At 37.9% G+C, this 112,000-nt stretch overlaps 1 protein-coding gene and 1 long non-coding RNA gene across 32 annotated transcripts; one reads left to right on the top strand and one right to left on the bottom strand.

The window, feature by feature from the left end:
- The first annotated feature begins 51,649 nt into the window (after positions 1 to 51,649).
- LOC145789424 (uncharacterized) lies at positions 51,650 to 60,276 on the top strand. 29 transcript variants are annotated; one of them, XR_014327281.1, is made up of 9 exons: positions 51,650 to 51,849; positions 52,119 to 52,294; positions 52,695 to 52,773; positions 52,834 to 52,958; positions 53,233 to 53,377; positions 53,481 to 53,569; positions 56,904 to 57,003; positions 57,092 to 57,153; positions 59,938 to 60,276. XR_014327281.1 is itself a non-coding variant. In XM_082865875.1 (8 exons), the coding sequence occupies exons 2-7, from the start codon at positions 52,278 to 52,280 to the stop codon at positions 57,134 to 57,136; spliced, it is 405 nt and encodes a 134-aa protein (XP_082722001.1). In that variant the 5' UTR covers positions 51,650 to 51,849; positions 52,119 to 52,277; the 3' UTR covers positions 57,137 to 57,153; positions 59,938 to 60,276. The 29 variants fall into 29 exon arrangements, 4 of the variants coding, with proteins under 4 accessions (XP_082722001.1, XP_082722002.1, XP_082722000.1 ...); XR_014327280.1 differs by having other exon boundaries at positions 52,656 to 52,773; positions 52,919 to 52,958; positions 53,319 to 53,377; XR_014327268.1 differs by having other exon boundaries at positions 52,656 to 52,773; positions 52,867 to 52,958; positions 53,319 to 53,377.
- Positions 60,277 to 61,961: 1,685 nt separating this feature from the next.
- On the bottom strand, positions 61,962 to 94,699 carry LOC145789006 (uncharacterized). 3 transcript variants are annotated; one of them, XR_014327284.1, is made up of 8 exons: positions 94,502 to 94,699; positions 66,009 to 66,109; positions 64,428 to 64,525; positions 63,917 to 63,981; positions 63,745 to 63,816; positions 62,507 to 63,586; positions 62,168 to 62,322; positions 61,962 to 62,066 (listed from the first exon to the last, which is right to left on the bottom strand). It is a non-coding gene; the product is annotated as an uncharacterized LOC145789006 (long non-coding RNA). The 3 variants fall into 3 exon arrangements; XR_014327282.1 differs by having other exon boundaries at positions 62,507 to 63,816; XR_014327283.1 differs by lacking the exons at positions 64,428 to 64,525; positions 66,009 to 66,109 and having other exon boundaries at positions 62,507 to 63,816.
- Positions 94,700 to 112,000: the final 17,301 nt, after the last annotated feature.

The raw sequence follows: 112,000 nt of genomic DNA, 5'->3' as shown, positions 1-112,000 counted from the left end.
CTCTAAATTATTTCTCCATTTCTATTAGGTAAAAATAATGAAAAATAGTATTTTAATCTTTAAATTCAACAAAAAAATGTATTTTAAACACTTCAATTACATTGATTTTAACGAACGATAAATATTATTTGAAAAATAAATGTAATAAATTAATGTGATTACAATTATTGGATCAAATTTTCTTTTAATAGATAATCTATCTGGTGTGGTTCAAAAATTGAACAGTTTAAATTTTCAAAACGTGACTTATGGTGTGCCCTGCAAACCCAAACAACACAATTTTATAAGGGAGATAAGTTGCACCCTTAGGCCCCGTTTATTTTCTTCTTTCACAGTCTGGAGTGGACCGTGAATGATGAGCAGTGAACATGCCTCCTATTTGTTTGTAGATTTGGGGAATGGATTCATAAGCTAGAGGACTTTAGATGGCCTTGCACATTGGGATTGTTAGTCTGGCCCAACACTTGGTATTGAAAATTAGTCCTTTGGTATTAGGGGAGTGATTTACTTGTTTACTCTCTTCTCTTTCTCTCTCTCTCTCTCTCTCTCTCTCTCTCTCTCTCTCTGTTCTCTTATCATATATATATATATATATATATGCATATTTCATTTGGTTTTCTCACCAACCTAATAGAAGTGTAGAAAAATCGCAAATTAGATCAGTAAATTTGAAGAGTGATGCTCCAATCTTCGACTAAATCAAACAAAAGAGATACAAATCAAAAGACATATATGATATACAAAATTGAAATTTGCAAGAAAAACAAAATCGTGTCAACGGTGAAGATCGTCGTCGTCGTTGTCGTTGCAGTGAATGATGGTGATGATCGGCGTCGTTGCGTTATCATCGTCGTCGTCGTTGACAGTGAAGATCGGTGTCATCGTCGTCGTTGCGGTGCTGATGGATGAAGGCAAAGCTCTGCTTTTGTTTTTTAACAGAGAAGGCAAAGATGATGATGAATGAACCAATATTTAAGTGAATAAAATCTTTCAATACATTGTTTAAAACCATGGACTAGGCTAATTTGTTTTCTTTTGGTTCTCTAATTATTACTTCCTCCGTCCTTTTAATATAATAATATTTTTATAAAACATAATTTTTAATATTAAAATGTATCACAAATAAACACAATTTTTCATAATCCACTCACTAACAATTTCCAAATTTGATAATAATATAACATGGGTATTTATGAAGTTTTACTAGTTAATCCCACTCCTATCGGGTGCCTTTATTTACACACCACTTTTCATCTCAAGACATACCATTTATTAGTTTATTTTTTATTACAATATTAACCTAATGTAAAATGACCACAAAAGCAAAGGGCTATGATACAAACCTTATGTAAAATTACCATAAAGGACAATAATGAATACAATACAAACCTTTCTTCTGAAACGTTACTTACGTATCTTCTTTCTTAAAAACCCAAAAATCCTGAAACAAAAACCAAAAACCTTTAAAGAAACAACCAAAAATATACGTATTATTGAAGATTTTGATTGGAATGAATGATGGATGCATCTGGTTTTTTTTTTCTGAAAAGGTTAGTTTTTCAATTTTATTTATTTATTTTTCGTTTTCGTGTACTTGCTAAGTGATAAACCGTTTGTATTCATTCGGATACCCAAATTCAAACAATGTATTCATGTTCAACTATCTACAACCGAATAAGTTCTAATTGTTCAATTTTCTAGTGTCGAACATAGTCCACATGTTCGGTTAATAAGTTTTGAACTTATAACATTTGTTCGGTTTTCAACAGTCGAACTTTTGAATTTAGCTCAACTCTGTATTTTCGAACACTTATAACAAAAAAAATTTTGGTTTTTCCATAACTATGCTGGAGGGGTAACAAATTTTTTTCTGGTTTTTCCAGAACTGTGCTGAAGGGGGTCGTCAACCAGAAGAGAATGGAGTGAAGTTGTCTTCAGCACGAATAGAGACCGGTTTAGACTGGTTCCCAAACCTCTAGGATGACAATGAAATAAAGAATGCAGGGGGACGTTGTGTGTGTTTTTGAAGTGAAGGTATAGAATATGGAAGATTGAAGATTGTGAGTGGGGTGTATAAGTAAGGGTAAAGATCAAAGATTGTAGTGTGTATTAAGCAAATTTCTTATTTATCAAATTACTAAAAGTGTGTCTTGAGTAGTGTGTATGCCTTGAGATGAAAGATGGTGTGTAAATAGAGGCACTCCACTCCTATCTCTTAAAATAAACAGGAATTATTGCTAGTTTACTAGTTATCAAACAAATACAATTTTTCTTAATCTCCTCACTAACAGTCTCCTCATTAATAATTCTCTCACTAACAATCCTACCCAATCTATCTCTAAAAACAAATGGACCATTAAAGCAAACTACTAACATTTTTGTTCTCTCTTCTCTATTGTTTCATAAATTAAATAAAGCAATGAGTTTCACTACCTATTTTGCATAATTGGAGCAAACGAAGGGTTGTAGGATGATGTTTTGTTCAGAGTTATCTGATGATAAATTGGGTCGAAAAATTGAATTTTTCCAGTGATCATCTAAATTGTTTAGTTAGCAAACAAGAACGAGTTTTGATAGGACCACAGAGGAGATGAGAATTTAATGGTAGTAATGTGGTTTGAGAAATTATGAGTTCTTTCTTAAAGACTTTGCTTTTTATTTTTATTTTTATTTTTTTCTAAGCAATTAATGTTTGTGGTGAATGAGAAAAAAAAAAAGAAAAAAAAAAAAGAGATTAGAATTGGTGCACTTAGAGAGACAGAGTTGAACATAAAGAAGAACAATATAGAGTGATCCTACAAGAAACTTAATAGTGGAGGAAGTATTAATAATTATCAAGAAACCCCCACACGATGATTATTAGGAAAGAAAACCGGTTTGTGTGTTTGGATTTATGATTCTCTCTGTTGCATATTTATAATGGAATTACACCATCCAATGGTAATTATAATAATATTTTCTTAATTGAAAATAATTATAAATTTATATTCTTATTTCATAATTATTAGATTGGCAGTGTAAATTTTTTATTACAAACATGTAATAAAGAACATCAAAATGATCATGGTTGATTTGATATAAATAATTAATTGCATGACTACTAAAGAACATCGTCAATTCAAGATGTAGAAAAGAACAAGAATGTCAAAGTGATTCTTTTTCCCATTGTTATCATCAAAAAGTAGTGAAGCATCACAACCCAGCAAACACCATCAAAACCAAAGCATTAATTTTCATATATAAAAGTCAAATAAAACCAAACATTTGACAATAGAGGTTTACATTTTTATTATGTTCGATTTGAAGCTTTTATTTTTTTTACTAGAAGCTTTATAATGAATATTTTACATGATCAAATTTTTTTTTTCTTTTTCTGGTTGTAGACCGAAAAAAAAAATGAAAGGAAAAAAAAAATAGTTCGAATATTGGTATTATTTTAGATTTTCCTTCCTCAAATAACAACAATATGGTCAAAGTTAAACTTGCTTGAAATAGAGAGTGAAAGCAAAAAATGGTTATCTGACAGCATATAACTATCGTAAACGTGCTTTGTATGTTCTTTTCTAATAATGGGATATATTTTCTCAAGCATGCTGGATCTATTCCTATAAATACATGAAAATATGCTAAAACTTTTAACATATGAAGTATTAACATTTTCTCTTAATTAATCTTGCAAAAAGAAAAACAATAGAGCTCATCAAAATGTTGATGCTAATTCAAATCTTAGTGCCATTGGTGCTTTTCAATATTGATGTTGGAGCAATGGCCGTGACTAGTTTGCCACCATGCAATTTCCCAGGAATTTACAATTTTGGTGACTCAAACTCAGCTATAGGCTCTAATAGAGATCCTGATGTCCGGCGTCTCCTTATATAATTTATGGGTATAAAAATATAAACATTTTTTTTTACTCTAGTTTCAAGTATACGGATGAATATTTATCATAATTAGACACTACTTAAAATAGAAATGCATAACTTAATCTTGTTATTTTATGTCAAGCAGCTGATTATTTGAGACTACCATAAGTGAATGCATATCAAAATCTAAACACAACAAATTTTCAATATGGTGCCAACTTTGCATCACCAAGCGCCTCTATTACTCCCCAACAGTATCCTAATGGTAACCCCTTCGATATTGGAATTCAGATCAAGCAATTTGGTGAGCTCAAATTGCAAAGTAATGATGTTTATAAACAAGGTAATTGTGGTGGCCATATTTATAAATACAACAATATTATGCTGATATAATTACTTTATTGAATGTTGTCTACCAAATAAAAAGTGAAAAATCTAAGTGATTCGTGATTAGATCAAGATTTAATTGTACCAGTTCCCAAACAATTAAAATTAATAATCTAAATCATCAAGCACGTACGAACGTGATTTAGATTGTTGTTTCAAAAAACAACAAATCGATACAAATGATTTTTACGTGAAAAAACCACAATTAGAGCACCTTCAATTGTGATAAAAAAAAATCACAGGCGAAACACCACAAATCAATCCACCACTGAAGAAAGAAATATTACAAAGATATCAAACAAATCACCCAAACACTGCCAATTTGTCTTCAAATATTTTGTATATCTTTCACTGCAACCTTCGTCTCGGAATTGATCAGATTGATGTTGAATCCATAACATCCATTGTTGAATCAACGACTACGCACAGCATCAAACTCCTTCGACTCCTCTACGCTGAATCTTCGGATTCCACCGAAGAAGAACACTTTTAAAGATGAACAATCAAACTCCTTGATGTGTGCTTATCAAAACATGAGTTCAATACTCAATCAAACATCAAGGAAAACCAGCAAAACAACCCCAAAAGAAAACCCTAAAATCCTTAAAGAAGATATAAAAAACGTAACCCTAAATCAGACTTAAACAAGTACTTATAAAAAACAGGGGCTACGAAGGTCGCTCGAGCGAGGCCTGTTTCGCTCGAGCGAGGAACCAAATATGCGCATTTTCCTTAAGTGTCGTCACTCGAGCCAAGCTTCCTTCGCTCGAACGTACAATCCTCCTGCCCAGAACTTTTGTAGACAAAGGCAACTTCTGGGAGCAGGACATCTTCGCTCGAGCCAGGACATCTTTGCTCGAGCCAGGACTCCTTCGCTCAAGCGAGCAAGGCAAAACAACTAGGAAAATTACAACTCGATGAACAAGTTTGTTCATGGGATTGACAAGACTAAGGGACCTAACAATCTCCCCCTTTGTCAATTCTCAAACAAAACATTCTAACACAGTTTCCTAGAAAAACACATGTGCTAACAAAAAACAACCAACCAACTCAACTAAGTAGACAACCTTGACCTGCAAAAATAGAAAAACAACACCATGGGAATAGAGAGAGTAGTTATTCAAAATCAAAAAACATATCAAGACATAATGAATCAAAACTATATCAAAAGCCCAAAAATAATATGTCCATCAGTATGCAAAAGTCAACAATTATATCGCCCAATAAAAAATGACTACTATATCCCCCCCAACCATCATGCAAACAAGAATACATACCCCAACCCAAAACAACCCCAATATACTCCCTCTTTTTGTCTGGAAGAGACAAAAGAAACAGAATATACATGCCAAACAAAAAAGAAATTGTCCAAGGAACTGTCCAAAAGCAAACAGAACTATGAGTCTGGTGGAGGCGGTGGCGGCATCCGTAACAAAGACAAGATTTGAGTCAACAGGGCGGTCTACTGATTGAGATGGCCATCAAGTGTATTGAGCTGGACATCGAGTTGATCAACGCGCTGAGTGACAGACTGCTCGAACTACTGGAGCTGGCCACGAAATGAACGAGGACGTATCTCAGGTGCGCCAGCAGTGGCTGCATTAATCTCAGCCTCGTCGGCTAGGGGATTATCACCTGCATCAGAAACCCTGACTCTCGATGAACCCCCCTTACATGAGCTTGACTTTGAAACATGGTCAACTTGGTGATGGGTTTAATGGGAGAGGTAAACTTGTCATCCTCAAAGGTGGGGACACAAAGAGATATAAGAAAATGAGTGAGAAAACACCTATAAGGAAGACCCAAAGATTTGCGACCCTTAAAACAGTAATCATTTTGGAGACTATCATCTCGGGCAGGTCAATGGGTAGGCAATGGTCAATACAACATAACACATAACCTTGATCTTAGGTAATATGAGAAGAATGAGTAGTAACATGGATGTTGGCACAAACGATGATGTTAAGAAGATGAAAACGAGGAAGAAGCTCATTTTGCTGAATGAGCGCCCCGGCAATCCAAGTCCGGGGGGTGCCACAAAGTTTAGTGGCCACTCGATCAAAATCAATACCGTTGCGGGTAATGAAAGGATAATGACAATTTCGGACTTCCGGAAGACCAAGAAACTGCCTAAAAACTTCATCATCTATGACCGAGGCTTTGTTCCAAACCCAGGTGTGAAAAGAGGGAGCTATTTCCTTGCTAATGGAGTGCATATTACAATAAAATTCTCGGACCAAGCTGAGATTTTAAGGCCTAGAGAAAAGTAGGACTTGGTCACCGCCTAAAGTGTCAAACAAAGAACGGATGAGAATCGACTCAAAAGCACTAGGATGGACATTACGTTCTAAGTGAACTTTCCTAGAAGCATAGAAATCCCTAAATAGGTTGGATATTTCCTTGGATTCAAATTTTTTAGTATTGAAATTGGGGCGGGACACGGTGGATTTACGGCGTTTCGAAGACTCAGCTGTGACTGACCACAAGGGAGAAAAGACAACCACAAAACCACAACCCACCAAGACAAAACCAAAGAACACCCAAAGCCCATTAGAACCCCGAAAACAAACAGAAGTGCACAGTAAACATCATTAGTCCAACAGAGTTAGCAAAACCCAAAAATCACAAAACCATATCATTATATTCAAGATGGTAAGATCAGAGAAAACATAGATACAGTGCTAGGACAATTTTCCAAAATCAATCAAATGCATCAGTATAAGAGATATAAAAAGTAGATTATGGAAACCAATCATCAATGCAATTCACTAAGACCATCATACATAGGGCAAACCCAAGGTAAAAAATAAAGCCCTAATTCATTAGAGATACAACAAAAAACCCTAGCAAAAATGCATCAAACTACTTAACCAAAAACCAATAGAGAGATAGCAAACCATAATGACAAAAGCACAACAAATAATTGAAAAGAACCCTAGAGAACCGCAAAGAAAACATAGCTAACACAGATAGAGAAAGAAAAAACGAAAAAAACAAAAAAAACAAAAGAGAGAAAGACATATTAATAGACTATGCAAGATGGATGGAGGAGAGAGGCCTTCAAAATCGAGTGAAGATCAAGGAATGAAACAACAATGAGGGCATAACCACCCTAGGAGAGAGAGAGAGAGAGAGATCTAAGCAAAAGGGGAAAAATGGAATGAAAGGACGCAATGACAGTATTTAAACCACGACAGGTCGCTCGAGCGAATACTCTCTCGCTCGAACGAAGTCACTTACGCGCACAAGGTCGCTCGAGCCAGAAAGAGATGCTCCCAGAATCTGTTCCATCTGTAAAAATACTAGGTTGAGAGAAAGCTCACTCGAGCGCAAACTCCCTCGCTCGAGCGAAGGAAAAAAACAAAACAATTAAAAACACCTTTCTGAGCAAAAACAAAAACTCACACTATTAAGTAGAACCTGAAACAAAAAGGAGTGAGCACAGTAGCATGAATGTGACACTAAGATGAGATAATCTACAAACCATGAAGCCTGCAAATGTGCAATATTGACAATATGAAACATAATATCATGAGCAAATCAGATAAATGTTGATCAATGAACATAGGCTACATGAGAATGCACAACTCAAATTCAATCATGAGATCTCACAAAATGAATGTGTTTGTATGCAATCCTTGAGAGACCACAGAGCTAGAGTTAATCCTCATAGTGATCAGATGGCTGGACCTCTGGGAAGAGTAACTAAACATCAAGAGAAAAGTCAGACCACTAGGAATCAAGGGGTATTTGTTGAGTAAATACGGAGGCTCCCCCTCAATCAATGAGTCCCTTATGTTTTTTTATTATTATTTTTTTATTATTTTTGAATTTTCTTTCTTGTGGGCACTCACTGGTGGCATGCACGTTCAAGAGTATGGAGACCAAACCAAAGAAGCATGAAATCAGTAAGGATGGCCTGGTTGGTGTCTCTGAGGTAGCCTTTTCCTAATGCCCGGACTTCAATGAACTGAGGAAGAAACCGTGAAAGTCAAAAACGATGGTAGATGGTTAAGAGACTCAACATCAGCCATGATATGCCAGTATAGGTCAATTCCTCTGAAAATGAGTAAGAAACACTTCTTAGTGGTCCATAGAGAACTTTGATCACTTGTGTGGAAACCCCTACAACAGTTTAACTTAAGGATGTGTACAAAATGAGATCATGAAGTCAATGAGCATGGGCATTCAGAATGAGCTATGAACAAAGAAGAATGAAATCTTGCAAGTAGCATGAGAAGTGTTCATATAAATCTTAAATACACAGATGATAGGAATTAATGATAATGAGATTATAGCATCCAACCACACATAAAGCCAATCGCTCTCACTAACGGAAGTAACAGGTAACATGCTAGTGACTGAGCACGACACCCAAGGTCTTTCTAAAGAACTCAAACCTAAGAAGATCAAGGGCTTTTGTAAAGCTATTAGCTTTTTAATGCTCAGTGGGTACATGTTCAAGAACAACAAGGCCTTCTTCCACTAACTCTCGAATAAAATGATGATGAATGTCAATGTGTTTGGTGCGAGAGTGTTGGACAAGATTTTTGGAAATGTTAATGGTACTCATGTTATCACAGAAAAGGGTGAGAGTGTTCTGGTCTATTCCATAATCATGAAGCATTTGCTTCATCCATAACATTTGGGCACAACAACTCCCTACAGCAATGTACTCAGCCTCAGTGGTTGAAAGAGAAATGACATTTTGCTTTTTGCTATGCCAGGCAACCAAATTATTCCTAATGTAAAAACACCCCCCAGATATGCTCTTACGATCATCAGCTCACCCTACCCAGTCGGTATAAAAAAAAAACCAGTGATTTCAGCTGTAGTGTCGGTCGAGAACCAAATCCCATAATCCAATATCCCATTAACATACTTAATGATGTGTTTGACTGTAATCAGATGAGACTCTTTAAGACAGGCTTGGTAACAGGCACAAACACCTAAACTAAATGTAATGTCAGGATGACTAGCTGTGAGGTATAAGAGATTTCCTATCATACTCCTATAAAGGGTAGGATCAACACTAGTACGAGAGGAATCTTTGGAAATGTGAAGACTGGTGCTCATGGGAGTGCGAGCATGTTTGGCTGACTCAAGACCAAACTTTAACCCAAGGTTTTTGGCGTACTTAGTCTGAGAAACAAACATACCCAAAGGAGACTGTTTAATTTGAAGACCTAAGAAATAAGACAACTCTCCCATCATGCTCATCTCAAACTCATTTGTCATGCAATTCAAAAAGTATTTAACAAGATGATCAGCAGTGGATCCAAACACAATATCATCAACATAAATCTGAGCAACAAGTATATGAGACTTAGTATGTTTCACAAATAAAGTCTTGTCCACACTACCCCTTTGAAAATCATTATCAAGAAGAAAGGTAATAAGTCTATCATACCAAGCCTGGGGGGCTTGTTTCAACCCATACAAAGCCCTGTCTAACTTGTAGACATGGTTTGGACATTTAGGGTCCTCAAACCCTTTTGGTTGCTCAACATAAGTCTCTTTTTTCAAGTACCCATTCAGAAAGGCACTTTTCACATCCATTTGAAACAATTTGAAACCAAGAAAGCATGCAACACCAAGTAAAATATGATTAGATTTGAGACATGCAATTGGGGCAAACGTCTCATCATAGTCAATGCCCTTTACTTGTGTTAAAGATCCACTTGGTACCTATCACATTCATGTCTCTAGGTCTAGGGACAAGAGTCCAAACATTGTTACGTTCAGATTGACCTAATTCTTCATGCATAGCATTGACTCAACTGTCATCTAGTAAGGTCTGTTTTATATTCTTAGGTTCAATTAATGAAACATAACACATATGAGATACCTCCTCCCAAATTTGTCTTCGAGTTTTCATTCGATCTGAGACACTTCCAATCACGTGTTGAGCTGGATGATTCAGTTTCACCCTTGCTGATGATTTGAACTCTGGACTTGTGGTGACAAAGGCATCATAAGTAGTGTCTCTTTGTGCACTCTTTGGACTCTGGCTTACCTTAGATGTTGGTGCTGTCTCACCTTCTTGTGCTTGGACCTCAACTTCTCTTTGACTTTGTGGTTCAGTATCTAGGATTGGAGACACAGCATTTTCTTCCTCATTTATGGCTGAAGTAGGAGAACCTGTGTCATCTATAACCACATAAATCGATTCCATTAAAGATAAAGTTTGTAGGTTATAGACACGAAAAGCTCTACTAGTGGTTGAATACCCTAGAAAAATACCTTCATCACTTCAGGAGTCAAATTTGCCCAAAGGCTCTCTATCTTTGAAAATGCAACATTTACTTCCAAAAGTTTTCAAGTATTTTACATTAGGTTTCAATCTCTTCGACAATTCATACGGATTTTGTAAAGTGTCGGGCCTTAAATACACACGATTCACAACATAAACAGCGGTATTTAAAGCTTCAGCCCAAAACTTTGGAGGAACTTTCTTACTCAGGAGCATGACCCTAGCCATTTCTTGTACAACCCTGTTCTTCCTCTCAACAACTCCATTTTGTTATGGAGTAATCGAAGCAGAAAATTCATGCTTAATTCCATGTATATCACAAAAATCCGAAACGAACTATTTTCAAACTCATGACCATGATTAGTTCGGATTCTTATGATACGCCAATAGAAACACCCTGTTCATTTTGGATTTTAAGGACTAAGGCCTGGAAAGCATCAAATGTATCAGATTTTTCTTTTAAAAAATTTACCCATGAAAAACGAGTAAAATCATTAATGGTTAAAAAAATATATCTTTTACCTCCAATGCTTTCAGTGCTAGTGGGTCCCATAAGATCCATATGAACCAATTCAAGAGGACATTTGGTTATGAAGCTATTCACTTTTTTATGAGGGACACGTGTTTGCTTCCCAAGTTGACATGGTCCACACACATGGTTCATATTCTTACCTAGTTTAGGTACTCCTCTCACAAGCTTTTTGTTGGCTATCTTAGTTAGGTCTTTGAAATTCATGTGATCTAATTTTTGATGCTACAGATCAATATTACTGATGATGGCTGAGTGACAAGTGAGATAATTAGTGGTAACAATTCCATAGTAATTATTAGATGTGCGAACCCCATGCATGACAGTATTTCCCTTTTTATCTAAAATTTCACATTTATTTTTTGAAAATAATACTTCATGGTAGGAATCACACATTTGACTGATGCTCAAAAGATTTGCTTTAAGGCCAACAACAAGTAATGCATTTTCGAGCTTGGGAAGACCAACCATACTTATAGAGCCCTTACCAATGACTCTAGAAGTGCCGCCATCTCCAAAGGTAACAATTCCTCCTTCATATTTTTCAAGGAAGGGTAGGATTTGTCACCTGACATGTGACAAGAGCACCCACTATCAAGGTACCGCATGTGTGAGTCATGTGCTTTTAGAGCAGTGTAAACAACAAAACTAGTCAAGTCACCATTTCTCACCTATATCTTTTTGGTCTTAACAAAATCAAGATTGGTAGTCTTGGTAAATGTCTTAGCGTTGTGAACACCCTCATGAATCTTGGTGTTCCGCCTAGACATGTAAGATTGTCTCCTAACCCAAAAAGTATTAGAATTTCTATCCTTTTGAAACACCTTACCAAACAACTCAAAGCAATAAGGACAAATGTGGCCATACCTACCACAATGATGGCAAACAAAAATAGGTTTTACCTCCCTTTTGTTGATCTTACCCTCGTTCGGCAGATGAAGAGAGAGATTACCCTGTTGCACCTTCAGCTTTCCCTTTGTTTGAGTCTTCAGGTCATGTGATGTAGAGGCCTATTCCGTGTGAACTGTCGTATTACCATAGCCTAGACCACTTCTGTCACAACCCATTTGTTGAGACCCGAGGATGTCTCTAATGTCTTGGAACCTTTGTTCCACATGGCAATTGTGGCTCTAGTATCTCTGAGTTTTTCATCTTTTTGACCAACCATCTCTTCTAATGTAGCTTATGACATCTTAAGGTTTTCAATCTTTTCTTCATATGTGGCATATATTTTTAGAAGTTCATTCCTTTCTGTCTCACAAGATAAAAGTTTTCCACACAGGTCTTGCCTGTCATTAGAGATCTTGATGGCACTCTGCTTTGCTGTTGCAATTTCTCCTTTTTGCTTGACATTCTTGTTTTCACATGTTTTGAGCTTGAGAGTGAATTTTTCATTGATCTTGGACAAATTCAAAGATTCATCATAAAGCTTTTCGTAAGCTTGTTGTAGATCATCACCATCAATCTCATCATTGTTTTCTGATGTTTCATCATCTTCTTTTTGCTCCTCTTTCTCCTGGACCTCATCCAGTCGAGCAACTAAGGTAGGAAAGGTGATAGATGGTAGTGAAGATGACTCTCCTCTTTCATGAAATCGACTCAAAATGTCCCATGCATCTTTGGCCTTTGTGCAGTGAGCAATCTATTGCTGCTCTTCGTCAGAAATTACTTTACGAATGGTAGTCAGAACTCTTTGATTACTCAGATTGTCAGTACTTTCAACATCCTCTTCAATGGCTTGCCAGCCCTCAGGGTCGTGAGCTCTCAGAAACACCCTCATTCTGATCTTCTAGAACAAGTAATTACTCTCATCAAAGGTAGGAGCACGGTGCAGATTATGACCATGAGCAAATTCCACTGGCTTTGAAAGAGGTTGAGTGACAATAGACTAGAATGCCATGTAAGTACTATCTCCATCTTCATCGGATTCGGTTTCTTCGGGTTCTTGCTCTGAGCCGTTTTCATCATCCCAAGTCATTGTATAGACTTTCTTGTGGTTCTTTTTCGATGGACATTCAAGAGCAATATGTTCAAACCCTTGACATTCGTAACACTTTACACCTTGCCCCTTCACAGTCTTCTTTTTAGTTTGTGGAGCAATTTTTGGTGGAAAAGTTTTATGTTTTTCATTACTCTTATCTTTTGAACTAGGGTCCTTAAAATTAGGCTTCTTTTTCTTAAAATTTTTTTTGAACTGTTTAGTAAACATAGCTGTCATCTCAGACTCTAGGTCAAACTCAATCTCAGGGGTTTTTGCAGTCTCATGAGCACTAGTGAAAGCCACACTATCTTTTTGTTTTTTCTTAGAAATTTGGTGGCCTTCATAAGTCTGCAAGTTTCCAACCGATTGATCAAGCTTGAGGGTATCAACATCGTGAGCTTCCTCAATAGCTGTAACTTTTGATTGGAACCTCTCGGGTCAAGACCTCAAAAGTTTTCCAACAAACTTAGCTTTAGGGATTTTTTCAACAAGTATGAAATAGGAATTCACGATGTCACTAAGTTTAGCATAAAAATCATCAAATGTCTCATCATCACGCATAAAAAGAGTTTCAAAAGCGGAGGTGAGACGTTGAAGTTTTGACCTTTTAACAGAAGTAGTACCCTTGTGAATAGTTTCAAGAATATCCCAAGCCTCTTTTGCTACCTCACAAGTACAAACACGACGAAACTCTTCCAGTGTGATGGAGCAAAAGAGGGAGTTGAGAGCCTTACTATTCAACCTTGAATTTTGATAATCGAATGCGTCCCATTTATCAAGAGGTTTAGGAATATCAACACCATCAATGGTGACAATAGGTTCACTCCACCCATAGATCACACAGTGCCAAACTTTCTCATCGATAGATTTTAAAAATGCTCTCACGCAAGCTTTCCAATAAGAATAGTTTATACCATTAAGTAACAGAGGTCTATGAGTCGAGTTACCTTCACGAATTGAATCCATATCACCAATCACACAAAATCACACTCCTATAGTTTTGATAAAAATAAAGAGTGACCTGCTCTGATACCAAATTCAAAAACCTAAGTGATTCGTGATTAGATCAAGATTTAATTGTACCAGTTCCCAAACAATTAAAACTAACAATCTAAATCATCAAGCACGTACGAACATGATTTAGATTGTTGTTTCAAAAAATAATAAATCGACACAAACGGTTTTTACGTGGAAAAATCACAATTGGAGCACCTCCAATTGTGATAAAAAAATCACGAGCGAAACGCCACAAATCAATCCACTACTGAAGAAAGAAAGATTACAAAGATACCAAACAAATTACCCAAACGTTGCCAATTTGTCTTTAAATATTCTACATATCTTTCACCATAACCTTCATCTCAGAACTGATCAGATTGATGTTGAATCCACAACATCCATTGTCGAATCAACGACTGCACACAGCATCAAACTCCTTCGACTCCTCTGCACTTGAATCTTCAAATTCCATCGAAGAAGAACACTCTTAAAGATGAATAATCAAACTCCTTAATGTGTGCTTATCAAAACATGAGTTCAATAGTCAATCAAACATCAAGGAAAACCAGCAAAACAACCCCAAAAGAAAACCCTAAAACCCTTAAAGAATATCTAAAAAACATAACCCTAAATCAGACTTAAACAAGTACTTATAACAAATAGGGGCCGCGAAGGTTGCTCAGGCGAAGACTCTCTCGCTCGAGCGAGGAGCCAAATACGCGTGTTTTTCTTAAGTGTAATTGCTTGAGCCAAGCTTTCTTCGCTTGAGCGTATAATCCTCCTTCCCAGAACTTTTGTAGACAAAGGCAACTTCTGGAAGCAGGACATCTTCGCTCAAGCCAGGACTCCTTCGCTCGAGCAAGCAAGGCAAAATAACTAGGAAAATTACAACTCGATAAACAAGTTTGTTCGTGGGATTGACAAGACTAAGGGACCTAACAAAAAGTTTGTTTCACTAATATTTGACACATGATAGTTTCAATTATCTTTCAGCTAAGAAAACAAATACAAGTGGACTCCCCAAACCCGATGACTTCTCCAAGGCTCTTTACACTCTTGATATTGGTAAAAATGATCTTACCCTTTGCTATATAATAAAACTTGATGTTCGAGCTCAAATTCCAAATATAATTAACAAATTTGCTGTAGCAGTCAAAGTAAGTTGTACTATATTTAATTACAATTGGAATTGATAATATGAAAATTTTATGTATAGACATTGTTGTTTTGGATCATTGTTTAAAAAAATAATATAGGTGTGAATGCACTTCTTATACTATATATTGCAGGTTTTGTATCAATAAGGGGCAAGGGCATTCTGGATACAAAACACAGCCCCAATTGGTTGTTTCGGATTTGCTAGCAGATTGATTGGGGAATTGCCTAGGACTCAAGATCAAAACAAATATTATACCTTTATGAATGAAATGTCCAGTGAATACAATAGACAACTCAAAGAAAAGGTGAACAAACTAAGGGTAAAGCTTCCAAAAGCTGCCTTAACATATGTGGATCTTTATACCCCAATGCATGAATTGCTTACCACTTACACTAAACTAGGTAATTATCATTATTGCCTTCATCAACTTTACCATTTTCAATCTATATTACAATTTTTTTTGATATTACTACTCATTTTTCCATAATATTTTCAACTTATTCTCTTAACTATATACAACTACTTACATATTAAAAAATAACAAAGTTCCATTAATATTGAAATACAAATAGCTCTTGTCCAAATAAATCATGGATAATCAAATGGTGTTTTAGATGTTTTCATGCTACAAAATGATTTATAACTATCATTTTTTATGTCATTATTCTAATCTAGGCTTATTTATTTATTTATTTAAGGTAATCGTAGTATTTCAATTTTCTTATATTGCTCTCTCTTTACATTATTTGTAGGTTTGAAATACCCTACTTTTGATGGTATTCACCGAATTCAATCTGTGAATCAATGGCTTGCTAATCGTATAGTCAACGGCTTAATGTCAGACCCACCGATTCCAATAACCCATGCATGTCATAAGCGTGTGGGCGCATAATGTGCCCGTTTGGTGCAGCTTATAAATTGCTTATTTTAGCTTTTAACTTAATTTAAGCTATAATATTGTGTTTGGTGCAACTTAAATTATCAGATTATAGCTTATTTGAAGGTATTTTCAGCTTCGGGGCCAAAGCAGCTCGGGGGATGCATATTTGAAACAACTTATGCGCATAGCTGGTAAGGGGGCCTGAAATGACTTAAATGCCCCTCTAAAACTTCAAAAATTACAGAATTTCCATTATATAAACCCTCTTCTATGTTGCCCTAACAAGCTCCTCTCCTCTTACACTCTCCTCTCCTCTTCTCCTTTCCTCTCGGCGACCGACGATGAACTCCTCCACGTCTCCAAGATCGTAGCCGATCGTTCAGTTTGGACCCCTATTTTCCGTTGATCATGCCCTTTGTTTGTTATATATAGATATATATACACATCGATTTAGGGTTTTTGTTTTTGGTTGCTCTGTGTGTGCGAGTTGTTACTGAGCTCTCTCTTCCCTCTCTCTCTCTCTCCCTTTTCTCTCTAATTACTGTGAAATGGTGTGATACTCTAGCAAACATGGCTTAGGAAGGGCTCTCCGTCATGTTTTGTTACCTTCTCTTCCTAGTCTTACCCACCCCCCAAATACCCTTCCATATTTTGCAAGAATTTAAATAAAACAAAACAATACAAGAAAAAAATTCTAGGGTTCTTGCTTTCCCTTCTCGGAATCCCTATTCTTCTCTAGGAATTCAGGTTTCTTTTCTTTTCTTTCTTTGGTATTTCTTCTTGTCTATCTTTCAATTTGTTTATTTTCTGTTTGGTTGGTGAGAATTTGAAGGAAATCTTGACAATTTTGCATTGCAATTGTCCTAATTTTTTCGGTAACTAAGTGGGTAGTTCAATGTTTTGTTTTTGATTGTTCTGATGAGAAGTTAATTACCAAAAATTTTGTTTCTTTAATTTCATTTCTCTTACTGAAGTTGGGGTTCTTTGTTTTTGGGTGCCAACCAAATGGTTAAAAATTTTGGGTGTGCTGATAAGTGGGTTTGTTTTTGTTTGACTGTCTTTGCAACTAAACTGGTTGTTCACAACATATGCTAGTTATGGTGTTTGTTTGATTATCTTGATGAGAATTTAAGACCAAAGTGCACAACATATGTAAGTTATTGATTATTTTTGTATTTTTATTGAATTCCTGTGTCTCATTTCAAACTATGGACTTTAGTTAGTTCATTGGTGATATGAATTAATGTTTATATTTTGTCTCATTTCAAACTATGTTGTTTGTTCTGGTATGATGACTTTAGTTTATAATGAATTAATGAATTCCTATCTCATTGCAAACTGTGGACTTTAGTTTATATTTTGAATTAATGTTTATATGTTGACTGTAGTGATATTTTGAACAAATCTATTATGAAAATGTTTAGGAATTAATGTTTAGGTATGATAATGAATTAATGTTTAGGTATGATAATGAATTAATGTTTAGTTCATTAGATGCTATGAAGGGTGAGGATGGGTGTAGGAATTAACAAATTCGAGAGATGGGTGTAGGGTGAAGATGACCTTTTATTTAACTTCATTTCTAATGATGGGTGTTATTGTTTTGGTCTTTTCTAGGTTCATATGTAAGGTGTGTGCCTACAGTTGTGTGACAAGCATTATCTCAATCATTTTTCATAAAAATTGAATGAGAAAATGACCAAATGAAATGTATTATACAATTAACTTCCCAATCAATTTTAGAGGGTTTGAATTGAATTCTTCCTAATTAATGCAGAGGCGTGTCATCCTCTAGTAACTATTCTTCCAGTGCTAAGACCTTGGACTTGAGGTATGAGGCTTTGAAATGTGATTGTGGTGTAAGAGCTGCCATAAGAGTTACCGAGTCTGACAAGCTATCTAAAGGGAGAATGTACGTCATTTGTGAGATGAGAAATTGTCATTTTTGGAGGTGGTGTACCCCAAAATCTGTGACGATGGTAGAGAGGCAGAGGAACTAGAGAATGGTTTATCAAAATCAAAACATCGAGACTGTAGGACTAAAAGTAAAGAACCAAATGCTTGAACAATCCTTAACATTCAGGAAGTTGCTTCTTGTGGATTTGCTCACAATTTGTATTGTTCAGTCAGTTGCATTACTCTTCAAATGATTGTAGGTGGCTTCTAAATCGGGTGTTTTTGTGCTAAGCTATGTACCCAATGAATGTTGATATGTCTATCCTAGTTGCCATGTATGGTTATTTTGTACTAATCTTATGTTTTAATGCAAGCAATAATGAATAAGTATGTGTTAAAGAATTTTTTTCTTTCATAGAATGAGAACCCAAGAAGAAACACAATCTGAAAATAGAAAGAACAAGGGAAAATCCTCTCAAGTACCATCCGTTAAGGCTCATTGGGATGCAAAATCAAATGAAATTTTTATTAAGCTTTGTGTTGAGCAAGTGAAGGCTAGACACAAACTTGGTACACACTTAGATAGGGTCGGGTGGGAAAATGTGATAACAAAGTTTAAAACTACGACTGGAAAAGCATACCAACGAGTACAAATGAAAAATCATTGGGATGTTTTGAAAAAAGATTGGCTTTTGTGGAATAATCTTTTAAGGGGTGAGACAGGCATAGGCCATGATATATTAACTGGAGCTATCTCTGTATCTGATAAGTGGGGGACCAATAAATTGGAGGTAAGTGAATTGATTAATGTACATATTATGTTTTTTTTTTTTAACATACCAAATTTTAAATAGGCCAAACTGTTAAATTTTCCTTTGTAATTGTTGCAGAGGTATCCTGATGCTACTAAATTTTGGCATATGTCGTTGCAATTCATTGAAGACCTAGGCATACTATTCTCAGATGCAGCTGCTACAGGAGAATGGGCATACACCCCTAGCTCAGGGTTTATTCCTAACACTGATGAGACTCGAGAGGAATTTCATACCCCATATGATGCTAAATTTCATGATGATGTTGATTTGGAGGTGGTTCATCCTTCTAATTTAAACAAAAAACGTGATGGTTCATCAAACCAGAGCAAGGCAAAAAAGAAAGTTTCTAGTGTAGTTTTACTTAACAAAACACTTGATCGTATAGTCAATGTGGTTAAGTCATCTTCAGTAACTTCAACACAAACCTCATCAAGATATCCTTCAATTGCAAAATGTTTGGTGAAGTTGGAAAACATCCCTGGTGTGTCCCCGGATAATGAGCTGTATGTATAGATTGCAAGATTGTTCTTAAGAGACAAGCGTCGTGAATGCTTCATGACACTTCCTGCGGATGATGTTCGACTGAGGTTTCTAAAGTTGGAGATTGAGATGGAGAAGACCAACATAGGCTATAGTCAATGTGGTTGAGTCATCTTCAGTAACTTCAACACAAACCTCATCAAGATATCCTTCAATTGCAGAATGTTCGGCGAAGTTAGAAAGCATCCCTGGTATGTCCCCGGATGATGAGTTGTATGTATGGGGCTACAAGATTGTTCTTAAGAGACAAGCGTCGTGAGTACTTCATGACACTTCTTGCGAATGATTGTAGGTTGACTTTTCATGCTCCTTTCAGATACGATAGCCCTACAGTTCGGACTCCCGTGGTTCTAAATTTAATTTCACAAGTGCAATGTGAAAGAGATAAACACAAAGAGTCTAAATCTAACAAATCTTTTGGAAAATCAATTTTGAATCAAAATGCCAAAAATGGATTGCTTTGCCAGATTATAGAGTTGCCACCTTATTTTTGAAAAATTTAAGAAACCCGTGACTCGTGCCAAAGGTCATTAGTTTGTCATCACCAAAGTGTCTCAACTCGGGAACTTAGGTACGAGAGGGGAAGGTCATGAATTGAGCACCCCACTCGCCCAATCAAAGATCAACCTCTACTAATCCCGATATGATTCTTATTTACGTTATACACTCTTGTTCCGATTATTATGCTAACTTTACTAGGTGATGCACACAAGTACGAACCACTTTACAAAATTTGGAACAAATTGATGTTATGTTTGTTTTGAAAATGTGTTTTTGAATATGCGTCACTTGAAAAAGTGAGTTTGTGTGTACATTAATCAATTTATTCCAATTTAAGTAAAAGGCCTTCATTCACCGGCATTCAAACAAGTATATCACTTAAGCACTTAGCCTCATGGAATCATGCTTTAATGTCATGGCAACAATCACACGCATGCAATATGCTAAAGCAATAAATGCTCACCTAGTACTCCGTGGCGAGCCAAAGAAGATAAAATAATTAGAAAAATGCATGGCCCTAAATATGTAACGTGACTAATGCAACACATACAAAATGTTACTAATAGGTTCGGTTACTAACATGGCATATGAGTCCATCCAAGACATGTGATATAGCATGTAGTCAAGGAAGTAATAAATGACTATGTTATTAGAATGATGAACCGAACCCTTATGTATGCAAGGTATGCAAAACAAGTTCATGCAAGTTCATGCAAGATGCTAAGTAAATATGATGCTGCCATTATAAGCGGGTAAATAAAAGGGAGAAAGAAATAGAGGTTGGAAGACATACAACTTATTACATATTTTGCCCTCATACAAGAGGGTCCGAATGAGTTTCCGAGGGTCTGAATGAGTTTTCAAGTGTCCGAATTAAACTAACTATTATAAATTCGAATGAATGAATTAAAGAACTAACTAGCTAACTACTTTATTACAACAAGGATAATAATGAGATACAACTAGCTATCTAAGTTAACTAGCTATGACAATTACAAATAAACAATAATAATAATTACTACAAGACTAATTACAACAATAATAATTACAATGATTAACATCAAACAATAGCATGGATGCACAATGCTCACATGCACAGTGTCCAGAAACTGTTCTGTCTTTCCAGAATTTTGAGACCTCAAACCATTTGTTTTAGCCCTTTTTTAAACTCTGAAAATCAATTTGAAGACCAAAAAAAAGAGTGTAAAACAAAGGTTTGAGCTACGAAGTAAGGTACAAGAAAAGGTGTTAAACCTTTCTACCTTTGGTTGCTTTTTAAACTCAAGTTCAAACACTTAAAATGGATCCAAAACAACACAAAGACATAAGAAATAGATAGCAAGAGATAGAAATGAAGGCAAGAGAAAAGGTGGTAAGCTTATACCTCTTGAAGAAGACAAGCACTTGGTTGTAAACCAAACTTGGTTCAAGTACACTCTCAAGGTTGAATTGTGATTCACAAGTCTCAACCAAGGCTCTAAGGTGATGATCGAAGGTTGTTTATGGTGTATAGATATGATTCAAGAGGGATAGGTTAGCTCAAAAGTAGCTTGTTTGTGAAGAAGGAGCTCTCAAGGGTGTATATATGCTCTCTAGAAATTGTTCAATCCTCAAAACAAAGATATGACCTTGTATTTATAGAATTTGAGCAAAATAGATCAAAAATATCTTCAAAAATAGACAACTAGCGGGCTCCCACCTAAAACAGTGTTTCTCGCCAAAGAGAGCCGGTCGGCCCCCAATGGCCACGGTTGGCTCCCAATGTAGCATGGCTGGTCTCCAATGTGCTCCCCTGTTCCTCTGTTTTAAACTCAATGTAGGATGGCACAATGTTCAAAAATAAAATTCTAGGGTACAAACAGTGTAAATATGAAAGGTCTGGAATTGTTTCGAGAGCTTGAACTTAGATTCCTTTGTTGAGAATTTGAATCACACACACAAGGCAACTTCATCATTGAGTGCTTCGAACCAAGCGCCTAAGTCTTGTAAACGATCAAAAGTGGGATGTCTACAGTTGCCCCTCTTTGACAGAGCTCGAAGTTATGAAATAACATGAGTGAATGTCAAAGCCCAGAGACGACCCACTTTAAAGAGGCCGTAAGACTTGGGCAGACAAACAAAATGCAGATGCAGTTGGTTGAACTTGAAAGTTGCCTAGGTATCCCTTTGCAAGGAATCAAACCAGCGTAGTTCAAGGGCAGGATGCAAATGATACACAATGTAACAAAACAATGCAAATGATATATAATGTAAGCAATCTAAGCCACGAGCAGTGCGTACCACACAAATATCATAAAGGAATGAGGATGCAAATCAAACTACGTTTTCTATGGAAAAGAAGTGGGCACGAGCCAAACAACGCCTAACACAGGCTAAGTGCCTACATCCTCAATACTGGCCTCAGCGTAGTATGGATGCTTACACATAATAGAACCATATTTTAACGTGAAAGGGGTGCGAACACATGTAAAACTATGTTTTTCGTAGAAAGAGAAAGAGTACAAGTAATTGGGTGGTATGATATAAGTGAGGAATGATTTGCTAGGGAAAGATAATAATCCTAAATGTTGAATGCAACAAGACAAAGTAAAGTACAATGCAATGGATACAGTAGATAAAGTGAATACGGGGCACGGGCCAAACTACGTTTTATCTAGAAAGGGCATGGACACAAACCAAACCACGTCTAACACAGAAAATGTGCTGACAACCTCAATATTGGCATCAGTGCAACATGGGTACTTACATATGACAGAACTATGTTTCAATGAGGGAAAGGTATGAACACATACCAAACTAAGCTTAACATGGAAGGAATGCGGGTGATAAAATGGTATGATGTAATGTATGTAATGGATAATGCTGTAGACGCATGCGATAGATGTTATATGATATGGTAGAAGTACTAGATAATAATAGATATGATGTAGCAGCTAGGAAGTAGGGCTCTTAGAAAGTACCTTACTAGGGCAATTGGTGATGACTCACCTTATGCTGATGTGGATCTTCCTCTTCTTCTTGGTTTCAAGACTTTTTCCTTCATCTTGCACTTCCAAACCACAGGTACTACTTTTCTTCCTAGCCAAGTTTGCAAATTTCCCTATTCTCCAATAGGGTGACAAACTAGGTTGGTTCAGTATCCAAAATTGAGGTACATACAAGCTCCCTCAACCTATGGGGCTGCCATATAGCTTTCAAGCCGAGGATACACCCCTAGGTATTTAAACTAGGCTTTAGTCTCATAAATTCTGAACCTTTGCGTTCTAGGCATTGTCATACAAACTCTAGTTTTCACCATCTCAGTTGGTCTCCTAGGAACTCACTACAAATACAGTTAAGTGGCTATACTAGACCGCCTAAAGTCATTCCGGCACAACAAACACCAAAGAAATTACACCTTTAGAGGATTTAAGGTTTTCTAGACCTAATGAGTGCACAAGATAGTGTGGGTGAGGTGCACAAAATAGTGTGGGGTGAACGAGTGCACAAAACAGTGCTATGTGGGTGCACAAGACAATGCTATTTGGATGCACAAGACAATGTGATGAGGGGAATGCAAAAAATAGTGCGATACAGGGTGAATGCACAAAACAGTACTCTGTAGGTGCACAAAACAGTGCAAACTCAAGGTGCACAAAACAGTGCGATAGAAAGTGCACAAAATAGTGTGAACTCAAAGTGCACAAAACAGTGCAATGCAAGGTGCACAAAACATTGCTATGAAAGTGCACAAAACAATGTGACACAAAGTGCACAAAACAGTGCGAACTCAAAGTGCACAAAACAGTGTGGTACAGGGTGAATGCACAAAACAGTGCGATGCAACATGCACAAAACAGTGCAAAACAAGGTGAATGCACAAAACAGTGCGAACTCAAGTTGTACAAAACAGTGTGATACATGGTGCACAAAACAGTGCGATACAAAGAGGATAAAATAGTGCTATACAAAGTGCACACAACAGTGCGATATAACGTCCACAAAATAGTGTGAACTCAAGGTGTATAAAATAGTGCAATACAAAGTGCACAAAATAGTGGAATGCAAGGTACACAAGATAGTGCGATATAAGGTGCACAAAATAGTGTTGTGTGGGATGAATGCACAAAATAGTGCGATGTAAAGTGCACAAGATAGTGTGATATAGTGTGCACAAGACAGTGCTACGTGGGGTGAATGCACAAAACAATGCGATGCAAGTAGAATGCATAAAACAGTGCGATGCAAGGCGTACAAAACAGTGCGATACGGGGTGCACAAAATAATGTGATACAAGGTAATACATGGTATGCAGAGGAAAATGAGCAGTACTCAGAGTAGTGCATCATGTACCTTATCAAATACGTGTAGTGCAACTTACCACAACTCATTGAAATATAACACAAAAGGAGGCAACTCAACAAAACTCTATTAAGTACAGAACAAAGTCAAGAGCAAGAGTAACCAATCACGCAGTTCAAATCAACCAAAGTGTATGAGCATGCATGCATAATCCAAAACACATGTATTAATTAGAGGGAAAATGGTAATCCCAAGAGAGTTTTGAAATGGTTGGAGACAACTTTCGAAAGCTGAATCATATTAGAATAATCATAGGGGTGAGCTAGCCCAATCTAGGGAAAAGTGCTCGACAAATGGCTTTAGCAGAATGAGAGAAAGGTTGGGTTCATGCCCGTTGTTCAAATGATGACCCGATCAGATATACTGAAAATGGCCCCTAGTGTCCAATCACTGGCCACCGGTTGGGTTCATGCCCCTTGTTCGATAGATGGCCTGATCAGATGTACTGAAAAGTGCCCCTAGTGTCCAGACACTGACCACATTTTTTAACATTATGCAGGCACGTGTAATAGGGATCATCAGATCCTGGAACGGTTGCCAACCAATCACACTCATGCTTCTTTTCTGTCCTAGCATGTTAAGAACTTACTCCAATCCCCTCCAAAGTAGTAACGGATTCTTCACAAATACTTTGCGATGATCATGAATGTGATGCCCCTTGTATGGGCACTCTTAGTTTGCTTATGAATTCCACACATGGACTTGTTTTTGAGTTCGAAGCGAACACTCGTGTATGGAATTTTGACCATGCCACTCTATTGAACTTTAAGCGATGGACACACTATGGTGACTCGATGAAGAGCGCTTTTGAGCGACAGACACATTATTGTGACTCTATAAAGATTGCAGGCTGAGACAAATACTGGGCATGACACAACAAAACCCACAATTGACCCAAAAGCAGAAAAACCTCTCAAGGTAACTGATCATTCATAGTGTCCCTAGTATTACTCATGTTCTCTTTAGAACTCAATTTTGCAAAACCCAAGTTTCGATTCTTTTTTGTTGCTCAAGTTAGAGATTCTATTGATAAGTTCGAGTTTTGAAAATTTCTACACTTGTTGATTCAAGCTAGTTCCTCCTAACCCAACGCAAGTATGATATGCGCAACAGTCGATGTAGCTCATGGATTGATGTGAAGCTGACGATGCGAATTGGGCAAGGTTATTAGGTCGAGATGGATGAGATGGATGGTTGAGACCGAACTTCAGGATGAAGTTGTCTACGTATCCCAAGAATGGAAATTAGGTCAACGTAGTTCATAGTTGAGGTTCACTCGGGTGTTGACACTCTTCTTTTGCGCTCTAACTTTTGCCAAAGTCGCCCGGGTTTTCAACCTTGCGAGCTCTATGTATTTGATTTCTCATTTTTCATGCTCTAACTTTTGCCTAGGTCACCCTTTCGGGTTTTTGGCCTAGCGAGCCTCTCAAGGATAGCGTTATAACTTTTGCGGTGAATTTGATCAATAGTCATCCTTGCCCTAACATCGGAACTAGCTTCACCTTGATTTAAGCTTGGTTCTCCATTCTCTTATGCATGTCCTCTTCTTTTCTTTTGCTCCTTTTCAAAGTTGGTTCTTCTTGCAATGTGGTACTTCCTTGCATTGGCCTCCCTGGATTCGGACAAAAGTTCATTTCCTCATAGTTGCTTGGATTTCATTCTAATAACTACCCCTGGCTTGATGGTTGATTTCTTTTCTTTTCTTCCCCCCCTTTTTTTTCTTTTTTTCCTTCTTCTTTTTTTTCTTCTTCTTTTTCTTTTTTTCTTTTGGTTTCTTTTATCCATTTCTTTTTGAAGCAATGAAAACACCAGGAGGAGAATTTCTTTGATGGTGAAGTTTGAAAGCCATCTTGTGCTTGCCAAAATGATTGCCTAAAGGTGAAGAGAATTCCCAGGACAATATAGAATACCACACACGATGCTAAACCTATCTTCGCAAGTTTGCAAAAGAAATAACTAAAGATTTGGAAACCATGAAGGACCTTGCACCGATAATTCAGAATCCACTCATACCATTTGGAGGATCCTTCTCAACACTTGAGTTTATTAACGGAATCTCATTCAAAAAAACAAAAAACAAAAAAAATTCAAAGCTTTTTTAGTTTTTAAAAGGTCACACATGCATTACTGTAGGCACAACAAAATGATCAAAACTTGACTCCACGAGAGTGACTCAAAGGAAAAGACTTAACTGACGCAACAACGCAAGAAAAGACAAAGAAAATAAAACTCACAACAACTATTTACAGGACATGATTTTTAGAGTTTAAAAAAGGGCTAAAACAAATGGTTTGAGGTCTCAAAAGTGGAGGGGTTAGCCATTCCTCCTTGTTCTTGTTTACTAGCCTTGTTTTCCTTGCTTTTTGTTTAACTTTTTGGACTTTTCTCATGCACTTTTCATCACTGATTTTTGCATATTAGGTGCTATTTTAGGGCTATCTTAATTTATTTAATTAGTGTATGCTTTGAATAAATAGCTTGTTGTGATATAAGTCCTCATATCTTACTTGTTGTGTTGTGTTACACATGCCTTGATAGCTTTTCTTTAGTTAATTTTCATGTCAAGAGTATCATTTTAAAAGCAATCTAGCATTCATTTCTGCAACCTCCCTCTTTTCTTCTTTTCTTCTTTTGTTTGAGAGTTATTTCAACATGTTGATGGTTATTCAAAGCATAAAAAGAAGACCTATGTTTAATGGCTTAATCTTTACGGAGGTTCATCGTCAACATCATGGTCTCTCTTTCATGTTTAAGATCATCTCTCGTTTGATGTTTCTTCTCATTTAGTGGACTTAATTATCACTTTGAAAAAATGAATTAAAGAATGGAAGGGACTAAGAAAATTGGCTTAAAATGAACCAACCAACATAAAGAAAATGAGTTATATTGCTTGGGTTTGGCCGGACGTTATGCCGAGTCCATTATGTCAAGGGTCGTCATACATCAATCCATGATGTTTTGATGAATCTTGAAGCGGCGTCTCTACCTCTCTCTTTGAGCTCACTCAATGATAGGAGGGATGAGTGGCTGTTTTTCATTACATTCCTTGATTTTTGTCCAAAATCATGTCCGAAATTATCAAGCAATCAACTTGCTCATTGATGATTTTGGAAACGACTTCGTTCTTCTCTTGAGAATTTCTATGACAAAGAAGAGCAAAAGGGACAAACAGAGCCTAGAAAGGCTCTGTCTGCACTATTCTCACCTTAGAGCACAAAAACAGTTTTGACACAAAATTAGGGCACGACTGACTCTTTTTGGACCTGGTCGGATCTCATTTAAGGCCCGTCAGCCTCCAATGTTTGGTAAACAGAGTGTTTTGCAGAAAGTGGAGGGCGGTGGCTGAAGGTGAAACAGAGCAAGTCTGGATAGATAGAGCAGTTTCTGGACACTGTGCATGTAACCATTGTGCATCCATGCTATTGTTTGATGTTAATTATTGTAATTATTCTTGTTGTAATTAGTCTTGTTATAATTATTATTATTGTTTATTTGTAATTGTCATAGCCAGTTAACTTAGATAGCTAGTTTATTTCTCATTATTATCCTTGTTGTAATAAGTAGTTAGTTAGTTAGTTCTTTAATTCATTCATTTGAATTTGTAATAGTTAGTTAATTCGGATACTTGGACACTCATTCAAACCTTCTTGGATAAGGCAAAATATGTAATAAGTTGTATGTCTTCCAACCCCCATTTCTTTCTTCCTTTTATTTACCCGCTTATAATGGTAACATCATATTTACTTAGCATCTTCCATGAACTTGCATTCACTTGTTTTGCATACCTTGCATACATAAGGGTTCGGTTCATCATTCTAATAACATAGTCATTTATTACTTCCTTGACTACGTGCTATATCGCATGTCTTGGATGGACTCATATGCCATATTAGTAACCGAACCTTTTAGTTACATTTTATATGTGTTGTATTTGTCATGTTGCATATTTAGGGCCATGCATTTTTCTAATTATTTTATCTTCTTTGGCTCGCCACGGAGTACTAGGTGAGCATTTATTGCTTTAGCATATTGCATGTGTGTGATTGTTGCCATGACATCAAAGCATGATTCCATGAGGCTAAGTGCTTAAGTGATATACTTGTTTGAATAACGGTGGATGAAGGCCTTTTACTTAAATTGGAATAAATTGATTAATGTACATACAAACTCACTTTTTCAAGTGACGTGTTTTCAAAACACTTTTTCAAAACAAACATAACATCAATTTTTTCTAAATTTTGTAAAGTGGTCTATACTTGTGTGCATCACCTAGGAAAGTAAGCCTAATAATCGAAATAAGAGCATATAATGTAAATAAGAATCGCATCATGATTAGTAGAGGCCAATCTTTGATTGGGCGAGTGGGGCACTCAATTCATGACCTTCCCCTCTCGTACCTAAGTTCCCGAGCCAAGACACTTTGGTGATGACAGACTAATGGCCTTTGGCACGAGTCACGGGTTGCCTAAATTTTCCCAAAATATTTAGATGTCAACTCTGTAATCTGGCAAAGCAGTCTATTTTTGGCATTTTGATTCAAAATTGATTTTCTAAAAGATTTGCTGGATTTGGACTCTTTTGTGTTTATCTCTTTCACATTACACTTGTGAAATCAGATTCAGAACCATGGGAATCCAAACTATAGGGCTATCATATCTGAAAGGAGCACAAAGAGTCAAGCTACAGTTTCTGGTGACTCTGCTAAGGATTTATAGAACTTGACTTGAACTTCATGCTGTGAAAATTTTATCTACATATATATGTTATTTGTATTGCATTTGTATTTGTTACTTTAAGTCACTGTGTTTTCCATCTGCTATTCATGGACGTCTTGCCAGAGGCTTGCTTAAAGAGCTTGCCAAAAGGCTGGCCGGTCATGGGCTTTGCTATGTTGGAAACACAACCCTTGGATCTGGATTGCCGTTGTACCAAGTACCCCTTTTTGACCAATCGGCATAACTGCATATAGTAAAATCACAGTGACTATTCCAACTTAGGACATGATGCTCACCTGTATGCAAGATTTTGTGAAACTGCTTGCTTGAAGTAGTGAGACCCTAGATCCCTCCAAAGCTAAGACAGGGAAACCCTAACCTCTTATAAGGGAGTTTTGAATGCTTTTTGTGCAAAATGTGAAATCTTTAGAAATGCGTGATGCAATCCTGGGAGAGTCTTAATCTTAAGGCAATTCTTTTCAAACTTGAGGGTCATATCAGAATCAAAATTTGGGTCAAAATCCAGGGGTTTGAGTTTGACATGGGTGAATTTTCAGCAAAACCAGAACCAGTGCCCAAATTTGTATCTTTCTTTGTTTTGACCATTATACCCGATATCCTGATCTGATGGGGCATTTGTTTTTAATGCTAGGTCTGACTAAGCCAAAAAGGAGTCATACTCAACTCAGCGAAGGCCCAGTTCATCCAATCCCAGAAAAGAACCCACTCAGCAAAGGTCCAGCCCATCTGATCCCTAAAGGACAACTTAGAAAAAATCCATCTAATGCCAAAAGACCCATTCTAAACAGCCCAATCCCGTCAAACCCATCTAGACTAATCCAATTCAAATACATCCAATTCAGATACATCAAGTGTAACCGGGTTAAAATCCTTGTTAGTCAGCTCTTAGGTTACACACATCCATTTCTCCAATTGCCAACTCAACAGACCCATGATGGCACAGAGTCTAAAAGAAGTTGTGGCCATGATAGCGACCCTAAACCAGGGAATTATCATGCAGGACGAGACCATTGCTGAGATGCAACGCCCATTTGGGCATCTACCATGCATCCAGTCCCGGAGCCCCAGCTGAACTTTGACCCACCTCTGCTAGTTGAAGATTTGCAAGGTCCAGATCCTCGAGAAGAGTTGACTTGAGCTCGAGTTTTCAGACCCTTGGTGCAGCCTACTGAGGGCCTTTATCCCCTTGATATTAATGATCTCGACCCAACCTTGTTAAAAATTACTAACCTTAGGAAGTAATTCAAAAAGGCACAGGGACTTAACTCCATTCCCGACGTTGAGGATGGGTACACCGAAGCTGCCGTAAGCCTTCCAAACAGATTCAACAAGCCACACATTGACCATTTCGACGGGTCTGGAGATATCTGAATTTTCTTGGATGCCCTAAAACGATGGGTTTGACTAAGCCTCAGAAACTCTCTCTATATGGCAGAACCCTGTCGGGTATAGTAGCCACTTGGTACGCTAAGTTGGAGGATAAAGTGAAGCAAAACTGGGAAGATTTGGCTGAGGCGTTTGTCAATCAGTACTCTTCTAATACCCAAATTGAAATGACCACCCAAGAGCTTGAAACAACCCACTAGAATCCTAAAAAACCTTTTGTGGAATTTGCTGCAAGGTGAAGAGCAAAGGCAGCACAAATAACAGATCGACCTTCTGAGAGGGACCAAGTGCGGATAGTGGTACAGAACCTTGAGCCTGATATGTTGCAAAAGTTAATAGTCGCTCACTATTCACTTTCAAAAATTTGTATGAACTAGGGATTCAGATTGAGAGTGCATTTAACAGGGGGATTATTTCTAGAGCAAGCGAACCAACGAGGGTGTTTTCTGGGAGTACAAATGCTAGCGGTAGCACTATTTCCAAACTCACAAAAACCAATACCGTCACCACTTCCAAAATGGCCAACCCTTTTGCTAATACCAACCCACAAACAGCCAACCCAACCCAAGGTCAAGGCAGAACTCTCATCCCCCTCCATATGAGCCTAACCAACGCACTAAACGTCCTGATGGAAAAAGGATATCTCAAACCCCTTTATCCTCGACCCCTTCCTAACCCACTCCCCTCTAGACCAAACCCCACCAAATACTGTACGTACCATCAACAGTGCGGTCATGGCACTGATTGTTGCTACTATAGCGATCCCGGTTATCCCTTTTCTGTTCTGTTGTTTTCCGGACGCGGTTCCGTGGAGTTGGTAGTTGTACCTATCGTGTTGTCAACCTTTAAACTCTTTTGTTTGAGTTTTTAGAATGTGTTGGGCTTGGTTGTTTCAGGTTGGTAGAGCTTTGGCTCCCATTGTTGTTGCCCAGTTTTTGAACGGTCCGCTCGAGCGGGTCTTCTTACGCTCGAGCGGGGTTTTTACAGTTTCAGTATTTCGTGCCTCTGCAAAACTTCTGCAGATGTGTTTTCTACACTCGAGTAGGTTTCTTGTGCTCGAGCGGGTCGCGCTCGAGCGGACTTGTTAGCGCTCGAGCGCGTGGTACTTTTTGGTGTAAGTTCTGGGAGAGAGAAATCTATGCTCGAACGGATTGATTTTCGCGCTCGAGCGGATGTACTTTATTCTTGTGTCTTGGCGCTCGAGCGGGCCTTCTTGTACTCGAGCATACCTAGCTTTTTTTCCTTGACGCTTGAGCGTTGTGTTCTCCGCTCGAGCGGGAGAGTCGTATATCAGTTGACAGCTAGGCTATTTTAAATCACTTTATACATCCACAATCTCTCTCTTACTTTTCTAAAACCCATTTTTGAGAGCCCCTCTCTCTAGAATCTCCCTTCTCTCTAGGGTTTGATCTAGCTAGGGTGTTCTCCTTACCTTTGGTCTTTTTAAAAGTTGGGTTGATCGTCGAGGGGTATCATTTGATTCGAAAATATTGAGCTTTGGAGCACGTTGAGTTTCTTCGTCTTCTCCGTTGAGTGCCATCTTTTGAGGTAGGGATATCCTACTCCTCTTTATGAATTTTGTCTTTAAATTTTAGCATTTTGATATGTTGGGTGTTGTTGGGTAGATTCAAGAAAGTTTGGGCCTTTTGTGTAATTTTACAAAAGTTGGGGTTTTGTTTGAAATAAACCTATATGCAAGTTTGGTGTAAAAAAATGAGTTGGATAATGGGTTGTGGATGAAAATGGAACCTTAGAGTTGTTTTGTTAATTAAAGTAATTTGCCCTAATTGTTTTAATTAATTAATGCATATAATTAATTAAAGGAAATGAGAAATTGAATTGGAAATGTTGAAATTGGGAATGTATGAGACTAAAGGGTGTAGTTAGATCATTTATTGCTCACCTAATTGAAATGTTGATATATTATCCATTTGTGCATTTATTTCCTGTTTAGAAATAATTGCTTTGGGCTACCGGTGGAGGGTAGCATTGATTGTTGTAGACAATGCATGATGATTAAGCAAACTAAAACTAATCAATTGGATGTGTCATAGAGTATGACGGTTGATAGAATACATTAACTTTATGTATTGATGGATTGTGTATATGACCAACGTGTTTATATGCCTTAAGTGTAGGCGGTTGATAGAATACATTAACTTTATGTATTGGTTGATTACGTATATGATTCTGTGTTTATATGCATTGCTTGTGTATAGGAGGAGATGTGGGATGTACTCCACGGTTTAGGGGAAGATGGGGGATGTACCTCTAAACCGGTTAATGGTTAAGGGAAGATGGGGGATGGACCCAGGGTTGTAGCTCATATGCTCTCCCGTTGTAGTGAAGATACAGCTCATATGCTTATCTGTTGAAATGTTGATACAACTCATATGCTTATCTGTGGAAATGTTGATACAGCTCATATGCTTATCTGTTGAGATGTTGATATAGCTCATATGCTTATCTATTGAAATGTTGATATAGCTCATATGCTTATCTGTTGAAGTGTTGATATAGCTCATATGCTTATTTGTGGTAATGTGACATGGCTTATGTGCTTATCTATTGAAATGTTTCGTTGATTTGATATAGCACTAAAATGTATATCATCATCGTTTGTGAAGTATGGAAGTGGTCTATGTGTTATTGGTACAACACTAAAATGTGTATCCGTCTTGAATTTCGAAGGTGTTCTAGTGACGAACTATAATCTCATCAAATGTTTTGGCCAGAGTACTGAGCCTTGTTTTCAACTCAAAGTTGAATAGAAAATGGAAATTGAATTGTAACGTAGACTGGGCTGTCATGGAATTGTAATAAGATGTAAATGGGAGTGTGAGTATTGACCACCTGTCAATTGTTGATATTTTAGGCATTGTTCATAGTCGGTTTAGTATATTTCTACTGGGCTGTGGCTCACCCTATATGGGAACATCATTTTTAGGTACAGGTAGCATGCCACCTCTGAGGACATAGCTTGGGAGACTAGAGGCAGACATACCTTTGTTATCTTATTTTCCTTGATTGTATTACATATAGATTCAAACCAAGGACTTAATGTGTAATTAAGTTAGCACTCTCTTTTGTAACCAAGTGTTAACTTGGAAAGTTGTAAAGCCCGTTGGGCATTTGCTTTTGTTGTAAACATGTAATACTTTTGTAATGAAATACTCTGATGAATAGATGAATGTGGACCTTTTATGTATCAATGCATGTCTCTATATGGATGGGTTTAATGTTATTATTTTGAGGGCGTTACAACTTGGTATCAGAGCGTACCGGGTTCGAATACTTTGGGTACGTGGGAAGTGATTAGTATCACAATGGGTTTGTCTCGTTTGATAGAGACTTAGATGTAGTGTCATGTGCTATGTGCTTAATTGATAACATGCTTATGTGACTATGTGGGTATGGAATGTAGTTTCTAGGATGTTGATTGGATCCTTGGGTTTCTGTGAGTCTTGTTGGAAAAGCACTTGATCAATGCTGTTTCTAACCGGAACTCTAGCAACGCCTCGGGACTATCATTATCCGGAAATGAAATTCGTAAATGCTTATGTGTTTATGTGCTTACGTGGAGTGAATTACAGTTGTCCATGTATTAGGACGTGAGTGTTTAGCTTCGGCACATGTATGAGTGTGCTAACGTATCTCTGTTACTTTTGCTAGAATGCCTAGGCGAGGAAGTTGTGATTTCCCTCCTTCCGCTCGGGAAGAGTTGCGGAAACAGTTTGTGGAGTTACGCCAAGGTACTACACCTTTGGTGCGGTTCGAAAGATGGTTTGCTAACCTGTCGAGGTTTGCTCCAGAATTGGTGGAGACGGAGGACTTGCGTTGTTTCGAGTTTGAGAGTAAGCTGCGTGACGACATTCGTGTAAGGATAGCGGGGTCCTGGCATAAAAGATATAGTGTGCTTGTTGAGGCAGCTGCCCATGTAGAGGTTGCGGTGCTAGCAATGGGGCAGAGTGGGGAGGGAGCCATCTCGGCAACTCCCGTGACTCAGGATGTTGGTAGGTCTTTTAAGAGACAAAGGGGTTTAAACCCGCAACAGGGAGGTCGGGCTAGAACTACCCTTCCAGTGTCGGATTTGGGTTCGGGAGAACGTAAACAGAGGGGTGTCATTTGTTTCAAATGTGGTCTACTAGGCCACAAGGTTTCGGGTTGCCCACAGAGGAAGGGGGCAGGGTTAGCAGTTCAACCGGTAGTTGTACCACCAGGATCATCTAACCAGCTGGGTTTTGGGCCGATCAAATGCTCAGTGGGGAGGCAGTTGCTAGGGTTTTCATCAGCCCAGGTTCTGAGCCAGTCTCGTGCTCAATCACCGCCTACTTGTTGGATGTGTAATCAGCCGGGTCGCATTCGACGTTTCTGTACTCAGCCGGGGGCTTCTTTAGGGTTTTATAACCTAGCAGGCTCAGTTTCATTCGACTGGGCAGGAACAGTATCGTTTTGGGGGACTAGCAGGCCAGATTGCGAGGGCCTCAGTAGAGTCGAGTTCCCAAACCCCAGTTGGGGAAGTCTGTAATTGTTCCAGGTGTGGACAGAGGGGGGCACGTCATTAGTTCTTGTCCGTGGCTTATAAGCTCGTAGGTTATCTTATGTTCGGGGATGACAAACTTCAGCGGTCCAGCAAGGGACGGTAGTGGTAGTAATACCGATGGGATGGTTTTGTTTTGACTAATCCGTTTTGTAATTAGTGGATTATTGTTTTGTGATCATTGGGTTCTGTCGTGTAACCAATGTGTTTTGGGAATGTTGAAACATCTAAACTGTTTGTTTATCTATATATATATATATATACATATATGCTTTGTTTGTTAATTTCCCTGGAGTGGGTGAATTGGAGCATGCTGTAGCTCAAAAGTTTTATTAATGTAATAAGTTGCTGTGAAACCATAAAATTTTTGGTATTAATGCATTTTTATTATGCGCGTGACTTAATTTGGGAAAGATGAGGGCTGAGGAGCCATGTTTTCAAAATTTGGAAGAACCACCGAGAGGTGTGTGTCCTAGCCAAGGCAATATTGGAGCGAGAACTGTTTTACTTACCGAGTGTGTGGAATTTCATAGGTATTACCCATTTAAAATTTTGTGCGTGGTATAGATTTTGGTCTACTGTCAGGTGAACTCGAGAGGATGTGAAGTGTGCGATTGATACTAGAGGTAACACGTATTTAATATGGTGTCCTACGGGGACATAGTGCATAATTTTGTTAAGGTTAGAATTGTACCCTTGTGGTAAGTAACGTTGCCGAGATTGCAGGTGTACTGATTGGCCGTTTTAAGTGAGGGGATGTTAGTCCCTATATAAGGTTGTGGTTGTTCTATCGGGAGTGATGTATTGTAAGCAGTTGGTACTATATCTCAAGCAGTAGTATAATGGGTGTCTCCCAAGTTTTCAAATTCCTTTATTTGGATCGAATGTGATAGGTTCGTACCTTAGCACTGGTCAGGTCAGAGGATGTTATCAGAAGGGTTAATTGGGTATATAGCCCGTGGTTAGAGTGTGACCCATGGATGGAGTCACAGTGGTATGGTGTTTGTGGATGAAGATGTGGGTTAACGACAAGGGAGGCGAGGACTTTTACTCCTCTGGAAAGTTAGAAGAGTGAATCTTTGAAAGCCTTGTCGGCGACTTGTAGTGGTGTCGGGGTTTGGTTCATGATGGTTGCCTAGCGGTAGTTTTGACTAGTAGTTCAACACGGAGGCCGGGCCTCTTGATGGTACTCTTGAGATGAGTGACAAGTAAGATGTAGAGATTTGATGTGATGGTTAGATGTGATGGTTGCGAGAGCTGCGTGGTGGTGGCAAGGTTATGTGAGAATGTTCGAGGGAATGTGAGATTTGTATCTTGAGTTAGTGGGAATGGTACCTGTATGTTGGTTCGTGTTTTGGGCCTTGCTAGTTAGTGAGTCCGTGGCGACCCCATTGGTTGCATAAGGGTAGTGTTCGTATTGTGATTGGTTATTAATTGTTGGGTTTGGGTTGTGAGTGGATACTGGCAGCATTCTTTGAAGGAAGAGCAGTTCGTGTTCTAAAGTAATAAGTATAGCGTTGGTCAAAGTGGCCCTTCGTGTTTGGGTTGTTGTGATTGAGGTTGACCACGTTGGTCTTTGGTCAAGGAAGTGAGCAGGCTTGCTAGATAGCCATGGCGGGGGATGGTGATTCCCTTAGACGCAGTGTTGATGCGGTTTAATTTTAGGAGATCCGGTGAGATTCCAAAGTTTGTGGTTTGTGTAGAGAACTCCATGGTTGGGGTTAGTGGTTTGAGTGGCACATCAGTGTGTGGATTACTGAGTGTAGAGTTTATTGAGTTGATTAGTCAGCTTGTCGGTATCGGGTTTTGGGTTGGCATTGGTCACCTTGAGTTTAGTCTCGTTTGTTGTAGACTTTGTATGTCGATTAGGGAAAACTGAAGCTAATCGAACATGTTTTGTCGTTGAATCTGACGGTTGGAATAATACATCTAATATATGTATTGATTGATCATTGTGAATGATTGGCTTTTTATACATTTCATATGTATGATGATTGGTTTGATATTGATACAACACTATAATGTGTATCACTTGTGTATTAAGGAGGTATTACTGAGGCGAGATGTAGTCTCTTAATTGTTGGCCAGGTTCTGAGCCATGTTTATGATTTTAAATTGGTTAAGTTAATGGAGGCGGAATGAAATCGCAAAACCATGAATTTCTTATGCCTTATGTGTTGATAGTGTTGTTGTTATTTCTATTAACTATCATTATAGAAATGTTGTGTTTCATGGTGGTTATGGCATCACTGTGTGAGTGATGGTTGTTGGTAGTGTTTTTCTTCGGAAATAAATGGAAAACAAAAATTTTCTAGTGGTTGGACCATCTAAAGGCGTTGTTGAGAAATTGATCTAAATCAAGGGTTTTGAGAAATTCCAAATGAATCTTTTTGGCAAATAAACTATGGATGGTTATGTGTTTTGGATAGCACCGTATTTGTGAAAAATGTTTACAAAACTTTTGAGTTTTGCGTCGAAAATGCAAGGTTTATTTTGAAATGTCTCATGAGCAAGAAAATGTTTTCCTTTTATTAATGTAGAAGATTCGCCTTGATTATCCTTTTATTGGAAATTATGGTTGTGGAGTAGTGACTTAGCTTGGGGTGCTAGTCGGTTGTTGGTGAATTGTTTCGGGGAAGGTTTGGTTTTGTTAAGGCTTTCGTACCTATAGTGTTGTCGTTTAAAACGTGTTCCCTTGGTTAGTCTCTTCCTTGGTAAAAGTGAATCGAAGGTTTGTAGGGAGAATAGTTTCTCTCCTAGTACTCGGGTGTTGGTGTTGTGCAATCTGTTGGCCTTGTGTTTTGGCATATCCTTAATTTCGGGGATGAAATTCTTTAATGGGGAGGTTATAGCGATCCCGGTTATCCCTTTTCTGTTCTGTTGTTTTCCGGACGCGGTTCCGTGGAGTTGGTAGTTGTACCTATCGTATTGTCAACCTTTAAACTCTTTTGTTTGAGTTTTTAGAATGTGTTGGGCTCGGTTGTTTCAGGTTGGTAGAGCTTTGGCTCCCATTGTTGTTGCCCAATTTTTGAACGGTCCACTCGAGCGGGTCTTCTTGCGCTCGAGCGGGGTTTTCATAGTTTCAGCATTTCGTGCCTCTGCAAAACTTCTGCAGATGTGTTTTCTATGCTCGAGTAGGTTTCTTGTGCTCGAGCGGGTCGCGCTCGAGCGGACTTGTTAGCACTCGAGCGTGTGGTACTTTTTGGTGTAAGTTCAGGGAGGGAGAAATCTACGCTCGAGCGGACTGATTTTTGTGCTCGAGCGGATGTACTTTATTCTTGTGTCTTGGTGCTCGAACGGGCCTTCTTGCGCTCAAGCGTACCTAGCTTTTTGTCCTTGACGCTCGAGCGTTGTGTTCTCCGCTCAAGCGGGAGAGTCGTATATCAGTTGACAACTAGGCTATTTTAAATCACTTTTTACATCCGCACTCTCTCTCTTACGTTTCTAAAACCCATTTTTGAGAGCCCCTCTCTCTAGAATCTCCCTTCTCTCTAGGGTTTGATCTAGCTAGGGTGTTCTCCTTACCTTTGGTCTTTTTAAAAGTTGGGTTGATCGTCGAGGGCTATCATTTGATCCGAAAATATTGAGCTTTGGAGCACGTTGAGTTTCTTCATCTTCTCCGTTGAGTGCCATCTTTTGAGGTAGGGATATCCTACTCCTCTTTATGAATTTTGTCTTTAAATTTTAGCATTTTGATATGTTGGGTATTGTTGGGTAGATTCAAGAAAGTTTGGGCCTTTTGTGTAATTTCACAAAAGTTGGGGTTTTGTTTGAAATAAACCTATATGCAAGTTTGGTGTAAAAAACTGAGTTGGATGATGGGTTGTGGATGAAAATGGAACCTTAGAGTTGTTTTGTTAATTAAGGTAATTTGCCCTAATTGTTTTAATTAATTAATGCATATAATTAATTAAAGGAAATGAGAAATTGAATTGGAAATGTTGAAATTGGGATTGTATGAGACTAAAGGGTGTAGTTAGATCATTTGTTGCTCACCTAATTGAAATGTTGATATATTATCCATTTGTGCATTTATTTCCTGTTTAGAAATAATTGCTTTGGGCTACCGGTGAAGGGTAGCATTGATTGTTGTAGACAATGCATGATGATTAAGCAAACTAAAACTAATCAATCAGATGTGTCATAGAGTATGACGGTTGATAGAATACATTAACTTTATGTATTGATGGATTGTGTATATGACCAACGTGTTTATATGCCTTAAGTGTAGGCGGTTGATAGAATACATTAACTTTATGTATTGGTTGATTACGTATATGATTCTGTGTTTATATGCATTGCTTGTGTATGAGAGGAGATGTGGGATGTACTCCACGGTTTAGGGGAAGATGGGGGATGGACCCAGGGTTGTAGCTCATATGCTCTCCCGTTGTAGTGAAGATATAGCTCATATGCTTATCTGTTGAAATGTTGATACAGCTCATATGCTTATCTGTTGAAATGTTGATATAGCTCATATGCTTATCTGTTGAAATGTTGATATAGCTCATATGCTTATCTGTTGAAGTGTTGATATAGCTCATATGCTTATCGGTGGTAGTGTGACATGGCTTATGTACTTATCTATTGAAATGTTTGGTTGATTTGATATAGCACTAAAATGTATATCATCATCGTTTGTGAAGTATGGAAGTGGTCTATGTGTTATTGGTACAACACTAAAATGTGTATCCGTCTTGAATTTCGAAGGTGTTCTAGTGATGAACTATAATCTCATCAAATGTTTTGGCCAGAGTACTGAGCCTTATTTTCAACTTAAAGTTGAATAGGAAATGGAAATTGAATTGTAACGTAGACTGGGCTGTCGTGGAATTGTAATAAGATGTAAATGGGAGTGTGAGTATTGACCACCTGTCAATTGCTGATATTTTAGGCATTGTTCATAGTCGGTTTAGTATATTTCTACTGGGCTGTGGCTCACCCTATATGGGAACATCATTTTTAGGTACAGGTAGCATGCCACCTCTGAGGACATAGCTTGGGAGACTAGAGGCAGACATACCTTTGTTATCTTATTTTCCTTGATTGTATATAGATTCAAACCAAGGACTTAATGTGTAATTAAGTTAGCACTCTCTTTTGTAACCAAGTGTTAACTTGGAAAGCTGTAAAGCCCGTAGGTCATTTGCTTTTGTTGTAAACATGTAATACTTTTGTAATGAAATACTCTGATGAATAGATGAATGTGGACCTTTTATGTATCAATGCATGTCTCTATATGGATGGGTTTAATGTTATTATTTTGAGGGCGTTACAGCTACCACCTTCATCATGAGGTTCGGAATCTCATCGACAACCAGACAATAGCTCCACCTCAAGAACCCAATGTTATCACCAACCCACTTCCCATCCACAACCAAGTACCTTATTCTCACCTTAACCTCATCCATACACTACCACCTACCTTCAATCCCAACATATACATCACCCCAGTCTATCTACCCAAGCCAAAGGGGTTCATTGTTGAAAGTACCGATTTATGTATGATGGATGCACCCAATCGATTTGGGTACACCAAGAGCACCAAAAGGCCGAGCCCACTACTGCTGAGATGTTGGGAAGGATTGAAGACCTTCAAGGAACGGTAGTAGATTTAACATTTGGGGTTTCAATCCCATCAAAAAGCTTCCCAATCTTGTGGTGAGCTATAGTTGAAAAGGGCCAACCCGAAGCTATCTCAAGTCTGGGTACTGACATATCTACAACAAATGAGCCTCGCTTCAATATAGCCACCCAATCCCTTAGCCAAGTACAAACAAGTGGCAAGAACAAAGTCAGGACAAGTATTGATCCCTATGTACATCTTCGATGGGCTATTGAGACTTTGAAGGTTAAAGGGTTGAACAAGCAGCAAGTGCTCGCCGTTGTTGTGAAGATTGTGGATGATACTTTTGTTGCTTAGGATAAGAGCATTTTGAATTAGAGGGTAAACAATGAAAATGGATGCTTTACCAGAAACACACATCCTGATTCCAGTCCCAAGCCCACGAATACCTGGCCAACACCCGCCAACCCATTTTCCAATATTTCCAAAACTAGTGCTCCCTCCTCCTAAAATGAACCTTCGCCTATCTCCATATGAGCCCACCCTATGCATTGAAGGTACTGATAGAAAAAGGGGATCTCAAACCGCTTAATCCTCGACCTCTCCCCAATCATCTCCTACCTAGACATGACCCTACCCAATATTGCACATTCCATTAGCAATACGGTCATCATACTGACCGCTGCTTTCGCCTTCGCCTTTGTTATGAAAGTCAAGACCTGATTGACAATAAGGTCATCACCCCACCTGAAAATTCCAAAGCTGTCAATAAACCTCTCCCTGACTACAATAGTTTTCCATTTCATACCATAAATCCCATCCATGGCTTGCCAACAACCAACCTTGACCCTAGCTAGCATGGTCAGAAAGATGTGTGGGGACAACTAGGATAATTGTGAAACTCAATCTGTGAGACTCAGTTCGAAAGTTCGAAAGTTCAAAAGTTTGAAATAAATCCTACTGGGTGTGGATGTTAGTATTGTTGAATTGAAGGCTAGTTTGAACCTTCCCATGGGCTACATGAAGTTGTTTTTGAATTCTATAGATGGATTTGGAGAATGAAACCAAAGAAAAGAGTGTAAAACAAAGGTTTGAGCTATGAAGTAAGGTACGAGAAAGGGTGTTAAACCTTTTTACCTTTGGTTGCTTTTCAAACCCAAGTTCAAACACTTAAAATGGATCCAAAATAACACAAAGACACAAAAAATATTTAGCAAGAGATAGAAATGAAAGCAAGAGAAAAGGTGGTAAGCTTATACCTCTTGAAAAAGACAAGCTCTTGGTTGTAAACCAAACTTGGTTCAAGTACACTCTCAAGGTTGAATTGTGATTCACAAGTCTCAACCAAGGCTCTAAGGTAATGATCTAAGGTGGTTTATGGTGTATAGATATGATTCAAGAGGGATAGGTTAGCTCAAAGGTAGCTTATATGTGAAGAAGGAGCTCTCAAGGGTGTATATATGCTCTCTAGAAATTGTTTAACCCTCAAAATAGAGATATGACCTTGTATTTATAGAATTTGAGCAAAATAGGTCAAAAATATCGTCAAAAATAGACAGCTGGCGGGCTCCTGCCCAGAACAGTGTTTCTCGCCAAAGAAAGTCAGCCGGCCCCCAATGTGCTCCCCTGTTCCTCTGTTTTAAACTCAATGTAGGGTGGTACAATGTTCAAAAATAAAATTCTGGGGTACAAACAGTGTAAATATGAAAGGTTTGGTATTGTTTCGAGAGCTTGAACTTAGATTCCTTCGTTGAGAATTCGAATCATACACACGATGCAACTTCATCATTGAGTGCTCCGAACCAAGCGCATAAGTCTTGCGAATGGTCAAAAATGGGGCGTCTACAATGATGTTCGGCTGAGGTTTATGAAGTTGGAGATTGAGATGGAGAAGACTACCACAGGCTATCGCGACTAATTACTTCTGGATGTATGGCAGTCTTATTATTCATACTGAATTTTATTATTATTTCATGTTTAAGATCTTTATTTGGACCTTTACTTCTAGACTGTTATGTTGGACCTTTATTTGGACTTTTATTAATATTATTTATGAGTATGTTGGACTTTTATTATGCTGCACTTTTATTTATGAGTAATGTGCTGGAAGTTTCAATTATTTGGTGGCTGTCATAATTAGTTGAATGGTAGGTGAATGGTTGGGTAGTACGTGGCATTTATTTTTATTAGGTGGCTGTCATTGTTACTATTCTCAGATGCTATATTTATTAGTTAGCTATTATTTGAATGGTAGGTGGCATTCATTTGAATACTGATGATGAATGGTAGGTGCCTTTAAGTACATATATATATATATATGTACATGTGTTTCATCTCTCTTTTGGTATCATTTGTTCAAGATACACTTATGAATAAGTCATCTTCAAATTGGTACCTAGCCCAAAGTTCCCAAAGCTCAGGTTCTCTTTTTCACAGCTCCGACTCTCCCACAACTCAGGTTCGTTGTGTTCAAAATTTCTCTAAAACCCTTCATTTTTTACAGATATGTGTGTACATATATTTGTGTTAATTTGCTGTCTATTGCTATCATATGTCGAGCATTGGCTTCACAAGTTAGTAGATTCATCGGTTTTGCCTCAAATTTGCAAAAGCTCTATACCCACCGTTTCGTTTAGCTGAATCAAAGAGTAATATTATTATGTTTGGTTGAAGTAATGTCATTTCATTTTTGTTTATTTGTTGGGTTTGAAACTAAAATTTTATAGTTCAAATTTTGAAGTTCAAGGTATAATTTTTTTCCTTTCAATTTTTATTAGTTTCTCTGCATTCCAATAGTGCATTAGTTATGTATTTCAATGTGGTTTGGCATTTAAGCTCTGAGTTATGTTTGTAATTTTTCATATTCTTTAGGTATTGGTTGGTTGCCCAGATGTAATTTGGTTTGCAATTATGTGTGAAGATATCTTATTTAGTTATAGAGTTTGGAATCTACGGTATTGGCAATACACCTATGACAATTTTGTATATCATTTATTTTTCCATAATTACTATTCCTTAAATAACAAAAGTTAATAAGATACTTGTTAAATCTGACTAAATAGTTCCAAATTCAGGCTTAGATTGGTGTAATCTACATGTTGTTGTTGTTGTTTGTTCTAATTTATATGTTTTAAAAATAAATAAATAAATAAATAAATAATCTATGGAACCTATGAATATAAATAAAATACATTCATAAAAAAAAAAAAAATTAGTGTACAATTACAATACATTCATAAACAAAACTGAAATATAAATAAAATTAGTGTGCATAATATGCAAGCTCAACAAATGGTTCACCAATTTTTCATCTCTCTTGCTTGAAATTTAGTTGTCCTATTGTGTGTTTATTTCATTATTATAATAGTAAATAAGAAGCCTTTAAATGAGTAGGTATTTTGGAGATGAGTAACAGTGGTAAGATGAATGGAAAGATAATCATGATGATGAAGAATCTGAAGATGAAGGCAGCACATCGCAAACCCAACAAAATAATAATATGCTCTTAGCAACGACGGCAACAATTGCAGTGACATATGTGACAAATTATTTGACAAAAGAACCATGTAGGACATCTTCTCTAACAGGGTAGAAGTGGATGGTAGAATTACAAGAAGGGAATCGGACAAGCATATTTGAAAATTTTTTAATGGAAAGAGAGGTATTTTATCAATTGTGTGATTTGTTACAGAATAACTATGGCCTTGAAACTAGATAAAAAGTCTCGATTTAGGAACAGGTTGCAATATTTTTGTATATTTTTTGCGGTGACATTTGAAACAGAAATGAAAGATTTTAACATTCCAGAGAGACAATTGCAAAATACTTCAAGCTGATGTTAAAAGCTGTTACAATGATGTCTATTGATTGGGTAAGGCCTCAACCGAGAAAAGGTGTGCATCCATATATTAGAAGCAACCGCAGATACTATCCTCATTTCAAGGTAATAATTAACTACAAGCGGAACTTGGGTGTTACATATAATTAATGTTGTTAGGGTATTTGTAATAATGAATAAATATATTTTTATTCTAAATTTTGTAATAGGATTGTATTAGAGCAATTGACGAAACAAACATCAAAGCATATATATCTCTAGATAAGCAACCTCGTTTAATAGGTAGAAAGGGGTATGCGACTCAAAACATAATGGCCGCATGTGACTTCGATATGTGTTTCACATTTTGCTTGCCAGGATAGGAAGGAAGTGCACACGATACTCGAATCTTATTAGATACAATTAGGAATCCTAGTTATAATTTTCCAAAACCACAAGGAGGTAACTGTTTTATATTTGATTGCTACGGTAGACGCACCACGCTCACATCTTCATATTTATTTTTACATTTATAATTGCTTACTTTAATTTCACTTTGAAATTTTAAAATAGATGAGTTTTACTTGGTGGATGCTGGGTATCCAAACATGAAAGAATATCTTGCATTTTACAAAGGAGAGAGATACCATCTAGCTCAATTTGAACATGGTCAATCCCCCCAAAATGCACAAGAAAAATTCCACCAAGCATATTCAATGTTCGGGGTTTGGAAAGCAAGATGGCCAATGATAAAGGATATCCCACCAAACTACAAGTAGTCGACCCAAGACAAACTTGTTTGTGCAACAATGACAATTCATAATTTCATCCAACGAAGTGAGTTCCACGATGTTGCATTTGACTCCTATGATAGATTTACAGATTATGTGCCTAATGAAAAGGAAGGATCTTCGTCTCAACAAGCACGCCATGGAAATCATGTTGCAAGTGATAACAACGAGATGGAAGTGAGGAGACATAATATTTGTATATCAATTTGCAAACAAAATTAGTTCTTTAAATATCTAGGAAGTTTTATTTTTATTGCCTTAATAGTAATTTATTGTATTTTTATTGCAATGACATTTTCTTGTTCCTTTGTGAACTCAATATTAATATATATATATATATATATTGAGGTGATGGAAAAATGTACTAAATTAGGTATTAATTATATCAACTTCCATTAATGAAATAACTATTTCAAAATTTAAAGTGAAGAAAATGACAAAATTATAATTTTTATGTTCATAAGGGCAAAAATGACAATTACACAGCAAAAAAGTTATTTTACAATTTATTTACCAAACACTACTCTGCTACTTAAATCCATAATCTCACAATTGCACCAAACAACTTACCAGCTTATGTTCACAGCTGTAAGTTATAATCTGTTGAGTTATAATTTATAATCACTTTTCCACAATTTTACCAAACGGCGCTAATACAACATGTTTATGTAAATAATATTCAATTTATGCTTCAATGTAAGGTGCATTACCAAAGCAACACATTTTGAATTTGTTTTAAACTTTTTTGTTACAAATTGTTTTACTTTTCTTTTAATATCCTAAAATAATGCGAGCAAAAATGAATAGTTCAATTTTCTATTTAATCCCTAATGTTACGTGCAATTTAATTCTAATAAGTTAGGCTAGCAATCATTACCCACCCAATGTGTGCGCAATTCTATCATGTTTGATAATAACAACCTAAATCTAACATTTTGCCACCAAAGTTGACATGTTAAACTCAAATCTCTAAATTTGAAATTCACATCCATCTAAACAAGATTCTAAAGGGAAATGTAAAAATGTAGGGTTAAATTTTGAACGATGAAAGTATTATGAAAATTAAATGGTGTAAAAATAAACCAAAATGTATATGTGAAGTGAGAAATGGTGTGAATTGAAATAAATTATTGTTTGCAAATAGAAGGTCTCAAAAGTAATTTCCCATCCCTCTCCTAATTCTCAAAACTTTTTTTCACTGAATTGTAATTAGTTGTCCCATGTTCCACTATTTCAATAAGACTATCCCTGTTTCAATCAATGTTTTCAAAAGTAAAACATAAATTTTTTGTAGTAAGTTTTCACTAATACTACCAATACATAACTAAAACGTAGAATTAATTGCATAAAGTATATTTATAAGTTGAGATTTATTCTTAATGTGAGCCTCTCTACAATTACATTTAATCCCAATTTTTATTATATTTTCTATAAATGATTTTGTGCTCTATTGTGTTCTTAGCCTAATTCTAAACTATTTTAGGATACATTACATTTTTCTCTCCTAGAACTCGATCAAAATTTAACTTTGACTCCCTATTGTTTCTATTTAAATAATTTACTTTCCACACTTCAAATCTAATTTCAATTTGATATTTTACGCCGAAATTTATGTTAATTTTTTGACATACACACCTCAAGAGATTGATAAGTATCTCAAAATAGTTAATTTTAATATCCAATTTAAACGGAAGAACTAAATTAAAACTCAACATAAAATGTGAAAACCAAATTGTATAATTTGAAACATAGAGACTAAAGTAAAATTTTGAATAAACTACGAACGTTAATTTATCCAATTTTTTTTTATATAAAATGATGTAACTTAACTTAAAATGTGAAAAACAAGTTGTGTAATTTGAAACAATAAAGACTATAATAAAATTTTAAATAAAGTAAAAATGTAATTTATTTAATTTATTTTAATATAAAATAGTGTAACATCTTGTGATTTTTTATTTTCAGCTTAAAACATTCACTGTTTTGTCACAGTATTGTGGATGGATTTTTTTGACAAAAAAATCTTTTCGCAATTCCTCTCAATAGTTGACCCAGGTCATCCCACTAAGGCGCCATAATATCCACACTTTTAATCATTACATTTAAAAAAGTGAAATGAGTATATAAATATAATTACTTTAAGTCATAATTAATATTATATTTTTTAACACAATTAAATAATAAGTATTGTTGTTAGTATCTCATTAATTATTTTAAACTCTCCATGTCTTTGAACCTCGACTTATAAATTCTAAAACTATGAAAATTTCTTTTCTTCCCCTAAATAATACTAAAATTAGAGTGTTGCTATTACAACCACATTTATTATTTTCGACCTCTTATTTTTTTGGACCCGCACTTATAAATTTTGAAACCCTTGAAATTTCTTTTCTCTCCCAAATAAGACCAAAATTATCCTTGTGAAAATAATTCACCCATTTAATTAAATGCACACCCCCACACCCAAAAAAAAACCTCTCTTTCAAAAACCTTAGTAAAACCCACGAAGAAGAAGAAGAAGAGCCAAGTGTGATTACTGTCTCTGCCGCTTTATCCTTTTCTTTGGTTTAACCATTGTCACAGTTGGTATGCTCTCTCTCTCTCTGTTGTCTCATCTTTTTCTTCGATGATTAATGTTCAGTTACCTGTTTCCGAATAAATAATAAATGCTTAATTATCGATTCCCAAACAAATAAATAATGTTTAGACCTGTATTTCTCGAATTTTGATCATATGTTCAGGAGTTCAGTCCCGAAAAAATGACGAATATATTTTATTATTTTTGTCAATTTTTTAAAGAAACTTACCCTTATAAGGCCAATCTCCTCTGAGTTAAGAACACCATCAAAGTTATGAACATCCTCTAAACTTTTATTGTTATACTCCACTCGTCTCATGGAGTTGTGGTTGCTGAAAAAACTTCAACCCATTGTCATTGTCGAAGAAATGTAAGTAATTAAATAGTTGTTATTGTTACTGTTACCGTCGGAATATTGCCACAAAAAGGTTTTCAAGGTTTTAAGGGTAGGTAAGTTTTGAATGAGAGATTTGGGGAAGATGGATGGGTAGTGATAGAGGTGGGTGCTTTCATAAATCCTAATTCATGATGTATGGGGTATAGGGGGTGTGTGAGTTTAATTGTGAGATGAGGTGTTCCAAAATTAATGATGTCCTTTTTAATAATTTTATTTGAGATTATTATTGTAATAAAAAAAAGTTACAAATTGAGGGGTTCAAAATAATTCATGGGGTGCTAATAGCAACACTCTAAAATTATCCTTATGAAAATATTTCACCCATTCAATTGAAAGCACACCCCCACACCCCAAAAAGCCTCTTTCCCCAAAACTCTAATAAAACCTACGAAAGTGATTACTACTTCATCTCTACATACTTGTCCATGACCTGAGAAAATAAATATAGGTTTTTTTGTTGTTGATTCAAAATTTCCCTTTTGTGGGTTCTGTAATCTCCACAAGTTTCAGTTATTTGTTTCCAAACAAATAAGAAATGTTTGATTATCTGTTCTCGAACAAATGAACAATGTTCGGGCTTGTTCCCCCATATTTTGGTCATATGTTCGGGAATTCAGTCCCAAAAAAATGACGAACAATTTTTATTATTTTTGTTATTTTTTTTTCAAGAAATTTATCCTTATAAGGCCAATTTCCTCTAAGCTAAGAATACCATCAAAGCTATGAATCTCCTCTGAACTTTTATTGCTGTACTCCTCTCATCTCATGAAATTGTGATTGTCGAAAAAACTTCCACACATTGTCATTGCCAGAGAAGTGTAGACAATTAAATGGTTGTCACCGTTACCGCCGGAATATTGCTGCCAAGGTTTTTAAGGTTTTGAGGGTGAGTAGATTTTGAATGTGAGATTTGAAGAAGATGGATGGGTAGTGATGGAGGTGAATGCTCTCATAAATCCCAACTCATGATGTAGTAGATGTGTGGACTTAATTGTGTGATGGGATATTCCAAAATTATTGATATCTTTTTTACTAATTTCATTTGAGATTATTATTGTAATAAAAATAAATAAAAAATAAGAGATCTAAAATAATTGATAAAGTGCTAATAACAACACTCTTAATAATATTTTAATCATAATCAAATACATCACAATAGGCATTACCACTTCAAAATATAAGCAAACACCTAACTCCGTTTTAATAATTTACCAACCCAATAACCAAGCATCACATTGTTCTTATATTAGGATTTATCAAGGAAAAGAAAATGAATGAAACAATTTTAAACATCACTTGTTTTAGGTGCTGTTTGATAAAATTAAAAATTAAAAATTATGTATTGAAAATTAAATACTGAATTTATTAAGTTAAAAAGCTGTTTGATAAAATTTAAGTACTGAACTAAAAGTAAATTGTTTGATATATATAAAATTAAATTTGAAATTTATTATTTTCAAATTATATATTTTAATTTTTATATTGTGATGGTGATGGTCGTGGTAGTGGTGATGATATGATGATGATGGTAGTGGTGGTGGTAGTAGTAGCGATGGTGGTGGTGGTAGTGATGGCCGTAACATGGTGGTGGTGGTAGTGGTAGTAGTAGCCATAGCGGTAGTGATCATTGTGGTGGTGGTGGTGGTGGTTACGGCGGCGTAGTGGTGGTGGCGGCGACATCAGTAGCATGATGGTAGTGGTGGTAGTGAGTTTATAATAGTGTATATTGATATTTATATGAGTATTTATAAATTCAATCAGAATTAAGTAAGTTTCATATAACTTAAATTTTTTTTAAGTTTTAACCTACATTATAAGAGACATTTAAATTTTTAAGTCATATCAATTATAATTGTCAAACAAACTTAATTGATTATCACTTAATACATTCAATTTTCATGTTATCAAAACACTTATTTCTTCACTTTTCTTATTTTTTTCCTTTCTCCGCAACTTCATGATCTAAACAAGACATACCTTCATACAAAAGCTTGTAATGTGTGCATTACCAACACTTTCCAACACAAACAAGAATTCTACCTGAACATGAGAGAGAGAGAGAGAGAGAGAGAATAATATATATGTATTATATATCATCTTGTGTTATTCAGAAACTATAGACTGCAAAAGAAATACAGAAATTAAAAAGAAAATGACATAAAAGAACCAACAACTTGCCCTGTACTACTACTTACCATGCAAAATTCCTATTCTGAAAGATTGGCAATGAAAAAAAGAAATGGAATGGATAAAACTGGGAACTTAAACAAATGCATTAGTCGACTAATAATTTCTCTATGAATTTTAGCAAAGGTCGGCACTACAACAAAATTAACTATTTACGGCATTATATTTACGGCTTGCGTTAAATGCATGTCGTAGTTAGTATATTCTGCGCCATTTTTTTTTTTTTTTTGGCAAGCCGTTAATGTTTTGTCAATAACAGCATACATACCATGTAAATTGTTAATTTATATATTTATGGCATGCAAAAGTATGACATAAAAAATGTATGTTTTTACGACTTACAAAAATATGTCGTAAAATATTTGCACTTAAGACGACATACATTTCATGTGGTAAAATATTATAACTTTACATGACATGCTAATGAATGTCGTGAAAACTTCTACAAAAAAAAAAAAATCAATCCGATTTTTTTATGACATGCAAAAGTATGCTGTAAAAAATTGTATATTTTCATGGCATACAAAAATATGTTATAAAATATTTATACTTAAGACAACATACATTTCATGTCGTAAAATATTAAATTTTATAATTTTTTGAATTTAGTGATTTTTTTTTAGAAAATTTAAAAATATTTTCCTTCTAAGTATATGTAAATTATTTGAATTTAAAAAGTAAAAAAAAAAAATTATTAAAAAACTTACGCCACGCTCCCTCTCATTCTAGATCCATACATGTTTTGGTCCCAAACCCTCTCATTCTCTAGAGAAATTATATTTGATTTATAAATAATAATAAAAAAATTCTAGATGTTCTTAAATATTTATAAATTTCTAGTAGATATGAGAAATTTTTATTTTTTTTCCAATAAACTAGATATTCTATTTATAATCTAGATTTTTTTAATACAAAAATAATTTATAAACTTATACTTAAAATTTTTTTGTCTAAAATTTTCTACTCCTATTTTTTTTTTATATTAATACTATTAAAATTATACATTCTTTGCATCCCAAATTTTTTATTTATTAATATTGTCATTTGTTTGCATCCCACAGAACATATGCTAATTCTCATTTGAGGTATACAAAATAAAATTAATCTCTGTTTAATATTAAATAAAAAATGAAAACTACTTATGATATGATAAAAAATATATTATTATGTTAAAATTTATGTTCATATTAGAGAGGTTAGTTAAACAATATTAAGAATTTTAATTATTAAATATTCTACATAATATAAGATCTATATGAGTTTCACTCCCATATGAATATTTGGTATAATATTTAATAATTTATTTAGAGTTTTTGACATTTTTTTATATAAATTATATATAATAAAATATTTTTATATTATGTGATTAATTTATTATTTTTGTCTAATTTTAAATATAAATTAATTTTAAAAATAAATTATGAAAAACTTAAAATTTGATATACCCTTTTACCTATTGTTTCCTGATTTAATTTCAATTATACCCAAAAACACATATTAATTATTTATTATTATCCTCATAGTCATCTCTATCTCTCTCCTAAATTCCTCCAAAATTCAGTGGAAGCTCCAAAGCTTCTGGTTACTAAAACCAGACTCTCACTTTCACAACCAAATTCGCAAACATTTTCAGAGGGACAAAGCTGATCGATGATCGTCTTTTCATCTCAGACTCTCTCTGTCACTGCTATTTTTGTTCTCTATTCGGTAATTTCACTCTTGATTCTGTGTTTCTTTCGTTGTTTTGATCTCAATCTCTACTTATTTTGTTCTCTATTCGGTAATTTCACTCTTGATTCTGTGTTTCTTTCGTTGTTTTGATCTCAATCTCTACTTATTTTCACAAGTATAGATTGATTGGGTCGTATTTTTCAATATCAGCATTGTCTTCAATTCTTGATTCCTTCAATTCCGTCTCTAATTTTTATTTCAATGTTCTTAATTCACTTTCTCTCTCTCTCTCTCTCTCTCGAAAGGCACACAGAAACACGCACTCTCTCTCGCTCTCTCTTAATCAAGAATTGCTTCCGAGCCACAGTGATGCTAGTTACACGAGCACCAATCGATTGATTCCCTGCTTGGCGTTTGATTCTAACTTCGAGCTTGGAGGTCGATTCTAATTCTGAGCCCCTTCCATGGATTTGATTTCTTTGTGAGTTTCTAACTTAATTAGTTTCCTTTCATTCTAGAAGCATTCGTATTTGATGCAATTGGTGTGTTAGGTTAAATGACGGTGAAATGATTGTCAATGATGGGTTGGAATTAATTATGTGATTTTTTTGTGATGTTTCTCTGTGATTTGATTGGATTAATTTTGAAAGCAAGTGTCTTCATTCAATGTTTGTTAACCATTTTTTATTTGAGTTTTGTCTTCATTTTGGTTCTCCGGAGAAATTTAGAGTATGAATTGTGACTTATTGAGTTCCTCATGAAAATCAAACTTGCATTCATCTTTGTAATTTCATATGGTACTCTTTCCTTGCCATTTGACAATCATTTGTTGAAACACTCAGGTTTATGCAAAATCTCAAACACAAAATTGCATTCCCTAGGTAACTGTAGACGTAGTTAGGGGATACATGCACAAGTCATGGTCTGCCACTGTGGAGTTCATAATTGAGAGTGAAAAAGGTATATGCATATTCTATTTCTTGATTTCTCCTGTGCAAAATAATCAATGCACTTAATTAGCTTTCATTTTGCTGTGGTGTTTTCTTCAAGTAGTCTCCCTGATCAACCAGTTTCTCCTGAACTGGTCATATTTTACATTATTCAGGACACGCAAAGACATTCATTACTTCCTGAACTAAGATCAGGTTGTTTCTTGTTCTCCTTTCCCTTCTCTTTCTAGTTTTTATGAATTATAAGGGCCAAAGTAACATTTTTCCAGCTTCCATGTCCTTACGAACCTTGTAGTTATAGTTTTTTATAAATACTGATAAGCATGAAGGTTGATGAAAGTCGAAGGGTCTGCTAATACATTTTTAGCAAAACCGTGATCATTATTGTTTTGCATTTGGTAGTGACCTCTTAAAGTTAGCTCATTACTACACTAAGATTGTCATATTGACAATAGTTGTTGTTGATTAGGTGGTTTCTGAGTAACTGGTAAAATTGGCACTTAGTGGTCACTACAATTCCTATTCATTCCATTGATATCCACTTGCTTCGTGTAGAGTCAATTCTGGTTGGAGAAAGGATCATAACTGAAACCTCTTTAATTCAGACTACACAGGCATGTAACATTTCATATTGTTTCGAGCAATTTTAGTTCTGTTATGCCTTCTTCAATTTTTATTTTCTTCCTTTATTTTGACAAAGTTTTTCGTTCATTACAGATAGCTGATGGAGATGTCTGCCATAATATAACTCTACCCACTTACATCATACTTCCACGTCTTTTGACTTGTCCAACAATTTATGCTAGGTGAGTTGCTGATACAGATATCTACTTCCAAAACTTATTGTTGTGCCCTAGCATTCTGGTTACTCTTCTCTTTATCAATTGTTATAAGAGAATATTTGCTACTAATTGCTTATTTAGACCTCTATTATTAGAATTATACTATCTGTAACGCCCCACAAAAATACACAATAAAAGTACACCAATCATCGCTCCATATGATAGACCAAAAATAAATCTCCAACACTTGCATATTTAATGATAAGAGATTTACAAAATAGTTCTACATGCGAATATACATGCAACGACTCTAGTACATGAATCTATAGCATGTAAAACATCCACTCAAAAATAAACAAATGCCCTCAAGGGTTACAAAGTCCAAGGCTTAAGCCCGGTTACACAAAATGGTTGCTCGAACTCATACAAATATAACCCTTGGCTTGCAAAAATATAATCACAACAAAACAAGAGCCTTGTGCTCTCAATATACACATCCACGCCCTTAGTTTGGTGGAATCACCACATCTTTTCCTGCACAAAATCCCATAGAGTGAGCATAAAGCCCAGTAGGAAATTCTTAACAAAGTGTATACATTTTATACAATTCTCACAAAATGAAATGCATATGCCATGCCATGCTTTTAAAAGAAAGTCAAGTTATCATCTTTTTGAAAACCATTATACTCAATGAAAACTTGAAAATTTAACAATTCAATAATTTTACATCAAGTTCAAGGGGCGGTAAATACGACTCAGGTAATCTCTAAGTTGGTGTCTACAAGTAGGCATAACTAGCACTACCAAAACCCCCACTTTACCCGTAGCTAACTGGAAGGCACGTGGTACTTCCTCCGCGCGTGTTTTCGGTCTTTCACCCTAGACACTCAAGCCAACTTAATCAATTTCATCTACGCCCCTTATTCGGACTTACCAACGTATTTGCCACAAAACAATTCAATGCAAGATTTTTCAATTTCTCAATTCAAAACTCGTAGTAATCATATGAATTGAAATGTCAATGCAATATGTATCAATGCATTAAAATATTCTTCCACACAATTTTTCCATTTATGATCACAATTCCCAACTCACTTTCAATTGAATTTCACAAGATAAATATATGCTCATCAATCTCTATCGAGGAGCAACACATTCCACATTTCATGCATGTCCGTCAACTTTCTCATTTCATGACTATATCAATATTTTGAATAACAAACTTCCAAACCCACTAATTCTCATATACCATGAAATTCCTCATGTCAACATTTGTCATAATATTGGTCAAATATCAATTTCAGAACATCACCATATTTTCTCAAAATTTTCCAAGTTTCTAGGGTTTCCATAAACTAGGTTTCCTCCTCATTTTGAAAGAAATTATTTCAAGCTAATACTTCTCTACAAGAATATAACTCACAATCTCAAGGATTTTTAGAAGAAAAAAAACATATTATGGAAACCCGCCTTTACAATCATTCACAACACATGAGCCAAAATCAAAGTTTTTATACTTCCCAAAAGAGTTCCAAATCAACACAATCTTGCAAATATATCTATATAACTCTAAGAAAATCCCTACCTCAAATTTTGAAGAAGAAGAAGTGAGATGAAACCCCCAAAATCAACGGTGTTGAAACTTGATCTCCACTGCACAAAACGTAGCCCTCAAGAAGTTATCCAACTTTGATGAAGGGACTAGGATCAAAACTCTAATGGATTTAAAGAAATCAAGGATTTAATCTAGTTTGGTGTAGGAAATGTAGAGAGAAGGGAGAGAAAAGTGTTTTAGAGAGTGAGGGATGATGAAAACGTGATATAAACTCAACCCCAGAAGAAAGAAAAAGGCTGATTTTCAGACTTAGCAGACTTCCGCACATGCGCCCCTTTCCCCGTACGTACGACACGCCTCCACCGCACGTGCGGCCTTCATTTCCGCACGTGTAACCTTCCCCTTCCCCGCACCTGTTGCTTCACGTGCAATTATTTCAGTATTGCACCTAGACCACCCTTACTTTCCACACGGGCGGCCTAACCTTCCCGCACGTGGGGCCCCTCTTCTGCACGTGCGGCCCTGCCTCCCAGTCCAAAATTTTACCGGCTGAATGGAAAACTCCCGAATCCAACCCCATGCCTCCTGAAATATGTGAAACTCGACATCGGAATAAATAAGGACAAGGATTTTGAGAAAAGTTTTCAAAAACAACAAACCCAAACAGTTGACAACTTCAAGTTAAACTCGACACTCTAACAAAAGTAAACCCAACATAAATCAAAGAGGGATGAGGCGGTTTTACGTACCCGGTTATCACACTATCCATGATATGAATTGCATAATTCAGTTCGATACACCGACAAGTAGTCATATTTGGGGGGTGAATCGACGGAAGAAAGAATTGCATATAAATTGTACAATTCAATTCTCTACACCAAGAAGTCTTCAATTTTTCTGCTTGTCTCTATTTGCTAAAGGAACTCAGTCCTTTGGGTTGAGTATTTGGATTATATGAATTGTAAAAAAAATTATTAGTAGCCCCCTCCTTAATACCGATTGAAGAATGAATGATTGAAGAGTTTCAGAGTTTTTGAATTTTCATACCCAAATTTTGTTTTTGAAGGGTTTTTTTTTTTACACAAATATATAGTTAGACTTGTACATGAAGTTAGTCTATTTTTTATATAGGGTATATAGACTTTTGATTCGACACAAAGTACAAATGTTAGAATTAGAATTTGTAAATCTTGTGATGGGTATAATTTTGTGTATAAAAATGCACATTGTGTTAAATTTATTTCACTTTGTTGATTAGAATTTTGAATTTTTAAACTTCTCATATGAAGGATCTTGAATTTTTGTTTTTTCTAACTCGTAAAAGTATATGAAGCTATGGATTGTTATAAATCATAGCATAGGATCATAGAGCACACCCAGAATTGGACCCACATTTGTTGCCATAGAAGCGTGTGTTGTACCTATTACACCATGTATTTATCATTCAAAACAAGATGATTTATATATAAACATTTCATATTTATAATATATTCTTTAATATCTAATTGTTTAGGTATATTTTTTATTTATTTTAAAAATTATAACTAAATCTTTACGATTCAAGATTCAGAAAAAGGTAATTTCGATTCACGATTCAATTCTCGATTTGATAACTATGATTTAGACATTAATTTAAGGAGAAATCCTGCAATATATGGTAGCCAGCGATGTTCTTTATGCATGTGCATGCTCTCTAATAGTGTTCTTTAGCTATTGTGCTTGCTTTACTTGTTTCTTGAACTTGAGGTCATCTATACGCCATAACTAGAGTGCATGTGATGGCTTCTTTGATTTTGTCTGCAGTCCATTTTCAACTGAGTTCAAAGTTTTGATCGTCATTACCTTCCAGTCAAAGCTATTGAAGTTGAATCCAAAATCTGATCCTAGAACTCCTAAACTGTGGGTAAGCCTCAGTTCGCGTAGGGTAGTCATTAATCACTGTCAATAGCTGCTATCTATTGTAACTAAAATTATTTATTTTCAAATATTAGCTGGCAATGGAAAGTGTACCGTTGGAACTTATTCGAACAAAGTAAGATGATCCATATTGTAGGTAATCTTCTTATCAAACTCTTCTACCTTCTACACACAAAAGGAGTGAAAACTCTTGGATATGTACTTTATTGAGTGAATAATGGTGAATGATGTGTAAGCTTTCCTATTTGTTGTAGAACAAACTAATCTTATTAGTTTATGAATCACAAACTAATCCCATGTTGCAATCTAATTTTTGCAAATATGGATTATTGTAATAATACATGTGTCAATATGATAGGATTAGAAACACTCAGGTTTAAATCATACAGTTCCAACTCAAAAATAACTTGCTAGATAATCTTATCTCTGCAATGACTCAGGTTTATTGTTGTTGATCTGATTGTTATTGTGAATGCCAATTTTCTTATTAATAGTTGAATCTTGAAATTGTCAAGTAGCAAGATGAGTGGAGAGGTACTTTATTTCTCGTTTAACATAAAATTGAATTTATAAGGGATCTTGGCACGAGAGATGGTGCCAATAACCACAATGAGATGGCCTGATATTCCAGAAGAGGTTAAAGACAAGCTATGGGCTTGTGTAAAGGTAACATGTATTTTAGAGATTAGTGAACCTTATGATTTAGATACTTTTCTTGGTTTGTATGTTTGAGATTGTTATCAGTTTGATATGATAGACGTTGAGGATGGTAGTTAGTATGCAGGTTGTTTGGTGTATGAATATTAAATTTTTTTACTTACTTCATAGTTGTTGCTTCTGCTTGGTTTGTTCACAGGTTGCATTTTATAAGCTAATGTCTGCATACTGTTAGGCAATGTTATATTCTTGTATGTATATTATATTTTAAAAATAACCTTCTACGACATATAAAATTATGTCATAAAACGTGTAATGATTTATGACATGTAAGAAAATGCCGTAAAAGATTATATACAGCATACAAAGTATGTCATAAATATATTAAAATGACCTTTTACGGCATACAAAGTATGCCATAAATATATTCAAAATAACCTTCTACGGCATGCAAAATCATGCCATGGGAAGTTTGATGATTTATGGCATGACAAAAATGTCGTAAAAAATTATATACGACATACAAAGTATGTCATTAATGTTTAATTTATTACCTTTTACAACTTTACCTGCATGTCGTAAATGATGCTCAACTTTCCATGGCATGTCATATAACGACATTTGTGTGCATGTCGTGAAAGAGTTTTTACGGCATGCATTCCAAGCCTTAAAAATTCAATTTTGTTGGAGTGCAGGAATGGGTTTAACTCAGTCTGAAGGATCTTGGTCAAGCTTACGGGCAATAGCAGATGACAACTCTATGTGAGAAACACGAACAACACCTATCAGTTGCTCTGGCAACTCATTTGTTGTGTTTGCCTATGAGCAACAATAATTTGCACACCACTCCCATCATATGTTCCCAATGTAAACAAATTTTGTAAAATTAAGAGTTAAATGAAAACTATAGATTCCAATGTAAATAAATTGTGTAAAATTAAATGGTATTGCAACAATAAAGTAAGGCTTAGGAAACCCAAGTGTACCACCCTTGTTTTCTACATTTGTGGAAAGCTTGTTGTTTCGTAACATGATCAGTTTCTTATTTTCTGTTTGTAGGTAACAACAAAAAAAGTGTTTGGTATGCATATGTATTCAAAATATTTAAAATCCAAAAATAAAACAAAATAAATGTTCGGTGGCCAGAGATGAGGGTTGGTAGAAGGTGGTGGGAGGGAGGAAGGGAGCGAGGAGGGAAAACATGTAAAACACATTTTTCTTAATTTCTAAAATTTTGAAGGCTGGTGCCACTTTTTGAAGACTAAACAGTTCTCAAATGTATTTTTGTATCTAGTTTTCAAATTTTGAAAGCAAAAACAATACCAAATGGTCCACCCATATGCATGTGTTTTTTTTTTTTGGGGGGGGGGGGGGGGGGGGGGGGGGATAAATGAATCGATTAGAAGTCTCAAAACTGACCCAATTCATTAATGAAATGAACTCCAATCTCTCAAAAGGATTACAAAGTTATTTTCTAGCACAATCTACAAAATCAGAATAGGGAAATGAGAGTCCATCACTGTGCTCCCTTTTTTCTGTAATTCTTATTAATTAATAAATACATACCTATAAAAGGAAAGCCATGTCAACTACCAATGTTGTAATCATGCCAATTACGAGCCCCAAAACTCCATTAGCCACAGTAGAAGAACCAATGTCAACGCCAATCTAGCAGGGGGGGAAAATGCGCAATGTTAAGAGTAGTAGTTGGTTCTTCAAGCATGTTCTATTTTGCCAAAAGAGTGCTTGAGATCAGTCAACCACTACTATAGGCAACTTTTTTTTTTTTTTCTTTCACAAGTAATTACTATAGTATTGGTAACTTCTAGTGTCAAAAAGGAAGAATAATTATTACTTCCAAGTACTTGGGACCACGGATATAGTTGCAATCAACTGTTTTTCCTAGCAAACAAAGGGTGTTTCCAACGATCTAGCGCACAATCCATGAACCCTACATGGTCGATAACTCAGTAAGAAATGAATCCACAAGATAACGAGCCCCCATTTCAGGAGCTTGGGGACTTAATTCAATTCTAAGATAAGCCATTCCCAAGCAGTGTGGAAGTTACCACATGTATAAGTCAAAGGGAAGGAAAACCAAGAGACTAACAAACACCCAAACGATGAGAACAATAAACAATCTCAAGTCTTTATGAACTGTCAAAACTGTTGTCACCGAAGATGGATATTAAAACTGTAAATGTATTTATTTCTACATATGTCCACTACTTGATCAGACAATTGTGTCTTCTTTTATGTGCAGTGTGCACTATGTTTAGACCTCTATGGACTGGAAGCCCATGTGATAGTGATCCCAAGGCTGCACATCAAGTTTCAGCCAGCATAAATGCAAACTGTCTAGTCTAAATTACATCCAATGCACTCTAGTGATGGAAAGGTTGGACTGCTCTACGCAATGTCTCAGACCCAAGAGTGCAGCCCAATATCAAGTTTGTCTTGTTCTTGAGTCCCAAGGCCCAACTTCAGACAACAAAATTATTTATACTTTCCCTATAATTATCATCAAAAAAAGCAAACTATTTGTCTAAATGAAGTTTGGAATACAATTATTTTTGGCAAGTGAAAACGTAAAATTCCACACTTGAACAACTCGTTCTAGGAAATGGGAGAAAAAGACGAGAGAAATGAATATGATACAATTAGCAATGCATTCTTTCTTAGAGACAAAATGTTGAAAAATGTTTACATTCTTAGCAAACCACATCCTAAAATGGTCTGACAATTGACATTATGGTTCCGTTGGTGTTTGGTTGCACATAACTTAAGGAAAACATTTTACATGTAAAAACAATTTCCACTAAATCAAGGAAAATAACTAACCGGTCTAATTTTGACAAGTCAATTTACAAATCAGTGCACATTGTTGGTTGAGTGCTCATGTTGGTAATGGCGCTCTTTTTCAATGGAATGATAATGGTGTTGGGGGACTTGGGTTTTGTGAACATTGGGGTGGTTCAATGTGTGTGTGTTCAGTGTCACTTAGTAGGCAAAAGAAAAATCTTAGCGACAAGTCTAATATTTTTGGAAAAAATATTAGAAAATAAGAAGAATATTTTTGTCAAACACAGAAAATAAGAAGAATGTAGAATTTTTTCATGTAAAAGGTTTTACAAGCACAATATTTTACAATGAAACAAACAGAGCCTATATTAAAAAAAGTATCTACGTTATGAAATAGTGGGGAAAAGCCTTTGCAAGGAAGATGGTCATATAAAACATTATGGAATATGGATTACTGAACCACACAGGTAAGATTTGGAAATAAAAACTGCTATCTTCACTTGACATATGAATCTTAGCAATGCCCAAAAATTAGAAAGACCGGCATACCTTGGGAACTGATGGGATAATCTTCAGTCTACTATTACGAAACTCATCATCACCATCAACAAACCTTTGTAAGAGAGATCCAGGTACTAATTCCTTCATCACAAAATAGAAAATCATACTGTAGTGGGTCGAACCAAGTACCTGTAAAAATACAATTTTATTTCAATTCCAGCTTCCATATGCATCAACTAAACATTCAAATCAGCTATATAAAAGGACTTACTTGCAGATTTATCACTATGGAGAAAAATCCTTTTTCTGAGGCAACCTATGCAGAATTCACAAAGGTTTATTAGCACGGTACAGCATTATAAAACAATCAATAACAACCTTATAATATTCCACAAATGTTAAATTCTAAAACAAATTCTTCAAGCAAACTGATTGAAATTTTGTCAACAACTGTTTAAGCAAGTGGTCACTACTTCAACTAAAAAAAGGGGCTACTTAACTAACACTTGTTGTAATTAACACGTTGAGCATGGATGGAGACTAGATTCCATTTCTGGGACTGACAGGATTGCGTAAACAAATTTAAGGCCATTTCCAAGTATACTCTTTTTCATGTTGGCTGTATGATGAAGTGAATTTATTAAGGATTTTTGTTAATATGTTCCCTTAGGGCACATGTTAAAAAGTTTAAAAAGATTGTACATTCCATATGAAAGTGTGTGTTTTAAAGCATGCACAATCTTTTAAAGCCCTCTTAACATGTTCTCTAAAGGCACACTTTGCAAGACCTATTTGTAAATATTGTACTACATATAATTTGATTTGCAAGGTTAAAAAAAGAGAGGGCATGCATTAAAGTGAAGCAGGGAGGACAGGAGTATAATGCCAGAAAAGATGAAAAAAATAGAAAATGAAAGAAAGACCTAAAAATACCAAATGAGGACAAAAGTGTAGCCTTCTATACTTACTTGTGCAGCACATACTTACTTGTGTAGGACAACCACAGCGCCTAGCAACATGATCCATTCGTTTCATGTCCTTGAACCAATCAACAACAACAAGCTCCATTAGATGCTTGCCTGCAGAAATCTTCAAATACATATTGCAAGTTTGCAACACTAAATTAGACCAAGCTTGATAGGGCAAAAAATTGCACATAAATGAAGAAAACTAGGGAAACATTACCAGACCTTTGATTTATCATGATAAAAATTATTGCCATGATCTCTGAAGTTGTTCCCATCAGATATTCTCCAACAGTCACGACCATTATCCCGGTCATCACATTGTAGGTTACCCGAGAAACAGGATAAATCAGTTTGATCAGTGCATTCTTCTTCCAAAGCTTTAATGCAAGAAAAAAAATTGTCAGTAGAAGTTCTATTTGAATCCGAAATTGAGGTTTTGAAGACAAAACAAAAATTGTTTGTCATCTACTCAAGGCACATTAAGCATGCCTGAAAATTAGAAAAAAACAGAATTCAAAGAAGAGTCAACAAAAAACATAGTAGCACAAGTATAGTACAAACCTCTGGGTCAGGTATTTGGAATTCATCATCCTCATCAGAGTGTTCATCCATCATCAGGCCATTTTATTTGCAGCATTTATTTGTTCTAGAGAAGTACTATAGTCATGGAGCTTTTGACTCTTCTTTGAAGACATAGGGGTTGAAGCCATATTAACCATAACTGGGATTCTAGGATGAGCACTCCTTTCGTCCATTTGAGAAAAATATTCACGAAGTCCTATAATGAAAAAGAAACAACCAAAAAAAAAAAAGAAAGAGGACTTAGTAAAGTAGAAAACAGAATTCATTTTGAAAGTGTCATTTTAGACAACAAATCTGAAATTGAAGAAATAAATAAAATAAAATAACTTCAAAGAAAGATATCAGAAGAAAATCAATGTGGCAAACACAGAAGAAAAAAATCTAAAAGAAAAGATAACAATGATAGACAACGAGAACAGAGCAATTTCCCGGTGTACTATGAAAACTTTAATATTTTGGGACCTAGATTGAGAATTGTTTTGTTTCTGAATATCAGCTTCCAACACGTTAACAAAAACCATAAATCTAAACAATAGTAACAAAAGATATGTAATAATTAAATATTTAGTAACAAAATATATGTAATAATTAAATAGTTCCCAAGTATTATCATTCATCTGCAGTTACCTGGTCAAGAAATTCTCTGAAATTTGGAAATCCAAGGCCATAATATCCCGAGAATTATGCAAGTCAAACTATTTCGTCAATATAAAAACTCCATTATTCATTTGTTCAATGATAAATTTTACAAAACAAAAGCAAATTAATGCTCTCACAAGTCACAACAACCGTTCTAATATAAATCTTTGATGCATCTCCAAAGATACAATGCAGACCATCACAACCATACAAACTGAATGGCACTGCAAACTTCAACAACTAATAACTAAATATAAAACTCACCAGCAACATCATTCAACATCGGAAGGATGTAATGTTGCTAAAATGATGAAATGCAACCAACACCCCAACCTTTCTGATCAATTTGCATGAGGTGCTGAACCTGTGTTCTAGGCCTCCCATTCTGAGGTTTCAGTGGAGAAATATTGAACCCCCCACCTGGGACCATCAAGACAAGTACCAATAGTGAGATTGCTTACAAGTTACATGAATATCATACAGACATAGGAGAAATACAAAAGGAGAAGAAAAGAAAAGAAAATAAAGTTGTTTCCCCAATTCAGCCCAAGGCAAACTGAAAACAATTTGGAAGTTACTCTCAACATGGGCGTGCACAAATCCAGGCTGTGGATCACAATTCTCATGCTCCCTAGAACAAAATAATACAACTACATAATAGCAAAAACAAAAACAAGGGCAATTTTAAATTAGGGGTGAAACTTGGGGGGGGGGATAAGGCGAACAAAAAGGGTCATTGGACATGTTTACCATAACTTCCATCATCGTTTCGGCGCCAATAATGCATATAACAAAGATCAGGTGGCCACACACACCTGCAATAGAATCCATTGGTACCCATGTGATTTTATCTTTCAAAGAAATAATAAGGAAGAAAGAAAGGATATTGGACCTTCTTGATAGTTCAATAACCAATATTTAAAAAACAAGAATTTTTTTTGGAAGCATTGAAATTGTAGAACATTTACATCTATTTCATAGAGACACAAAGAAGCAAACATCAAAAACATTTTTAAAAGAATAATACTAGTAGCTTGACCATTACAAAGACACATGACATAAGAGAACTGCAATTAAATTTTTTTGATTTGTATCTCAATTGTCTCCTACTTGCTCTAAAACATTTTCTAAAGCTAGTTGGAAAGTGCTTCTAAAACATTGAAATTTTGGAAGCCTTGCAAAAATTTCATGGAGATTAGATGCAGACACAAAGACCTACAACTTGAGAACCAAACAAGCATAAACAAGTAAGTTGTTTAACTCAATTGCTTTGGGAACCAGTCTAGCCCGTGATGGAGTATTGCAGTATGCCCATCTACCTTCTCAACTAAGCTACCATACTGGAAACTGCAGTCCTACCTACACAGGGCATAAAAAATATCACAACACGAAAATCAAGAGAAGAAATACAAAAAGAATAAATTATATCAACTATGGACACCATTGGGCTCCTTTTGAACTCAAGAGCTCTAGTAGCATACGAGCTAAATTGGTTGGTTGAATATATTTGAGCAAATTGTGGTACATCTCTGATAAATAGAAAATCATCAACAAATTGTGGAGTATGTACTAGGACACCTATTTTCTTTTTCATAAGTTCATTAAGATGATAAACATGACCATGAAATTATTAGAATCCAGAGCTACGAAGAGGAGGAGGAGGAGGGAAAAATTCATTAAGATGACACCCATTTTCTTTTTCATAAGCTCATTAAGATGATAAACATGACCATGAAATTATTAGAATCCAAAACCACAAAGCCTTTACGGCCTTACACAGAGGTACTGCATCCCTCCCTGGAAAGTAAGCACCCCAGTGGCTTGCATATTTACTTTAATAAGCAATACTTTGTAAAGAGGCACAATGTTCACTCTAATACTTCAAACATAATGTGCTGAAAGCCAAATGAGATTGCCAATCATTTTAACTTTGAAAGTTGACAATAGCATGGAATATCAAAAATTCAAGATTTAAATGAAGGAGTTTCAAAATCTCACAGTATGGTACAAGTTTAAATTACTAAAAACAAGGAAAAATCATTTCAACATTCATTTGAACATAATTAGAGAGAAGAGATAATAAAATGTTTGTATCATCTTCAATTCAACAAAATTATTTAGCCAAGAGTATTTGTAGTTAAAACTAACATTTAGTCTATCTACTTATGTATAAAATGTTCTGGTCTGGACCCTTTTTTTAAGTAGATAAGTTAATGAGAATTGAACTAAAGTCTCTTTTTTGGGGGGATTGCGGTGTAAGCTGTTGGGGTGTTACCTAGTTAACTAAATGTTTTGGACAATAAACATACAATTATAAAAATTACTCTACTAGATTGCCATCTATTTAGATATCTTGTATATTGTTGTTCTCATGAAGTCATTGACATTAGAGGCTCTAAATCTTTGATTATGCCACTAAAAATTGTTTTGTAATGATGCTAACGAATAACTTTGCAAATTATCCAAAGGTGAAAAATGAAGAAACTATATGGAAGATTGGAACACTTCTTCCCCTTAATTTCCAATTGAATAGGTGCAAAGATTATGGATAATCAAAATCTTTGGTTTTGCTAAAACAAACTAAACTACCATGAGCATACAACTTATATAACCACCAAAGACCATGAACTTGCATGTACAGGAAGAATTAAAATAAACAAGCAAAAGCCTTCCTGTCCAAATGAAAGAAAACTATAGGGAGATAGCTTTCCAAATATCCATCATAAATTATGTAAAAAATGAAAAAGAAAAATAGGTTATGTCACATACAACAAGAAGCACCATTCCACTAAGCATCTGGACTAACTCCTGAAAAGCTGATAACAAACAAAAGAATACTTACTCAAACCGTGTTGTATCCATGCTCATCACAAGCTCAAATATTTCTTCACGAGAAGCCTCCACAACTCCTATAGCCCCCGTTGCTCTACTACAGCTTTTTGGCTGCATATATATGTATATATATTAATGGTATCAGAGCCAAGTTATGTTGCATCCTGTTTCTAACTAACCATTATTTATGTGTCTACTCATTCTCTTGTGTTAAAATTGTTTATAGTTTTTTGTCTTAATCTGTCCAAATTTTATTCGTGTCTTTCCACTTTGCTATTAGCCACCCATCCTTCGTCCCAAGTCCTAGGTAAGTCCTTTGGTTAGGCAGTGTTGGATCTTAGGGGTTTTCCTAATTGTTGGTTAACTAAATACCTGGCAAGTACGAAGTGAAAGACGACAGGATGGCCAAGTGTCAAGAGCTAGTCAGAATAGAGATTAAGAAGTATGAAGTGGTCAGGATAGAACAAATCAACTGATATGAAAAAAGCAAGGCAGATGAGTTGGTCGGTTTCGCATCAATGTCAGACTTTTTTTTATTCTAAACCCTTTGTTGATTGACTTCTTGTCAAGGCCAAGCATTGAAGAACCTGAAATGGCAGAGGTATTGTGCGCCAAGCTACGACCTTCTTAGATGGATCTTATCATCACCTTCTTAAAAGATAGAATTTTGCCAGATGACAAGAAGAAGGTAAACAAAATTCGGGCAAAGTCATAGCAGTTTTGGCTTTCTCCATCTCTAGCGTTGTATAAAAAGTCTTTCACTGGGCCATACTTGAAGTGTGTCCATCCTCCCAAGGTTAAGGCCTTTTTGTTCAAAATTCATGAAGGAATATGCAGAAGTCATCAAGGGGGGAGGTCATTGGCTTACCGAGCTATCTCGAAAAGATATTGGTTGTTATGCATGCAGACAGATACAGAGAAGTATGTCAGAAAGTGTGAAAAGTGCCAGAAGTTTGCATATCAAATCCACCAATGGGCTAGAGAACTCTTTCATTTGACCAGCCCTTAGCCTTTTACAATGTGAGGTTTAGACATAATGGAGCCACTCCCAACTACGCCGGGCAACAGGAAATTCTTCATTGTGGCAACTGACTACTTCACGAAGTCGGTTAAAGCAGAGGCACTTGCACCATCAAGGAGAAGGATGTCAAAAAGTTTGTCTGGCAGAACATCATCACTCGATTTAGAATTCCAAAGGTTTTAATATCAAAAACATCACTCAGTTTGATGGGAGGATATTTAAAGGCTTTTGTGAAAAGCACAAGATAGAGTTTTATAACTCCACACCAGATTACCCGCTAGCCAATGATCAGGCCAATGGATTGAACAAGGTGATCCTGGACGGCTTAAAGAAAAGGTTAGAAAAGGAGAAAGGAAAGTGGGTTGAAAAACTCCCCCGCGACTGGGGAGACACCATTTGCCCTAGCTTACAGCATAGAGGCCATCATCCCCTTAGAGATCGGTCTTCCCATTATCAGAAGCAAGAGCTTTGACCCAAATCTAAACGATGAAGTAATAGCCTTCGAACTCTACCTCACTAAAGAAAGAAGAGAGAGAGCCCTGATTCGTATAGCTTCATATCAGTAAGAGTTATCCAGAAAATATAACAAGGCAGTACACCCAAGGCAATTTAAGGTAGGGTATTGGGTTCTATGCATCACTTTGGTGCCTGATGATGGAAAACTAGGACCCAACTGGGAAGGACCGTACAAAGTGGTAGGATTGGTAGGAAAGGGAGCTTACAACTTGAAAAATGTGGATGGTCGAGCTGTTCCATGACCATGAAACGCAATTAAAGTTGTTTTATTTTTAGCTTCAGCACTTGTAATTTTTTTCTTTCTTTTCGCACGACATTAATAAAATAAGTAGACAGTTTTCTTTTCAGACTTTATCTTATTTTACTACATGCTTGAATTACTTCGGTTTGAACTTTTTGAAAAATCTTTGTCAAGCTGATTAGCTCAGCAAAGTAAGTTGGTAGGATTGACTAACTTTTTGAAAAATTTGGTTAGCTCAACAAAGTAAGTTGGAAGGATTGACCAACTTTTTGAAAAATCTTTTCCTGGCTGGTTAGCTTAGCAAAGTAGGTTGGCAGGATTGACCAATTTTTTTGAAAACCTTTGCCCGACTGGTTAGCTCGCCAAAGTAAGTTAGCAGAATTGACCAACTTTTTGGAAAATCTTTGCTGAGCTAAATAGGTTGGCAGGATTGACTAATTTTTTGAAAATCTTTAACCAAACTAGTTAGCTCGGCAAAGTAGGCATTCAAGCATAATTAAAACATAAAAACAAACTAGGCGAGAAAAAAGTTGTAGAATTTTCATTGATGTTTGAGTTCATTACAAAAACAAGGGCAAACAGCCTGGTACATTGCAAAAGAAAAGAACAAAAAGAAAAATAAGAAAATGAAAAATCAAGTCATCACGCGGTCAGATCACGAGGTCATCCATCTCGGTTGCGGCACCAGTTTTACCCTCAACCAGCATGGTACCTATAGCTGGTTTCTCGTGCTCCTCGGAGGGGTTTAGTCTCCTCAAGTACGATAGCCCTACAGTTCGGATTCTTGTGATTCTGAATCTGGTTTCACAAGTGCAATGTGAGACAAAAAAACAAATGAAAGTCTAAATCCGGCAAATCTTAAAAATCCATTAATCATCAAAGATGCCAAAAATGGACTGCATTTCTAGATTTCAGAATCACCACCTAAATATTTTTAGGAAATTTAGGAAACTCGTGACTCGTGCCAAAGGCCACTTGTCCTTCATAACCAAAGTGTCTCAGCTCAGGAACTTAGGTATGAGAGGGGAAGGTCATGAATTGAGCACCCCACTCACCCGATCAAACATCGGCCTCTACTAATCATGATGTGAATTTTATCAATATTATATGCTTTTGTTCTAATTATTATGCTAACATTACTATGTGAGGCACACAAGTATAGACTATTTCGCTTGCTTTTGAAATGACTTGATTTTATGTGATTTTTAAAAGAGTTTTGAGTACACAAAACTCAAAGGAAAGAAATGAGCTCGAACATACATTTGATTAAAATCATCCCCAATGCAAGCAAAATAACCTTCATCCACAGGCATTCAAACAGTTTATTTCGAGTAAGCACGTAGCCTCATAGTAAGATGCTAACCATGGCAACAATCACACACATAAATATGCTAAAGCCAAAAATACTTACCTAGTACTCTGAGGTAAGTCAAAGAAAAAGAAAGCAATTAGCAAAAATGCATGACCTTATATGCAAAATGGCTAATGCAACACATACAAGAATGCAACTACTAGGTTTGGCTTATTAACATGTCATGTGGATTAACTCAAAGCATGCAGCAACACACGTATTCAAGTAAGTAGGAAATGACAATGATATTCAAAATGATGAACCGAACCTTGTGTATGCAAAAGTGGATACAAAGCATGGCAATGATATGAAACGAAAACACGATACTATACGCGACCATGGTAAGCATATAAATAAAAGGGAGAAAGAAATGGGTGTTGGAAAATATACAAATATTACAAATTTGCCTTTAAGAGAGTCCGAATGAATGTCCTAATCAACTAATTATTACAAACCCAAATGAATGAACTAATTAATTATTACACATTCGAATGAAAGCAACTAATTAATTGCAAATACTAATCTAAAGTAATTAAACGAAAGGCGAGGAATCGCATGCACACATCCAAGAACATCTTCCGAAAACCTCTCTGTTTGCTGCCAGAAAATAGTTATGTTTTGACCTCAAGATCTACCCTGTTCTTCCACCAACAGTCTATTGTTTACACACTCTGAAGCTCGGCTGGCCCATAATAAGGCCTGGCTGAATCTAGTAAAGTACTATCATGCCCTTAGTTTGGCTTGCTGAAAAACCACCACTGCCATAAAAGATTGTGGTCGGCCAGCCTACTGAATTGGTCGGCCGTATAATAGATTGGCCAACCAGCCACTAATTCTGGAGAAATACTTGCTGTGACAGAACTAAAACAGAGCAAAACAGAGGGTTTCCAAAAGTTGTTCATCATTTTTGCTCCCTCTTGTCATGGAGATTTTCAAGAAAGGAGGAAGTTTGCTTCCCAAATCATCAATCATTGCAAATTTCCTTGCATGATGATCTTAAAAGCAAAAGGAAAAGGTTTAGCTAGACGCCAAAAATGCTATTCTCCTTATCTCCTTCCTATCATGAAATTATTCAAGAAAGAGGTAGAAGTGCTCCACAAATCATCAAACATCACTAGATAGTATGTAATGATCAAAGAGCAATTAAAAAAAAAAAGCAACAACTCAAAAAGTGTTGTCAACTCATCTCTCTACTCATGGAATAAGGATGAAACATCTATTTTCACGCTTCAAAGTAGAACTAGAAGAGAGTTTTCAACCTTTTCAAGAAAGAGCTCTCTAGGAGCAACAAAGCAAATAAGAAAAAAAAAAAAAAAAAAAAAAAAAACACAAAGCAAGCTATCTATCAAATCTTAAACACACAACTAGCCAAAGTTGTTGATAACTCCTCCTTTCATGGAACAAGGACGGAACACCTATTTCCATGTTTCGAAAATGATCGATAAGAGAGTTTTTCAACACTTTGAACACGAAAGCTGCAACCTAACTTCAAGGTGGATAACAATTATATGAAAGAAAGAACTTTACACTAGATAAGCGAACTTGTGGCAGGGTGGCTAAGCCTAAGCTCTAATCCTCCCATGACCACAAGGTTCCAAGTTAAGCTATACAAAGTAAAAACAATCAACTCTACGGATTGCCTCTATATCCTAAACACGCCAAATCCGAGAGGACTTACAACAACACAAATATGATATTTAAAGCATAGTAAATAAGAGCACAAGTAGTGGGGAGGACTAGGACCCTTTCATAAGCCATATTCAAGTCATATCACATAAAAACAAGCCAAAAATAGTGCTGAAAATGTACAGAAATTTAACCAAAAGAAGTGAAAATAAAGCAAAAAGAATGAAAGAAAACAAAGAGGTACACAATTAGTGAGCTAGCCAATGGAAGGGTGGCTAGCTCACTCACTTTTGCCAAAGTTTTAATCACATTTTAAGCTTAAAAACAAGTCTGAAATCAGTATGAAAGTACAAGAAAAAGAGAGGAGAGAAAAGATGGTTAAAGAGTTCAAAGATCACCTCTTGAAAGAGAGGATGTTCTTCTTTGTTCACACATCCCAAGCTAAACACTCTTAATGAGCTGAAATTGTATTCAAAATCTCAGCAAAAAGCTTCAAGTTCAAGCTTCAATAATATATCTGTAGTGTATCTATCTCAAGAGGGTGGAGGAAAGCTTTTGGTATTTGTCTAAGCCATTAGGAAAATGTTATAACCCTAAACCATGAGAGAAGGTGGTCTTTTTATAGAGTTTCCACCACCTTTCAACATAAATATCTGCAAAAGAGACAACTGGTTCAAGGCATGTGCATGGGAGCAGTTGGCTGCTAGTCAGATCAGCGACACCTTCTTCAATAGCGATGCTTGGCTGGTTTTGGCTAGCAATTTCTAGCCGAGTTGAAATATCTACCTACCGCGTTGGGTTAGGGATTGGCAAGGCTATCCTCTTCATCCACCTCAAGCAATTTTTGTTGCACGGCATTAGCATACGCTTCCATATAACTTGGAATAAAATGAGGAGGCGGATTAAAAAAACCTTTGAATTAATGGCCTGGTTGAGCTTTCCTGTCGCCGCACTTGAAGAAGATGTCTTTGGCGGCCTTACATTGCTAAACGTAAGCCTTCTGGCGGTCCGCATAACCTTGGTCCTTGGCATCCTCTATTTTCTTCTTTAGCACCTTGATCTCATCGTCTTTGGTGCCTTTGAGGTTCTTTAGCTCGCGCAAGTATTTGTTCTTCTTATCAACTACGGCCTTCTACTTATTTTCATCAATCGTACGAACTCACTCGGCCTAATGGTCCTGCTCGGTACTTATCTTGGCCAATTGCACCTTCAGTTCTTTCAGTTCGATGTCCTTCACGTTATTGTCAACGATGCCTACTTTGGCGGTCTTCCTCAAGTGCAGCACACGTTGGTTCGCTACTTGGCTTTTTTGCATGGCCTACGAAATACGTTGAATATTAAAAAATCAAGCAAACAATTAAAATAGAAAAGAGAACAACTAAAGATGAATGAGTTACCAGCACCAAGGACTTAGTGGCCGACCTTATAGCTTTCAGATTAGTAAGTTGCTCATGCGTTTCCATGTCGGTTGGAAGGCAGAGACTCTTGGCCAAGTTGAAGGCCAGTTGGTTATCCTTATCAACATAGACTGAGTTTGTTGTGGTCACAACTCGGCCCTTGTAGGTCATAGACGATGCCCACACTAGGGAGGCAGAGGAGTTAGCCTGTTCGGTCTAGTTTCCCTCCAGTGGGGGCATCCAAATCCAACTACTCGGTGGTTTGCAGTTCAGTCTCTTCTTCGTCCACCAAGTATTGTTCGGCATGCACAATTTGGGCCTTTTTTTGGGCCGAGATGAAGAAGCCCTGGTAGTTAGAAGGGCAACGACAGTTGCCCTCCGCTGTTCGATGGCCCGTTGTTTGGTCTGCACATCGATAGAAGCTGTAGAGGTTTGTTCGGTGATGAGGGCCCTAAGCGCTATTTTTTTGGCCATGTCCTCTTCCACGGTTAGAGAAATAAGGTTAATTTCTAGTAAGGTGCGATCTGGTTCAGGCGAAAGTTCAAGCAGGAAGTCTATAACTTTTCTTTTTCGCTTACCACTATATCGATAGGTCGGCTCGAAGTTGAACAAGTCAGTCCAATCCCTTTATCTATATCTTAGTGCGGCGCGGAGAGCATCTTGGTTTGCATATGCATAATTCTCTTTTAAAAGGTACAGATCTGCAAAGAAAATCAACAATGGTTAGCTTGGCAAAGAGGCATTAAAATGATTGAGTTAAAAGAAGTAAAGTCGTGCTACCCATATCGGCCGACCCTTTATTACAGTTAATGTCATAGCCTGACACTAGAGCCTCTTGGTCTTCGTAATTGCCAAAGACCCACAAGAAGTTGTGTAGACCGCCCGAAACTCCGCTCCGCGCGCGAGGGCGTGAATTGTAGTTCTAGCTACTACAGTTCGGACTCCTGTCACGGTTCTGAATCTAATCTCACAAAGTGCAATATAAGACTGATAAATCACCAAAGAGTCCAAATCTGGCAAATTGTTTTGGAAAATCGATTTTAATCAAGAAGTGCCAAACATGGACTGCTTTGCCAGATTTCAGAGTCGCCACTTAAATATTTTATTTTGAGGAAATTTAGGAAACCCTGACTCGTGCCTAAGGCCACGTGTCCGTCATCACCAAAGTTGTCTTGGCTCGGGAACTTGGGTACAAGAAGGGAAGGTCCTGAAATGAGCACCCCCGCTCACCTAATCAAAGATCGGCCTCTACTAACATGATATGTTGTTTTTGAAAACACATGTGTTCTTATTCCGGTTTATTAGCTAACCTTACTATGTGATGCGCACACCATACAAGTATAGACTCAATCACGCGAATTGGAACAAAACAACTCATGTTTGTTTTTTAAAGTGGTTTGAAAGTGCTACTCGCAAGTACGCTAAAGCGCGGATTTGCCACCCTCAAGTGGGCTTAGAAAAACATGATTTTGCCACTTCAAGTGGGCTTAAAACTCACAATCATCAAGTTGTTTCAATTCAGGCAATCAAACCTTCATCCACAGGCATTCATGCATTTAAACACATAAGCACATAGCCTCATGGCAAGCATGCTATCATGGCAGTCACTTACACACATGCAAGGATGCTAAAGCGTAAACACTCACAGTGTACTCCGAGCCAAAACAGAAGCTAGTTATAAATCATGCATGATCCTAGCTATGTTAAGATGCCTAATGCAACACATGCAAAAATGCAACTAAAATAGGCTCGGCTATCTAGAATGGCATATGAATGCAACACTTGATAACATGCTGTTAAACACGTATTCAAGTAAAGTGTATTGAAAGACAATGCAGTTTGAATGATGCGCCGAGCCCGGCGCATGCAATACGAATGAATGATGCACACATGCAAAGCATAAGTATGCTAATTGAAACAAGCCCTAAACTAACCATCGAAAGTTGATAAGTAAAAGGGAGAAAGAAATGGGGTTGGAAGACATGAATCACACACATTCACGCTTATTACAACATTTGCCCTCTCGACGGAGGGTCCAAATGAATTTAGCTAACTAGCTAAGCTAATTAAACTAATTATTACAAATCTACTAATTAACTAACTTAGCTAATTATTTATTACAAAACCGAATTGAATCAACTAACTATTCTAAGTAAATTAAGTACAAACCAAATTAATTAATTAAACAATTAACTAATTAATTACAAAATAACTAAGCTAATGAACTAGTTTAGCTAAGCAAATTAAACAAATGGCCTCGGGAAGCGAAGGGGATATGCATGCTCGGTCGGCTTCGTTCGGAAATCCACTACTGTGCCTCATGATGCCTCTATTTGCACTCTTTTGGTCTTTTGGAAATTGTGCCAACTTCCAGGTTGCTTTTGACCCATCTCAGGAACATGCTGAGGATGATCGGCCAAAGATGGTGGCCATCGGCCAGAGTTTATGGCCATCGGCCACTTCTGATAGCCGATCGGCAGACTTGGTGGCCGGTTGGCAACTTTGATGGCCGGTCGGCCACTGCTTCCTGCAATTTCTCCTTTTGCTGCAACAGAGCACAAACAGAGGCATGGCAGTGTATTTGCAAGAAAATGTGTGTGCAACCACACTCCTTATCATGTCTCAAGCTCAAAGGAGTTTAGTGCTCGGCTCTCAAGCCACCAATCATGCATTTCGATGCATGATGGCAAAAGAGTCAAGCTTGCACAATGTCGATGAATGCACAAATAACACATAGGACTCAAGAGGCCTCCACCCTATCATGCACAATTAAGGGGGTCGGCGATTGAAAAATGAGGCGCGTTTCATCACTTCAAGTATGAAACGTGCGACATTCCTCATGTTTGGATTGACGTCCAATCCAAACATAATGCAGCACACACAAAATGCCTATTTAACAATGTTAATGTGGCATGCGCAAGACTTCATCACATAAGCAATGCATGCATGGCATGTTTAAAAGCTAAGGCACCAAAGCTAATGAAACATGTTACACATGAAGCATACACTACAATGCTCAAATGGTCAAACCAATTATGGACAGACCTAAGATGCTCCAAACAAAAGCCAAAACATGCTGAAAACGGAGTCCAAAAAGCTTATACAAGCATGTATACACATTGGCTCACAAACAAGGCATAATGCATAACCCTCAAGAGCAATGAAAGAGTGATAAACATGGGAGTATAGCAAAGACAAAAGATCTGAAATTACATTCCAAATGATGCCAAATCATGCACATATCACAAATAAGGCATGCTAGGAGGCTCAAAGCTCAAGACTAGCTAAGGTACTTGCACCATAGCCATATCAAGCAAGCCCCAAAGGGCCAAGATGATTCAAAACAGTCCTAAAACATGCCAAAACAAGGCCAAAAACATGCTTGAACATAGCCAACATATGCTAGAATAAAAGGTCAAAACACCAAGTAAGCTAGGCCAAAGAGCATGATTACACTACAAGTGTAAGAAGCAAATGAGGGATGCTCTAACCAACCAAAAACAGAGTTGTACCATGACAAAATAAGACCAAAAACACATTGAGATGGTAGCCCAAAAGCTTAGGCAAGCATGCATGCCAATTGGCTCATGATTGAGGCATAAAGCATAACCCTCCAAAAGCATTGAAAGAGTAAAGCATGGGAGAGTATGACAGTGAAACATGCTCTGAAATCATATATCAAATGATGCTAAATCATGAAAATAGCCCAAGCAATGCATGCTAGAGACTATGAAACTCAAAGCTAGTGAGCAAGATTGCACTATGGCTATACGAAGCAAGGCATGTATGACCAAAACCACTTAAAATAGAGCTTATGCATGCCAAAACATGAGTAAAAGCTTGCTGGAGTGGAGCCAAAAACATGCTAAAATGATGGTCCAAAGCATGATGCATGTTAAGGCTATAGGGAGGATTACACTACAAGGGTATGAAGCATGCAAGAGGCAATCAAACCTGTCACGCCCCAAACTTGCCCCTAAAATTTTAGGCATGACCTACTCAGAAACAGACACTTATCCTGCTATATATAATATCCGGGGCCTGAACGGAAGCGTTAATATAATAGATTAACATGCAAACACATCCATTGAGCCATTACAAATATGCCAGGATCACGACTCTCAAATAGACATATAGGGATCATACATCTGAAGTAAGGTAAATACATACGTATACATTTACAAGTCCAGCCCAGAAATTGGGCACATAGAAAACATTAGATACAATTCAACTTGGCCGGCATAGAGCGTGAGCCAACAAAATTTAGCAAAACTGTACTAGGACACAAAAGGGCTTCTCCAACTGCCAGGTCGTACTTAGGTTGAAAAAAAAAGGTAGATGATAATGATGCTAAGACTAACCTCCAGGTTGGTTACCTACAGAATCAGACAAAAATTACAGAGTGAGACAAGCTCAGTGAATAACAGTACGTAAACAGTTTAATATGCAATTTAAATCATAATACAGAACAGTGCATGCACAAAAATGGATTCTAATTAGTTAGTTTGATGTTGTTTTATTTTCAGAACGGTCTTGGCCAAGTCATAACGGAACGGCCTACTGGCCCAGAAATACAGAACTGCCTTTCGGCCCAGAAGTATACAGAACAGCCTTTTAGCCCAGACATATACAGAATAGCCTTTTGGCCCAGAAATATACTGAACAGCCTTTCGGCCCAGACATATACAGATCAGCCTTTCGGCCCAGAAATATCAGAAATGTACATAATTCTATCAACCTCACATTGCCACAAAGTTCCAATCAATACATATGTTAATGCCGTGACTAACAGAAAACATAATGGTAATAACGGATATTAACGGTAGATAAATGTACATTCAATATACTATTACTCACAGTGTTGTTGCGAAGCGGTGGTTCCTCCTGTAGTGTGTCCTACACACATAGATAGCACACATTAGTTCCTTTCTCCTTTTAAACCATTTCTTGCATTATTACATTTCAATTGCATGTACAATCATCAAAAGGTATCAAACACAAATTCCGAAAAGAGCTGAGGGTTAAGCGCGTAAAACGAAGCGAACGAGGTTTCCGACCTAGGTCGCACGTGCGGCCATACCCTCCACTCGTGCGGACATGTACCGCACGTGAGGTCCCACTCCACCACTCGAGCGGCCAAAAACAGTATGCTTTCCCAAATTTTTTCCACTTCTCCGCACCTACACAAAATCCCCTTCTTTGGTGATCATCCAAGAGGTCCAAAATAGCTTCTTTACATACCAAAACATGGTTCAAAATTGGGTAAACAAGACTATAAACACAACCATTTGAACATGGAAAATCCATTAATCACCACCACAGCCTACATACACCCATGTATAGCCATATGTTTACACAAGTATCAACATGATAATTCAAGACATAAGTTGTAGATTTCTTCTCAGATGACCCATATTAAGTTAAAATCATCAAATAGTAGCATTATTTTTACCAATAGATCAACACACCCATCCAATTTTCCATTACAACTCTAGGTTACACCATATTAAGCAATTCCTTCTCCAAATGAAAAAGAAATGATGGAATTAGAGAAATTGAACTTACCTTAAGCTTCACTCCCTAAATGCCCCCTCAAATTTTCAATTCTCTACCTTCTTGATGATCTTGTCTTTCCCCACTTCTCAAAACCCTTATCTAGTTTTTTTCCTCCAGGAGATATTCATGGAGCTTCTAAGTCAAAGATGCCTAAAGACTTAATATAGATATATATGTTTATAATAAGACAAAATTCAATCGTTTAATTATCCCACATTGAAATTACACAGAAAATCTCATTATAGCTTAAAAATTATGCAGATTTCAGATGTCAAATCAATTTCAGAAAATTAAGTCTCTAAGGCGTCCAATTTCGGATTCAATAGTTTAAGTACGACAGATAATTTTCTTATTCAACAGATAGGAAGCCATATTTCCAAGTTTCACTTAGTTCAACGTAATTTCACATAGAGTTCCACAATAAGCATTCAAAAGCACAGAATAGAGGGCTGAAAAGATACCAGAATCATGTACGAGGGTCGGGTTATTACACTCTCCCCCCTTTAAATAAGTTTGGTCCTCCAAACTTGTTTTACCTTAGGACGGAAACAGATGCGGATATTGGTGTTGCATTCCATCTTCCTTTTCCCAGGTTGCCTCGGTTCCGTAGTGCTCTTGCCATTCCACTTTTACCATTGGAATTTCTCGGTTCCGTAACTATTTTACTTGACGTTCCAGAATTCGAATTGGGTTTTCCTCGTACGTTAACTTGTCAGTCAACACAATTTGGTGATAATCAATAACATGTGACGGATCTGGAAAATATCCTCGAAGCATAGAAACATGGCACACGTTATGAATCTGACTCATATGTGGTGGAAGGGCAACTCGGTAGGCTACTGGACCCACTTTTTCTAAGATCTGAAAGGAACCAATATATCGGGGTGTCAGCTTACCCCTTTTTCCGAATCTTGGATGTCCTTTCATTGGGGTAACTTTCACAAAAACATGACTATCCACTTCAAACTCCAAATTCCTTCGCCGGTTATCCGCATAACTCTTCTGTCTACTTTGGGCAGTTTTCAATCTTTCTCGAATAATTCTAACCTTTTCAGTTGTCAACTGGACAATCTCTGGCCCTAACAATGGCCTATCTCCAACCTCAGCCCAACACACGGGAGAACGACACGGTCTTTCATAGAGAGCTTCATAGGGTGCCATTTCAATACTCGAATGATAACTGTTATTATACGCAAACTCGACCAACGGCAGATGAGTTTCCCAACTTTCCTGAAAATCTAGAACACACATTCGAAGCATATCCTCTAGCGTCTGAATCGTCCTCTCGGATTGTCCATCTGTTTGAGGGTGGAAAGCTGTGCTAAACTTTAATTTTGTACCCATTGCATCCTGTAGACTTTGCCAGAACCTTAAAACAAACTTTGGATCTCTATCTGACACAATTGAGACCGGAACACCGTGAAGCCTTACAATTTCATTCACATAGATCACAACAAGTTTATCTGCATTATATTGGGTCTTCACAGGCAAGAAGTGGGCGGACTTAGTCAATCGGTCGACAATGACCCATATAGAATTCATACCTCGAGGTGTCCGTGGTAAGCCTACAACAAAATCCATGGTCAGATGTTCCCATTTCCACTCCGGGATTGGAAGGGGTTGTAATAATCCTGCGGGTTTCTGATGCTCTGCTTTTACCTGCTGACATTGCAAACATTTAGAGATAAACTCTGTGATTTCTTTTTTCATACTTGGCCACCAAAAATTTTGCTTCAAATCCCGGTACATTTTGGTACTTCCTGGATGCATCGAAACTCTTGAGGCATGTGCTTCTCCCATTAATTTCCGTTTAAGTTCTAACACATTAAGGACACATACTCGGTTTTGAAATTTAAGCACAGAATTCGTCAAAGTGAACCCTAGTTTCGGTTTTGTCTTCATTTCATCACGTATCTGCTTTAGAGCTCCATCTTCCATTTGGCGTAATTTAATCTCCTCAAGTAATGTCAGTTGGGCCATCATTGTTGCCACTGTTGCTTCTTGACTATGTATCACCAAGTCGACCCCCATCTTATTCAGCTCACTTATCAATTCCTTTTCCTTTGTCAATAGATTTGCCAAATTTTCCACATTTTTCCGACTAAATGCGTCTGCCACCGTGTTGGCTTTACCTGGATGATAGTGGATCTGCAAATCATAATCTTTAATAAGCTCCAACCATCACCGCTGGCGCATATTCAACTCTTTCTGGGTAAAAAAGTATTTGAGACTTTTATGGTCGGTATAAATGTCGCAAGTAGTCCCATACAGATAATGCCACCAAATCTTTAAAGCAAAAACTACTGCGGCTAGCTCAAGATCATGCGTGGGATAATTCTTCTCATGAGGTTTAAGCTGTCGAGAGGCATAAGCAATAACCCTTCCGTTTTGCATAAGCACACAACCAAGTCCCTTATGTGAAGCATCACTGTAAATGACAAATCCCTCAGTACCAGATGGTAGTGCAAGGACCGGAGCTGTAGTTAACTTCATTTTTAATTCTTGGAAAGCAGATTCCCGCGGTTCCGACCATTCAAATGCAACTCCCTTTTTAGTCAACTGTGTGAGTGGTACAGCAATTTTGGAAAAATCCTGAACAAATCTCCTATAATATCCGGCTAACCCCATAAAACTACGCACTTCAGTCACATTAGTCGGAGTCGGCCAGTTCACGATCGCCTCAATTTTGTTTGGGTCAACAAAGACTCCTTCCTCAGTTATAACATGCCCCAGAAATGCCACTTCACGTAGCCAAAATTCACACTTTTTTAGCTTTGCGTACAACTTCTTTTCTCGGAGGGTTTGAAGAATTAAGCGAAGATGATTTTCGTGAGCTTCTACATTCTCTGAGTAGATGAGGATATCGTCAATAAAGACCACGACAAATTCATCCAGATAGGGCTTAAAGACACGATTCATCGAATCCATGAATGCAAAGGGCATAACCAGAAATTCGTAGTGACCATATCGGGTTTGAAATGCTGTTTTCTCAACATCACCAGCTTTAAATTTTAATTGATGGTACCCGGACCGTAGGTCAATTTTCGAGAAGACTTGTGCTCCTTGTAACTGATCAAACAAGTCGTTAATCCGCGGTAATGGGTACTTATTCTTGATTGTTACTTTATTAAGCTCCCGATAGTCTATACATAATCGGAGTGTTCCGTCTTTCTTTTTTACAAACAGAACTGGTGCACCCCACGGAGAAACACTCGGGCGGATAAACCCCTTATCCAGTAGGTCTTGCAACTGAGTCTTCAATTCCCTCATTTCAGCTAGTGCCATTCGATACGGGGTTTTAGAAATGGGTTGGATTCCCGGTAACACTTCAATCATGAACTCGATTTCACGGTCCACTAATTCTCCTGGCAATTCTTCCGGAAAGACGTACGGAAATTCACAGACAACTGGGATCGTATTAGTATTCTCATTCATTATTGGCCGTTCCAAAACACTACATAAGTACCCTTGACACCCTTTCTGAATTAATTTACAAGCCTTTGCTGCAGAAATCACATACGGTGGAGAAGTTACTCCCTGCCCCTGAAAAGTAGATTCTGATTGCCCCGGAGGATGGAATTTGATTTGCTTCGTCAGACAGTCTATAGTGGCACCATATTCACCCAACCAATCCATTCCCAGAATAATATCAAAAGAAGTCATATCAAGTGGTAATAGATTAGCATATACTCGGATATCCCCAATTAGAAGTTCACAAGCAGAATAGACAGAAATACAGATCATGGAATTTCCCATAGGTGAAGATACACACAGCACATAAGTCAATTCTTCTTCAGGTCTATCTAATTTTTTCGCAAATAATTTTGACACAAAGGAACAAGTAGAGCCAAAATCAAATAAGACGTAAGCAGAATGACCATGAACCATAAATGTACCTGAGACCACTGTTGTTGCATTCTGTACATCTCCCGGAACCAACGCAAATACCCTACCTTGCCTCGTAGTGTCCTTATTGTTAGCAGGCTTAGTAGCTGACTTGGCATTAGGAGCCGGTGTAGACCCTGCTGAACTTGTGGCGGCCTTATTACTATTTTGTTGATTCTTTTGCAGACAGTCTTTTATCAAATGACCCGTTTTGCCACATTAAAAGCATGCTCCAGACAATCGGTGACAAATCCCACGATGCTTCCATTCACATTCTGGACACACAGGAGCTGAATTTTGAGAAGAAGTAGTAGTGCTGGAGGTCCCCGAATTTTGCTTCTTATTTGGTGGAGTAGTTGACCCCTTGAACCATTGGTTGTTCTGTCTCTTTCCTTTCTATTCAGAAATTCGAGTCTGAGCAGCAATATTCCCTTCCGCTATAACAGCCTTTTCTAACACATCAACGTAGGTAGGCAACTTCAACACATTAACTCGGTCCAAAATAGTACCCCGCAATCCTTCTTCAAATTTCCGCGCCTTCTTATATTCTGTATCTACCATGTGAGGTGCAAACCGGGCTAGTTCCGCGAATTGAGCTTCATATTCAGCAACAGTTTTGTGTCCTTGTCTCAATGTTTCGAATTCGGTCACCTTCTTATCTCGCATACTCTGGGGAAAATATTTATCATAAAACAGCGCCAAGAACCTGTCCCATGTCAACCCCTGATGCATTGTTCTTGTAAGCATCCACCACCTCCGTGCTTCATCTTCAAGGGTGAAAGCATCAAGTTGCACCTTTTGGATTTCAGCACAAGGAAAAACTTCGAATAATTTTTCTATCCCTAACACCCATGCCTCAGCCTTCATTGGTTTAATCCCTCATTTAAACGATGGTGGTTTCATCTTTTTAAACTCCTTTGTAAGTGTAATGGTGCGGTCCTCAGCGTGAAAATCTTGCACTACAGGTGGGGGTACTGGTGGTGGTGGCTATGGCTGTTGTTGCTGTTGTTGTTGTCGTAGAGTTTCCGCCATGTCCATAATCATTCTTTCCATCCTGTCCAACCGTGCTGAGGTAGCATCTTCCTGGTCTTTAGTCCTTGTTCGCACCATAGTCTACAAAACAATCAATTACAACATACACAAAAGAATACAATAGACATTGATCATCATCATTAGCGTTAGCGGAAAACATTTAACGTTGCTATCAATCTTCCTTTACTGCATGATGCCTACATCTTTCTAGACATCCTAAAGCTTAATGGATCCGTGTGTGAGATAGCAACTCGTGCTCTGATACCACTTGTCACGCCCCAAACTTGCCCCTAAAATTTTGGGCATGACCTACTCAGAAACAAACACTTATCCTGCTATATATAATATCTGGGGCCTGAACGGAAGCGTTAATATAATAGACTAACATGCAAACACATCCATTGAGCCACTACAAATATGCCAGGATCACGACTCACAAATAGACATATAGGGATCATACATCTGAAGTAAGGTACATACATACGTATACATTTACAAGTCCAGTCCAGAAATAGGGCACATACAAAACATTAAATACAATTCAACTTGGCCGGCATGGAGCGTGAGCCAACAAAATTTAGCAAAACTGTACTAGGACACAAAAGGGCTTCTCCAAGTGCCGGGTCGTACTTAGGTTGAAAAAAAAATGTAGATAATAACGATGCTAGGACTGACCTCCAGGTTGGTTACCTACAGAATCAGACAAAAATTACAGAGTGAGACAAGCTCAATGAATAACAGTACGTAAACAGTTTAATATGCAATTTAAATCATAATACAGAACAGTGCATGCACAAAAATGGATTCTAATTAGTTAGTTTGATGCTGTTTTATTTTCAAAACGGTCTTGGCCTAGTCATAACGGAACGGCCTACTGGCCCAGAAATACAGAACAGCCTTTCGGCCCAGAAATACAGAACAGCCTTTCGGCCCAAAAGTATACAGAATAGCCTTTTGGCCCAGACATATACAGAATAGCCTTTTGGCCCAGAAATATACTGAACAGCCTTTCGGCCCAGACATATACAGATCAGCCTTTCGGCCCAGAAATATCAAAAATGTACATAATTCTGTCAACCTCACATTGCCACAAAGTTCCAATCAATACATATGTTAATGTCGTGACTAACAGAAAACATAATGGTAATAACGGATATTAACGGTACATAAATGTACATTCAATATACTATTACTCACAGTGTTGTTGCGGAGCGGTGGTTCCTCCTGTGGTGTGTCCTACACACATAGATAGCACACATTAGTTCCTTTCTCCTTTTAAACCATTTCTTGCATTATTACATTTCAATTGCATGTACAATCATCAAAAGGTATCAAACACAAATTTCGAAAAGAACTGAGGGTTAAGCACGTAAAACGAAGCGAACGAGGTTTCCGACCTAGGCTGCACGTGCGGCCATACCCTCCGCTTGTGTGGACATGTACCGCACGTGCGGTCCCCCTCCACCGCTCGAGCGGCCAAAAACAGTATGCTTTCCCAAATTTTTTCCACTTCTCTGCACCTGCGGCCACGACCTCCGCACGTGCGGTCTGGCCCCTGTTTGGCAGTCCGAAAATCATACAAAATTCCCTTCTTTGGTGATCATCCAAGAGGTCCAAAATAGCTTCTTTACATACCAAAACATGGTTCAAAAATTGTGTAAACAAGACTATAAACACAACCATTTGAACATGGAAAATCCATTAATCACCACCACAACCTACATACACCCATGTATAGCCATATGTTTACACAAGTATCAACATGATAATTCAAGACATAAGTTGTAGATTTCTTCTTAGATGACCCATATTAAGTTAAAATCATCAAATAGTAGCATTATTTTTACCAATAGATCAACACACCCATCCAATTTTCCATTACAACTCTAGGTTACACCATATTAAGCAATTCCTTCTCCAAATGAAAAAGAAATGATGGAATTAGAGAAATTGAACTTACCTTAAGCGTCACTCCCTAAATGCCCCCTCAAATTTTCAATTCTCTACCTTCTTGATGATCTTGTCTTTCCCCACTTCTCAAAACCCTTATCTAGTTTTTTTCCTCCAGGAGATATTCATGGAGCTTCTAAGTCAAAGATGCCTAAAGACTTAATATAGATATATATGTTTATAATAAGACAAAATTCAATCGTTTAATCATCCCAAATTGAAATTACAGAGAAAATCTCATTATAGCTTAAAAATCATGCAGATTTCAGATGTCAAATCAATTTCAGAAAATTAAGTCTCTAAGGCGTCCAATTTCGGATTCAATAGTTTAAGTGCGACAGATAATTTTCTTATTCAACAGATAGGAAGCCATATTTCCAAGTTTCACTTAATTCAACGTAATTTCACATAGAGTTTCACAATAAGCATTCAAAAGCACAGAATAGAGGGCTGAAAAGATACCAGAATCATGTACGAGGGTCGGGTTATTACACTCTCCCCCCCCCTTAAATAAGTTTGGTCCTCCAAACTTGTTTTACCTTAGGACAGAAACAGATGCGGATATTGGTGTTGCATTTCATCTTCCTTTTCCCAGGTTGCCTTGGTTCCGTAGTGCTCTTGCCATTCCACTTTTACCATTGGAATTTCTCGGTTCCGTAACTGTTTTACTTGATGGTCCAGAATTCGAATTGGTTTTTCCTCGTACGTTAACTAGTCAGTCAACACAATTTGGTGATAATCAATAACATGTGACGGATCTGGAAGATATCCTCGAAGCATAGAAACATGGAACACGTTATGAATCTGACTCATATGTGGTGGATGGGCAACTCGGTAGGCTACTGGACCCACTTTTTCTAAGATCTGAAAGGGACCAACATATCGGGGTGTCAGCTTACCCCTTTTTCTGAATCTTGGATGTCCTTTCATTGGGGTAACTTTCACAAAAACATGACTATCCACTTCAAACTCCAAATTCCTTCGCCGGTTATCCGCATAACTCTTCTGTCTACTTTGGGCAGTTTTCAATCTTTCTTGAATAATTCTAACCTTTTCAGTTGTCAACTGGACAATCTCTGGCCCTAACAATGGCCTATCTCCCACCTCAACCCAACACACGAGAGAACGACACGGTCTTCCATACAGAACTTCATAGTGTGCCATTTCAATACTCGAATGATAACTGTTATTATACGCAAACTCGACCAACGGCAGATGAGTTTCCCAACTTTCTTGAAAATCCAGAGCACACATTCGAAGCATATCCTCTAGCGTCTGAATCGTCCTCTCGGATTGTCCATCTGTTTGAGGGTGGAAAGCTGTGCTAAACTTTAATTCTGTACCCATTGCATCCTGTAGACTTTGCCAGAACCTTGAAACAAACTTTGGATCTCTATCTGACACAATTGAGACCGGAACACCGTGAAGCCTTACAATTTCATTCACATAGATCACAGCAAGTTTATCTGCATTATATTGGGTCTTCACAGGCAAGAAGTGGGCGGACTTAGTCAATCGGTCGACAATGACCCATATAGAATTCATACCTCGAGGTGTCCGTGGTAAGCCTATAACAAAATCCATGGTCAAATGTTCCCATTTCCACTCCGGGATTGGAAGGGGTTGTCATAATCCTGCGGGTTTCTGATGCTCTGCTTTTACCTGCTGACATTGCAAACATTTAGAGATAAACTCTGTGATTTCTTTTTTCATACTTGGCCACCAAAAATTTTGCTTCAAATCCCGGTACATTTTGGTACTTCCTAGATGCATCGAAACTCTTGAGGCATGTGCTTCTCCCATTAATTTCCATTTAAGTTCTAACACCTTAGGGACACATACTCGGTTTCGAAATTTAAGCACAGAATTCGTCAAAGTGAACCCTAGTTTCGGTTTTGTCTTCATTTCGTCACGTATCTGCTTTGAGCTCCATCTTCCATTTGGCGTAATTTAATCTCCTCAAGTAATGTCGATTGGGCCATCATTGTTGCCACTGTTGCTTCTTGACTATGTATCACCAAGTCAACCCCCATCTTATTCAGCTCACTTATCAATTCCTTTTCCTTTGTCAATAGATTTGCCAAATTTCCCACATTTTTCCGACTAAGTGCGTCTGCCACCGTGTTGGCTTTACCAGGATGATAGTGGATCTGCAAATCATAATCTTTAATAAGCTCCAACCATCGCCGCTGGCGCATATTCAACTTTTTTTGGGTAAAAAGGTATTTGAGACTTTTATGGTCGGTATAAATGTCGCAAGTAGAAATCTTTAAAGCAAAAACTACTGCGGCTAGCTCAAGATCATGCGTGGGATAATTCTTCTCATGTGGTTTAAGCTGTCGAGAGGCATAAGCGATAACCCTTCCGTTTTGCATAAGCACACAACCAAGTCCCTTATGTGAAGTATCACTGTAAATGACAAATCCCTCAGTACCAGATGGTAGTGCAAGGACCAGAGCTATAGTTAACTTCATTTTTAATTCTTGGAAAACAGATTCCCGCGGTTCTGACCATTCAAATGCAACTCCCTTTTTAGCCAACTGTGTGAGTGGTACAGCAATTTTGGAAAAATCCTGAACAAATCTCCTATAATATCCGGCTAACCCCATAAAACTACGCACTTCAGTCACATTAGTCGGCGTGGGCCAGTTCACGGTTGCCTCAATTTTGTTTGGGTCAACAGAGACTCCTTCCTTAGTTATAACATGCCCCAGAAATGCCACTTCACGTAGCCAAAATTCACACTTCTTTAGCTTTGCGTACAACTTCTTTTCTCAGAGGGTTTGAAGAATTAAGCGAAGATGATTTTCGTGAGCTTCTACATTCTCTGAGTAAATGGGGATATCGTCAATAAAGACCACGACAAATTCATCCAGATAGGACTTAAAGACACGATTCATCAAATCCATGAATGCAAAGGGCATAACCAAAAATTCGTAGTGACCATATCGGGTTTGAAATGCGGTTTTCTCAACATCACCAACTTTAACTTTTAATTGATGGTACCCGGACCGTAGGTCAATTTTCGAGAAGACTTGTGCTCCTTGTAACTGATCAAACAAGTCGTTAATCCGCGGTAATGGGTACTTATTCTTGATTGTTACTTTATTAAGCTCCCGGTAGTCTATACATAATCGGAGTGTTCCGTCTTTCTTTTTCACAAACAGAACTGGTGCACCGCACGGAGAAACACTCGGGAGGATAAACCCCTTATCCAGTAGGTCTTGCAACTGAGTCTTCAATTCCCTCATTTCAGCTAGTGCCATTTGATACGGGGTTTTAGAAATGGGTTGGATTCCCGGTAACACTTCAATCGTGAAACTGGATTTCGCGGTCCACTAATTCTCCTGGCAATTCTTCCGGAAAGACGTCCGGAAATTCACAGACAACTGGGATCGTATCAGTATTCTCATTCATTATTGGCCCTTCCAAAACACTACATAAGTACCCTTGACACCCTTTCTGAATTAATTTACAAGCCCTTGCTGTAGAAATCACATACGGTGGAGAAGTTACTCCCTGCCCCTGAAAAGTAGATTCTGATTGCCCTAGAGGGTGGAATTTGATTTGCTTCGTCAGACAGTCTATAGTGGCACCATATTCACCCAACCAATCCATTCCCAGAATAATATCAAAAGAAGTCATATCAAGTGGTAATAGATTAGCATATACTCGGATATCCCCAATTAGAAGTTCACAAGCAGAATAGATAGAAGTACAGATCATGGAATTTCCCATAGGTGAAGATACACACATCACATAAGTCAATTCTTCTTTAGGTCTATCTAATTTTTTTCGCAAATAATTTTGACACAAAGGAACAAGTAGAGCCAGAATCAAATAAGACATAAGCAGAATGACCATGAACCATAAATGTACCTGAGACCACTGCTGTTGCATTCTGTACATCTCCCGGAACCAACGCAAATACCCTGCCTTGCCTCGTAGTGTCCTTATTGTTAGCAGGCTTAGTAGCTGACTTGGCATTAGGAGCCGGTGTAGACCCTGCTGAACTTGTGGCGGCCTTATTACTATTTTGTTGATTCTTTTGCGAACAGTCTTTTATCAAATGACCCGTTTTGCCACATCGAAAGCATGCTCCAGACAATCGGTGACAAATCCCACGATGCGTCCATCCACATTCTGGACACACAGGAGCTGAATTTTGAGGAGAAGTAGTAGTGCTGGAGGTCCTCGAATTTTGCTTCTTATTTGGTGGAGTAGTTGACCCCTTGAACCATTGGTTGTTCTGTCTCTTTCCTTTCCATTCAGAAATTCGAGTCTGAGCAGCAATATTCCCTTCCGCTATAACAGCCCTTTCTAACACATCAATGTAGGTAGGCAACTTCAACACATTAACTCGGTCCAAAATAGTACCCCGCAATCCTCCTTCAAATTTTCGCGCCTTCTTATATTCTGTATCTACCATGTGAGGTGCAAACCGAGCTAGTTCCATGAATTGAGTTTCATATTCAGCAACAGTTTTGTTTCTTTGTCTCAATGTTTCGAATTCGGTCACCTTCTTATCTCGCATACTCTGGGGAAAATATTTATCATAAAACAGCGCCAAGAACCTGTCCCATGTCAACCCCTGATGCATTGTTCTTGTAAGCATCCACCACCTTCGTGCTTCATCTTCAAGGGTGAAAGCAGCAAGTTGCACCTTTCGGATTTCAGTACAAGGGAAAACTTCGAATAATTTTTCTATCCCTAACACCCACGCCTCAGCCTTCATTGGTTCAATCCCTCCTTTAAACGATGGTGGTTTCATATTTTTAAACTCCTTTGTAAGTGTAATGGTGCGGTCCTCAGCGTGAAAATCTTGCACTACAGGTGGGGGTACTGGTGGTGGTGGCTATGGCTGTTGTTGCTGTTGTTGTTGTCGTAGAGTTTCTGCCATGTCCATAATCATTCTTTCCATCCTGTCCAATCGTGCTGAGGTAGCATCTTCCTGGTCTTCGGTCCTTGTTCGCACCATAGTCTACAAAACAATCAATTACAACATACACAAAAGAATACAATAGACATTGATAATCATCATTAGCGTTAGCGGAAAACATTTAACGTTGCTATCAATCTTCCTTTACTGCATGATGCCTACATCTTTCTAGACATCCTAAAGCTCAATGGATCCGTGTGTGAGATAGCAACTCGTGCTCTGATACCACTTGTCACGCCCCAAACTTGCCCCTAAAATTTTGGGCATGACCTACTCAGAAACAGACACTTATCCTGCTATATATAATATCCGGGGCCTGAACGGAAGCGTTAATATAATAGATTAACATGCAAACACATCCATTGAGCCACTACAAATATGCCAGGATCACGACTCACAAATAGACATATAGGGATCATACATCTGAAGTAAGGTACATACATACGTATACATTTACAAGTCCAGCCCAGAAATTGGGCACATACAAAACATTAAATACAATTCAACTTGGCCGGCATGGAGCGTGAGCCAACAAAATTTAGCAAAACTGTACTAGGACACAAAAGGGCTTCTCCAAGTGTCGGGTCGTACTTAGGTTGAAAAAAAAAGGTAGATGATAACGATGCTAGGAGTGACCTCCAGGTTAGTTACCTACAGAATCAGACAAAAATTATAGAGTGAGACAAGCTCAGTGAATAACAGTACGTAAACAGTTTAATATGCAATTTAAATCATAATACAGAACAGTGCATGCACAAAAATGGATTCTAATTAGTTAGTTTGATGCTGTTTTATTTTCAGAACGGTCTTGGCCTAGTCATAACGGAACGGCCTACTGGCCCAGAAATACAGAACAGCCTTTCGGCCCAGAAATACAGAACAACCTTTCGGCCCAGAAGTATACAAAATAGCCTTTCGGCCCAGACATATACAGAACAGCCTTTCGGCCCAGAAATATACTGAACAGCCTTCCGGCCCAGACATATACAGATCAGCCTTTCGGCCCAGAAATATCAGAAATGTACATAATTCTGTCAACCTCACATTGCCACAAAGTTCCAATCAATACATATGTTAATGTCGTGACTAACAGAAAACAGAATGGTAATAACGGATATTAACGGTAGATAAATGTACATTCAGTATACTATTACTCACAGTGTTGTTGCGGAGCGGTGGTTCCTCCTGTGGTGTGTCCTACACACATAAATAGCACACATTAGTTCCTTTCTCCTTTTAAACCATTTCTTGCATTATTACATTTCAATTGCATGTACAATCATCAAAAGGTATCAAACACAAATTCTGAAAAGAGCTGAGGGTTAAGCACGTAAAACGAAGCGAACGAGGTTGCCGACTTGGGCCGCACGTGCGGCCATACCCTCCGCTCGTGCGGATATGTACTGCACGTGCGGTCCCCCTCCACCGCTCGAGCGGCCAAAAACAGTATGCTTTCCCAAATTTTTTCCACTTCTCCGCACGTGCGGCCATGACCTCCACACGTGCGGTCTGGCCCCTGTTTGGCATTCCGAAAAGCATACAAAATCCCCTTCTTTGGTGATTATCCAAGAGGTCCAAAATAGCTTCTTTACATACCAAAACATGGTTCAAAAATTAGGTAAACAATACTATAAACACAACCATTTGAACATGGAAAATCCATTAATCACCACCACAACCTACATACACCCATGTATAGCCATATGTTTACACAAGTATCTACATGATAATTCAAGACATAAGTTGTAGATTTCTTCTCAGATGACCCATATTAAGTTAAAATCATCAAATAGTAGCATTATTTTTACCAATAGATCAACACACCCATCCAATTTTCCATTACAACTCTAGGTTACACCATATTAAGCAATTCCTTCTCCAAATGAAAAAGAAAGGATGGAATTAGAGAAATTGAACTTACCTTAAGCTTCACTCCCTAAATGCCCCCTTAAATTTTCAATTCTCTACCTTCTTGATGACCTTGTCTTTCCCCACTTCTCAAAACCCTTATCTAGTTTTTTTCCTCCAGGAGATATTCATGGAGCTTCTAAGTCAAAGATGCCTAAAGACTTAATATAGATATATATATTTATAATAAGACAAAATTCAATTGTTTAATCATCCCAAATTGAAATTACACAGAAAATCTCATTATAGCTTAAAAATCATGCAGATTTCAGATGTCAAATCAATTTCAGAAAATTAAGTCTCTAAGACGTCCAATTTTGGATTCAATAGTTTAAGTGCGACAGATAATTTTCTTATTCAATAGATAGGAAGCCATATTTCCAAGTTTCACTTAATTCAACGTAATTTCACATAGAGTTTCACAATAAGCATTCAAAAGCACAGAATAGAGGACTGAAAAGATACCAGAATCATGTACAAAGGTCGGGTTATTACAAAATCGACCTAAAACAGAGCTAAGGCATGCTAAAATAACACCAAAAACACGCCGAGATAGGACCAAAATAGGCTAGCATGCTGGATCAAAGCATTGAGTACACAAGGCTAAATGCCAAGATTACACTACAAGTATAGAAAGCATGCATGGGGTGACTCAACTAAGCCAAAACAGAGTCATGCCATGCTGAAATAGGGCCAAAAATAGGCTGAGAACAAGCCAACTCATGCTAGAAACACATGCTCAATAATGAGGCCAACAAGGCAAGCAAACAAGACAAGAGGAGAGGGGACCACCCCCTCTCATTTTGGACCTCAAAATCACATTTTTACCACTGAAAATCCACTGAATTTCAATGGCTAAAAGGGCAAACAAAGATGACCTCAAGGGCCTTAAGAGATGGCTCAAGGCAAGGCCAAACAAGCCACCAAAGGGGGTAAACCACCCGTAACACCAAAGAGGTCTCAAACAACCACCTTAAGCACTTGAAAATAGAACTTTTTATAGTTGAAAGCTAAGCCAAAAGAAGCATGCAATGATGGATAAGTAAGTAACTACAACAAAGCTTTAAAGAGGATAAAGACTCACCCTTGAAGAACCATTTCAAAACAGTAACTTCTGAGGCAAAAACCAAGCTTTTGAGCTTTAAACAAACCTCCAAGTGCCTCAGCTCAAGAGCGAAGGTGTTTCACTAGGTGCTTTAGTGCAAAAGTGTGAAGAAAAACCACTTTAAGGCACAAACTAGTGCAAATATATAGAGAGAGGGATATATATAGCCCTAAGCAATTTTTTTGAACCTCTGAAAGGGGAGAGGAGCCTCCCCTCTTATAGAAATCCAAGTCTCAAGCTTGTTAGACAAGCTAGAAGCTTGTTAGACAAGCTAGAAGCTTGGTGCAATCCCTCCATACACGTGTATGGAGGATGCATTTTGTGCTCACCAGCTGGCACAGCTGGCAACAAAATATCTGCAAAAGCAAAGAAAAGGGCCTCGGCCAAAAAATATGGCCGATCGGCCATTAAAGGTGCCGACCGGCCATCAATGATGCCGACTGGCCACCACTGATGGCCGATGGAAAGAGGTCCCAGCCGATGGGCATAGGGCCTGGCCGATGGGTTGTAGGGCTAGCCAGCAAGCCACCCCCTTCCCTTAGAAACAAAGCAACAAGCTGTTGGTCTACAACCAAGCAAAAAACAGATAAGTTGAGAGGCTCCAAGGCAAGGCGCACAGCCGAGACCTTCAGGAACTCAAAACGAACACGAGCATGGATGATCATCGAGTGTTCAAACGATGACGTCCAAGTCTTGAGGACGGTCAAAAATGAGGTGTCTACAAGTTGTCATTGTACAAGTCTTTGTCCAGCATCCTTTTGACGATCATCTCACAGCCTCTTTTTACTTTTAAGTAATAGACCACCAATTTTCTGTCTAGCCTAGTGTATATTGGTGGAATAGCTCAGCTAAGCCTAGGTTGATGCCTAGGCTATGGTTTATCTCAACATGCTGTTTATTATCCTGTGTATATTAGTGAAAAGTTGGGTTGGGCAAAGTCTTGTTTGCCTCAATAATTCGCAAATTAAAGGTTGGACCGGGAAACGTAGTTCACCCTCCACTATGGATATCACGATGAAGGGGCAAAATCTTGTTTTCTCCTAAGGTATTGTGTTTTGTTTGGCTAATTCAAAGTGCACATCATCTGGGATGTTATACTATTGGCGGAATTCGACTATGGTGCCTAGGGAGCTCACCATGAAACAATACTGGCCCATAGGAAGTGTTTTTAAGTTAATAACTTAGCAGATTTGCTCGACTTCTTAGCGCAGTCTTAGTTTGGTTAGAAGTTTGCTCGACCAAGTGGCGTCACCAAGGGACAAAATTGAAGGTGTGTCTGGCCAACCCTAGTAAAGTCTGCAAGGTCAAAAAATAAAGTGTGTTACGCTCAAGTGTTGACCGAGCTAAGATAGTGTTATTCAGTTAAGTATAAAATATGCTAGGGTCTAAGTAGTAGCTCGGTAGAAATAAGCATGTGTATATCACAGTGGAAGTGAGTGTATGTCACTTATAGCTCAGTCATTGGGTGGGTATATGGAGCAATGTAGCTCGGTCCCCTAAAGCGAGCAAGGTTTTAGTTCGGTCCCCTAAAGTGAGCAAGGTTTTAGCTCAATCTCCTAAAACGAGCAAGGTTTTAGCTTGGGTTCACAAACGAGCAAGGTTTTTAGCTTGGTTTTGCAGCAAGTAAGGTTTTAACACGGTCTGGCAGTGAGCAATGCTTATTAGCTCGGTTGGTTTCTCTAAGGAAACCATAAATAGGAGGTTTGTTTGACTCTACAGGGGTTTTGGATCAAAATCGTATCCCTTAGTCAGTTTTTTCCTAAGTTGTTTGATGTTTATCTCAGAATATGGAGTTTCAAGAGGCATTTGAAGTCCTAATTTAGTTCCTGGCTCAGTTTTATGCAGATTTCAATGATTATAAGTGCTGCAATGCTGTTCATGGACTTGGATAGTAGAAAAACAACATGGAAATGCCAGGAACATGAAGAACAATGTGTAGGTTATTGAAAATATAGAGGAGGGTTGGAAAAACTTACAGATTTGAGGCTTGAAATCAGATTCCAATCAGCAAGAAAGTGTCTTCGTGTGACTGTGAGATTACTGAAATAGTGGATATGCTTCAATCTAAGGTTAGAATGATAGAATCCGAAGGGTTATAGCTGTGGCTTTAGGGTTTTAGCTGAAGAAGATGAACAGCGGAAGGGTAGAAAGCGTGTGTATAGGTTATATATACCTAGAAGGTAAAAGGGCACGATGATTCAAATTTTGGGCAAAAGTGTGTGACAGTTATAATAGAGTACGGGCACAATCATTGCTAGCCACGTGTCCCATAAAGGACATCATGTTAGAATGGCTGGTAAACGTGTTGTACGGAGGAAAAGATCGCTTTGAACCAGACCGGTGTCCTAATCGAGCGACCTTGATTAACTCCGCAGGGATGAGTGTTTTAGCTCGATAGTAAATAGTAAGCCCAATCATGTACTGTCGATGGAATTAAGGGGCAATTGAGAAAGTAATTTATGTAGCTAAATTGGGCCGAGCTAGATGGAAGTGACTTTGAGGCTTAGGCCGCAAGATAGGCCAAGTAATGTCTTGGAAAGAGCTTAGCTTGGGCCGAACAGAGGATGGAGTTGGTCAAAGGAGTTTGACCGGACTACCAAATGCCCATATTCTTAGACCTAGCTACTTTCTAATAGCGGTCAATGCTTTGACCGAGCTACAAAGGAAGGCGATCAAACGTATTAAAGAATAAGCTTTGACCGAGCTAAGAGAAGAGCCACGCAATGTTAGCACGGTGGCGCACCGTGCTAGATTGGCACGGAGCTGCGTGTTGCACAGCTAAGTTAGTGGCAGATGAAGCAGAGTTAGCTCAGCTGATCGGCGGGAAGTCGTGCAAAGAGTTATGGCATCTCACTTGGCTTGTAATAAGAAGGGTGTTAAGGGATAAGTATTATCCTTTAGGAATGTGATTCTTATGAGGACTCTACAAAGGAGAGTTAAAATCCTACTAAGATTGTGCCATATGGAACTTACAAAAGCTTAAACCAAACCATAATTTCAGGTATTGCAATTCTTACTCCCAAATTCACAAAATTTTTGCTTCTTTATTCTATTTGCTGACTTAAGTATCGGATGGGTTTCCGACTTACACTCGCCGACTAGCTCATGTTTGTGATTTTGGGTGTTACGACAATGTTTGGAGAGACGCAATCTTGATCAACAGGATTATACGAATAAAGGTTATTTCGTGCTCGTACATTTAGGTGTAACATTTCTAACTTCCTCAAAACTAAGACATTTTGGAATAGATTTCACAGCTTCATTCCATTTTTTAAGTTTTGTGATGAAGTTTGTATTTTTTTGGATGAAATTAACACTTGCAAGACAAGTGCTAGTTAAAACATTTAAGTTTAGAGTAATGTTAAGGACACTAAACAAATTACCAAATATACTACACAATGTTCACATAGGTGAGAGAGAGACTTAGACCACATGAATCCATGCCCATATGAGTATTGTGTAAAGTATTTGATAATTTTTCTCAACATACATCAATGTCGAACTAACTAAAAAGTCTTATTAGGAAGATCGGTGTACCAATAAATTTTCTTAACTGTGTGGTACGTCAAAAAGTTCCGTTCGCTTTTAATTGATATTATAAAATCCTTTTTTTTAGCGGCACCTTTCATAAGAAGTGTCACTAATTGTTAATTTCTAACGTCATTTTAAAAATTTTGTTGCAGAAAAATGTCACTAATAGTCATTTTTTAGCGACAGGTTTAAAAAACGGTCATTGATTGTCAATTTTTAGAGACAGATTCATAAATTCGTCACAAAAAATCTTTTAAGTTCAACTATTATAACTTTTTTATTTATACAAACACTTACGAAAATCAACAGTGCACAAGTCCTTACAACATGACTTGTGAATAATTAACCCATGAACTCAACCAGCTCTATAAATTTGATTGAAATAAAATAAATAAATAAAACTAGACCAAGGAAACATTGTTAGATTACAAAATTCATCAAAAAAATTAAAAAATAACTTTTAACAGTGGTTCATATAGTACCTAAAAAAAAAAAAAACTTTCACATAATTTTATATTTAATATTGATCTTATTTAAAAGATCATAGATTTCAAAAAATATAATTTTTCTATTATTAAAAATCGTATACAATAAAAATTATAATGTTTTAAAATTGTAATCACTAAAAAGACAAAATAAAAACCACATCGTCATTTGGGGAAGAAGTGCACAACAGTTACGCGCCCAAGTTCCAACTCTAGCCAAACTTTTCTTATATGTACGCTTTAGGGTATTATGGAAGAAAAGATATTAATTCTGTTTGGTTTAACAATTTTTAAAATTAATTTTTGATTTTTTAAGAGTTATGTTAGAGATGGATCCACACACACGTGGATTTGTGTGAGTCCCACCCATGTGAGAGATTTAGTAGAATATTTAAAAAACATAGACTCTGCTTGGTAAGCATCTCAAAATATAGTTCCACTTATTGATTTGAGTGTGTTGTTTGTTTGGATCTTTCAAATCATAATGCTATACCCATTTTTCAAAACTCAATTCAAAACATAATCATTACTTTTCAAAACTCATAACCAAACACATAATTCAAAACTCTTTTCAAAACTCAATTCAAATCAATATTTTAATTTTTTAAATATTGTAAATATTTAAATATTTTAAAAATATTTTAATTTTGTTAAGATTTTAAATATTTAAATATGTTACGATTTTTTTAATTTTTAAATTTTTTGAATATTTTTAAATATTTTAATTTCAAAATATTACGAGTTTAATTTTTAAAATTTTAAAATATTTTATAAAAATAAATTCAAACTCTATTTTATAAAAATATTTTTAAATATTTTAATTTTTTTGTTATGATGTTTAAAAATAATTTCTTAATTGAGTTTTGTTTTATGTGTTTAGTTACGATTTGAGTGTAGAGTTGTTTTTAAATTTAAAATATTAATATTTTAAATGATTTAAATTTTTTGAATATTTAAATTATTTAAAATTTTTGAATATTTATTTTAATTTTTTACTTATTAAATTTTTTAGATTATTTAAATATTTATGATTTAAATTTTTTGAATATTTATTTTGAAAAAAAATTATTTTCTTTGTAGTATTTTCAATTAAAAAATTGATTAATGTTATTTTCTGTTAATAATAATTTTTTTAATTAAATTTTAAAAAGAGTTTGGTTATGAGTGTTGATCAGAATTTTCAATAGTGTGAAAGTAGTATGTTTTGTTATGAGTTATAATAATTTGAATTAAGTTTTAAAAACTCTTTCCAAAACTCACATGTTAAATTAAAGTTTCAAAACTCAATTCCACACACAATTCAAAACTCAATTTAACACTCTATTCAAAAATCATAACCAAACAAATTTTTTACACTCAAATCATAATTCCACAACTCACAAACTCAAAATACAACTCATATTCTCAAATCATATTTACAAAACTCTACCAAACACAACCATAGTATTTCTCCTTTTTTAATTCATATTTTTTTACTAATTTTTTAATATTTTAATCAAAAAATTTTATTTTTTTGATTCACTTATTTTTGATTTATTTAAAAAGTATAAAATTTGTTGAAAAATCTTTTACAAATTCACTAAATACAAAAATATATAATAATTCAGTATATTCATATTTTTTTATATTTATATAATATTTTTAGATTTTTTTTATAAATATTTTAATTTTTAAATATATTTAGATTAAGTAAAATAAATAAATTAATTAATTAATTAAAATATAAAAAGAAATTATTAAAGACAATAAAATAAGAAAAATAAAAAACTTAAGACTAATTTTAAAAACCCCAAACTAAGGCCCATTTGGGAACAGACTAATTTAGTAACTTTTTGACTATTTGGCTAAAATATGAGCTAAAAAAAATTAGTATGTTTGGGATGACTTTTTGACTTTTTACGAAAAGATGTGCAAAAAGTAGAGAGAAAAGAGAATCTTTGACTTTTTAGTATGAGTTATTAACTTTTTGACTAATTTAATAACTTTTTAATTTTTTGACTAAAAATTTTGGTTGCCAAACGAGACCTAAATAAGCTGCATAGGACTTTCTGATGAGTGCATAGAACTTTTTGAATCACTTTACAAATTAAAATCTGTTACGGTGGACCTAGCATTTAATATGTCCACAAAATAAAACTTATAATAAAGAGATTAGCTTTCTTTTAACTGTTAGGCTTATGGAGGTTTACGTTACGATAGGTTCCGTTTCAATAATTCGAATCGTTTAATGTGTAAAACTCGTCAAGTATTATACGTCTGTCAAAAATCACGTTAATCAAATATCGATAGCTATTTCATCGGATTAGACTTTTATCAACGGTTTATTTTTTTACGGTCAATCGTTTTTTATAAAAAACTAATTTGATCACGTAACTATCAATATTTGATCAACGTGATTTTTTATAAATATATAGTATTCGACGAGTTTTATACATTCTACAGTTCGGATTATCCAAACGAAACTCATAATAAACTTCCACATATCTAATAATACTATCTAATCTAATCTAAAACAGGAGGATAGTTAGACCCTACAATAAAACGGCCCTGTCATGTTACTTTCCTTAAGAGACAGGTTAGACCAAGGCATTCAATTCGACTAAACGGGATGGCAGTTTCTTACTCTAAGTCGGCCAAATCAAAATAAATAACTAGATTGATACTTTAATTTAGATTGATATTTTAATTTTAAATTAAAGTTAATGTTATTCCTGAAAGTTTTATCTACACTTTGCAGCCCAAGGGCATTTACTTAGGTGACGTGTCAACAGCATTTGGAAAAAATTTCAGTCGTGTAGACCTATAATCTAGTTGGATAACCTTTTTACTCACTAACTAAGCATATCACCTCTACTATCTATGGAATTAAATAATAATTAATAAATTTATTTTTAAATTAATTAAAAATAATTTTAAAAAATAAAAAAATAAATAATATTAAGTAAGTTTCTAACTTTTTTAACAAAAAGATTGTTTCAAATTAGTTTTTTAAGTAGATTTTTGAATTTTTAAGAGAAAAAAAAAATTAATGTATATATGAATGAATTTTTTAATTGCATAGAAAAATGTAAATATTTTTGTTTGTTACTTAAATTCTCCGTTTTACCTTTCCAAATGTGCAAATACGTATGCACTCACTCACAAGAATTGTTTGGTCTTTTCAAACTAGTACAAAGATTTTTGAACTTTTGCCGAGTACTGAGAGTTGTAGAGATTCCGGATAGTCGAACTTGGGAGAGTCGAAATATGTGGCACTCGGCATCAGCTCGCACGCTCGAATCCAATCCTGCTCGAATCCAATCCTACTCGGCCAAACAGCCGGGTAGGCAAGGGGCCGAGTGAAGAGCGATTTGCTACAAAATATGCCGAATAGCGAATTGAAAATGGACCTAATCCCGAGGTCCAAGAAAGAAAGATATAAATAGAAGAACATCAGCCAGAAAGAGGTATATGAGAAACAATATATTTAACTTAGAATACAAGTAATCTTGAGTGTTGAGACTGACTTGCCCGTCGGAGTGCTAATTCCGGCACCCCCGACCAGAGTGTTTATTCTTTTTCAGGTGATTAGCAGAGGATCACGAGCGTCTCCCAAGATCAGAAGAGTATTTCCAAACCACTTCTCCACAATTGGCGCCGTCTGTGGAAATACTCAAACACATCCATGGCGGGCGTAACGGAAGACCCTCCAATAGTCACTGATGAAACCACACAGAGAAATGACCTCACTCCAACAAACATGCTTGGACCGGAGACTATCTCCGTAAGACGCGCTTTGAACTTCGCCTCACCCTCGACTCCAGAGCATGAAGCAATGCAAGCAATCATGGAACAAGCAAAGCAAAACGAACAAAGGTTGGAGAACATGTTCGCAGAGAACAAACGTCTCCGTCAGGATTTGGCCTCGGAGGTAGCGAAGTTCAAACAAGCAATACACCAAGGCCCAGAACGACCTGTGAGGGCAGGTGGTCGACGATCTTGAGCCCGACAACAAGACGCTGATAGCAACTCCAACTCACTATCCCCGGAGCCCAAGAAAAAAGGACGATATGAAACTTTCAGTTCTTCTAAAGAGAGTCCCCGTATAAGGCACAAGCGAAGAAAAAACAGTTCGGATGAAGATCAACACGATCCTTTTGTACGATGGATTGCAAAGGTAGTGCTACCCAAGAATTCAAAACATCGTCATTCACCTTGTACAACGGTAAATCAGACCCCACCGATCACATCCGCCATTACAAGCAAGTCATGACACTGCATGTAGATGACGAGGCTTTGATGTGCAGAATATTTCTGAGCAGTTTGGGACCACTAGCCGTCAGATAGTATTACAAACTGGAGCCGGCTTCGATTAAAAGCTTCCACCAACTCCAAAAATCCTTCAGGGCAAGGTTCATCACTAATGAGGTCCAGCCAAAGCAAGCCGACTCCTTTTGGGCAATGCAGATTCAACCGGGGAAAACCCTTCGTGCCTACTCGGCGCGGTATTGGGAATGTTTCAATCTGGTAGACGATGCTTGCAATGACTCCATGGCCATCACCGCCTTCAAGATGGGACTGCATCCCGACAGTGCCCTCCGCAGCTCTTTGACCAGACAGCCCCCCAAAACAGTTTGGTCGTTAATGAAGAAAGTTGAAGAATACTATAAAGTGGAAGATGATGCCTTGAGGGTTAAAGCCGGCAATGTCACCAACAAGACGGCTCCTGCTGCAATTGCTCAGCCGATAAATTCTGTAGCACCTCAGAGCGCTGAACCTCACCAACGGTCAAAAGGAGATAAGAGACGGGATTCTCGCCAATCAAGTGACCAATGCTTTCACCGAGCGAATGAACAGCTGCAAGTCAACAGCAGGCGCACAAGGCGCACTGACAAGAAATATACTGAGTTGTCAGAGCCGATCAGCAAGGTCATGTCCAAAATCCAACATCTTCCGTTCTTCAAGTGGCCGTCAAAAATGGTGGGACCTCCCGATACTCGAAGAGGGGATCGGCGGTGCGAGTATCATAAGGATCATGGACATGAAACTGAGAGTTGTTATGCATTGAAAAATAGTCTTAAGACAGGATTCACCTCCTCTCGATGTGATCCACATGATATACAGCTTGCCAATGTCATCGACGGTGCATACGATTCAGTCAAACTCCGACCCTCAAAACCAACTCACTTCAGCTAAACGGCCCCATGAAGCCGCGGGCATTACTTTTGATGATTCAGATTTCCCCGGAGTAACAGTGCCCCACATTGATCCCTTGGTAGTTGAGTTACACGTAAACCGGTTCACAGTTGAGCGCGTACTCATCGATCCGGGGAGCACATCGGAGGTCATGTATTATAAGACATTTACCAAACTCAGCTCTCCGAATCGGACCTCTCATCGGCCCCGTATCCACTATTCGGCTTCAACTCTAATCCAGAGTACCCGTTGGGGAAAATCACACTACCTATTCGAGCGGGCTCCCGAACAGTAGATGTAGAATTCTTGGTCGTCAAGCTGCCATCGCCGTACAATCTCGTTATGGGGCGAACTTGATTGCACACCATGCAGGCCGTGCCGAGTACATATCATCAGCTACTGCGCTTCCCGACGAAACGCGGCATTGAGCAAATCCGCGGCTCCCAGAAATCGGCACAAGCATGTTATCTCCTCGCTGGAAAGACGGCAAAGGAGTTGCAAGTAAATTCCATTGAGGTGCTGGATCGGGAGAGCCTCGATGATGTTGGGTGGCTTCCAAGTGAGAAGGCTACAGAAGGCCTGGACCGAGTTGAAATTGACGGAAACCCAGAGAAGTTCTTCATGGTCGGCGCCTCCCTGAGCCAAGCCAACAGACAACAGCTAATCTCTTTCCTACTCAGCAACCTTGACGTCTTTACGTGGACTCCATACGAGATGCCGGGTATAGATCCGTCTGTTTCACAGCACCGTTTGAATGTTGACCATAAGTACAAGCCGATTATTCAGAAAAGTCGGCGGTCAGCCGCAGAGCACACTGCCGCCGTTGTTGAAGATGTTGACAGGCTGTTTGACGCTGGGGCAATCAGGGAAGTGACCTACCCTACATGGCTCTCTAATACAGTGGTTGTGAAGAAGAAAAATGGGACTTGGCGAGTGTGCGTCGACTTCACGGACTTAAACAAAGCCTGCTCCAAGGATTGTTTTCCCCTATCCAGAATCGACCAACTTGTAGATGCGATGGCACGCCATTAGCGCATGAGCTTCCTCGATGCTTACAGAGGCTACCATCAGATTGCCATGCATCCTGAGGACCAAGAAAGAACTGCATTCCTCACCCCAAGAGGAACCTACTGCTATAAGGTTATGCCTTTTGGGCTGAAGAATGCAGGGTCAATTTACCAAAGACTGGTCACGGCTATGTTCACGAAACAACTCGGCCAAACTATGGAAGTGTACATTGATGACATGATAGTGAAGTCCAGAGAAGAGCAAACCCATCTAGCCGATCTAGAAGAGACGTTCGGCATCTTACGCAAATACAAAATGAAGTTGAATGCTTCCAAATGTGCGTTTGGGATTGGCTCCGGCAAGTTCTTGGGTTACATTGTCAACCGCCGTAAAATCGAGGCCAACTCGAGGCAGATCACAGCAATCTTGGAACTCAGCTCTCCTCGTTCAGTAAAAGAGGTTCAAAAGTTTATAGGGATGGCCGACGCACTCAATAGGTTCATCAGTCGGTCTACAGATCGCTGCCGACAATTCTTTCATACACTACGGCAGGGCAAGGCTTTTGAATGGTCCGCCGAATGCGAAGCCGCTTTCAACGGCCTCAAGACTTACCTCCGCTCAGTACCACTCTTGACAACACCTGCAGCTGGTGACCCGCTCATTTTGTATCTGGCAGTTTCCGACAGGGCCGTCAGCGCCGTACTGATAAAGGAAGAGCTAGGGGAGCAGCGGCCAGTGTATTATGTGAGCAAGGCAATGGTGGACGCCGAAACACGCTACCTTCCGCTGGAAAAACTCATCCTAGCCGTAGTCATGGCGGCAAGAAAACTGATGCATTACTTCTAAGGACATAGCATTGGGGTGCTAACAGATTATCCCCTCCGTTCAGTACTACGAAGTGCAGAAGTATCAGGACGTGTTTCAAAGTGGGCTCTTGAACTCGGCCAGTATGACATTCAGTTTCTACCCAGAACTTCAATCAAGGGACAGGTGCTAGCCGACTTTGTTGCCGAATTCACTGGGGGTCTTGTCGATTTCAAGTCCGACGAAATACGACCGGAGCCGAACTGGAGAATTTATGTTAGGGACATCTGGCAGTTGTACTGTGATGGATCATCCAATCAGCGGGGCAGCGGAACCGAAGTTGTGATCATGGCTCCCGACGGCGCAATAGTTAAACAGGCCGTCAAGCTCGACTTCGAAGCATCAAATAATGAAGCTGAATACGAAGCCTTTCTAGCCAGCTTGCGGAATGCACATCTTCTGGGTGCTCGGCGCTTGCTTGTATTTTGCAACTCAAAACTGGTGATCAATCAGCTAAAAGGGGAGTACGCGGCAAGAAACGACCGTATGGCGGCTTACATGAAAACGACCAACTCCTTGCTGGCAAAATTTGACCATCATGAATTGAACCAGATAACGCGTGATCAGAACACACATGCAGATGCCCTTGCCTGCCTAGCCTCCGCCATTAACTCGGAGATTAAACGGACCATCGAAGTAGGTTTCACCCCGGAGCCGAGCATCGCCCTTTGGAGGAAGTGCAGGTTAATGTTATAGAATCTGGACCGAGTTGGATGGATCCCATTGCTGCATTCTTGTCTTTCTAACAGCTCCCAGAGGACAAGAAAGAAGCGCACAAATTGCGAAACAAAGCCTTGCGATACTACTTGGATCCGCAAGGAAGGCTTTATAAAAAAATCCCTCTCTGATCCATATTTGGAATGTGTGCACCCTGACCAAGTCGAAGAGCTTCTTGCTGAAATACATGAAGGCAGTTGTAGTGCCCATTCTGGCGGGCGCTCTTTGGCCCATAGAGCTATAACACAAGGGTATTATTGGGCGACAATGAGATCTGATACGGAATACTATGTGAAAAAATGTGAACAGTGCCAGAAGTTCTCCTTGTTAACCCATCTGCCTGCTGAAGAGTTGAGCTCTATCACCAGTCCCTGGCGTTTGCCCAGTGGGGGCTTGATATTGTAGGACTGCTGCCGAGGGCCCCAGGGAACAAACGATACTTGATTGTCGCCACAGACTACTTTACAAAATGGGTCGAAGCGGAGGCATTAACGCACATTCAAGATTCTGATGTCAAGCGCTTTGTGTGGAGAAATATCATAACGTGATTCGGCATTCCAAGAGCTCTTATTTCTGACAACGGCACCCAGTTTGATTGTGGCATCTACCGAGAGTTGTGCAGCAAGTATGGTATTTGGCCTTACTTTTCTACGCTGGCTTACCCACAAAGCAATAGTCAAGCCGAAGCCTCTAACAAATCCATCTTGGACGGCATCAAGAAGAGGCTGGAGAAAGCTAAAGGCAAATGGGTCGAAGAATTGCCGAGTGTATTGTGGGCTCACCGAACTACGCTGAGGCAATCTACTGGAGAAACACCGTTTGCTCTATGCTTTGGAACCCAGGCAATCATATCCCTGGAGATCAACCACCCAACATTGAAAACTCAAGTTTTTGACATGGGCCGAAACGACATGATGCTGGCTTTGGATTTGATTCTGATAGAAGAACGAAGAGACCGTGCCCTTGCATCCTTGGCGCGGTACCAGCAGCAGCTTGCCAAATCATATAATCAACGTGTTCAGCTACGTCGCTACATACCAGGGGAGTTGGTCCTGAAGAAGGTACTTCTAACTGCCAAAAATCGGCTGACGAAAAATTGGGTCCTAACTGGGACGGCCCCTATCAGATTGATTCCATCGCAGGAGTAGAAGCATATCAGCTCAAAGACATGTCAGGAAGAAGTCTGCCACGGCCTTGCAATTCCACGCATTTACGCAAATTTTATCATTAACCCGACTTGTGGGGCATGATACTTATTCTGAACGATTCGCCATGTACATCTCATTTTCTGTAATGCAAATAGCGCTATTTGCTCACTTCAAAATCCAGTTCAAAGGTGTTCCGACTAAGCCTCCAGATTTGGAGCCCCATCGGTGCACGACGTCTTTGGACCGATTAAGCCTCCGGATTCGGAGCGTCCTTCGTGGATATCACGATTGGTCAAATAAGTCTCCGGATTCGGAGCCCCATCGGCGCACGACGTCTTTGGGCCGATTAAGCCTCCGGATTCAGAGCGCCCTTCGTGGATATCACGATTGGCCAATTAAGTCTCCGGATTCGGAGCCCCATCGGCGCACGACATCTTTGGGCTGATTAAGCTTCCGGATTCGGAGCGCCCTTCGTGGATATCACGATTGGCCAATTAAGTCTCCGGATACGGAGCCCCATCAGCGCACAACGTCTTTGGGCCGATTAAGCCTCCGAATTCGGAGCGCCCTTCGTGGATATCACGATTGGCCAAATAAGTCTCCGGATTCGGAGCCCCATCGGCGTACGACGTCTTTGGGCCGACTAAGCCTCCGGATTCGGAGCGCCCTTCGTGGATATCACGATTGGCCAAATAAGTCTCCGGATTGGGAGCCCCATCAACGCACGACGTCTTTGGGCCGACTAAGCCTCCGGATTCGGAGCGCCCTACGTGGATATCACGATTGGCCAAGTCCTGGTTCGTAAGAACAACGGTAAATGGCGACTCTGTGTCGACTACTCCGATCTTAACCGAGCTTGCCCAAAAGACAATTATCCCCTTCCTCGCATAGACCTGCTTATTGATGCCATGGTCGGCCATCAAATGCTCAGCTTCATGGATGCCTTCTCTGGGTACAACCAAATTTTGATGCACCCGTTTGACTGGGAACACACCTTCTTCATCATCGACCGGGGAACCTACCATTATTGTGTCATGCCATTTGGGTTGAAAAATACCGGGGCCACTTACCAACAGTTGGTCAATGCCGTCTTTCATCATCAGATAGGCCGGAACATGGAGGTATACGTCGATGACATGCTAGTCAAGAGCAAACTCTCCACTGATCATCTAGCTGACTTGCGAGAGACCTTCGGCACCTTACGAAAGTATCAAATGATGCTCAATCCGGAGAAATGCGCCTTCGGCGAAGGATCTGGGAAGTTCTTGGGTTTTATGGTCAGTCAGTGAGGCATCGAAGCTAACCCCGAAAAGATCAAGGCCTTGGTAGAAATGCAGTCACCCAGAACGGTTAAGGAAGTTCAAAGGCTTACTAGTAGAGTCGCCGCCCTCAACCACTTTATTTCCCGTGCAACGGACAAGTGCCTCCCCTTCTTCAAAGCTCTTCGGCAAACTTTCGAGTGGACGACCGAATCTGAAGAGGCCTTCCAACAGTTGAAGCAGTGCATGGCCAACCCCCCCTTACTCTCCTAGGCACTCACGGGCGAGCCTCTTTTTCTCTATCTAACCGTCTTGAGCACCGCAGTTAGTGCGGCCCTCATCAAGGAGGACGGTTCAGTACAGTGCTCGGATTATTACATTAGCCGAGCTCTCAGAGGCGCCAAACAGAACTACCCATTGCTAGAAAAAATGTCCTTGGCCCTGGTCATCGCCTCAAGACGACTCCGTCCTTACTTCCAAGCCCACTCCATAGTGGTCCTCACTGATCAACTTTTGAAGAAGATAATGCAACAGCCCGAGCTGTCCGGCTGACTCATGCAATGGTCGGTCGAGCTCAACCAATTTGACATCTCCTACCGACCTCGAACGGCGATCAAAGGGCAGGCTGTTGCCGATTTCATCCTGGAATTCACTAATCCCACTCCAACCATGGTCCCACCGTCCCCGCAACCCCACACTGAGGCAGAAGACCTCCATTCTTGGACCCTCAACGTCGACAGATCATCCCGCAAAGAAGGCAATGGGGCTGGTCTCATCCTCACCGCCCCCGAGGGTGGTTATTTCAAGTGTGCCCTCTGCTTTTTGTTCGACGCAAGCAATAATGAGGCCGAATATGAGGCATTGATCACAGGTCTCTACCTAGCCAGAGACATTGGTCTTAGCCATATCCGGGTGTTCAGCGATTCCCAGCTTATTGTCGAACAAATTACGGGGGAATTCGATGCCAAGGAAGACACAATGCGGGCTTACAGGGATATTGCACTCCCCCTTGCCTGCCTCTTCAATACTTTCCACATCAAGCACATCCCTCGGGCGAAAAACTCCAAGGCCGATGAGATGGCTCAATTGGCTTCTGCAGACCAGTCCGATCTCAGCTATGGTGTCCGCCTCGAGTATTTGGCCCACCTGCCATTTCACCCAACCAGCTACAAGTCTACTTCCTCCAAAACGAACTTATTCCATGGGCGGCTGACATCTTTCTATTTTTGACATAGGGGGAACTGCCAGACAACAAACAGCAGGCCGCCAAAGTCAGGGCCCGGTCGTCCAACTACATTCTCATCAGCGGCCTCTTGTACAAAAGTGGTTTTTCACGTCCATACCTGAGATGCCTTAATCCTGCTCAAGCGACCTACGTGATGAGAGAAGTTCACAAGGGTATATGTGGTAATCATTCGGGTGCCAAGTCACTAGCCCACAAAATACTTCGCACTGGTTACTTCTGGCCTACTCTCAACCAAGATGCCACTGCATTCGTGCTTAAATGTGATAAGTGCCAACGTTTTGCTAACATCCCTCACGCTCCTCCTACAGAATTGATCACACTTTGCAGTCCTTACCCATTCGCCAAATGGGGGATCGACCTTGTCGGCCCGTTGCCCACTGGCCGAGGCCAAACCAAATTCGCAATCGTCGCCATTGATTACTTCACTAAATGAGTAGAGACGGAACCCCTTGCCACAATTACCGAGCGGAACACAACCAGATTCATCTGACAGTCGATCGTGTGCCGATTTGGTATCCCTCAAGCTATCGTCTCCGACAACGGCAAACAATTCGACAATGCCAAGTTCAGGAAATTCTGTGCAGAACTTCAAATCCAGCCATGTTTCTCTTCCCCAGGTCATCCCCAAGCCAATGGCCAAGTTGAGGTTACTAACCGTTCTCTTCTGAAGATCATCAAAACTAAGCTGGAAACTGCTAAGGGACTCTGGGCTGAGGAATTACCAAACGTACTCTGGGCCTACCGCACTACTGCTCGAACCCCCACTGGGGAGACCCCCTTTCGCTTAACATACGGTGCTGAGGCGGTCATCCCAGTAGAAATCGGTCTGCCTACCCCGAAGGTCCTACACCCGAATCCAGAACTAACTGAAGAATTGCATCGGGCAAATTTTGACCTAATCGAAGAACTCCGAGAGACATTGCCGTCAGATGGACCTCATATCAACAGAAAATGAGAACACACTACAACCGCAAAGTCCGACCGAGGGAGTTCGCCGTGGGGGACCTTGTTTTGCACGAAGCAACTCTTGCTACCAAAAATCCGGCTGAGGGCAAGCTGGCAGCCAAATGGGAGGGACCTCACATTGTTAAGGCCAGACCTCATCCGGGCACTTACCGACTTCAGGACATGGAAAGTCGAGATCTTCCCCATCCGTGGAACGCCGAGCACTTGAAGCGTTATTTTCAATAATGCCCTATTTTTGTATTGATCAGTTGCTGTATTTTCCCTTTTTGACATGGTGTAAATTTTTGATCAATGGGCCACACTTTAAATGACAACAATCTTATATCTCAGTTATCTGTGTGATATTTCAATAACAACCTGCCTAAAGCCTCAGCCAGACTGAGCATGAAGAGCTCAGCCAGACTGAGTTACTTAGAGTCTCAGCCAGACTGAGCATGAAGAGCTCAGCCAAGGCCATTCTTGCAACTTCATGTTTGTGGCATAGTCGCCATACTTAGTCAAATTTCAGGACTCAGCCAGACTGAGCATGAAGAGCTCGGCTAAGGCCATTCTTGCAACTTCATGTTTGTGGCATAGTTGTCATACTTAGTCAAATTTCAGGACCATGCTTTTACGCCTCTTAACATTCTTTACATTTTTTAATTTTCATTCCCCAACCCAACTGTAATAACCCTTACCATTGCTTACCGATAAACATTGATTACCGTCAAACTGAACTAATTACGACTGATAATTGAACTGATTAAAATACTGAACTGACTGACTGAAATCTGAAACTGATTGATTGACTCTATCTGTTTAAACGCATTTGCTATCTGTTGATTGTTAATTGATCTGTTCGTGTTTTTATGTTTAAACTGCTAATTAAAGGCCTTATCGACGGCTGAACCAGAAATTGATTAGTGTGTCTTGATCAGTAGAATTTATGTGATTTTATGGTGTAATTATCTAAAATGTGATCTAGTATGACTAAATTAGATTAAATATTGATCAATTGCTTAAGTTGGCCTTATTTACCAAACTAGCCTTAGTGGCCACTACTTGGATCATCTTTGAGCCTCATTACACTCATACATACACACTTCTTCAGCCCCTTTCGTGAAGACCCTTAGCTGACCATAGAGAGAGAGAGACTTGAGGAGTTGATTTCGTCTCAATATTGCTTAGAATTTGAAGGAAATTGAAGTGTGGATGCTAATCTAGTTCCCTTGCCTTTAATTGAAGACATAGGTAAGAGAATTCAACCTTTATTGATGTGTTTGAGCTTGATTCTTGCATGGTTTATGTTAAAGTTGAGAATTGAGCCATGGGTTAGTTCTAGCATGTTGAAATAGAGTATGATTCATGCATGCATGTTAGTATTGTTGGATTTTGAGTTGAGTTCATGGTAAATTGTCACATGCATGTCCATGTTTTGAGAGTAGACCATGTTTTCATCTTGTTTGCGAATCAATGGGCTCATTAGAGCATGTTTTGAAGCTTGGAAGTCGTTTAATGATCATGCATGTCATGTTTGAGGATTGTTCTTGAAACATGGTTTGAAATTGGGTTTGAATTAAACACCCTTGGGCTTTGATTTCTCAAATTGAGCTTTGAATCATGTTATTCCATGTGTTTACAAGTGTTTTTCCAGAAATTAGCCCAAGAGGATTGAAAATTATGCTTTTGAACTTGGTTTTTGGCTCGGAGGTGCAATCTGGGTTTTCTAGATTTTGCACTTCCGCTCGAGCGGGGAAAGTGGAGCTCGAGCGGGGAATCCGAGCATCCAGTATCTCTGCACTGTTTTACAGTCCGCTCGAGCGGAGGATAGGGCGCTCGAGCGGAGTCATGTGTCTCAAGCTCGAGCGGGCGTCGAGCGTCCGTCGAGCGGAGATTTCACCCATCCAGTACTTTTACAGTACGCTCGAGCGGGGGATTTGACGCTCAAGCGTGTACCTTTGTTGCATGTCCGCTCGAGCGGGGAAACCTGAGCTCGAGCGGGACTCTGTTTTTCTGAAAAGTCCGAAACTGCTTTCTGAGTACATCTTTGCATCCTCATCCCATTCTAAGCATTCTTAGGCCTAGTTTAAGACATCTTATTGAGGATTTAGATGTAGAACACACCGAGGCAAATTAGGGGTTAAGTTATTATCTTTCCCAGCTATGTAGCTTAGTGTGTTCAATCTGTTAACTGTGTAGGGTTGGCGACTGGGGAGGCACGCTCTAGCATATTGTAGCCCAAACTCTATGAGTAACGATTGTGTAAAGATATGTTCACAAATGATTATTTTCTGAACAACTGAACTGTACTGTTCTAAACTGATTACTGTTGACTGATTGAATGTATGTCCTATATTCTGAACTGTATTGTGGCATCCTTAGCACCTACTGTTTACTGTTACTGTGACAAAAATCTCTGTCGGTTCCCTCGTTGGAACCACTACTGTTACTGACTGATGGCCATCATTACTATTCGGTCTTTTAAGACCTACTGTTTACTGTACTATTATATAGGGATTGAGTCCCTATTCTGAATGATTGTATATGTTGTGTATACTTTTCCACTGAATGTAAATATGTTTGGAAAGTCTTTTTGCATACAGACTGTCATAGCTCATTGGGCATTGTTTAATTACTGTATTGGCTTCCGCCAGGCCCTGTACTTTGTTTTACTGTACTACTGTTAAGCAGGCCTTCGGTAATCTCGGATTACTGGCCGGTTACAGTGCTAAACCCATAGGGCCGGGTTTGGGTCGTGACACCAACCTTTCATTTCTCAACACTCTTACAACATGCCTTAAAACTTCACATTTTAAGCCCTTTACATTTCAACATTTTACAGGTCAGAATGGCTCCCTACTGGGTCGTGATTTAATATTTCATATTTTTTAACATTCTCACAAGTTAGACTGGCTCCCTACTTCTCAACCTTTACTATGATTTTTACACAAGCCTTATGTGAATGACCATTCTCATTCTTTTCAGATCCACAAAAAAAAAAAAAGAGACAATAGTATGAAAAACACAACTCATAATTTCATTCGTTCATAAACTTATACATAAGTTCACTACAGAAATTCAAAAAAAAAAAAAAAAA

The sequence above is a fragment of the Camellia sinensis genome, chromosome 4 (genome assembly GCF_055761805.1).
Source record: "Camellia sinensis isolate YWXY chromosome 4, ASM5576180v1, whole genome shotgun sequence".
Taxonomy (NCBI): domain Eukaryota; kingdom Viridiplantae; phylum Streptophyta; class Magnoliopsida; order Ericales; family Theaceae; genus Camellia; species Camellia sinensis.
The sequence above is the reverse complement of the archived record's forward strand: the minus strand, read 5'-3'. Positions and strand labels throughout refer to the sequence as shown.

What these genes read in the sequence shown, in the direction of transcription:
- LOC145789424 (XM_082865873.1), top strand. Translation starts at nt 51,793, where the DNA reads ATGATCGTCTTTTCATCTCAGACTCTCTCTGTCACTGCTATTTTTGTT. An exon ending in CTTTAATTCAGACTACACAG is followed by an intron (nt 53,378 to 53,480) that starts GCATGTAACATT and finishes CGTTCATTACAG; the next exon opens with ATAGCTGATGGAGATGTCTG. An exon ending in CTAGAACTCCTAAACTGTGG is followed by an intron (nt 57,004 to 57,091) that starts GTAAGCCTCAGT and finishes TTCAAATATTAG; the next exon opens with CTGGCAATGGAAAGTGTACC.